This window comes from Microchirus variegatus (assembly GCF_963457635.1).
Source record: "Microchirus variegatus genome assembly, chromosome: 2".
Lineage (NCBI taxonomy): Eukaryota > Metazoa > Chordata > Actinopteri > Pleuronectiformes > Soleidae > Microchirus > Microchirus variegatus.
Window position 1 is genome coordinate 6,935,694 of NC_139803.1, and position 144,179 is coordinate 7,079,872.

The window sequence follows — 144,179 nt, forward strand, 5'->3', positions numbered from 1 at the left end:
AAGGGTGAATTCCAATTCCTTGCTTAACCCTCAATCTTAAACCCTCAATCTCAAAAATGCTCTCCCTCTAGTGCAAGTGCTGTCCCGATTCTCAGAAAAATTAAGTTGAGGGCCAAGTTTAAGGGCTGCATCGCCCTCAATATTGAGATTTTCCAAGACCACCCTTAGGAGCACGGGCTACCCAGAATGCATTGCGTGTTTTCATATAACAAAGAAGTCGCCGAAAGCAGTGAAACGAGTACGCTACAAAGTATTTTCTTTGTTAATAGAGATATAAAAATTATTAAAACCATTGTATTATCTTAGTTTAGGCCCATATTATGGATTACTTTTTGTTACATACATTTTTATTTACGATTTTTTGTCAATAGCCGGCCGGTGCGGACAAGCGATCGTTTGCTATCGTTTACTTTTCAATAAGCCGTGGTGTGTGGTAACTGCCCGCTGAATATGTCCGTGGTTGTGGTATTTGTACGAGTATCATCTTATAACTAACTGACAACCTAATAACTTGACTGACAAACGGATCGTAATAAATAATCCTGACGTAAATGTGTTCTTCTTCTTCTTCTTTTTTGGAGTTGACAGACTGGACGCAGCTTTCGCGTTATTCTGCCCCCTACAGTTTGAAGACGTATCTGCATTTAAGGGACAAAATAACCTTCAAGCTCAACCCTTAAACCAAGTGTAAAGATAGGAAGTTCAAATCTCATATTGATGTTTTCTTAGTCCAACATTTAATGGAAACAGTCAAAGGCTGCAAGAAAACATGGTCAACTAAGCAAGTAGCTGAGCAGATAGCTCAGTCAATAAGTATGCTCCTGTGGAGTTGTGATGTCACAGGTTCAACTCCTACATAGAACAAAAGATTTCAAGTTCAACATCCAAAGACAATGTCAAAAAGAAAGTTGTGTATAGCTCATTGTTTTCCATCGACTTGTAGATCTAAACGCTTGGGTTCAATTCCTGAAAAGCTCATGGATGCTTAGAATATATTCATTCTTATTAACCAACTTAAAGACCAGACTGTGTATCAAATAGCTTCATTTATTTATTTATTTAACACCTAAGGAATACTCAGTTATGATGCCTTCAGAAAACATGACAAATATAAGTCAAATACTGACCAACCAAGGAAATCTTGCTTTACAGCTCAGCAAAAGTGGCTTATGTTGTAAGAAACAGACTCATATACTGAAGGTTTTAAGGTCAAACCCAACGCTGAAGTGAATTTCACCTTCGTCATTACTGTTTTAATTGCAAGATAGTTGTATTTATCTTAAAAATTAGACCCCTCCTAAAGCAGCATCGCACACATCGTTATCAACAGCAGCAGCAGCAGCAGCAGCAGCAGCAGAGTCTGGCCAAGAAGGAAGGGTATACAATATTTGTAAAGGTGATTATATGCCCGCCTCAGGAATCAAATAGGACACACGGAGATTTAAGCTCGAGAGGAATTTAATCTTCCAGAGAATGCTCTCAAACTATCGCTCAACTTGCTTTGGAGGTCAGATGAGCAGATAGAAGCTGTGAATTAAATTTCGGTGTAACTCATTTTTTCCAGGTAGGACAGCTGAATGTCATGTTGCTCAGAGCACTGTTTCCACTTCACTGCTGCAAAGCTTTCAGGAGGGAGGAAAAAAAACACTTTGCTGACAAAGCAGGTGAGACCCCCAACTATGAGTTTTCCATTATATTGAATACAATTTATATGCTTGCCAGACTTTCACAGTGTTTTTGTCAAAATCCTTTTTAATCCATGTCTTTCACACAGAGACACGTTTTAATATAATATTGTTTATCAAATGGAAAACTGCATCGGTTATGGATTTGAAAGGGCCACAGTGGTGAATTTAAGTGTTTATCCAGCTGTGTGATGAGAAACAACGTTTCCAAAATGTGCAATTTACTTTTGGTGAAATTCTGTTCACGATCAGAAATAACTGGGACGGACAGATCCAGTCTTAAAACGATCAATGTCACAATTTGTATTTATGCCTTATTATAAAGCTGAAACTAACAATTATTTTCATGATCTGTTGATTATTTTAATGATTTCTGTGTTATATGGAGCAAAGAAATAAACATTTAAGAAGCTAAAACCATCAGAAATCTTGTTTTAATCATGAAAAATGCCAAATGTTTTTGCTGCTTTACCAAAAAATGGGGCCAAAATCAGCATAATAAACTATGTCACTCTTATTTCTAAAGCATTCCCCACTGCTAAAACAGTGTGTGCCGGTGGAACACAAGCAGCACACTAACAGCGTGCAGTCATAACCCTCATATTATAGATGTTGTCCTTCGATTTTCACCTGAGGCCAACCAGGAAATAAAGAGATATTGATTTTATTGGTGCTTTTGTTGCAGGTGACACCTGTAAATGCCTGCATGCAAGACGTCGATTTGGTGCCAGCTTCAAAACAGGAGCTCTTATTGGTTTGCATCTCAACCAATTGCCACTTGGTTGCAAGCACATATGCCGCAAGACTTGGCATAGCCTCGTTTCTATCTCAGCATCTCTGCAAGAGGCTCTCCTCTCAAACATCAGCGATATCCACTCACCATGTGTCAGACGCTGTGCTCAATAATCCGTCTCTGAAGATGCGCGATGACAGCTTCTCCTGACTGCTCTGGACGACGTGAAGGAGTGAAGGAGGTGGAGAAGTGCCTGAAAACGAGGGCGAGGGAGAAAGATAACGTGAGACAACACAGATACAACGAGACAGAGGTTGTGTCCAAGTTCTTATTCCACTATTATTATTATAATTAAAACAATTGGGGAGATATTTATACTGTGGGTCTCTTTATTTGCTTATTTTAATCAGAAAAGGACCAGAAAATGTCCTGTAACTAAGTGCTTTTGCCCATTTTTCCCTGAATAAATGTCAATATCTGGCAGTTATTTATAGTTAACGATTAAAAAAAAACACTGTAGGTTTTGACATTTGAACAATATAACACATATTTTAAATAACATTTGTGCAACGTGCAACTTCTCAGCTTTCAGAAACAGTTGGAATTCTTCCGATTGCACAAACCGTGGCATAATCATGGTGATGCAAAGTCCACTTGCACAAACGTGTCGTCTGTGATACGCTCGGTGTTAAAGGTTTAAACTGAATACTGTAGGCTTTGCAGTAATTGTGGTGACATACAATATGACTTTAAATGACTTTCCAAGTCCTACATTAAAGCCTAACTGTAAGGAATGCTTTTAAAATTGTGCAAAATGTGCACACATTAAAGTCAAAGTGCCATTTTTCGGCAAAAGAATAAAACCTGAAACAATAGAGTGGCTTTTGTTGAGCACTCACAGCCACAAGGGGTAATTACTTCTGTCTGGGTTCAGAGACCGGGGAGTTTTTATGTACAGAAAACAAGGCTTATCAATTGTTTGACCTCCATTCCCACTCACAGAACTCACAGAACACAGACAAACACTGCAACATATATTTTTCATTAACTCTGGCTCCCTGAACCACAGGTGCAGTCGCTGTAACAAAGCCGCCGGAGAACCGCGTTAGATAATCAGGACTGTGACTGATCGCAGGAAACTCTGTTTACTGGCATTTGTTCACAAATATCTCCTCAAAAAATAGACACGCGATGCAGACGTCTTTCAAGAGAAGGTCAACAGCAAGTTCTTTCACAGACATTACGGATGATATACGCTGCACGATAACATTAAATGGGAATGAGGGATTATAAGGTAAAGAGGAAAAGGGAAACCACTAGGTGGAGCTAATGGGTAAAAGAAAAATGACGACTAAAATGCCTGAATTGTTGGTAAGAGGAAAACAAAGACCAAAGGAGAGGGCATCAGGAGAAAGATATATCAAAATAGAAGTATATTATTGAGTAAAGAAAAGTGTAAACAGTGTGCGGATGTGGAGCAGGGTCAGACCCATTTGTTCAGGGCCCACAGCAAGTGATGAAAGTCATTTCACGTTTACAGCCATGATGACATGTCCCCCCCCCCCCGCAATGTCCGCTGTCGTATCGATCAATATGTGTGAGGGTTACACCAGTGTGTGTGAGAATGTAAGCCATTTTTCAGTCTGCGTCCATCCTTGGAGATTTGTAATGTATGCAGTGAGCGGGTGTGCGACTCGAGTGTTTGCAGATCTTGTACAGAGGTTCTGACGAGCTTCACCGATCAATGGCTTCCCCCGAGCCGAGCAGAGAGCCAGGGCTCTGTGTGACACTTGACTCTGATTGCTGCGAGTGTTTAGCCAATGATTAAGACAATGCAGAGCTCGAGTTTATGAGCATTTTGTCAAGTCGGTATATGTTAGGGGGTTAGAAAATGAAAAAAAATCGATGTGGTCCACTTGTGACCAGTGTGTGTGTGTGTGTGTGCTGCTTTTTTCTTTCTAGGACGTGTGAATGCACTTGTCATGTTTTAGCAGCCTTCCGTGAGCAAGTCAAGGAGAAGGTCTTTCATATATCAGACGATCTGTCCTTCTATCTGGGGCAACGGGTGACATGTGCTGTCACTCTGCTCCACTACTGACACACCTCAAGAGAGGCTTCACACACACACACACACACACACACACAGAGACCTCAAGCATTCACTCTGCACGTGAAGTGACATTCACACATGAAGCAGGGAGACGCACTGACAGAGATACACGTTAGGACATCCTCACGCGCCGCCGCACACACACAAATACATGCATGTACAAACCACATGGGCCACAGGTGCTCGCATAGGACAGAATTAGAACAGTGTGAATGATATGACGATGGAAGGGTTCTTGACTGACAGGCTGCATTGCCAACAGCGGGCACCAGTCAAGGCGTTCTTGTAACTCAGAGGCAGTTTTATTTTCACTCCTGATCATATTCAGTTATGAAAGTGGAAAGAAAGAAAAACTTATGTGATACAAGTTTCTATCAATCCTGACATTTATGTCCCAGGATCATTGCACATTTTACTTTACTTAAAATATAACATAATACAATCCTGCAAGTGATTTATGCAGATGCATGCATCCGAGGAGGGGAAAAAAGGCCTAATACGCTCTGCTATAGGGTGAGCACTTCAGGTGAAAAGCAACAATCTGCATACACCTAACCTTTACAATGCACCAACTCCCTGGAGAAAGTGCAATAGCTAAATGGCTGATTACAGCCAAGTAAGTGTGAAATCACCCACAAATAAAAGCAGCCTGTGTCACCTTGACACACTCAACTCCTCACTCCTCCAATTATTATTATTTTGTTTCCGGGAATTAATTTAAAAACGCTCGGCCACTGAGCAGCGTCTTCTGTTTGCAGCAAAGTGATGAATTCATTCATTTTTACTTGATAACTTGACAGCGTACCAGCGGTTTATAGTTTGTGTGCTGAGGAGACTCTCTTCCAGGAAGGCTGACAAAACCCTGAGGGAGTGTGTGTGTGCGTGTGTGTGTGTGTTCACAATGATTCCACTTAGCCAGAGAGGTTTTAAAAGTGGACATAAATGCAGGAGGACTGTGGCATTACTGTTACATGTGCTGTGACGGGGGGTTATAGCCATGTATGGGTCCACTGCCAAAGAAAATACTGCAGTCCCAGAACCACTGAGCCCTAAAGCCTACACAGAACTGTGATCAGTTCCACTTCCACTCAGACGTATAGCTGATGGTTTAGACTGAACACAGTATACTCGCACGAATGAGTGATGGAGGAGTATGCGCAGGAATTAAGATACACAAAATGCAGCATATAGACAAATTATAGGAAGCATAGTCAATCCTTTGCTTCCATAGGGAGACAAAGTGGGTTTAAAAGGAGCAGCAGACTGAGGAAATATGTGTTTCTGTTATCTTGAAGTAGGCCATGTATACAGTGCTGCATTTGTCATAACTGACAGCTCTATAAATCATGGACGGGGGCAGCATCAATGCCCAATGGCGTTACTTTGCAGGTGGGTTGTCCCTCTGGATGCCAGTGCTCCAACCTTGGTGTTCTGCCCCCGTTTTGCCTTTTCCCTGTTTTTCCCCCTACTGGTCTGACTCAGTTTTTGTGCGCTTTCTCTTTTCTCTTCCTTCAAATCTTTCACTTTTGCAAAACTCCTGTCCCCTCATCCCTCCATCCTGTCCTTAAATTAATAAAGTCCTCTGATTAACCTCTTCAGGTCTTTCCCCCTCCCCACCACCCACGACAGTGGCACTGGTTTTATGATACTCAGCAAAAAGCTGTGTCAACAGCCAGTTAGTGCTCCGAGCACTGACCCACTTGAGTTCCCAGGTGTCTTGACCACCCTTGTTTGACTCTCTCTCACACACAAAAACACACACACACACACTCTTCATCCATCTATTCATGTCTTATCTAAATAAGAGTGATGGTGGTAGGGAGATAAAGGGACATATAACTTCCTGTTTAAAGGGTTTTTGACATTTCTGGTATTTCTATTATATATTTAATGCAAAGATCCTGGTTTGGGTCAAAATAAGAAACACTACCTGAGTTGTTATGCAGTGGTCATGGTCAAAAAAAAACAACACTACACACAACTTACTGTCATGTCTCTGGCATTTGGTAAAATAACAAAAGCTAGATGCCATTTCACAACAAATGTTGACTATGGGTTGTCAGACGTTGTCTGCACAAATTACCTATGGGATCCAGTTTTTTTTTATATCGGGAAAATAGTCCATTTATTTTAGTCTCCATACCAGCTCTTGTGGAAAATCTCTGGATTTACTGGAAAGCTTCACTGTGTTCACCAGCTTTGTGAGAGCTTTTCCACTGAGGAACTCCACAACAGCCCATGAACCTTTCCCACTAGACTGATGTCAGGGATGTTGGGATGTACAGTAGATGGCTAATTAAGCAGCTGCGAAACAATACACAAACATATTAACAATAACCTCTGTGTTTGCATGCATGTGTGTGTGTGTGTGTGTGTGTGTCGCCACTATTGATAATGTTACAAATTTCAATCTGATTCCACGGTCATACATCTGGGTGCGTTTGAGACCCGAGATAAGAAGGGATTTATGAAGGCAGCCCTCTGCCAAGTCAAGGTGAACACCAGAGATATGATGCTTCTCTGTGTGTGTGTGTGTGTGTGTGTGTGTGTGTGTGTGTGTGTGTGTGTGTGTGTGTGTGTGTGTGTGTGTGTGTGTGTGTGTGTGTGTGTGTGTGTGTGTGTGTGTGTGTGTGTGTGTGTGTGTGTGTGTGTGTGTGTGTGTGTGCGTGTGAGAATGAGCCAAAATATATCCTAAAATTTTACCACTGTGTGTAAAACACACACATCCATGCCAGAATATGAGTGCAACTTAGCGTTTCCCCTCCACCTTACAAAGGATTTAATACCTTATGGTGCCTAAAATCCATCCTTCAAATATCTTGGCATCATTTTATTCCTTCAATCATTTTTTTCCCCTCCTCTCTCTCACAAAGTTAATCCCTTTCATTGTTACAGCCTGAAACCCTTTTCCAACACGCATTTATTATCGGAGATTCTCTAATGACACACTGTATGTCATGCATCTCCTTCCATTTTTTACCCAATGTGCCGCTTAAGATAAATCTAATTATTTAATTCCGTCTCAGAACTACACAGACAGATAAGCCATGGTTTTTGCATAATTTCTATTTTCCCTGATCCTTATCCGTCATTTTTCCCCTGATATTTTATTCCTGCGATTAAAGCTATTGTGCAATCTCATGTTTGTACAGCAGGGGTCTCACTATACAGGCACCAGAACCTTAGTGTTTTTGCTCTATCATGTTCATTGGTCATATATTCTACGGATCCTTGTTCAGGGCGATGCCGACTATTATGATGGTACATTTCAAGTCACTCCGAGATACTTTTTGTTTTTGAGACTAAAGTCAGCTCACTGACAAAGTGCATCAGGACAAATGGATCATTTCCTGAATTTCAAAAATGTATGAAAATTATTCCTTAAGAGGTTTGCAAATATATTCATAGGATCCTTGTTCAGGGCGATGCCGACTATTAGGATGGTAAATTTCAAGTCATTCCGATACATTTTGTTTTTGAGACTAAAGTCAGCTCACTGTCAAAGTGCATCAGGGCAAATGGATCATTTCCCGAATTTTAAAAAAATCATTAAAATTATCCCTTAATGGTTTTAATCACATTTAGTTGTGCTGTAACTTTTTTTTCGATTCTACAGATTTAAGGCAGTGGATAATTACAATTTATGACAATAAGTACTTGATAGAGTGGGGATGAATCTCTGCGAGTTGAGCTGTCGTGGATGTTATTTGAGCATTTTTATCAACACCTAAGGAAACAGTAGTGTTCACTACAGAGAAATTGAATTTAGAAAAAATTGGGGCAGGTTTTAAAATGAAATATGTTTTTTTGCAGAATAGGGTTTATAGAGAGACATTCCTATACAGAGGAGCTACAGTAAGTCACCCACGTATTGAGCGTCTGTCTCACTCCTGCCACCACCTCCCATGACACATTCCTTACAGAGGAGAATTGGACGACATGTCGTGCATCAACTCTTTGCCCCCTCATATTGTGTTACGCTTCTTTACTGTCTGTCTCTTTATGGACCACTCTTTCAGGTCTTTTACACCCCCCCCCCCCCCCCTCCTCGTCTTCCTCTGTCACATAACTTTCCTCTTTCTTTTTGTCAACTTTCTCCACAGAAAGAATTCAGTTACCATCACAGGGGGCTGTCTCTTCAGAAAACTGGGACAGACGAGTTCTCTTTAGAGACTGTCGAACGTTGTTAAACGACTCATTCAATTTCACAGATTTTCACGTCGATGCTAAATGACCTATATATATATACAGTACCAGTCAAAAGTTTGCAGCTATAAGTTAAATTGTGCTAATAAAGCTGTTATTTATTATTGTACCTATGAAAACATGGGCATTAATCTTTATAACTTAGCTCAGTGATTTACTCATTGTCACATTTATGTCTTCCTGACACCAGAAGGATTTATGGACATGGAGAATGAACATTTAACTCCTGTTACTGGCTGCAAGGCCGCTAATCAACAGTTTTTGTGATCCTTTTCGCCCATAAGGTAGAGTGTATTATTATAGAATGGGTTTTTCTAACCCTGCCGTCCTGGAAAATACTCAAACCTCAGCTGAATCCAGTGACAAAGTGCCACTTTCATACATGGGCATAAGGTAAGAACATAGCCGCCGTGGGAACACGGTAGTAATTGGGATACTATCACACTCGCATACACACACATACACTGGGTTCCTTCACCGTGTTGGTCAACGCTTTCTGGGCTAAATGTGTAAAAAAGGCACCCCTGTGCATTCTTTATACTACTTATGTCCCATTGTGGTGACACTAATAGCTCCAGTTAATAATGTCCATGCTTTCAGTCCATGGTTACAGACTGCCTATTAGTACATAGTGTGTATTTCTCTGCCTCGACCTCCCTACCTTTATTGCCTTACTTTTCCATTCTCCATACACAACAGATTCTACAAGGAATATGATCTTTTAACTCGTCATTTATTTCATCAATATTGACATTACAACGGGATTCTTAATATCAAATATGGAGGACACACAGTATTACAGGGGACAGGGACAAAAACATCACGTTATAGTGCTCTGACACCGGCTACAGTGTCGAAAAAGGACCAGAATTTAGGTTTATTTGTTCGGATGCCTTAAAGGCTTTACATCATGTATATGCATCTCTTGCAAAGTCACCATCTTAGTATGCAATTGGTTTTCCCTCTCATGATTGTCTCATATCATTTGTGTGTTAATTAATGCAAATACTGTTGCTCGGACCCATGACACATATTAACCCAAAGTGATTCAACCAGGGGGGAAATAGACATCGCAATCATGTCATACTCGTTCTGGCAGGTGAGAGTCAACCCTTAAGGTTAATTTAATCTCATCACGTGACCTTTAAATAGGCTATCACTACTCCCACTGAGCCCGGCGCTGCTCTCCGCTCCACACAGGGCCAAACTTTTTCCTGAAATGATATCATTGTGGGTGATTAAGCAGAAAATTCACTCTTTTTTTCCTTTGCAAACTCAGACCTGAGGGAATATTTCAAAATGTTCAATTTGTCTCAACATGTCTACGCTGCAGCTCAGCAAGGAAATACTTGTCCGACCACTATTTCAGTTTGAACCAAAGGGGGCGTACACCATCTTCATCCATTTAACTCGTCCTCCTCACTGCTGCTGTCCTCTTTTTTAGAAAGGTACAGAATTTACAAACCTCCCTTTGTGTTGTATACCGACTGCCTTTGTAGCCCAACATCTATATACGATGTGTTTTTGTGGGCTGGGGGGGGAGACAATATTTCAGTGTTTCTCTCTGCTTCCCGGGAGAGGTCAGTGAGTTTTGATTAAATTGGCACACAGGCTTTGCCCGAGTTTTGTTTGCCATCATGTTGACAAAAGGAAAGGCAGTGAAAACAGTGACGGCAAACTGGGAAGCTGAGTATAGATTATTATTAGCAGGTAAACACAGTGACACAATTATGAGCAAGCAAAATAAAAGACTCTTCTCTGCCATCGTCATCTCTCTCACACACACACACGTCCTCTTTTATCTGCCTCTCCAGATCTCACTCACTGTGCCTCTATTCAGTTAGATATTGTTTGAAAGATCACGTTCCCTCGCATGAGAGTGCTATGTAATTAACCTATGAGATTCTAGCTGTTGCAACGTGCCTCTTGCCTGACTCAATGACCTCCTCTGGTGGATTATTAGTGCCATCTACTGGCCAAGCACGGACTTGATCATATACTGTGAGAGGAAAGATGCTCCTGAGGTGAGGAGAAAAAATCTAATGTGAATTATGAACAAAATCAAGTGTAAAAACTGTATTCATTTAAAAAAAAATTGTGTGTAAGGCTGCAAAAAACAAGTTTCAATATATTATTATTTAAATAACATCATGTAAATTACTGCCAGCAAAAGAACATCTCAAAAAAATACATTAATTAGGCACCATACAGGATCCACAATAGTGCTCTGTTCCTATATGACCACTGTCTATAATTCAACAGCACATACAACTGTGGTTATTGGGTGAAAAATTATTAAATATAGACAATAAGACTATAGTGACATCGATCGTCAACTATTTTGATAAGCGATGAGTCCGTTTTAGAGGGTTATTTTAACAATTAATACAAGCTTTCTGATTGTTCAGCTTCTTAAATGTGAATATTTTCTGGTTTCTTTTCTCCATTTGACAAAAAAAAAAAAAATCTAAAACTGAAAAGACATTCTATGGACAAAAGAATACTTGATTAATGGAGAAATTAATCGACAGATTACTCGATTCTAAAAAATAGTCGTTAGTTGCAGCTCTACTATACCAGAATGCAACAAGAATCCTCAGTCGCAACGTGCAGCTCTGTGAAATCTGATTTTCTATAGTTATAAGCCATCATTCCCCACACGCCCCATGAATACAAGCAGTTGCTCAGCTTGCATTTCCATTAAATACAAATACTCACATCCGTCTTAAGCTTCTTTTATCCTAAGGTAACAACTTTCAGTTCAACAATCATTTCCTTTTGTAAAGGTTGGTGTATCCGTCTTTCAAACAGGTGTATTAGTATCAATTCCTCGCTAATTATGTGTATAGATGGCGCTTACTAAGGCTAATTATACACCGAAGCCATACTGACGGGGATTTATCTCGAAAAGCGTGATGTAAAAACTCCATAATTATAGATAATGTGAGTTTAATTAGGTGCTTGTTAATGAACAGACTTTAAATGAGATGTTGCTCGGATGAGAACAGAAGCTGCAGACGGGACAGAGACAGTGAGTGAACTGACTCCTTCATATATTGTCTAATATAACTAATATAGGACATAAACGGGGGGGTCATCTCATCTGTGTTGTTCACTCATCAACACAACCTCACAACATATAAACGAGTCATTTATTCAGCAGGTGCTGTATCTGGTGTTCATCACATTCAGCACCTGGTGTACGCTTCATGCAGAGCAGAATGTATTGTTCTAATTTTCCCTCCTGCATATGAATCCTAAATATAATAATGTGTCAGACAATATGCAGCTGTCTTCAGGCTGAAACCTAAGAGGGTTTTATGATAGTTTTTTTTTGTTCAGTTTAAAAATGAGAAGAACTGGAATCAAACTCTTTCACCTGTGCTTTAAAAGCATCTACCTCTTTCTCTTCTGCCCACCAGCGAGGATGAATAAGATAGGAAGGAGATATATTTCATACAGTGATGTTTTTTAGCCCTTTTAAATGAATTTAAATCCCTGCAATACCTTACATTTTTTTTACTATGATTCTCCTATTATTCTCTCATTAAAGCTCAGGGATGTGATTTAGCCTTTAATGTAAAAACTCTACTTCTCTCACTCCAAACATCTACTTTTACTTGCTCTTATATCACTTCACTTGTATGTTAAAAGGCCGAAGTACACGTAAATACAGTTATTTATTTCACAGTGAGAAATCCTCGGGGATAACACTGCATCGTGTCTTTCATTTGATGCTATAGAGGTTGATAAACCTTAAGATTCCAGTCACAGCAGTCACTCTGCGCTTGTGTCTCCTCTCCAGTGCTCTCAGGTCTGCTGTTGACTTGTGCTGCAGGCTCATGTGGGGATTCACAAGGACATGAATTGACATTTGTGTGTATAAATGCTTGGCCTAAATGTTGTTTTGTTCCCTTTAGACTCGCACAGAGTGAGACAGGGACATGTGACTGAGACCTCAGTCCATCCACTGACGCCCTTTAAAAGCCCTCCAGTGGTAGACACTGAAATGCTTTTAGAAGAGAACACTTTGTTCAGACTTGGGTGCCCCCTGCCTGCTGCCACCTGCATTGCACAGTTAATTCCCATGCCCTCCAGCATGTTTTTTCCTTATTTTGCTCAGACAGGCTAAACACCCATTCTCAAAGCTCTGTAAGTATGTTTACAAATCAGCAGAACCAAGTGGGCGTGACTCCACCTCTAGCGCGTTATTAAGATCCGTGGTGCACTTCCATCTCCATCCATCAGCAGTCCACAGACCCTTCCTCTCATAAATGTTCCTTTTACCTGAGCTGCAGATGATAATTAAATGAAGGGCTAATGAAAGAAGGGAGAAATACTGCTGCAATGGCTCTTTGTATGTTTAGTCTGTGGCTTTTTACTCGACATCTCACAAGGACCTTTAAATCATCAGATGCAGGAGGGAGAATCGGGGAAGAAGTGGAATGTATTTCAGGTCACAAGCAAGTGGTGCATTGCTGCAACTGGTATCTGAGGGAAGGAGGAGAGGGGAGGGGAGGGGAGCTTTTGCAGCAAACTGTTGCTAGGAAACACTTGTGGCATCTCCTCTCCTCCAACTCTTTGAAAATGCCAGCGTGAGCCGACAGAGATGCTGGAGAGGAAAAAAAATCATCCCATCATCCTCTCAGGAGTTGGACGCAGGGGAGAAAGTGTTTAAGCTTCTCTTAGGTAATTTGTCCTGTAATATCTTTTTTTCCTGCCTTACGTTTCTTTCTCTCACTCATTCAGTCACTGTAAAATTATAAGATTTTCAGTAATCTCTGCAGCACAGAACACAAGTAAACTGTGAAATCCAAATGTTTAATTTGCACACCTGCTCATACTGCTTCAAACTTGTGTTTTACAGCTACTTTGCAAGTACACAACTTGTACTACGTTAACAGGAGACTACACAGACTATAACCCACAAGCTCTGGAAGAGATTTGGCTTTCATCATACGCTCAAAATAAATAGCATGCCATTACACTCACAGTATCTTGTTTTCATTCTCCCACAGGGAGAGTATAAGGACTTCATATCAGCGATTCCCTTTCATCGCCTCGCGTGAAGCCTTAAGCCTAATTGTTTAAATGCATCACGTGCAGAATAACGACGTCTTCCACCCCTGTTTTCTTTCCTTTGGTAGCATTAGAGCTATAAAAAGTGTGAGGTCACACAACACTATAAGGAGACGTGATACAGAAGTCCTACTATGCCTGCTGATTGCACTGAACACACTAATGGGATTATATGCTGGAGTATAATTAAAGTTCTGGTGTTTGCTGCTGCACAGTTGGTGCACCCTCAGGGCGGAATTGTCAACACTTTTTGAACAATTCATGCTCCCTGGATGATTCAGATGGATGATTCTTTTTCAATATTGTACCAAGAGCCTCACAAGCCTCTGTGCATACTCAGCCTAAAAATATAAACATCATTTCAAGGCTTCCTGGGAACTTAAAGTACGTTAAGAACAAATGATTAACATGCAATATTGAGTAGAGGTGATGCATATGCTCAAATAACGAAAATCACAATATTTAAATGTGCATCAGTGTCGTTGGTCAGTGATGACTCACGGCAGACGGAACAACAACAACAGGTGTTTTTTTTCTCTGAGGAAAATGACTCGGTCTGGGAAAAATTGAGTATAGCAACAAAAAGTCAGTGAGTCACTCTATTGCACCAACTAAATGGGTGTGTTTTCTAAAAGCCAATATCAATATTGACAGAGGGGGAAATGTCCTGAGACGTCAGCCTACTACAGCAGCGGCTCGTTTTTGCTGCTTTACAATCACAATTGCAATCATATCATGAGACTAATTTAATTGGTGGCGGTATCAATCAATCTCCTATTCTTAATGCACAGACTTTCAGAGAGTTCTGACCTGGTCTTTAGAACAGTGTTTCCCAAACCCTGGTCCTCAGGGCACACTGCCCTGCATGTTTTAGATGTTGTCCTGCTCCAACACATAAAACGCCTATTATGACGACAATCAACATTGATTACCATCAACTGTGTGACTCCTAAACTACATCATTAGCGTAAGACACACAGAGACACAAGCTGACATACAGTATAACGCACATAAAAGTATAATTATTGTCTCGCACGACTCTAATCCAACGAAGTGTGGTGTCCCTGAGTAAATGGACGCCATATGCCAGCTGCTTGTTCACCGTCTGTCTCAGAAAAACGAAGAAAAGTGTGGCCAGAAATAACACCATAGATACCAACCAGGCAAACTCCCACAATACATAAACACCTTCACAACAAAAACACTTGGCACCGCCTTATCACAGTTGGACCAGATAACATGGACACAAACTTAGTGAGGAGAAGACTTAAAGGGGAAAAATTACCTCCCATAACTGAGGGAAAATTGCTTCGCCATGCTCCCCGAATGTCATTAAGTCCCCTATAGTGATAACCTGCTTCTTTCACTCACTGGGAACCACAGTGTGATCTTGTGCCAAGACATGACTGAAGTATTCTGTGTCTCTGAGGTTAATAAAGATTAAAAACTCCTGTGTCAAACTGCAACTCACGATGAAAAACTGAACCCTGAATCTTCTCTAATCAAAACCTCTATTTACTTCTGGTAGTTATGACGAGGTGTGATGATTAACTAAATTTAAAAAAATTAGATTGGTAATCTGAGTGCATGCGGTCACAGCATCTCTGTAACTGATGATGTTCAGCTTCATCATTTTAAGTAATAATTAGTGTCAAGGTGTGGTGATCTCTTCAAAATCATAACTTGCCGAGTTATTTCATAACACATTTCACTGAAATGCTGCAAGATCGTATTTATTATATATTATAAAACGGTATTCATTTCACATCACATCCTGGTTCACCTCTTTTTTCTGTCAAAAAAATAAATCAAAGCTTTGCCGGATCGTCAATCAAGCAAGCAAGTAAAGATAATTGGCAAAACCCAAACTCAGCTATCAGTGCTCCACACACAAGCAGTCCAAAGAGAAGCATGACAGAATATCTGAGCCAAGAAACACACATACAAGAAGTCATTCATCCAAACAACAAACAATGGACATGAATAAACTCTGATGCCACTTTGCATGTATTACACTTATTGTTGTATATCCATTATCTGTCAGATCGACAGTTGCACAAATATCTGACGGAAAGAGGAACGGGGAGGAAATTTCAAAGCAATGACAACAACGCCAACATCAAGGAGGAGAGTAAAATCACATGGAAAAGGTCAGCAAGGACAGGAAGTGAGACGGGGACCAAGAAATGACAGAATCAGCTGCACCCTGAATAAGAGGCCTTTGCCAAACGATGAGGACGGTAACCTGAAGTGCTGTACTGCCAACACGTGGCAGTGTTGTATGCCAGATACACATAGAAATACACATGCATTATCATGCTGACTCCTTCTTTAAAAGGCTGTATCAGTTTCCCTCACACTACTGCTATAAAATGTTATATTTGACCTTTAGAATGCAGCTCCTGCAAATGTGCATTTCAATGAGGAAATGAATACATTTTTGAAGTATAATAATACGACTTGTTTACCTTTCACTGAAGCTGGAGCCTGGACTGGTCCTCTATGTGCTGGGCTGTGGGGGCTTTCAACTCCAAACAGGTGTTTTTCCTCCTGATGTGATTGTTTGTCACATGTGCTTGGTTTCACAGTTCATCAGAGTTGATAAAGAAGCATTACTTCTTCATTCCACAATAGTCCTCCTTCAAAAGGTTGCAGATGATGAGTGAAGATACCAAGCAGTGGTTTGCTCAGACAGGAAACAGGAAGTGAAAGAAACAGAGGCAAAAAAAAAAAAACTCTTCCTTTAAAAAACCTTCCCACAAACAAATCCAGGTGGACTAAACCATCAGTGGGTGAAGCTGTTTTACCTGTGTGCACAACATTCAACTCATTACATGTGTATAGTAGTGTTGGCTTTTTTTTTTATAAAAGATTAACAGGACTGTATGGTGTGTGTGATATTTACTAGTTGTTGAAAATGTTTATTTATTATATTTATTTTACATAGATAAATAAAAGGTCACACAGTGACCCCTCTGCTTTTCACACAATGGTACATTCAGAAAGTGCATGATAGACCTTAGTCCACTGCAAACTATTGTGTTGTATTGTAGAGCATTTATTTTGTTCATATTCATAGATCTACTGTAAATACATGCAAATATATTAGAGTTTATGTTGGCAACGTTTAGTAATAATAGAGTTATTTAAAGAATAACTTTAGAGTGGCTCTGTAAGAATGTTCTTCTGTCATTCCTTAGAGCATTCTTAACATCTGTAAACAATAATATTATTATTATAATATATCATTTAGTGGAAAGTTTAACCTTTATCCAAACAGTGATAATTGCTCCAACAGAGAACAACAAAGACATGGCTTTATTTGTACTTTTACCTCTGAAAGTTAATTCCTGTAATCTGTCAAAGGGAAATGGTAGATTGTGATGGTGCAGATGAAAGAAAGGAGTGACTTAGAAGGATTAAGTCAAGGTGTTTGAGGAGAGAGCGAGAAGCTGAGACTCCACTGAACTCCTGGTTGCCTCTGACACCAGGACCCAGCTGCACACGAAACCCCATCAACGCTGTTTATGAGTAATGACCCCCACTAAGAACAAAGCAATCCATCACCATTTGTGTCCAAAGAGCTCACCACAGACATGCCTGTGTGATGCATAGTACACTTTTTGTGTGTCCACGTAATATTCGTGCCTGGGTGTATAATCTGAGAGGAATTTTTGAGCTGATAAGGCAGCGCAGTGACGGAGTAAACATCATTAGTCCTGACTCTGCGTCTCTCCCTCCTAATTGAACTCTATTATCAGAAGAACACATGTGCCGTCAGCTGCTTTCATCTCCCGGTGAAGCACAGACATGATTAGACATCACAGAGACGTATTACCTCACCGTGATACCCACGTTAATGCCGGGACACTGATCATTAGGAGCTTACGGCTTTTAATGGTGCTGTTGTGCTCGGTGTAGACCAGCCTACTTTTGGGTTGTTTGTGTCTAAGTTGGGAGATGATTGTGTTTGTCTGCAGAAAGGTGAAGAACTTTCTCATTCAGCATCTTCAATCTACGGCCTACACAGGCAGAACTAACCTTTTTTTTTGTTGTTGTTTGTGTCTAATCCAGTGTCATCAACATCTGTCCACCTTGGGTTATCTGGCATCACCTCACACCTGGAGCTGCAAAATGGCACAGGTGATGGCACAGACCGGTCACATTTCATATGACATCTCCCTCTGACTCTCATGTGTGCTTAACCATGGTGTTTTTGTTGTTTTTGAGGGTACAAATTGTGCTTGTCACCGCTCACACTGTTTCAACTACATAGACTTTGCACTTTTATTTCATATTTGAATGGTCCAATAAATAGTTTCTGCTCTTACTGTGAATGAAATGGAGTCTCCAGGCCACATGGGAACATCTTCTACAGTAGAACATCTGTAGGTACTGGGGAAAGTGCCACATATACAGCATCAGTGTAATGAGCCCAACTCTCCACAAGATGGAGCCATTTCGCAACAAACAGGGTCATTCGTCTTAATCCCTACAGTCTGCAAACATGAGACATGCAATACATAGAAGTTTTAAGTCTCATAAGTCATTTTTAAAGTTACTTATATAATAATTACATATATGGATCAATACAACTTGTGATATTAACATAAACCACTGTCAAACAGACAATATCCACAACATTCAAATAACAAAAAAAAAATGACAATAAAAAAAGGGTAATGTTCAAAAATAATTGAATACAAATTATTGTGTATGCATGTATGCATTTAAAGATATTGTTCCAGTGTCCAGTGTAGTTATAACACATTTTTTTTTAAATTTAAGGAAAAACAAGTGGTAAAGTGATAGTATTATGTGTAATCTGCACTGATTCACACTTTATAACAGAGTCGTAATCTCGAAACACAACAGAAAATCACATAATCTAATGCGTAAAACCACGTTAAAACCACAGGCGAAGATGCGTAAAATGTCTCCAAAGCTGCGTCTGCGTGTGTTTGCTTCATTCAAAAACAAACGGGAAATGAAAAAGTGCATCCACACAGTGATACAGCTTTAAGTGATCAGATGATCGTGCAGCCCGTGGTTCGCTGTGACGCTGCAGGGGCAGGTCCACGGAGCATAATGGTCGTCCCAGTCTGCTCTGCTGTAATGGGAGTGGGCGAGCTGGGATAGGCTGGGAGTGTGGTCGGTGTGGAGCCGTCAGCGGGACGGGACAAGGCTCAGGCACAGGAGAAGAAGAAGAAGAAGAAACAGAGAAGCTAAAGAGCGAGTGCTGTGAACTCCTGGCCTCCTGGTTCATGCTGGGCTGGAGAGAAAAAAAAAGCATTTGTTGCATTCAAGGGTTTGGAATCTGAGCGGCGCGGATGATCCAAAGAAGCGCAGCCGAGGAAACTTTCTCAGCCGGGGATTTGAGGTTTGATCGCTCCTGAAAAAAAAACAAGAAGAAAGAAGAAGAAGGGGGAAAAAAAAAACCCACCGGGAAATCAAGTTTTCTCTCTTTGAAACCGCGGGGACCTGAAGGAGAGGACGTCATGCCACGGCGCACAGTGCTAGAAGTAACAGTGCAGGATGTCCAGAAGAGAAGGACTCCCAACAAACACTATGTAAGACTCATTCTTTTACTTTTATTTTCTGTTTTGATTTGATTTGATTCCTGAACTGAGGAGCAGACCGAGGCTGATTCTGCAGCTCTTCTTCTTCTTTTCTCCTGTGGTGAAGTTAAAAACAAAGAGAGGATCAAATTACAAGCCAGGGAAAATGTACAGAGATACTTTCACAACATAGGATTTTCTTTTTTTCTTCTTCTTTTTGTTTTAAACATGTCTTGTTAAGGTTCTAAGTCATATTAGAGGAACTGATGTTAAAGTGGGTGAAGGTTGACTTCACTATTTCTTTATTTATAAGAACCTCAAAACAACATTTGCTTTACAAAGTATCGTAGATTTAACCTCTTTAATAACTCAATAACTGCTTTTGTTACCATTAAAGAGTAACTTGAGTGACTCACATACATATTCACAGTTTAATAAGCTTTGTTTTTAAAGCCACCACAGACTATAGTCCACCATAATCCCCACTGAGGTCTCTTCATATGTGTTTCCCTCCTCACAGACAAACCCAGGTCTAGTCCACAAACCATAATCCTCAAGAGTTAAAATTGCAGCATCCCCAGCCGGCTTTGTCATGCCTCAGACTTTCCAATTAAAAACAAACAAAAGCCAAAAAACGTGCAGACACTGATAAGTAGGAAGTCCTGAGGAGTTCTTAAGGTCACTGCAGGTAAAACAAGGCAATGTTTGTACAAGAGGAGGGAGGGGGGAAAAGAAAGGGGGGCCCTAAATGGAACCATATGTCACGATAGCATTTGTACTTTTATGACCTCACATTTGCCGTACAGTCACAAATAGCAGGATCTCTGCCAGTGTATTGGAGCTTATATTGTACCACTATAGTCCAAACGCCAGAGCAGGAGGAGAAGAAGCTGGTAGACAAGAGGAATGTGTGTGTGTGTGTGTGTGTGTGTGTGTGTGGTCATTTTTCCCTCATTCAGCACTCATCTCCCACTGGTACTGCAGAGCCCGAGAGTGGGAGACAAGAATGCTAAAAAGCCAAAAGACTTTTTTTTTTTCCTCTTATGTCTCTGCAGTTCATAGTTAAACAATGGAGCTTTCATCATTCTTGTCTGAAACTGAGGGAGTGGGTGAGAGGGTTTGGGGGGGATGTACGTACATGTCCTCTGGGTTAATTTGTCTCTAAAAGTACACACACACACTCTGACACACACACACACACACCCACAGTTAGATTAAAGTAACACCTATGACATCATGCAAGCGAGAGAGGGGCCAATCGCGGCGCTGCCAAGTCGTCAGCAGGTGTTTCGTGTTGGTTCTGTGTATCACAGTGCGTGTCTGGGTTTGTGCCAGCGTTATATGCATCCTATGGTTTGGTTTGTATCCATGAGATATGAGGAGGAAGTGTTGCTGGACCGGACGTCCTCCCCTAAACACTGCTGTGAGTGTTATTGGTCAAGGACACAGAGTTCTCGGGGTCCTGCGTCCTCTCCATCTGTCCCTTTGGTCTCTGTTGCATGTCGTTATGTGGGTGAAAAGTCTCTGCACACAGAGTACAGCTTCAATAAATAGTAGTTGGCTGCACACAATCCTGACAATAACCCTTTCTTTTGCACACATACTATGAATTTAAGTTTACATAGATTCGCTGTTGACTCTATGCATCACTCAAAGTTGCTCTATCCATCAGCTGCATCTGACTTTTGTGCTGTGAAAAAGAGAAAGAGAGAGGGAGAAAGAGCAAGGCCAGAGAGAGAGAGAGAGAGAGAAGCTCTGGGAGTGGAGCCAGCGGCGTTCAGTCAGACAAAGCGAAACCACCCAGGAGTTTCCAGTCACCTCACTGCTTTTCCTCTCTTGTTCTTCTTTAAAAAAGGGGGGAAAAAAGAACAGTGCCTGTTGCCCGTCAGACTGCAGTGATTCAGTTTGGTGCATTGGGTTAAAAGCTTTGTCACGTTTCAGTGTTGTTGACTTAAAGTTTGGCGGCATTTCAAGAAGATCATTATCTCCATGTACAGTAATTATCACTGTGTTTTAATAGTGGAAGGTCACATTACACTTTGGATTCCTCCGTCGCTGCAGTTTTAAAACAAAGCAGCGTTGTCAATGCCACCACATCATATCCATATAGGATAAAGGACTTCCTCCTCTGCAGGAAGTGATGCAAGAGGGGGACCGGAAGGGAAGTAACATGCATGACAGTGTGCGACAGTCATGCTGTTTCCTTTTTTCCTCATGATGTCCTCAGGACGAGTCACATCACTGACCGAATTACTGGCATCATGAGTCAGGAGTGTTTCCCTCAGGGGAGGAAATGGGAGGGGGTTTGAATAATCAAGTTAGTTAACAGTAAATGTGATGACATGTTAATTCTAATGATCAATTTCTCTGCTTTTCTAGGTTTACATCATCAAAGTGTCCTGGAGCGATGGCAGCACGGAGATCATTTACAGACGCTACAGCAAGTTCTTTGACCTCCAGGTAACTCCAGCCCCCTTTTACACCTATGATCCCAGCTCGGCACGGCACGGTTTAGGTTATATGAAACTGCTGCGACACATAAACGAGTGACTAGTGACTTGTAAAGCAGTTGTTTTCAGTGTAACTGAATCATTAGAATGAGTTAATTTGCTCAGTACTTCTTCCACGACATGATTCCATCGCTAAATACACCAGACCCCTGTATTAAATATTGAGATTTTAGACAGTAGTTGTTGGAGATTAACCCACGTTTTTTAGGATTCTTAAGACTTTTTAACTGATCTACAGATCCTTGTGCCAGACGTCTCTTCTGTGTGACGTCACGCATAGTATCGCCTCAGCTCGCCTGAAACATGCCATAAGTGTGACCCTGCATGTGTCGTATGGAAAAACATGTTTGTGCAGAATCTGATGGGTTATAACTCTTCCATCAGCCATTTCCAGGGACTCTCCACACACACTATGCCCCCATATGACACTGGTAATTACCCTGTGTGCGAGAGGAGTCGGAAAAATGTCCTGATGCAGTGAGCGGAAGACAGTGATGAATGCGACGACCGCACTGATGACCGCAGAAATGTCTGAATCATTCCTTAAACGTCATGCTGCCTGGTGTCTGTTGCACAACCAGGGAATCTCATTAGTATCTTATGGTTTCCCCTTCCTTATTCCAGAGGTAATGGATCGGCGGCCTTTTGCCGAGAGAGCACAGACTCCAGGAAACACAGAAAGTCAATGTGAGGCAAAGCATGCTGTCAATGTAATGGGATTAAATGGCTTTTAATTGATTAGCATGCTCCACGAGTGAGCAATGAAATACAGAGAATTATAACGGTCCGCTGAGGTTTTCTGAGCCTGCAAACATTATGTTAAACGGAAGAATGCAAACTATTCCATTACTAATTTCATTATACGAGGGTAAGGGTTGCCCATAGCCCTGCTCATATCACATAACTGTGTTTTTAATTGCATCACTCTTTTGTTTTAGATGGATTTAAAGCTATGAACGGCGATAGCAGTAGCATAATCAAAGGAAGATAGAGTTAGGGCTGTTTTTTTCCGCTCTGCACAAAACACATTTTCTTAGTTATGATGGCATCTATGGGCACAAATAATGAACAATAAAAACAACAAATAAAGATGGTCATTTAAAAGCCAAAATATGAGATGTTGTTTTGGAGATTTTGTGGATTAATTAACTGTCGTCCAGGAGCACTTAAAGAGTCTGGAGTTGGTTGAACATCAGCCAGTTTGTTCTGTTGCTTTATTCAATTATATACTGTATTTTTAATGCTGTGCGTGATTAAATGACCGGAGGATATTATGAGACTTTTAAATATCTTCTTTCAGAGCATTTTGGCTTCCGAAGAAATCATTGCATCATAACCAATGCCTCTAAATGGTGTCTTCATCAATTCCTACGCTCAAAACCGCCACTAATCATCACTGAGAAGTGACAAATATAGCATTAGTTCGGCGTTACTGAGTCAGACGAGCATGCAATGCTCTGCAGTACATGAGATATTTTCAGTTGGGAGATTCCCAGCAGGTGTTAAAATCGCAGCGCGCTCTCAGCTGCTTCCTGCTGCGTTGACAGCCTGTGGGTGAGCCCGCGGCACTGGAGGAAATATCGATCCCACGGGCGAAAGAAATGGAGATTTCTCCTAATATTCTGCAGTTAACAGCGCTGGGTTATTTTAGAAAGTGATGTCATATAAAAGGAGACGTGAGCTCACAAAAGTACTGCTTTCAAGATTAGTTGGTTCCTTGTGGGCCGACACTAATCATCATGCGATAGTGACGTCATACCGAGTTATTAGCACTTTCTTCATGAATAGGCAACAGTTTTAAAAGGTGTAAAAATGTATTATACTTTAACAGTGTTTGGACGTTAGTAAGCCTGAGAGCCAGACAGGAAGTGTTACTCACCACATCCTGTCAGCACAGCTGGCCCATGCAGCTGATGCCGTAGTTCATCCAGTCAGCAAGTCAGGGTTTTTAATGTGATCACTGACCACAGGTTGTTTATTCACTCAGAACTGCACAGAAGTTGTAGTTAAATACTGAATAACAGTTCTTACTCACCTGGTAAAGATTCTGTTTCCCAGGTGAACATATTTACTGCTTAATAAAGGTAAATAAGAAATGGTGCATAACGTAAGCTAAAGTAAAGTAGTCTCTGATTACTCACGTCTCACATGTAGGACGGCATACTCTTCATTAGGTGCCAGACGTTCGTGTCACCCTGAGATATTTTCTGCTGCTTTTCACCTATTTTGTGTACCTGTGTCCTCCTCAGTAATTACACGCAGAAGACGGTTCTTTAAGCTGTTAAATACGGGCGTAACTGAGCTGAGCAAATCGGCTTTTTTAACAGAAAACCTGAGGTTTAACAGAGTGTTTCACTGCGGTCATTTGTGCACAGAAATAGACTGAGCTGATGCTTCAGAAAGATGGAAAGTGCAGAGGGTTTTGTTTTTTTTTGCCATCGGTTCATCCTTGCACATTTGTGATTTTATTTCCATGTCACTCAGAACAGTTTCCAGACTGCACACGTGTTACATCATTACATTAACGTCACATAATTTCCATCAGTAGTTATAAGAGAACGGTGACAATATTTTGTTGTGTGCGATGCTTGTCAATACCACTTTTTGTGCTGATATCACAAACTCAAGTATCTACTGATACCGATATCAGTCCGATTTATGAACATATAAAGCTGTTAACAACACATCTATACCGAGGCAGCTCAGTGTAAAGTAGAGTTTACTTACCAGATGTATAGTGTTTGTTTCTCAGTCCTGCTCCTCCTGCGTGTTTTAGATGTTTTTTCCCTCTGCTCCAAACACACCTGATTCAAGTAAATGGCTCATTACCAGGCTTTGACAGAGCTTGTTGATGAGCTGACGAGTGTGTTGGAGTCAGGGAAACATCTAAAACATGCAGTGTCCCGAGGACCAGGACTGAGAAACCCTGAATGGTCCTGTAACTCAGCTTAAAATGCATTTATCCAAATGATAAAGTATGATTTTCACTTGTTTTTTTTTAATGGAATCTATTACTTGGAGGTTTTAGAGAAGATCATTTGTGATTTTTGACCTTTCTGGAGCTAGAAAGAGAACGGCTTTGCAGGGATTTACTAAAAGTTAAGACCAAAGAGAGTTTCTGACCATTAAAAGTGTCAATTTGCATCACTATACTTTAAAATAAGCACATTCTTGATCATCTACACCTGCAAAATACTCATGAAAATCTCAAAAATATTTTTAGTCTTTGGCAAAATTGGTGTTAACCCCGGGCATATGATGACGATTTCTGATGAAATGCCGGGGTTTTTTAACAGCATGATTCACTACAAAGTGTTAAAATGACCTCATGCATGACACTGAGTAAAATAATCTACTGACATCTACGACAGCAAAGAGTGCAGTCATTGTTCTCCATGCGTCCATTCAACGACACGCTGCTTCTTCTCAGAACGTCTTCATTAGGCTATTTTGAAGGCATGTGATGTGGTTAGAGCGGATATGGACTCGACAAATGATCGCCCCCTCGGAAGATTACATTAGTCTCTGTCGCGGCAGGAATTGTTATATTCACTCACAGTGTTTTTACAGTCGCATGGTCATATTAACCCCCGACACTGGCTCTGTTTCAAATATGGCCAATTAATTGCTGGATAATTACTGTTTCAAAGACGCTTTTAATTCATTTTAGAGTCATTTTCACAATATTTACTTGGCATTTCCTGGAAGAATTGAGATCTTCTTGGTACAGTACTAAAGAATAACATCAGCATCTTGTGTCCACACAAGAATATACTATATATTGTATTTATACTGTATATGAAATCCACATGTTGGCCTTAAAATGTGGCACTTTCCTGTGTTCCGCCTTGGCCCGATGTCGTCCTGCCTGAAGGGCATGAATATTTGATGCTGGGTGTGTGTGTGTGTGAGTGAGTGTGTGTGTGTGACGTAACTAATATGTGGAGGAGACTCGCTTTACTTTACTCTGTGCAGATGCCTTTTCTCTTGCTGGAGTGTCTCTGATTACAGAGCAGATATGATCCGGACACGGTGCAGAGCAGACACAGAGACTGGGTGTGTCCGCACTCGCAAGTCAGACACATGAGAACAATTACAGTGTGTGGGGTACTCACACACACACAAACACACATGTTATTGTCATTATTGTCACGTTTTACACAAAATAAAATATGTAAACACATCATTTATCAGTCAAAATGGGTCAAAGGTCACAAATGCTTCAACTTACAGTACACAAAAAAACTGTCCACCTCTGGTTTGTCGTCTTATTTAAGTCAAACATCTATATTCATCTCTTTCTTTTTGCTTTTCATACTTGATGAAAACTCCAAAGTCCCTCTGACCTCCTGTAGAGGTTTGGAAAGCTCATTACAGGAGGTTCAGCTTTTAATAACCAGTCCTAATCTGCCATGTATTAAAATGAGGAGCATGTTCTAGATAGAATCAAGAGAAGAAAAAACTGCAGAAAACTAAAGCCAGCAGGGACCTGTAGACATCCAGTGATGTGCAAAACATCTGTCCTCTTTTATGCTTGAACATACATTTTCTGGCTGGTGTTACCTCATCCGTACGTCTGCAACCGTTCAGCGCCTGTCAATCATTTCACACTGTGGATATTACGCCAATCTGGCAGTTTGCGTGGCTGTAATATTTCACCCTCACTTTTAAATCGGTGTTAAATGTCACTTAGACTTTGGTGAAGCAGCGGCATTTTTGAAAGGCTTAATGTTTCACATAATGAAGGATAACAAGTTTCTCGCCATCGGTCAAAGGTCAGATATTTCTAATAGTGGAGGCAATGAATCCTCCTTTGTTTTAAGTTATATAGAAAGCTACTTTGTTTTCACCCTTGGATGCTTTGGTGTGCCACAGTCTTGTCAGATAAAAATCATATTATCCCGGGTTAACGTTGAACAGAACCAGCTGAAATTGTAATAATGTCATTATGTCCTCGCCCCTGTCTGAGTTCACATGTCGAGGCTCTAACCACATCCACAGGATCGTCTTCATCTCCTGTGGGCTCACAGTGGAGAATATAATATAATATAATCCAGCCACTGATTGCTCGTGTTATAAATCACAACCATTGTCTTGTGTGAAAAAGTTCGCAGACCCATTGTTGAATGGTGAGCAATTTCCAAGCAGACAAGAATGTGTCTGGAGGTTTTATGTTTTATGGAAAGCCAAAGAATAACACATCAGTAACTGAATGTCTTGTTTTGCAGAGTGAATTGATGGCATTTAACTGCTCAACCAATAATAATTACCAGAGAAAAAGGACTTTAAAATCTATAAAAACTTATGATTAAATTAATTTGGCTCAACAGCTTTCATAAATCTGTCTGTGCAGAGAAAAACACAGATTTACAGAAACACACTCATTTAAAGTAATGGATTCTGTTCACTGAGGTAATTCGTTTTATTCCTAACCCTAAATCTTTTGAATGGAGGTGAGTAGATGTCAGAGAGTGCATTAGAAAAAAACAGAGAGAGGGTGCACTTGGTCAGTACGGCCAGGTGTGGGGTTTTTATTGGCTTCAGCTGCACAGAGAATGGAAGAAACACACGTTTGTGCAGCGTTCACAATAGACTTAATGCATTCTCTGGCCCCATACGCTGCCCTTAACCATCACAACTCATCTAAATCCAATTGTAACCCTAACCCGAGCCCTAAAACCAGGCAAAATGTCCTCACTTTCCCAAAATATCCTCAATCTATATGGTTTGTATGTCGCATTGGTCTTTTATGCACAGAGAGAAGTGGACGCAGGAGATGCAGGACGACCTCTAGGTCAGTGTGAAATAAGAAGAAAGACAAGTATTTAAGATTTAAGAAGAACGAAAATGACAATTAAGAAGAAATCCAAAGGAGCCACTCACGACTCTCTGACCTCTTAAAATAAAATGACAAAGATATTCCACTATGTCAGTGCAGTGCTGCCTTTAGCCCTTAGCTACAGCAGCACATGAAGCAGAGAGAGAGGGAAAAACCATACCATCTGCTCAGTGCATTCCTAATCATTGGCAGGCCTCTCCGTTATTGGCCAAATTCCTCGCAGTAACTGCTGATTTGTACAAATGTGAACCCCGTCCTCTCTCTCTCTCTCTCTCTCTCTCTCTATCCGGCTGCAGCTATACCCCGTTGTGCGTTAATATGTGTACGTGTGAGTGTAAATACTTGTGTTATGTGCTAATAAGTTTGCTCCTTTTTATTGTGTGATTACAGATGGAATTGCTGGATAAATTCCCAGTGGAGGGAGGCCAGAAAGACCCAAAGCGCAGGATCATTCCTTTCCTTCCAGGTAATTGGTTGTTTAATGCACATCCGTGCATGTGTGTGTGTGATAATTATAACTATAAGTTAAATCAAGCAAAAAGGATAAAAATGCAGAGAATGTGCTGCTTTCTCTCGTCAGAATCAATGCACTTTGGGTTTTTCACTGCACTGCTGTGTGTTTCTCTCTCCATGAGAAACATTCGCAGGCATGCGGACAACAGTGACTCACTGATCGACTGCAAATGAACCGAAAAATAAAAAAACGTTTTTCTGGGGGTTTACACAGTGCACGCAGAGTATAACCAGCCACAGTTATCTGAAGCAACCACACAGTGAACGGTGCCCCCCCCCCCCCCTCCATCAGACATTTCCCATTTCTCTGTGGTGTTGGCTGATTCTCAGAGTATCTGTTTTGCTGTGTAAAGGTAACAAAACTTCGCTGTGCCGCTATCACCATGTGTGAAACCTGAATTATAGTTTGTTACTTTCCTTTGAATGTGCTCAGAAAATTTCGTTTTCTGCTGCTGTAAGTCATTTCTGTTTAAATGTTTGAAAGAACGACCACACCCATAACCCCCACTACCAAGGCTGGGTATGGGTGGGTGGGGAGGATAGTATTATTTTTGTGGCCATCCAGGTCTGGAACTCATTGAGAGAATACACACACACATGCACACACACTTTGTTGAACCCTGACTTGCAGGCAGATTAAGAGGGAAGAAAACTAGAAAAATACTTCTTATCTACTTTTACCTTCTAGTTAATATTTCCTCTACTTTTCACTTTCAGACCAGTGAATCCCTACGAAGCTGTTTGTATCCGTGGCAGGGTGTTGCTGGAAAAACATTATTTGTGCTAATACTTGGCTAGTCTTTAGAGTCATGTCATACAGTGCTCCTCTGAGTTGCGACTGGACGTTAACATTTTTCCCCCGATCTGCAGAAAACAGCCAAGAAAACAATTCACTTACAAGTCTGAGGCACGGAAGTGGTTTTCCCTCTTCTCTCTCCGTTTGATATATTATGTTTTTACTCTTTAGTTATCTTATCCACATCAGCAAAAGGAGTGTGGTATATATACTATACTGAGTTTCACCAGGTGTACGTATGACGAGGCGGGCGTGGTTGTCCAGTCAGCTGCTGTGTGAGGAAGTGCAGTGTTTTACATTTATTTGGTGGTGAGTGGTAGCGGTTGGCACTCTTGCCTTTGCAGCAAGAAGTCCCGGGGTTTGCGACCCCGTGTGGGTTCAGTCCAAAGACATGCACGTTTGGGGATTAGGTGAATTGGAAACCGTAGGCGTGAGAGTGAATTACCAATTATCTAAAGCTGAGGTTGTTACAGTTTTTTTCTCCTCTTCCTGAACTTGAATCCTTGAAGTCGACTGTGATTTAGTCATTTAGCTTCCCGCCCACTTTTCCCTCTTAATGATAGATCTACAGCTCAAACTTGTTTCTTGCTTGTGATGGATTTGCTCTGCCTGTCACTGTACAGATTCACTGTAAGAGGAGAATAATTCACAATCTGCTGTCAGTCCTTGGTAGAAAAACACAAAAATATTCATCCAAACATGAGCAATGACCTTGGTTTTTTTTTTTTTTTTTTTTTAATGCCTTATTCATATCACGTTCATCTTGTCTACAGGGGAAAGTAATCACTGCTCTTGTCTACTTGAATATGCTGCATATGGCGCGGCATTAGAGACCCGACTTTGGCAGCACCTCGTGAAGATGTGCGTGCCCTTTTGTCAGGAAACACACAACTTATTCTCCGAGTTTCTTTAACTTAGAAGTATCACACTTCAAGAGTATTCAAGAGTTTGAACATTGGCCATAAACATGATGATGCACTGTTTGAACGTTGAATGTTTCCTCCCTTAAAGTGCAGAAATATTCAAAACGTGTCCATAAAATGCCTTATTTTTACTTTTCTTTGTTCATTCATTCATTCATTCATTTATTTAATTCGTAAACCTACAAAAAACGGGTATTCTTTAATGGTTTAAGCTGCTCAAAATCACAAGTACAAGTGTGAAGAGTCCAGTGATGAAGGAGTGAGTGCTCAGAACACAGCGTGTGTCGTGAGTAAGGTGTGTGTAACACTGACGCTCTTTGTGTTTCCATCCCCATCTCACGACCTCTTCCAGGAAACCAAAGTTGTTTGATTCTCACAGTCACTGCTGGCTCAGGGAGATTTGTCATAAAGTCAACCCTGCTTCAGTCACGTCTCTTCTAAACAGCTCCCTCCTCCTCCTCCTCCTCCTCCTTCGTCCACACTCCCCAAACAAGCCCTCTTCATTGGCTGCACCCTACGAGTTGCCGTGCATACAGAGTGGGCAGTCATCTCTCCTGCCTGACCCCAGAGAGTTTTGGAAAACTGTCAAAAAAGCTTTTTCTGTTAGAGGAGTGATGACGGGGAGGAGAGGCCCGAAAAGAAACAGACACAGAGAGAAAGAGGGAGAAGGAAAAAGTACAGTATGTGTCTGGGGGGTTAACTTTCAAAACTGAAGTTTTCCAAAGCTGTCCACTCCAGACAGTGTCCTGCAAGCCTCTCTGCCAACATCAAACAAACTCCGAATGTCTTCTTTCATTCTTCAAGTAGCCAATATTCTCCCTCACAGTGAACTGTACAAGGCTCAGTGACAAAGACTCAGATGGCAGGGATTCATCATCTTAGATTTGTTAAAAAATCGAGATATCTGTTCCCCTTTTCAACCAGGACACAAAACCCCTGTAGTAGAGCAAACATCTGGCATCTGACCATAGTCGGAGGAAGGGATTAGCATTCCTTCCCAGGTCAGTGTTTATCAGCTTCAGCTCCGTTTAGCTGTGATAGAAACATGGGTGGACAGAAACAGAATGAACCAAGCCATGGGAAAGGAAGGGGAATAAAAGAAAGAAAAGAAAAGTTTTTAAAAAAAACAAACACTTATTCTTTTCTCCACTCGTGTCTGGACTCGCTGAGGACAGGAAAATGTTCTAGTGATATATATCAGCTTCTCAGGCCGTGACTTTAGTTGACAGTCGTCTCCAAACACAAGAGGAGGAGGATGTCAGCACTAAAGAGAGAGAGAGAAGTGGAACTATGATGGTTTGATAAGTTCCCCAAGGTAGTGTTTTTTTCGTTGTCTACATGAAAAGACAAAAAAATACAGTTTCACAACTTCCAAACGAGATGAAACTCCAAAAACACTTGTTTCTGTTGGGATATTGAACACATTAAACTAATCTCTATGTGTCTTCCACACACAGAATCTTTGTGGTTTAGTCTCTTGTGGGTTAATGAAGCAGAAAAGGCCATTTTTAGTAACAGAGGTGAGACGCCACAGCTGTAGGTGGTTTGACTATTCTCTACTCACATCCTGTAACCCATAAGGAAGCAGAAAAGGCCATTTTTAGTAACACGCTGTAGGTGAGACACTCACTTCTTCTGTGCCCACGTCCTGTGACATGCATTCATGTTCCAGCAGGTTTGCTTGAACTGAACAAACAGCGTCACCCCTCGATGTTGATGTTGGCGATACAGAAAAGAAAACACGTCCAGTTCTGATTTCAAGATCTTATTTCAACGTCAACGTCTTCCTGCTCGGTTTAAAGTGCATGTTGGCATTAGCGATGTCTCTGCGAATGTTTAAGAGGAGTTTGAAAATAGATGCTGGCTCCGAAGAGTGTGTTATAAGAGGCTATATTTGCAGCCGTTTCTTGTTATTGTTATGGCGAAAAACTCAGCCTCGTCTGTGACTGTGGGCATTTGTGCCGGAGATAAGAAGAAGGGGAAGTAGCATTTAAGCTGTCTTGCAGTTTGCTTCCCCCCCAAAAAAAATCATTTATTCATGACTTGGAAAGGCCAGGCTATTCACCTAGCTCTTTACCCACCTCATTGTGCTGTCAGTGTTATTGATGATGCCAGTCTGTGTGCGTATGCATGCTAATTTTTTTGTGAACCACATTTTCTCAAAGCCGGTGTCCTTATTGATCTTCACTCGAACCATAACTTTGGAAAAGTTGAGCAAAGGGAAAGGGAAGCATTTTCTTTCGTTACGTCATGCTTTTATGTGCAGTATATGATGTTATTTATGAAGTGTGGTTATCAGAATATAATGTTGTACGGGCAGCAACCACTGATATACTCATTTATTATTTAGTTATAGCATCTTCTAAGTCTGTTTTTATACTCTCTTTTTTTAAGGGAAAATCCTGTTCAGGAGAAGCCACATCAGAGACGTCGCCATGAAACGACTAAGGCCCATCAACGAGTACTGCAGGGTGAGCGCGCCGACCAATAACATGTGACTTTAACTCATCTGCAGTCGCTGTTTTCTTTTTTTTTTTGAGCGTCCATGGAAACCACGCTGACCTCAGAAACAACAAATGGAAACCAAGGCGGAATGTGGAAAAAAACAAACTATAGTATTATATCAGCTTAGTCATGAGTAGGAAAAAGGGAAATAATCTATATTTATCTTCCGTGTGAGAAAATCACCTTCTTCCCACATTAAATTGTGAAATTCATCAGATATAATTTAAGCCACACTCTACTCTTAAGGAGATTTTTTATCCGATGCCATATATTGAGAGTGATTTCATTGCCCTTGTCTTCTAAACTGACACCGTGTGATGTGTGCACGCGTTTTATGAAACTCCCAAGAGCAAAGCTTTAGTGGCAGCAGACGTCCTGCTGAGGCGTCCTGATCGCTCCCCAGGTGATCTGTCTCTGGCCTTCGCTCCATACGGAGGCAAAGTGAAGGATAATTCCTCAGTAGGGGATATCACAAGTGTATAAGATGATAAATGTGACATTGGAAGTGCTTAGTATTCCATAATAACACCGTACTTTGCATGTTTATAGTGACAGAATGTGCTGAGTTTGCTCTTTCTATCCATTTTTCTTTAACCATTGTGTTATACAGTTTAATCACTTGGCTCTAAGAAAAGGGGGGAAAACTATAACAACTATACCAGCGAACTGTGATCATAAAACTGGCTTAGTTATAGTCCTCTCCCGTTTGATAGAAACGTAACCATAGCGACAGAAATAAACAAGTGTTATTCAGCTCCGCGACAGCGAGGCAAATATTGTGTTGCCCTTGAAATCAAGTTGAAAACATTCCTTTCAGAGTTGTTTATCTGGGCATCTGTTGTCGGTCAAACATTTTACAAAAGTAGGAGTCGCACGATGTTGCCGTGAAAACACTGAGAATAATGAGCTGATGTTAAATATCTGGTGTTGTGGTGAGAAAGAGCTTCCCCCCCTCATTGCTGAGCTTGCTCCAGTCAGCACATCCACAGCCCATAAGCTATGTTTTTTACTCAATATTGAAAGCTCACCTTATAGGGCCCCTAAACTGGAATCCACCCCTGCTCCTTTCCTTGTTTTTCTCCTCCTCGCGGGATGTTTTTACAAGTTAGTTCCAACTCCATACACACACACACACACACACCTTGTATATATGTTTTTATCTCTTTTAAGAGCCTCATGAAACCGCCATTTACTCTACACTCATTATTTCCAGAATAAAGGAATTTTATTTTACAAGGCCTCAGGGTAAAGGAGGAAAGCTTTTATGTATGATGATTCACTTTGGGGACTAAAATAAAAAATGTACAGCTGGTGTAGGCAACATCTTGGCAAAGGACTTTGGGGGGAAAGGACAGAGCAAAGTGTTTAGTCCATGTCTTTAGGCGCGTTTGTCTCACACGTCAAAAGTGTCTATCACAGATTATTGGTCTTAAGAAAGCATCAAACAGTGGATAACTGGGGTATTACAGTGTTTGCAGAAGCAAAGCCTGAAGTTAAAATACATGAATTGCATTTTTTACCCGCCCCCTCTGCACGCGGCCAGATTGACGAGATGCGAGTTCATGTTTTTATTTGGAAAGAGCCGAGTCAGCCTTTCTGCTTGTGCCGTCGTATGCTGAGGTTTTAACCTGAATCAGGGAAATTCCCTGGTTTTTTGTGAAGTCTTGTTTTCATTCAACTCGAGCAAACAATTGGATGAAAAGAAGACGGATACAGAGAGAGAGAAAAAAATAAAGAGTTCGCTGCTGAGCTACGATGAGGAATACCATACCACCGCATAAAAAGAAAATAAGTTGGGCAAAAGGTCAAAATATCCTCACAAATAGAGGCTTGTTTGTTTCTTTTTGGACCTAACAAAGCTATAAATACAAGTGCACACGCACACTCACAATTACCCTAATGCTGCCTGCTGTAAAGAACACCCATAAAGTCCATTTGCTGTAATGTACCCTGAGCCTCCCTCTCACTGTCTGTCTCCTCCCTGGGGAGAATTGTAATGAGCGGTCGGGCCTCAGGCTGACACGAGCAGAGGAGATAAATCCCAGGAGTGTGCAGCCATGTCTCTGACCTCAGGACCAGCCCATGACTGGACAATATCGCCTCATATCGGCCACTTCTGCTCCTGCGGCTCAGTGTAATGTATGAAGCCGCTGTAGCTCCACAAATCAAAATATGTCTGCGTTCACGTGAAAAACTGTTGCCGTGACGAGGCAAAACGTGGCACAAGGACACCTTGGTGGAGTCTCTTGGCTCTGGTTTGCACATCCATCACTCTTGATTCCGTATGAGCACGTGTCAAACAGTGCAAAAAAAGAGAGACTTTGCTCCCTCAAAGGACACAACTGAAACACTTAGGGGTATTAAAATCAGAGGTAGAGTTCCAGCCGCTGGGAGCTTGATGTGATGGATCGCGTTGAGCTCTGCCTGCCAGCCAACGGACGGGAGGATGGAGTGAGAAAGATCCTCAGCAAAAAGAGTCATTGGCAGCGTTTATTCTGTCTTCTGGATCAGGCTGATTATCTGAGTAAAGAGCTGCCCTTTAGAAGTTTGTTTGAAGGAGAATGAAAGACAGATGAGGAGAGGCAGAGAGAACACAGGACAGCTGAGGAGAAGATGGAACGTGTTTGTCTTTCATCTCCAGCTCTGTTGTCAGGGCTCATCTCACTTTTCACGACTTGATCTTCCACAGAAAGGCGAGATAAAGGAAGAAGGTATAGTTCAACGAAACCCTAACTAAGAACATTAAATATGAGAGACGACGCTGAATTATCCTGCTGAAGCCTCTGCCCAGCGCTGCACAATCATCGAAAATTTGATTTTGTAATAATCTTTTTAATCTTCATATGGAATCGAGAGAGAGAGATGTTGACCTGAAAGTACAAGGGCATCATACTTTTAACATTATTACAGCTTTTGCATTCAAAAAACAACAAAAACCTGCATGGCATATTAAAAAACCGAGGGAATTCAATTTCCGTTTTCCTTTTTATAAAATACATACATGAATCAATTGTGATTTAACTCTAGGGCTGCAGCTTTAAGACTAATTAATCAACTACTACAGTATTAGTCAACTATTTTGATAATCGATGAATCGGTTTGAAGCTTTTTTGATTGTTACAGCTTCTTAAATGTAAATATTTTCTGGTTTCTTTGCTCCAAATAAGAAAGAAATCATTAAAAACGAAGTCATTTTGATTTGATTCAAACAATGATCGTCATTTTTTAAAGCTTTAGCATTAGTTCAGCTTCTTAATAGTGAACCCTTCCTGGTTTCTTTGTTCCTCTATATGACGGTAAACTGAATTTTCTGCATTTTTTTGCATCTGCACTTGTACTTTGTCTACACTGGAATAATTCATGCCAGCACTGGTAAGAAGTCTGTAAATTGCCTGTAAATACTTTGTACAGCAATTACTTGCTTGGTGACTTCATGGAGTCTAGACAGACAATGAACACCATATTTAACCCCTGGTTGACTTCTATATACTGAATTGTGTCCGTTTCTTTCTCCAGGCCCTCATTCAACTCCCAGTCTACATCTCCCAGTGTGAGGAGGTCAGAGTTTTCTTCGAGACCAGACCTGAGGATCTCAATCCACCCAAGGAGTAAGTGATCTTGCCCTTAATGAACCATCGTTACACCCTCTAATGGGCCTGGTTTTATGCATTTGCATTACATTCCTGTTAGATCTTTCAAGCTTATGAAAAGCTTTAATGGGTCATTTTTCTTTTAAAATGCTGAGTTTGCATCTGGGCACAAGTTCAGCCTTAAGGCTCAGGCCAGTGTTGTTTAGAACCACTGTGTTGCCTCTTGTAAACATCAGTCGACACATCAGCGTCATAACCAGTGCTGACAGTTACTCTGTGGACAATAATAAGGTGTTTTTTAAGGTTTTCCAGCACCTTTAGTGCAGGGAAGGTCACGCACATGTGTGTGTGTGGTTGGTTTCAGACAGACCATAACACAGCTCTCCCCCCTTTTTTGTTTTCCATCAATGTTTTTTTTACACCAACAGCTGTCAGCTGAGACATTATGGTCACTTTTTAACCGGTCTGTCATCACATACTCATGTGAGACATTAGTCTGAAGGAAAGAGAGTTGCTAAGTCTTGTTATATTTGCCCAGAGTGTGAGAAAGAAAAAAAAAGAGTGGGATTTACAATATCACAATATCACTTTGTCCTAATCCTTTACTTACAGATGATAGTTGCACACATTTACTTAACTTTAATATCCTCTTTTACAGCAGAAAAAGCATGTTTTTTCTATTTTTTATGTCGTTTTTGAGGTCACGGAGACATTTTCACAACGACCATCGTACGAAGCGTAACAGAAGGAAGCACCAAGGACGTCGCTCAAAAATGCCACCGTCGCTGCATATTTTACTTCACTGCCTCCTAAACTCAGTCAGCACAACGGGCGACAAATTGACGACGCAAATCACGGGTGCAGATGCATGGATCGTAGTCGGAGTGGATAAAAACCTGTCTTTATGCATTGTTTAAGGAAATGTAATCATGTTTTGTTTACTTCATATTTAAATCAGCCAAGTAGTGAAGAGTTCTTGCTCAATGACATTTTTACTGAGCTCCTTTAGCTGTGGAGTCTTTGCGTACGAGTCTGGATACGACAGCAGTTTGCCTTTACTGTCAGTTGTGAACGGATTAAATGTCACTTTGACATCTGCTGTGTGTCGCAGTCCTGCGACGATGACCGAATTAGTCACTGACGTTATTACATCACGTAAACCAGACTGAGAACCAGAACTATTGTCAAGTATTGCGTCATAAAATCATTAGAAAGGAAAGGCTCTGTACTTTCTCATCATTTTGTGTTATATAACAGCGCGAGGCAAAAATTCTCAAGGACAAACTTAGTATGCACAGTCCAGTGACATTCATATTTTTAAAAAATGTCAACTTTTTGGCTCTCTGGTGGCCGCGTGCCAGTTGTATGATAATCAGACGTGGACGGATCTCTGAAGTGGTAATTATCTAAGAGTAAAATGGGGCCAGAAATATGTCCAAGAGAATAGAAGGTCTGTCAGTGGAACGGTGTTCTCGACAGCTCTGCCTCTCTGTCCTTCAATTCTCACTTTCAATTACAATGGGCTTTATTGGCACGGGAGTCAAACGTTTACACTGCCAAAGCAAGAGTGAAAGTAAAGCAGGATGGTGTAGGAGCAAAAAATGAGGAGTCGATTAATCTCTCGATTATTTTATCGATTAAACGATTGGTCAATAAAATGTCAGAAAATGTTATAAAAAACGTTTGGCAAACCTCAGTTTTGAATGATTTCTTTGTTATGTTGAGCAAAGAAAAAAGAAAATATGCACATTTAAGAAGCTAAAACAATCAGAAAGCTTCTATACACAGTGTATCTACAGAGGACAATACAATAATGTGTCAGACTAAAAATGCTGCTGTTTTAAACAGGAAATGTAAATAAAAAGGACAGATACAGATATGACCGTGTAGACATATTGTGCAGGCTATAAAATGTGCATATAAAATAAAATGCTATTGCATGATGTAGAATTTCCTGAGTAGCCTTGTGCAGATCTTCTCTCCATCCTCTAAGAGGTTACCAAGGGCACATACTGTACCTCCTTAGTCTTCATACAGGCACAAGAAAGAGAGAGTGGGGGAGCATTTACTGGAGACAGATGGACATTGGAAAGACCTTGGTTCATCTTTATTAAAATTGGATTACTGCTCTCTGCGAGTGCAGCCCTGTTGTTTGGCTGACTGACAACAGTGTGCAGACACAGCAGCAGCAGACACCGCTGTGTGCAGGCAAGATTTATAGACGCGGGTCCATAAATCTACTGAGAAGGACGTCTTAAGGCTTCCTCCTTAAAAGAAAAACTAAAGTGCAAAAGTTAAAGGAGAGGAAATTTTAGCTGTAAAGAGGAAGCGGAGGGGAAGTGGGAAAGTAGAGAATAAAAGGAAGAGATGATTGTTTCTCATTTGTAAATCATGTTCCCAAAACGTACATATTGGTCTTGTATCACAGTCCTCAGAGATGTAGTAAGTTAATGGATTTGTGTGTGTGTGTGTGTGGGGGGGGGGGGTGATTTACTGTGACCTGAGCCTCTGCAATTAACAGTTCCTCCAGCTGAACAATGCTTTATGTGGCGGCTGAGAGCCTCGGTGTTAATGCAGGGGGAAAATAAGCGAGAAGGCGCTGCCAAGGAAACGATCGGGAGAGAGCGAGAGAAGACGGAGGAGTGACTTTAAGTTGACGTGGAAGATGAAAAACACTACGATACAGGCCTTTATAGATATTACAGCAAGGAGACACCACGCCTTTTCAGGGAGTCTAGACATCGGACTAATGCCTGAAGCAGACACAGCAGATGCTCTATAAATAATAATATAATCAAACTGAACGATAAAGGGGAATTTTGTTGTTATTTCTGTCCTCAGCTTTGTAAATTGTGCTTATATCCTGGTCGTAATGTGTTGATTTCCTCTCGTTACCAGGGAGCCCATGGGAAAGAAGAAATCAGGTAAGATGACGGCTTTGTTTGTGTGTTTTAAATCAAAATGGCGTTTGTAATCGTGTAAAAAAAAAAAAAAAAAAAAGTGCAGATCCTGTACTTATTCTTCATTATGAATGCAAATCCAAAATAGTGTAGTACAACATTATCTCCATCTAGTGGTCACTGAGTATTAAAAAGAAGATTATTTCACTTCTTCTGCCTGTGCCATTTTTTCATCCTCTTAACTCTCCTCATATTTTATTTATTTTTTAAATTGCATCCATGTCATTTTTTTCAGTTCTCTTCTCCATTCATTTTCCTTTCCATCAGGCTTTGTGGAGCGAGCGACCACTTTCCTTAAGCGAGGTAGTAAACATATACTGTCATGGTTGGTCGGGCTGTGTGTGTGACCCCCCCCCCTCCCTCTCCGTCCCTGGCCTGGGCAGGTGGGATGATGTGGCTCTGTGTTCATGGCTTGTTGGGGCTTGCATTGGTTCTATAAAAGGAGTGATACAGTAATAGAAGTGAGGCTCATTCTTTTTGGGTTGTGTTGGTGGACAACGGCAGGACTTTGACTTGTGCATATGTAGTTTTACTGATTTGTTTGCATGTTTTAGCATCATGCAAAATCAGGGAGAGGGAAGTTTTATATTACAGAACAGAGTGTTTAATGAATGGACTGATTATTAAACTTAAACTGCAGCTGCTCACTGAGGAGTGTTGGCGCTTTAGGGCTGGACAGAATTAGAATAAACCACATTTGTGCTTTTTCATATTTTTTTTTACACCCCTTTAAGATTGTCAGACACCCCGAAAAAGCTTATTTTCTCATGGAAAAGTACATTTCTGGTTGTATTGTGAGCCCTTGTGTGAAAACCTGGCTTGGTGCTAACATTGGTGTTGGGTCTCACTGCTGCTGGTCTGTGTCTGTGTGGATCTTCTCAGCCATTTTGATGATTAAACTTCCTATTATTCACTTCTATTCTATAAAATATCCTCAGTTCTCCTGTCACCGTTTCCCTCTCACACCATCATCTCCCAAATCACAATAACCTCCTCTTGCTTCATGTCCTGGAAAATCTCCATATTGTAGATAAGCCTCCTGCACTAAACTTTTGACCTTTGAATTACAAACTCAGTGATAAATGACACTAAAAAAAAAGTGAGGAGAGGCTTCTTTACATGATTGAGATCGAATCTGTCGTTTTGACTCAGACATTAACGGGAAGAATAACCAGCTAAATAAGTCCGTGCCGACTTTGTTGTGCCCTGACAGGAGATTCCACGTCAGTCGACGCTCTCCTTCTCGACCAGTACGTGGCAGTAACCGACTACGAGAAGCAGGAGAGCTCTGAAATCAGCCTGCACGTGGGTCAAGTGGTGGAGGTCATCGAGAAAAACGAGTCTGGTAAGTTCTATTTGCTCAGGATTGGATTGAACTCAGAAACTATGCCGGGAATATACAAATCTACTTATACATGTAATATTTTGCTGCGTCTACTTTCAAGGCTGGTGGTTCGTGAGCTCAGACGACGCCCAAGGCTGGGTTCCTGCCACCTGCCTGGAGGCACAGGATGACCCTGACGACTTTAGCCTTCCAGGGGAAGAAGGTACATGAATAATTAAGCTTTTTCCTCCAGGTGCAAACTCCAAATCTGTTGTATTTCTGCTTTAACTGCTAATAGATTCATGGAAATATGTCATTTGAAAATCGCTGTGGCATACACTCAGTCCACTTTTGTGAGACGGTCTCTCATCAGACATTCACTGACACCGTCACATCATCATCATCATCATCAGGATGACCGTATAGTACTATATATGTAATGTTCCTATTTTGCCCTGCTCACCGCGCTGGGATCAGTGCCGCGGAGATTCTGGTCACTGCCGAGGCACGTGGGTCGCCGCAGAACTTTAGGGGATCTGTTCAGCACAGGCTTTGGGCAAGGTGGAGCGCACGCCTTTCTTTCTTTTTCCCCCCTATTCTAAATGTGTGTGTGTGTGTGTGTGTGTGTGCATGCTCAATGTGTTTGCTGCATGCGATATCCAAGCATGCATTTAAACCCTTGCATGGTTGCACAGGTTGTTTTCTTGTGTCTTTGTCTGTAAAAATGTCAATTAACCAACATTTTTAAACACTTGCTAGATCAACAGAGTAGTTCTACCCTCTGTAGTATGTAATAATAGCAGGAATTAACTCATTTTTAGTACACGTTTGTCCTATTTGTGCTTCATCTTCTCACTCCACAAGATGCAGCTCAAGCCTCTAAGCCTCATTTATTCAGTTGACCAAAGTCAAGCCACTGTAGCAACAAAAGAATGAAAAAAGGGGAGAGGGTTGTGTTGGACAGGCATTTGTATGTGTGAGCCTGTATTCTGTATATTAATACTCAAAACAGACAAGATCTTATGTTTTTTCCTTTCTTTCTTGACTCTAGAAGAGAAGTATTCAGTGATTTATCCGTACGGGGCCAGGGACGAGGATGAGATCGACCTGGAGAAAGGAATGATCGTTGAGGTGATTCAGAAGAATCTGGAGGGATGGTGGAAGATCAGGTAATTTAGCCGGCAACCACGTGGCAAAGGTTTCCCTTTTCAAGGTGTTGGGGACGTATATAAAAAGTTAATTTGGTCTTTCAGGTACCAGGGCCGTGAGGGCTGGGCCCCGGCCTCCTACCTGAAGAAAGCGGACATCCAGAGCCAGAAGCAGTCAGCGGGAGCTGCTGCTTTCGCCAGCGCCAACGACCTCGACGGGTTCTCCAAACAGAACCAGCAAAACAACGCGGCGAAAGAGAACCGAGACAACAGCCAGAAAGAAAACAGGCTCTCGCTTTTCTCAGAAAACAACAAAAGCAGTGAGTTCTATTCCAACGCAGGGTTACTGCTCGTGATTCTGAAGCAATGTCTTACCGAGTTGATATTTATTATTTGTCCTTTGCCTCCACAGAAATAGGATCAAGACACAGACCTCCACCACGTAGAGATCTAACTATTGTAAGATTTGACACCACACAGATTCTCTTTTATAAGACTCCAAACATTCAGTTTTCATCAGATTAACCACTACATTTCTCCCTCTCTCTTGCGTTGCACAGCCACGTGGTGCAAACCTACCCAAGCCACCCGTTCCCCCTCTGGTTGAGGAAGAGTTCTACACCATAGCTGATTTCCAGACAACCATACCTGATGGCATTAGCTTCCAGGCTGGAGTTAAAGTCGAGGTGGGTCAGACACCTTTAAACCCATATGAATTGAATTTATAAATATTTAAGTACAGTGAGTTGACATCACTCTCCTATTTTTTTTAACCCACCAGGTAATTGATAAGAATTCAAGTGGGTGGTGGTACATCCAGATAGATGACAAAGAGGGCTGGGCCCCGGCCACCTTCATTGACAAGTACAAGAAGACCAGCAATGCCCTGAGACCTAATTTCCTCGCCCCTCTGCCCAATGAGATGGAGAAGCTGAGACTGGAAGACGGTGGTTTTCCGAGTGGTTCGGGCACAGATGACAACTGGTCCAAGCCTTTACCGGATGAGCCAACCGCAGCTGCCGAGTCCCGGCCTAAGCTGAGAGACTGGAAAACCAGTGCCAACAAGGGAGGCGCCGCCTTCTCCGGGCCTTTGCCTCCAGCCCCAGCTGCCCCTCCTGCTGAGGAGAAACCAGCTCTGCCACCGCGAAGAGAGTCCATCAATAAGAGCTTTGAATTGGAGGTAGCAGAAAAACCAAGATCCGATCTTTCCAAACCTTTGCCTCCCAAACCCCCGGCTCCTGGGGTCATCATACCTGGGGTCATCACACCCAAGCCACCACCCTTCAAACCAGAGAAAGCACCCGAGACGAAGAAAGAAGACAAGAACAAACCTCTTCACCTTCGCAATGAGATGGGCCTCGAATGTGGTCACAAGATCTCTGCCAAAGAGGTGAAGAAGTTTAATTTGAAACCTGTGCCTAAACAGCCGCCGAAACCTAAACCAGAAACACAAGAGGAGAAACCAGAGGCACCCGGTCCTTCAGTGTTCATGAAGCCCAAGCCAGTGCTCCGGCCCAAACCTGTCCCCGCTGCCAAGCCAGATCCACCGGCAGAGAACAAACTAGACATCACCAACCTGAGAAGCAAACTGAGGCCGTCGAAGCCTGCAGACGCGTCAGTGGAGGTCAATCATCAGAACGGCACCTCGGCAGCAGTTAACAGCGCCCACCCCAGTTCACCCACGACCTCTCCCCCCACCCATATCCCGACTCTCAACAATACTAAATACTCTGATGAGCCGAAACTACCCTCAAAACATGTCAATGGTCATAACCAGGATTGCTCCCCACCCCCAGGAAAACCAGCAGTTCCTCCCCATAAGGAAGCCCCTCAGAGACCTCCCGCCATGGCTCCAAGAAGACCCCCTCCTCCAAAGAAGACCGACCCATCCAGTCCACCCGATCTCAAACTTCCATCTGCTCCAAAGGTAAACCAGGAAATGCCCAAAGGGCCGCCGCCGCAGCAGCTCAGCAGACCCCCTCCCCCCAAACCCAAAGGGTTCGTCCAAGCGCCGGCAGAATCCAAGGTCAACAAAGTCCCCATTCCCCCCAAGCCCCAAATGAAGAGCGAGAAGCCGAGCCCACCCAAGGACAAGCTCCCGCCTTTACTCAGGGAGCCCGGTAAGGACGAGCTGTATTTAGCCGTGGCGGACTTTGACGGGGACGAACAGACGTCCTGCTTCAGAGTGGGTACGGTGTTCGAGGTGCTGGAGAAAAACAGCAACGGCTGGTGGTTCTGTAAGAATGTAGGAGAAGACGTGGAGGGCTGGATCCCCTCCAACTACCTGAGCAAGAAACCCTAATGTCCAACCATCGCCGTATGAATAATAATAAGGATTTAGACGAACAAATTATCACTACTTTGTAGCTCATAGGCGTTTTTTCGTTTTGTTTTTTTATTTATAGGTACCTTTTTTTAAATTGTTATGTTTGTTTTTTATAAGGATGTTGAACCAGCAATAACACATGCTCTTATGGGAGCTTGTGATGTTTACTTTATGTTTTTATAAGCGTTACGTGAGATATTATCTGCTTTTTATTGCCGTGTGTTTGTTGTGGCCTGTGCCATTACAACGGCGAGGTGGATTAATTCATGTGTCTGCAAGTACAAGTACGTGTCCATGCCTTGTGTGATTATGGTGCCTCTATATTATTATGCCAAGTGCTTCAGTGCTTTAGAAACTGTATGCAACTGTAGACATCGTCTCGGAAAACAATCTAAAATTCTACATCACAGTAGAGATGCTTGAATCCTGCAAGTTTTGATGCTGCAGTAAACAAAAAAAACAAGCATCTTAAAGACCGCACACACACTTTCCAGGGGAAATTCAGTGGCTTCAAGTGCTAAAAGAGACGTAAAAACAGTAAATGCCAAGTAGAAATTGCTGTTTGTTGTAATAGAAAAACATGCAAATGTAATGCTTTTCTTTGAATTGAATTTAGGGTTTGCACACGCGTCAGGAAGAGAGCAAATTGCATTCAATTTCATTGTAGTATTACTCTTTTTTTTTTTCCTCTTCATACTCGTATTGACAAAATATAACACAATGTGAGGACGAGGCTAAAACAACAACACAGAGAAGGTGTAAGAAAGCTTTGTCAAAGGTATTTTAACATGAACAAAAACATTAGTTAAGTGTGTCTTTCTGTAGCAGGAGATGGGTGGAATCCACAGTAAATTTGTGCAATGATATACAGTATTTTAAATGTACAGTCTGGACATTTTTGGTGCTCGGGTAACAGCAAAGGATGACCATTGTATAAAAATGTTTTACATGAATGCTTGACTGGTCTCAAGCATGGTCAAAAGTTATTTTTATTGTACAGTAATAAGAACGATTATCTCTCTTTTTCTTCGATCCATCTGTTCGTGTCTTTAACTCTGTACTGGGGTTTTTTGGGGGGGAGAAAGAGCCGAAAAGGGAATTAATTAATTATACTAAAAAGGTAAAAAAAAGGCTAAATTGGATGGTAATGTTGGGACAAATTCAGACAAGGCTTCAAGCTTTAACTATCGTGTTCTGCTTCTAGTTGCTTTAATGGCCAAACACCACCTCCCATTCTTATTTCATACAGACATTTGTTGCCAGAAGAAGTTTGAATATACCTAAAACTGTAAAGAGAAAGGTACAGTACAGCACAGAGTCGATGGCGTCATTATTGTAATCTTATTTTACTTCTTTCCTGTGTTATGTATTTTCATTACAGTGAGTCCTCTTTTTTTCCTCAAGTCAATAAAGTCTCAAGATTTTTCAGTTCAACCGTCGCCGTGTGTCTGAATTAACTGCTCTTTAGTGTCGGTGCACACCAGACAAATCCAGATTAAGGCAACGAAAACATGCACAAGTTATTTTTAAATTGCTTTACAGACGCTTCACGGCGGCAAAAACAAGTTGTTGTTGTTTTTGACCGACACTGCGAACAATGAAGAAAGAAAACCACGAGTCACCTTTAAAATAGATCAGATAAAAATACACAATGTTTTTGTGAACGTATGATTTAGCCTCATTTTGACCATTTTCCTCTTACTGATCTTTTTATTTCATTATGTTGACTGACATAAACTGCCACAGGTGTTCAAAAACCCCCCACCACAGTCCAAATTCATTAGAAACATCTGCATTTATTTAGTTATTTACAACAGAGCGGTTCCTTCTGGTACAGTTTCATTCACACTCACAATCCCTCCATCACAAACAAGATTCTCTAAACTGAGGCAGAGAGGAAGACCTTTAGAGACATGAAACAAAACTTTAAATACTTGTGAGAGAGCGACGTGTACCTGATGCTGACCTGACTGCGTGTTTATCTGCAGGTCAAACTGCTAAAACAAAAGCTTCCTCTCAGTAAGGCAACGATCTCTAAGTCGCAAACTTAAGGTTTGAGCTGACGAGACAACGAGACGACATCTTACAGCAGACAAACAGAAATCAATGTAAAGAGAGAGAAAATACAAGTTATTAACAATAACAATAATAAAGTATTGTTATTTAAACGTATTTAAATCAAACGTTGTCTCCTTCCAAAAGCTGATTTTTGGTTTAAATGTTTTATCTCATTTCCCATCTCTCAGTGCAAAGAAGGCATAAAAACACAACATAAAAATAAAAACTAAAATTAGCAAAAACATACACGGAATATTGCACTTTGGTTAGCAATTTTAAAAAAAAACAAAAAAAAAACATAATACCTTTTTCTTTCTTTTTAATGTTTAGAATGAAATCCCCTGTAAGAACGTCCCATCATATACTTTGGCTTTGTCAGTTCCCGTCCAGTGTAACTGATTTTACAGTAAGAAAACATAACATAATTAGTCCTTTTCCTTTCTTTGTAAAAACGTTATTGCTAAATAATCATTTAAAAACTCAAATATAAATGTAGAAAACCTTTGAAAATACAGCCTCACCCCCCTAAATAATTTAAACACGATTGCAAATAATGAGAGAATCCTTCATACCGTGAGTGTTTGTTAAAAGAAGAGGAACAAAAAACATTTATATTAACTTTTACAGTGATAAATTTGGATAAGATTTCTTCTCTTTTTCTTATCAGTAAAAATAAATACTTTGGCAGCTATAAAACATGCATCTGCTTTGGGACACGCAGGTAAAAAAAGCTTAGAAAGGAAAATGGGGACGTGGGTGTGTGTGTGTGAGTCAGTGATTCTTATATTCAGGTGTAGTTTTGGTCACATTAGCACTAATAATCTGGGATAAATAAAAAGTGCTTTAGTATAAACATACCTTATTTGTGTAAAAAAATTAATTCCCTGTACCAAATTACAAAAAAACTACAGGTATTATCCAACAAAATTAGATTTACTCATAATAATTAGGCCTTAGTTTGGTATACTCACTAAAGTTGTTCTTTTTTGTATGGAATCAGATTTTATTGAGTTAATCACCTTAAATGGAGGGATTAGGAGTAGTCTGAGGGATTAGGTGATGGGGAAATGGATCACAGTAGCTGCTTTTATGTGGTAGAAGAGTCTTGGAAAGGCACAAACTTTGAGAGTTTATGTGGAGAGCTGGGATTTGGACAATCGGAGATTTCACTGATCCTGAAGAAAGCCTCCTGCTCCTTTTTCTTCTGGTTTAGTTCTGTTTCGAGAGCCTGAGGAGGGTGAAACCCGAAAATGATCTCGTGTTTTTACAGTCTTTATTTTATTTAATTGTATTATTTAATTTGGATTTTAGGAATTGTTTATTTAAATACACGTACCTTCTTTCTTGGTTTCAGCTGTTCCCGCCACTCCTTCATCACCTGGGTGTGTTGCTCGTCCAGATGTTTGAGCCTCTGCGTCTCATTCTCAACCAACAGGTGACATTTTTCATTCTGGAGAACCAAAAAAACAAAGACAAGAAGATCAGAAACAAGACTAAGGATGACCACCAGTGACAGCGACGTGTGACAGGTGTTTCACCTGTAGCTGCTGCAGCTCTCGGATGTTGCTTTCACACTGACCGACCATCTCCCTCATCTGGCTCTCGTGTTTCTGCTGCTGATGCAGCCGCTCCGATTTTTGTCGCTTCTCCTCCTGCTGAGAAAACTGGAGAAACAGAGGAGGGTGAGTCACTGTAAAGTGACTGAGTAATGCATGCTGCAGACGCACGGATGGAGATAAAGTTCTTCTCTCACCTGTTTGATCTTCTCTCGATCCTCCGAGGCGCTGCCCATGGAGTTGATGCGCAGGCTCTTCTTGAACATGGCCATGCGGGTTTTGGCTTCACCTCGCTGGATCTTAGGCAGCCGGTGCTTTTCCAGCTGCTGCCGACCTTTTAAAATTTCAATCATCCTCTGATTGTAGCACTGCATGTGCTCTTGCTCCTAACATTGACAAAGGGAAATAAGATTTACATGAAACAAGAACATATACAAATGTAATACCAGTAGAATAATAGAAAAGAGAGGTGCAATCCACCGGTTTACCTTCTCGTGTTTCTTAAGAAGCTGGTGCCTCTGAAGGAAATAGCGATCTTTTAGCTGCTGCTTCAGTAACTGGTGTCTTTCATAGAGGCATTTCTCCTCCATGTCCCATATTGTTGCTTCGCGCTCTTATCAAAGTTATCAGAACACAAACTGTCAGTACTGCACAAGTGTGACATCTGCTGACAACAGAGATAACAACAGTGTGTGTGTGTGTGTGTGTGTTTTTTTGTACCTCTTATTAGGTTTTGCTTCTTGTTGAGGCACTCCCTCTCCATCTCTGCAATCTCCCTCTTGTTGTTGGTGATGATCTTCATCAGCGTGGAGTCCAGGACGTGCTTCTGCTTTGCCAAGAACGTCTGCTCCTGAAAACACATGAACGGAGGAAAGAGTGGATGAGAGAAGCGAGAGAGAGAGAGAGCAGAAATACGATGATGTTGAGGAAAACTCAGCGAGTCCTTACGTCTTTTATCTTTATTTCCTGGAAGGAATTCATCCTCTGTTTCAGCGTGTCTTTACGCTGATTCCTCGGCAGCTTGTTCACAGACTGTTTCACCTGAAGAAGGCACAGTCGGTTATATTCAGTTAATATTTTCTGTTAAATCCACATCAAACTGTTTGGAGGGGCCAAAGTACCTCCTTTTTCTTGTTTTTCATCTGCTCCTGAAACTTGTACAGGTCTCGGTCCTGCTCCGCTCTGATGCGTCTGGATTCGTGTCTGAGTTTATCGCTGTGGTCGATCTCCATCTTCTCAATGGCCTGCTTCTGATGCTTCTCCAGGTTCTCCATCTCTATGTCATAGTGCTTCTTCTTGGCCTGGAATACACCAATAGAAAACACTCAACAACTCCAATAACAGAGAGTTGAAGCATTAAAAATTGGGCTTTTGTGTGTCCTCACATTCATGTCCTGGTCAAAACGTTTCTGCATTTGTTCCTTCTGTGTTTCCAGTTTGGTGTTCAGCACAGCCTGAGCACGGTGCTCTTCCTTCTGCAGCAGACGAAGTTCCCGCAGCTCCTGACGTCTAAAAACAAACAAAAACACATTCTAAAATATATGCATATGCAAATAATGAAATGCATAGAGAGAAAACTGTCCGCCACAACAAACCAATACAAGGTGCAATGGCATATTCCAAACACTAGATGGCAGTAGCAGCATTGCAGGAACTCAAAAGTACATTGTGTTAATCATAACTAAACAAAACTCATCTAAAAGCAAATGTCATATTTATTTTAAGTGCTTTTTACTCTTAAATCCTTTGGGATTATATTGTAAAAATAAATAAATAATTATAATCCAAGTCCAAAAACAGCAGTGAGCAACACAGAACAGGCCACTTATCACTGTGAGATAAGTCAGAGCTAAGGAATGAACAGGGGCCCCAAGATCATGGCCCCCATTTACAGAAAATGGAAAACAGATTATTTTACAGGAATCAGGTAGAACAGGTGGAAACAGAGACTTTGTTTATCTCGATGAGGGACACATAACTGTGGTGGAGTGGTGTGTGTGTGTGTTTGCTTGTACGCAGACGTCGGCATACCTCAGGAATCTCATTTCCTCGTCTTTCTTGTGATCGTCTCCGATGATCTTCGAGGTGGTCACGCTCACCTCCACGCCGTCGATAACAAACTTCCTGGTTCGCCTCAAAGTTTTACTCGAAAAGTCCTGAGACAGAGAAAAAGAAATGTATTTGACAATTAACTCAGAACCTCTGCGGGGTAATAATATCTTAAGTATCTTAGAGATGATGTCAGGTCACAACAAACATAAACAAACAACAACTTCAAGTAGTACAAGTTCTTGATCCATGATGTGATTTGTTTTATTTGGATTAAAGACAGGAAACTCTGTGCCGGAGTGTTGACAAAGGGATTAATAATCTTGTCAATCAGGTTCCACTGTAACAGGTACTGACATCATCTATTATGTGTCACTGCATGGGGGAGGGAGGGGCCATGCAGGAATTCTCTGTCGAACGACATCTGAAAAGTATGACAAACACTCACCAAAATATTGAGATTAAAACAAACTAAAGTATTTTTTTTAAAGGAATGGGCCAACAAATAAAGAAGTACAAAGTCCACTTCATACAGGAGAGGATGCAGCACAGGGCAACCATAAAGGGACGTCACTTCCTGGTTTATAAATAGTTTATATAAAAGGAGAGAGCAGGAGCTCAGGCAGGGACACACACACGCACACACACATCTCGATTGTGTGAACTCGACTGTCCACTCTCAGAGTCTGAGAGTCGCCACATGGTGCCACTACAGCTGAGCAAACAGTCTCCATGAGAGAGTTTGAGAGTCTGAGGCTACGACTGACAGCTACAGGATTACAGGAAGTCTTTGACCTGTTCTTATTCTCCGATTCCCCTTTTTTACTTAACGGACACATTTAAACAAAAGCAATAATCGGCTGCTCTGTTGTTGTCGGAGACGTTTTATTCACCTGCTCTGGTGCACATACCACAACTCCACTCACAGTCAATAGGAGCTACTTCAATCATGGTCAGTCCATAAGCATCCAGAAGAAACTGGGCGACAATGAGCTGCATAGAAACGTCCACTGCCCAGTGATGAATAATGAACTGTGTCCTCACAAAGGCCACTGTTTGTGCCGTTGAATGGAAAAATGTTGCATATTTTGGTTGTGAGTGATAAAGTGGTGTCTCTTTACTCTCCCATCTACTTTCCAACTTCCTTTCTGCAACATAACTGTAAGGCTTGAACACGTTTTATTGTTAGGTTTAATTAAATTATTGTATAGTGTAAAAAAAGGACCGTTTTAATAAGTTGTATACGTCACATGTATATATTCCATTTTTACCAATCAATATGTGTTATCAAAGACAGGCCATCCTCTGTTTCACACCCACGTCTCAAACCACAACACAATGCGGATTCAGTTCCTCTGTGGGTGATAAGAAATGGTTTTTCCAAGGAGGGGTTTTCCTGCTGAAGCAAAGGAGCTGCTGTCTGTACCTCTGTTACTGTGTTTTTTAATGTAACAACAGAATCCATTTAAACCTTATTTGTATGAAGTGCTTCTTGTTCACTCACCCTGGATATGGAGATGCTCTCATTCCCCATGCTGCCTGCGTTCGAGAACCTTTTGTTGATGATCCCTCCGTTGATGTACGGCGAGACGGACTCGCCATTCCCTCCCATCGACGTCCGCTCTGGCGTGTCCGTGGTGAAGCTGCCGTTGGGCCTGCTACGGGACCTGTTGGCTAGCACGGGAGCGGTGGAGCGCGTGGGAGACGACACAGGTGTGACTGCTGCGGGGCTCGGACTTGGCATCGGTGAGTCTCCGTTCGATAAAACATCGTAATCCTGCTCTGGCAAGAGGAACTTTTCCGATTTCTCTGGGTTTGTCGAGGCCATGAAGATGTTGACATCAGATAACCCTGAATGGGAGAGAGACGGTGGCTGCTCCGTCTCTGGTGTCTCCACGGCAACCTTAAAAAGTTTGTTTTGCGTTATTATTTGGATAGAAGACAGACGTTTTCTCCCTTAGGTGAGAAATGAGGGGGAAAATTGCAGTAAATGTTGTATATTTAAAAAAACTAAGGAATTTCAAAGTATACAATCATCATTATAGTGAAACAATGAAATTCTAATAAAGCTCGACTATGCCACAAACATGAAACATCAGCACACCTTCTCCTCTGACATGGGGCTGCTTTTCCCATCCTCAATGCCAGAGTCTGTGCTCGACGTTTTGGTCGAGACCTCGCTCTCGGATTTCTCCGACTCGAGCAGGAGGACTTCTTCGTCCTTTGGAGGAAGATTGAGCCGCGGCATAGGAACGGGGATCATGGCAGCACCAGCCGGCCGCTCCTCTGTTGGCGTGTCAGGCTCGGATTCCTTCCTGGGTATAGGTAATTGTGAGGTGGGGCTTGGGGGGTCCAGAGACCCTTCCATACTGGTCTGACTGGTCTGGCATGGCTCTTTGCCTGGAGACTAAAGAGAAAATAAAGGAAGTGTGTGAGAGGAGAGGTGCATACACTTTGGATGTTTGGATGTGGTTTTTCCTCCCAAAATGTTAATGTTTTCAACCTTTGGTTTTAGCCCTGATGCTAATGGAGGTCCTTTGATCCGCCCACCGCTGTGTGAAGTGACCTTAAGCTTGCCTTTGGAGGAATGTGGACATTCTTGCTTTATACTCCTGCACTGTTACAGTACTTATCATCGTGGCTCCGATAGAGCTATCTAATAAGCACATCATCAATCATGCTTGGCCTTGACCCTTTTTCTTAACCAAAATACCTCTCTGTCATTCACTAAGTAAGACTTAAGACGTTTTTAATGGCACCCCAAATGAAATGCATCAGCCATCATTGGCCTAGAATTACAGTACTGTGCAAAACACCATTAGATTTGTTGTTTTAGCAATGCCATAATGACCACATAGTGTAATTACTCCATATTTGAACACATAAAGAGGATTATGAGAAAGTGAAAACATATTTTTCAGGGGAAAAACAGAGTTTCAACAGGTTAACATGTCGAGTATTCAGTGTGACCCTGTCTTTCTTAAAACTAGGGTGGAACCCTAAGTAATATTGTTCATAATACCTCAGTTTCTGTCCTGATCTTAATCAAATATTAGTAAAAAGACATCACAAATTCACAGAAAAGTGACCAGTTGCATCATTTTAAGTTAAATTGCAGTTGGTCCAGGTTGTGTGTGTTTGTATTTTATCATTAAAAAGGCACAATCGAGGATGAGGATGGTATTTTCAGGTCCACAGCCGCTCCATATACAGGTAAACAATACCATCTGGCATTTTTATGGATATAGCCGTAGCCTCTCTATTGCCTTGGCAGACATTGTTGTCTTGCTCTGTATGATCTACAGGAAGAGATAAAGTGTTGGGTAACAGCTTGGCTGGCGTTCAGGGCCATGGCGTAACCTTATGTGTCAAAATGTGGCAGTTAAGCACCTGGGGAAAAAAAGCAGTTAGACCTTCTGAACTGTGATATTTTCATTTCAACATAAGCTTTAATATGTTCCTATAACTTAAAGAATTAAAATCCCAGTGACAACCAGCTTCCTAGAAATAGTGCGTCTCAGATCATCCATACTTAAGGGACACTGGTGGAAAAGGGAAACCATCTGTTTTCATTTAAGGCTCAGAGTATAGCTTCAGAACAATGTGTAACCTTAAATAATTTATTCCATTAAGGGGGGGGGGGGGGTGTGATGTCAGGGTTTCTGCACTTATATTTAACCAAGTGTGGGTGTGGGTGAATGTCAGTGTTTTCCGGGTTTCTGTTTTCCTTTGTTTGTGTTGAGAGCTGGTTTTCTTTTATGCCATGTTCACTTTCTTATTGTATGCCCTTGAGGATTTATGAATGGCTTCTGCCAATAATAGACCTTTTACTGAGGGGAAAAACCAAAACGCGCTTTAAAAAGCAAGAGGTTTAAATGTGGGAGAAATGGAGGAATGTGTGTCTGTGTGCATGTGTAGGTACGTGCATGTTTCGTGATTATGTACATGAGCTGAAATATTTTCAGTCTGCAGAACAACATGCCTGAGGAAATCAGGGCTGTACCATCGCTGTTATTAAATCTCTCTTGAAAACCAACTTTTTAAGGGTAGCTTTAACAGAGTATTTTAACTTTTCTTGTTGTTGCTGTGCTTTTATTTTATTTTGTTGCTTGCTGAACCACTTTTCTGAGGTCCTATAAAATTAAAACGTATTATTACGAGCTGCAACTTAATTATATTGTCTGGTGACATTGACTTGAAAAGACGACTTTCTTATTTAACTGCATCTTCATCCGTTTCTGCTGTGGACCACACATTGAGACAAGGCGACGTCAGAAAACGGCACTTCTTCGCAAATATGAACGTACAGGTTAAGGCCTTCAGACGTTCCAGAAAAGCAGCTGGACATGGTCCAGTTGCTCCTTCAGGAAACAAACAATGAGGAGGAGAAAATGAAGGGACAGAAAATAAGACATAGGTTCAGTACCACAGTGAGCTCCATGGCGTCGTCCTCCTCTCCTTCCTCTCTATTGTCCTCGATTTCCTCCATGACCTCAGCCTTGGCCTCGGCCACCAGCTCCCGCAAAGGACGGTTGGACGTCACCGATCTCACAAATGGATGCTGTGTGACACAAGAGAGGCAAATATTGGCCCTTTTAATAGACAGTCAGACTTCATATTTTGCTTTGTTTGCTTTGACAGTTTTACATCTCATGAATAACACAAGCCTGTGATTACAAGATCAAAATCTGTATTCGTGTGAAGCCACGCTAAATCAAATCAAGCAAAATGAGGAAAACAACATAAAAATGAAAACACAGGAGGAGGAAAAGCTGCAAGAGACTTTCACTGCAGGGAGGAAACCACCTGACCACCATTCCTGAACGGCCACAACAATAGCAGCAGTTCTCCGATATAAACTTTCCTCATTAATGATGCATTAACAAAGCGGAATCTAGCATTCGTGCGTGCGCCCTTAAAATAGAAAGATCTATGAGGTCAAAAGAGGAAAATATGCGTTAGAGTGCAAACAAGACAATATGAAAAATAAAACGCTAAATTAAAAGTTAAGTGCAGCCCGGGATATAAAAGTCTCATCTATTATTCAGATGCTTTGCACTCCTTAATTGGAACAGCTGACAAAAGGGAAAAGGTTGTGTGTGTGTGTGTGCGCCATGTCCTTTAGGACTGCATTAGTCTCCAGGTTTTCCCTTCTCCAGTGACAAACAACAGTCAGTTAATGTCTAACACAGGCACTTATAGCATTTCTTTCACCACAGTGGAAATTAGTATTCATGTAACTATACACATAGGGAATATGTATTTTAAATGAAAATAAAGCTATGTCTGACAGGGTTTTAGCATAAGCTAATTAAGCGTTGCTGTGCAAAAACAGGACAGGAATTTAATGAACACAAGCTCAGCAGCTGGTATGAAGGGCAAGAACACTGGTCGATTCAAGACGTGCTTTGCATTCAGCTGAAATGATTCAGACGCCAACCAGAGACACACTTCCTGACAGCATGCCAACAAGAGATCTGAAGTCAGATTATCATCGTCGCTGTCACCGCACAAACCTGTTGTAGCTCAGACGGACACGAGGAAACGTCGCGATACGTCAAGATAAGCATCTCGTGAAACGCTCAAATAAAAATACTTGAATTTCTGAGACTTGGAAGAGGGTGTGACAGCAAAGCGTGTGGTGCATGAAGGTGAGGAGTAAAAGTAAATGAATAACCCACTTCCTGTGTGGGGACCATCTTCTCCTCCATTATCTCAAAGAGGTCAATGCTTTACACGGATTTTCTTGGGCTTCAATGAATCCTCAAGTCAAGAGAAAGCTATTTTCAGTCATAAATTAAATGGAAAATGAATGTCTTAAAACCCCTAAAAACCTACAGTGTTTCTTATTTTTACAACTGTTATGGTTTTACTTTGCCTGTTTTTAACTCCTTTTAATTGTCATTGTAGCACTTTTAGGTTTTCTTTTAAATATATTGTTATTACTATTATTATGTCTTATCAACTAAATTAAAATATATTATTCATCTGGTCTATGAAAACTCAAGGAAAACAACTAATTGAATCAATTAATCTCTTCTTGTATGACTTCACAGAGCAACACAAGTCCTACAGGAGTAATTTTAACTTCATACAGTTGTAACAAGTGAATTCAGACCTCCCAAACATCCTTGAGTTAAAATCAAGGGGAGGAAAGAACTCGAAGTCTCCTCTTGTGTTATTCATTCAGAGCAGAGAATTCTGCTTTTTTTTGTTGGGGGATGGGTGTGAAAAGTTCTACAAATGTGAACAATATGATATATCAAAAGCAGAGGATGCATGAGAAACTATCTGCAGTACATTATTATCGTTCTGTTACTCCAACATCTGATAACCTTCAGTAAATGTCAATCATTCTAAGCAGAAGTTAATGCTATAATTGCGCAGCTATCTACACTGAATGCTATCTGACAGCCGCTCGCAGCATCCGGCATGATAAGCATCTAAAAACTTCCAGCACGCCACCAAAAAGTGGACCGCGCCTGTCCTCCCTCCCTCCCCAAAAAACTCCACCCCAGTGGAGAGCGCATGCAGGATCCCCAGAGGGCCCAAGATTTTCATCGCTTGCTCCCCTCCATTTGGCTCGTGGCCGTTGAGCTTGTGGCAAATCTTTGGCGTTGGATTGGCTGAGAGTGGGAATGTACATAGCTGGCATTCCCTCAGCTGTGGGATACAGACAGGAAACCGTGGCTCTGAATTTTAATAACCACTGCTTGCATACTTTAATCCACACCCTTCTTTCTTTTTTTTCCCCTCACTCCTCTCACTCCAGATTTTTGGATTTCAAGAAAGTGTTGTCAGTGCTCATTCGGTGTTTTTGATTCACAGTGAGAACCGTCTTCCGTCTCTCCTTACGCATACGCACAGAAATATGTGAGGTACCCTTTACGATCACTCTTTTTAGCTTTAACTTTCTTGAATATAAATATTTTACACCATCCTCCTCCTCAATTTCTTGCCCCCTTTATATCTTCCTTTCCTCAGAGCCAGTGCCCTCCTGGGTGCACCGCTCACTTCCCTGGCATAGATCACTCCGTTCAGCTCTTAAAATAGCAGATTAAATGGGGCTCCATATATGTGTGTCCACGCAAGATAAGGACAAAGCGAGGACAATGTTCCGTCATATATCAAAAGTGCAGCATTGTGTAAAAAAAAAAGAACCTCTCCAGGTTATAATTGCACGCTGCGTCAGGGCCTTACCTCCATGAGTTGTGCTGCAGTCGGCCGAGTCTCTGGGTTCTTATCCAAGGATCTCTTCAGGAAATCTTTAAACTCCTGCGACCTGAAGTCACACCGAAGAAACCAAAGAATTAAATCTAAATCAAAAACAAAAGTGAGGGAAAACGAGGCGAGGGTGGGAAGGAATGAAGGGATGGTTACGACAAAAACAAAACACTTCCAGAGATACGTGACGTAAACAGCAGCTCCTCGCAGCAGCGATGACTCAGCTCCCAAGTCTCTTTAAACACATGACAAGTTCACTTCTGCAGTGAGATATTTGCAGCTGTGAAACTTGTGAAATGGATATGGAAACATTATGGTTTATACTGTGTTTTATTCAGGGGGCAAAAATAGACCAAGATTAAAAGGACATTGAACATGCAATCCCAATCCCAGAGGAGATGACATTTCCGTGCACCCTCACCATTTGTACGGCTGCTCCAGAGAGGGAGGCTCCGACTTGGCGATCTTCAGCAGCACCCTCATGGGGTTGAGCTCGTGGTGCGGGGGCTCGATCTGGGCGAGCTCGATCAGCGTGATTCCCAGAGACCAGATATCGGCCTTGTAGTCATACGGAGCGTCCTTCATGGTCTCGCACATCACCACCTCTGGGGCCATCCTGAGAAAGAGGCAAGGTTATATTAGCACAACCTAGTTTTGGCTTTTGCTTTCTTTTCCAAGTTAAAACATAAAGAAATCATTCTAAAATCCATCAAAACCATACAATAAAGAAACGTCTAAAAGCAGCAGACTTCATGCTTTTTCATGATTTACTATTTCATGCCGTTATTTTGCGAGTGTCAACATGAAGCACACTTCTCCAGTCAGCACGTGTTTGCAGACGATTTGTAAAGTGGCCCCCTCTCATAACTCTAATCTGAACTTTTGGATTCAGAGCAAAGGAACTCATGTTTGCTCTTTGTTGTTTCTTGTTGACACTGCTTATCGTGCATTCAAGGGAAAGGTGTATACACACACACACACACACACGGCATATTACGTATGTTTTCTACAATATTCTTTCCACGTCTGCTCAGTGTTGTGCAAGAGAAAGGCATGGTTATGTTTTCCTTGAGATGGGATGGTATGCCTGCTCTGGTCAATGGTTTACAGACTGTGACTATATTCACATAGGATATGGAACAAGGTTCATTGTGGTGTCTTGGAGTTAAAGTTTTTGTTCATAATATTGTGCTAATACCCACTCATTTCTCATATGAGTATGTTCGATATGGCTCTATTTAGAGGTTTTTCTGGTCCTTACTTACCAGTATGGCGTTCCAATGAAAGAGTCTCTCCTCTGTAGAGTTTTGGTGTTTTTTGCAGACACGCCAAAATCAGCTGCAAGAGTAAAGTAAAGCAAAGCAAAGACGATGTGAGAGACACGTTCCAAGAAAGATCCTTCAGAGTAGAAACAACATGTAGCTGGTAAAGCCTTTGTGAAATTGTGACTGGCAGAGAGAGACCGCAAATCCCTGACACGAACGTCAGATTACAGGTATGTTTTCACTTTGGCTTGATCGTGTCTTTTTCCTCTGTAAGTAAGAATATTACAAGTGCTATGCCCAGTGCTTGGCAGAGGCCCGAGGATTTTTACTCTCAAGCCAGCAAGGCTGCTGTGGTTTTGCATGCTACAAATCACATACCCTCGACTTCCCAACATCAAACATATCATTTTTTCTGCTGCAGTTTTTTACGTCGTAAACGGACAAAAATACAGCAGCGCATATCCTCAACACGTTAGCAAAATCAGGAAGAGAATCTGCACACTCCTTCCTCAACCTCTGCTTCTAAAATATGCTGCATCACTGGGTTTAACCTACATCAAGTTCCCTGGTATCATCAATCATTGAGGGTGCGTTTCTCAACAAGCATTACTGATGATTAAATGGAAATATTTTGACACGAGTACACGCCTAAACACATCAACGTAATGCACAACCAGGAACTGAAACAAGGTGCTTTTTTCTCATCATTACAATGAAAACAAGCAGCGTATTAGATTATTGTAAACCGATCATGATTAAACTTCACATCTTGTTGTCTAGAAACACATTCAGTAATTCTAAAACATACTGTACCTGAGGATCAACAGTCGCTCAAAGTGTTTTATAAACATGAGTCAAATAGGTTTACAACAGGCTGTGCTGCACGAGAACATTATGTTCATTGCCATCACCCTATGAGTGAAATCAAGCCTTTTAAATGCTCCCTGGTTTGAATTAACACGCAGTTAGATAAGTGTGGGGACTGTAAATGAGTCAGTGTCATGATTAAATGAGTTTAAAGGAGGCAACTCCCAGTGATTATGTCGAGCTGCAGCGTCTCGGGGAAGAATGTGTAGCAATGGGGAAAAGGACTGGAACAGGAAGCACGGGTAAGGCTGTACTGTAGCTAATGATAATTCACCATTATTTTTCTTCATTAATTCATCATTTATTTATATGAAAAGTAAAAAGAAAAATGTCCACAAACCAAAAACTCACTGAATTTACAGTCATATGAGGGAAAAGAGACAAGAAAGGAAAGAAAACAGATTAAATACTTGACATATATTCATTTATTAGTTGATTACTAATTGTTCAATTGTCTGGCAAATGATAACTTTAGGGGGAAAAAGAGAGATTGTAATAAAACCATACACCAAATATCATAAACTATGCTAAAGACCCACTTATTTTTGTTGTTTCTTTTCTGTGTGAGGACCTAAATGTCACTTAATGCCATAAGTGACAGCATTTTGCTTTTTCTGGAGAGCTGCAGAGCTTTAAACTCAACACAAACTAAACATGAGGACGGACTCACAACCTCGGGCAATGTGAAGAATGTGGAGAACCTCTTCAAAAATAGTCAGTCAATGGAAATATGCTTAACTTCCTCAGAATCCAGTTTTCCCACACACTGCTTACAGCACCATGGGAGGGGCTTAGTGCGCATGTGTGTGTGTGTGTGAAGAAACAACAGACTAGGTCAAGAGATAACCTGCAATTTGCTGACAGACTGTGGGTTTTTATATGTGAACTTGTTCCACTTTCATCATTTTAAGCAGTAAAAGCAGTATTTCCCAGTGAATTATGGGATGTAAGGTCAAGACGACAAATAACACCAGGTCCTGTAAGTACGGTCTGCATGCAACCCAGAGGTTTATTATAGTGTTTATAATTATTTCTGGTAATGTTACAATGAGAGTATTATAAATGGATGTTATGGCACAATCACAAAAACATGAGTTTAACTTTCACTCAGGTATTAAATATAAATAAATCCAAGTCCTCACCAAGTTTGATGTCCCCATCCAGCATGAGAAGGATGTTACCGGCCTTCAGGTCCCTGTGGATGATCTTAATGCTGTGGAGGTAGATCAGCGCTTCCAACATCTGCCTGCAAACCACCTTAATCTGAGGCTCGGTCAGCCCGCGGTCCAACTCTGATCAGGACAGCGAGAGAGAGCAGAGAAAGGAGACAAGTCAAGACAGTGTGTGAACTCAATATAAGGAAATAAAAACAGTAAACCTGACATGATACAATTAGATCTCTCTGTGATACTGTTGCTGGGCAAATAATCCCAGATCAGAGAGGGTTTTCCACAAAGACCCCGAGCTAGTCCGGCCCTGCAGACTATAATTTCTACGTGTTGTCTGTGTTTGGTTAGCTGCAGAGGAGACGCAGACAGTTATGAGGATGTGGATTACCTACTGAAAACAGACCGGGGGGATTTCCCACACAGGAGGACGCGATCTGCTCTCTCAAGCTTTCGAGGCCAAGGCCTGGTGAAGCGTTAGAGCTTATACCATTACTGTGAGAAACACCGTCTCCATTTCGCCTACAGATTACAGGACACTTGTAGTATATTGCTTTCACTTTGCCTCAAGGTCACCGCTAAAGGTGCTGAACTTGACTCTCCAATGAGGTCAAAGAAAGACAGATGGAAAGAACGGGGATGAGGCACCTACCGAGCATTGTGGCATCCACGGCACCTCCAGGGCAGAACTCGATCATAATCTGGGAAACAAGTGAGAGGAAAGACGGGGGTGAATTTCAACTCGACAAGGTTCAAGATTCTTTATTGTCATTTCCACACTTTAACACTGAAAAGAAGAGGGACAGAATAACAATAGAATACTAAATTAGGATAGTAATTTTGTATTTTTGACAGAAAAACACAAGTTACCAATAAACTATGAGGCTTTGATGATTGAAAATGTGGCAATATAACAAGTTAATTAATAACACACACACACACGGGTTCCATTAGCATCACAAATGATCACTTTGCATTCTGTCAACAGCTAAAGGAAGAGTGTCATATTTTCTTTCTTCTTCTTGTTTTTGGGAAAGTTCAACCTCTGGGGGCCGAGTACCAGGGATGAGAGGAATTGTTTAATGAGGACATTTATTTTAAATATAAGAAGTACTGAGATAAAAGTGAGATAAAAGTACTGTAGAAAACCACAGTATTAGCAAAATGAATATGAAAGACACAGTCACTTAATGCACATGACTGTAAAGAGAGAAAAACCATTATCTTCCACAGCTGCTTGTTGATGTTATTAAGAATACATCTAAATGTTTTTACAGCTTCCACAGATAAACGTCTATACCAAACTCTTGGTTTACAATCAAGCTGTATACACACCTCTCCTGTCAAAATATTTAATTCCAGATTAGCAGTGAAGGGGCAAACACCGACCACACACTCGTTCCCTACATGGCGTCATGTTGGTGAACAAGATCTTCCAATAATCACATCCTCTGCCATAAAACATGCTTCATTTCTATTGATCTACAGTTCTACATTCCTTTCGTGTGACCTAATTTTTTATACATATAACAACACCACAGTCATAGGACTCATCCAGGTAGGGTGTGGAGTTTCACTCCAATCAAAGCCATAGGGAGAAGTTTCAAGTAGAAAAAGGCTGCACATGCACAAGGCACGGGAATTACTGCGAGAAACTCTGCATACCTCTGCGCACACGTAGTCACATGGAGGTGCACCCGCACACACACACACACACACACACACTGTCATAAACAGAAAATGATGAGTGTCAGTGTTGGCATGCAGCTCCACGTGAAACAATGTTCTTTTGTGGAGTGACAAAAGAAACATGATGTGTTTTGTTACACGTTATCAAAAGTGTTTCAGTTTGTCATTGTGCATTTGGAATTTTAGGTTTCGTCTATAATGTTAATTTGCTTTCCGTGGCCAACAAAAGGGAGGGTACAGCGTCGAGGTCATTTAAAGAGCACATCGTCTACCTAGTATGTATTTTGGTAAGGCTGAAACAATTACTCGATTAATCAGTGCCTCGAGTGTTTTGAAGGGATTAAAGCAAGTTTTCAGATTTTTCAGCTTCTTAAATTTGAATATTTTCTGTGTTTTTTTGCTCCATATAACAAAGAAATCAGTGAAGCTGCGTCATTTCTGGTTTTTGGACAAGACCTCATCCTTTCCTGATCGACGATTAATCGAGAAAATAACCGCCATTTTAATCCATTATGAAAATAATCATTAGTTACAGCCCTATATTTTGGTCATAATAAAGGGAAGGGTTGCAATTTTTTTCGTTATGGACATCAGATCTTTTCAAAAAGGTTTTTTTAAGCATCAGATGTTGAAATATAAATTGTTTATATAAATTATCCATCTCCACTAATTAAATACTGTAACTTCAAAGGCTTGTCAACAAAGAGACCGTGCGAAACCTAGAACACAACACTACAAACAAACTAACACAACAAGAACATCTTAGAACAAACCACATCCTGATTCCTGGAACAATTAAAGCACATGCCAACCTCATTTCTAAAAGGCTTCATCTATACATTTAAGCTGCGGGGCAAATGTTTTTACTTTTAGTCAGTGTTTCATTCTGTTCTCCTCCTCCTGCGTGGAAGAATTCAAGGTGACATGTTGTACTGGCTGTGGAAAAATGTGCCTCGACTGGTCAGGCCGGTTGCATAGCATACCCACAATGGGCTGAACATATATGCAAGCACAAGATTTTATTTTTTTTATACACGTGACGCACACAGTCTTTTCGTTTCAGATTTTACTCTCAAGGTCATCTGATTTTAGAGAACTGCTACCAAATATATCTAATTTCCCACCTCTTTATTTCCTTATGAAACAAGCTGGATCAACTTAGACACAGTATTAAAAAAAAAAAACTTTCACTGACACTACACTTTCACAATGATGTAAGGTCGTTTTGTCAGAGGTCTAAATGTAATATATTTGAAAAAGGCCGTTCCCCAAACTGCTATTAATCCTGAAATAAGAAAGAAACCACGAGCACGCTGCTCTCTGGCATTTCATGAACATGACTAAAGCGTCACTGTATGCAAATAGTGATACTATATATAACAAAGTCTATTGTACTTGTGTCTCTCTGTGTTTAGAAAACACTGACCAGCGTTAATTTATAGCAACAGTCCAGTCCAGAGTCATGTCTCTCTTCAAAAGTGTCAAAATAAAAGCTCTTGAGATTCTCCATGAGATCACTTTGATGGGTTAAAGCCAAAACACAAGATTTACGTCTAAAAGGTGTTCATATATTTTAAATTTGAGCCTTAAACCTAAGACAAGGTTTGTACAACTGAATTCAGTGGACTAAATGTACATTTAACTATAACAAAACTACAGCAATTGCACTTTGTAGTAGCAAATCCGCAGATTAATAAATCAACGAGCTGCACCATCAACAATTTTCATGGTAACCACTTTCTACGAAAGACATCGCTCACAGGGAAAACTGCTGAGGGCTGACGTGATATCATGTTCACCTCGATAAAAGTCGCCGTGGCAGCATTACATCAAAACCTCGGCCAAAGTAAAACTCTCTGCATGAATGGATACGACCAGAGCAATAATGTACTGTCCTTCATTCCTCTCAGTGTGCTGATGTCAGCAATGCCATCTCATGATAAAGGCTCTCTTTTTTCTTCTCACACTGCACTGTACTGCAGGCCAGGGCTGACTCACTCCCTCACTCGCTCGCTCGCCTCAAGACCAGATTGTTTCTGAGAAGGAACAAACAGCCCTTCACTTTCTGTCTCTCTCTTTCTTCCTCTATCGCCTTCTCGCTCGGTAGAAAGCAGAAGGGGTGGGTCGGCAGTGGAATGCGTCGCCTATAGTCCACCCCAACCAGAGGTTATTGAAGCCTGACGGTTTAAACAGTTTTTTATTTAAAACTGTGACACAAACACACTGTTGCTTGTCCACTCTGACATCACGACACAAAAATGTCCGACTGTTGCCCCTTATGTCCATTTTGGCTCTACGCCCGAGTGTCTGAACACAGTGAAAATAAGACTGTACAGTGAAACAAACTGACTAACGGTCACAAAGAGTCCAGCGTTGACTGATGGCGAACGTTCACCTTCCACGCTCAGGAATTCCAGCTATGGCCCAACACTACCATTAACAGCTCTGTGGCTGTGACACAGCTGTGTGCGTGTGTGTGTTTCCACTGTAGTTCTTAAGTTTGAGGTGTATTTGTGTTTTTTAATAATAATAAGCCATTTATGGTTTGTATTTATCCCTGCAACACTATTTACATTCAACAGTTTGTACTGGCAGAGGCCTGACATCTAAACACCACTGGCAGGGGAGTGTAACTATCCTTAATCTCAACACTGTCTTGTAATTCTTCACATAATAAAAGGTTGTAACCTCAGGATGAGGTCACTATTATTTGTCTTGGCCAAAGCAGACGAGAGATTACAAGAGGGAGTTGAAAAGTTTGACCCAGATCTACATTTTTGCAGCACCACCGGGGGGCAAGGATTGGATTATCTCTGCTGTATTATGTCACTGCTGGGGTTCTTCTTTCCGCAGTTCATGCAATCTGCTTTTATTTTCTTATCTTTATTAGTCAATAGTTGGGGGGAAATAGTGTATATAGTGTAGATCAGTGTTTCCCAACTCTGGTCCTCTGGGACACACCTGATTCAGATGAACAACTCGTTATCAGGCTTCTGCAGAGCTTGATGATGAGCTGTTCTGACTCAGGTGTGTCCCTGAGGACCAGGGTTGGGAAACACTGCTGTAGATTTTAGAAGGTTAAGCGGTTTTCTTTTAGCACTTCCCTGCTGACGGATGAAATTGGCATGCTGTGCATCTGTTTGGAAATACTGCAAAGATAACTTTGTGTTCTGGCACAAAACTGAAACACAGTGAAAGCAATCTCTCTCTCGTGAGGAAAGAACAGATACCACTTGGTGCACAATGCAGCATTCGATAACTACAAAATATAAAGTTACTTACCCACAGCTTGTTGTCATGGTAAAATGCATCGAGCAGTTTCACAATGTAGCGATGGTCACATTTGGCCAGGATGTCAATCTCCACGATGTAGTCCTCCAACTCTTCTTCGCTCTTTGTCTCAATCACTTTGGCTGCAGCCAGAGCTTCCGTCTCCTTGTTCCTGGCCTGATAAGAAGTACAAAAAAAGTATGAAACAATAAATTCAGCATGCATGAGTCATGACAGGAGAGCATTTTTTTTTTTTAAATCATTTATTAGTAGGCTGTGGCTGTGTGTGATATAAATAAGGGACAAAAGGTATCACAAATATCACAAATCGCTCTGCTAAGACGTCTCCAATCTCAACTTTAAATTTAAATTTAGAGACAAGACGGTAAAGAAAGTTCCACATCCTCATTGCACAACTAGGGAAATGGACTGACCATAAAACCTCAAACCAAGACACACACATAGATGCCGGAATCCTTGAGATTTGTCATAAAAAAAGGGAAGTAAACGCACACGAGGAGGTTTGTTTGTTGCCTTTCTTGGAATGCATCAAAACACCCATGACTCAGGAGGCCCAGGCAAGGTGTCACATACGTTATGTTCATTCTCGTGTTCAGAGACGTGTTGTGGGTAAACGCACAAACCATGGTGTGCCTGCAGTCAGAACGACAGGTTTAGATAGACTTTAGATAGACTCAACAAAAATATGTATACAAGGTTCATTTTTTAAGCAACATAACTGTTGATTAAAGAAAAAATAAGAGATGCAGGGTTTAATAATCTACATCTCAGTGCGAGATGACCTATGACCTGCAGACTAAACAGCCTGTTGGGGTCTGATGCCTCTGTGCTTCGCAGGGGCTGTGGGAAAACATCTGAACAAACAGGACGGGCTCACAGCAGCAGCTCACACTCTCTCTAACTCATCTCAGTAACGCCATAGCCATGTGTGTGTGTGAGTCCGAGTTTAGTGTTTGTCAAACAGAGCCCCAGCAGAAGCCAAACTGCCCACAGTGGAGTAACCCGCAGTGTGAGTCAACAGGACGTCGTCGTCTCCTACTGCCATCATCGGCCCATCAGTCAGCCGGGTTAACAAGCCTCGACAGTAAACACGGAGACAGCAGACACTTTCACTTCTCTGCTAACCTCTCGCCTCCATGCTACTCACTCCCATCCTGCACCGACGGAGCAACTGGTGTCTGATTTCTACTATACTGTACATGTATTTGTATCTGCATATGCATTTATGGACCATTTATTCAATTTAATTTGCCTATAAACTCTATTATAAAGTGGTTCGTAGTTTAAATATGTCAAAAAGCAGCTTCCTGACATCCCCCAACACACACACACACCTTTACATCTCAGTGGGAACCGGGCTAAGGAATGTGCTTGTGGCCTTCAGATGGTTAGAGGAGTGGACATAGTGGGCCGACGGAGCCTTTTTGCATTGTCCACAGGAATGTACTACATCAGTGAAGTATAGTGTGTGTATATATTATAACATGTATACACTGCACATTTAGGAAATAACAGTTTTGAATGTGTTGCCGTAATATGAGAGACACGCAAGCTAGTGACAGCAGGAAGTGGCATCATCCGATCCCTCTTGATGTTTTTTTAACCTGCACAAGCTTAAAGAGATTGTTCAGGTGCATGGAAATGTGATGAGGAAAAAAACAGAATGTATGTCTGCTTAAGTGTAAGATTTGCCACTTAAATTTATCTTTTTCAACTGGAAACTGATGTTTATAAACCCTTGAGTCACATTAGCCCTCCCTGGTCCTCAAGGAACACTGCCCTGTATGTTCCATACAGTGCTCCAACACAGCTGATTCAGATGAACGGCTCATTATCAGGCTTCTGCAGAGCTCGATGACCATTTGAATCATCTGTGTTGGAACAGGGCAACATCTAAAACATGCAGGGCAGTGTTCCCCGAGGACCAGGGTTGGGAATCACTGGTTTGTACATTATTGGTACTGTAGAGACGACAACTTCATCTCCTGATGTACCCGAGTGTCAGTTTCTGCACAAAGCCCTGAAGCAACACTGGATACGCAAAGAATCAAACAACTAAAATAAAGATAACCACTATTTTATGATGTACAATTAAATGTTCTCACACCTAAACATGATCATGATAAACAACAAATCAGGGGGTGTTTGTAAAACAATAAGATGATATAAATACAGCATTTTCGGCCGTACTACACAACTTATAGTTGAGTTACGGTGTAAATGACACACATGTTGTTAGCAGCTGGCCACCCGGGCTGCCAGCTGCTAACAACATGTTTACACGGACCCATGTTTACATGGAAATCCAAATGACAAGAAAACAAAAGATGCCAGATGTCGGAATTCTACAGAAAACACTGTAAATCAACACATAATGTCAGTATACATACAACCACAGGATAGAGGGGGGAAACAACTACAGTTAACTACATACTGCTGCGGCTGCAGCTATCGAAAAGATGGGGGAAAAACAACACTGCACCGTTTCAAACCCACCGACTCTTCACTCTCCTCCAACAGTCTTTGGCTTTGTTTGGGTTCTGGTTTCCATGGAGAGCAAAAAAGGATGTGGTTCTGCTCTGTTTTGCACCTCTTGCATTTCACCAACAAACCCTGTCCTAAGGGGTTTCTTGGCTTTCATTTAGGTTAAGTGTGACACGATTGCTTCACAGCCAAGACTCTAAGGTTAAAACAAAAACTGCAGAAAAGGATGTGCATCTCAAACCTGACCAAATTACGTGACAACAGTGGATTATGTTGCCTTGCACTTCCTGCCTTTAATCCTGTTTCTCTTCTCAAACGTGGAGTCTAAATGTCTTTCGTCACCTGCCTGCACATCTTCTCCTGCCCTCCTGTCATGTCATGTGTACTAATCAATCCGTCTGACAGTAAAAGCACACCGGCTGCTCTTCAACAAAAGATGTAGAAAAAGGGAAAGCCTCGACAAAACACAGTGCAAACACACGACGCCATGTACTCCTACACTGAGTAAACACACACCTGAAAGAGCTGGTGTGGGAGTATCACAGTTAATAATCAGAAACACGCTGTCCTTTCAAAATGAATCAGCCCTCAATAAAAAATACTGTGGCTTTCTGCAACTATGTTTACTAAAGTATTAATGATTACCATGAGTGTAAGGGATTCAAGACATATTTTGGATGATAATACAGTAAGTTTTAACCTAAATACTACCTATAACATATAAAATATTATATCTTATTGCTCAATTACGGCATTAATGCACCATGATGACCACATGTAACCGATACCATGAAAAGGACTTTCCCTCAGGTGCTTCATCACCAAGTTGAATGACCATCGCACGCATTCTCAGCCTACGCATGGTGTTATGGTTTCTACAGACACACACATCTGCCCTTGGGGGGAGTGTGTGTGTGTGTGTGTAACTTGGATCTTTGCCCCCTCATAAACCTGTAAAGCCACAGCCCCTACACCTTAACAGCAGCAGCAGCAGCAAATAAAAGCTCTCCTCTGGCAGCAAACGCCTATGGAAGATGATGATCTCTTCTTCATTCGAGCAAAGTGCACAAACAAAACCACTGATGATGTGTTGTTGACAGCAAAAGAATGGACAATGTTACATTTAATATTAATAAAACTAAAACATTTGATTAACAAAAGTTAATAATTAAATTACTGCAGCAACTGTAATATGGAGATTACGCAACTGTGGATGACATGGCCTTTAAATTTTCAATGATGATGAACACCGTGGACTTACAGGGATACACCCAATCAAAGCAATAAAAAATAAATCCTTTATGATGGATTATCTCATGGCAAGAGTGTGACGAGTACCCACTCCAATGCCGAGTGAACACCTGCTAAAAACGCCGTCAGCAGCCCAGCTAGGATTCCATAAATGAGCCAAGACCAAGATACCAACTTTATGACCATCGTGTCAATAAAAAGCTATGATTAGATTTGTAGTTTATGCAAAAAAATACCTATCAAGTCAAGTCATGACATGATTATAACTCCTATTCTTTAAAAAAAGACACACTGAGAAAGCAGGATGTGAAAGTTTTGATCAGCACAGTGAAACCTTGAGGTAAATACATGTCACCAAAACAAAACAAAGCAGGTCACTGAGGCAGGAAATGGCACAAAGAGCTTTGTAGGAACAGTTAACACTCGCCTGCACTTTATGCAGGGCCTTCTATTTATTATTTTGCTCAAGACAAATGAGACACAGTTCCTGAATGCAGATTATTTCCGATGGATGGAGTTGCTTTAATGTAACAGGTAAAAGAAAGTCCATAAACTGTGAAATTCCAAAGTCCTATCAACAATATCGCCACAAGGGAGAGGCGACGGAACTCCTGGCACACTGAGGCCACGCCCACCCTGTGGGCGCTCTTATCAGGTCACCCTACATCCAGCTGCCCTTTAAGATAAGACCCAGAGCTCCCCACATGATGACGCTGTCACTAAAACCCCCTAACACACGTCATCGTCCACACCAAACTTGAGGCTTCCCATCACAAAAGAGGATGTTGCAACCCCCTTTTCCCCCCTTTTTTTACTTATGACACCCACTTTTTTCGCATAAGCCCTTTACTTGTTGCACCATCTGTCAACTTTATTTCTATTTTGTGCCGTAAACCAATAAAGATCTCCAACAACATCTGGGCTATTAAAAAATCCCATTATTTGAACCGTATGTGCGTGCATCTTCAAAAAAAAAAAAAAAAAGGCAAATAAAATACTGGCGAGACTGCAATCTGTTGGGTTTTTATCTGTATTCACTTAGTAACTAATTCCTCTTTTCATGTGAAATTGTATTTGAAACACGCATTTCCTCTGCCATCGAAGTTTACAGAGTCTTTAACATTACAGACCCGGCAGATAAGACACACACTGTGGTTGTCATCTCACAAATGGGAATTGGACAAAGCGTAGTAACCCTGCAGCAGCCTGCACGTGTCTATGGAAACATTTCACCACCAGCAGCAGCAGCAGCAGCAGGGCAATGTGCTCAGCAGGCATGTGGCTCATTAATTAGTGACAGCAACCATACAACTTCTGTCTCATGCTTCACTTGAAGCCATGCGTGCACTTTCACATACTCGACACAAAACCACCGTCCTGACACACTGGATAGACGAGAAGTGAGGTGAGGCGTGTCTGTCACCACTGCGAGACTCATTCAGAGGAAGAGTGTTGGCACATGAGTTGGGGTGAACTTTAATTGACGATATTCTACGTGCAAGCTTTTGCAAAATGCATCAGAATCAAACGTGACAAATGTGGTTCAATCGAGCCTATAGCACATGAATAAAACACCAATTTAACCATCCAAGTACTACTATATTGTGGGAGAATAACTCCAGCAAGCTCTAGTAAAGTTGAAATATTTGCACATCTTATTACGTCAAAAAAACTACAGACAATTCAGGGATAAAATGATTGTTGTGTAGTTTCTGTCTCATGTGTTGCTCACCATTACACTTGACTTGTCACAGCACTGTAACTTGACGACGCAGAAAACACGAGATGTAAACAACAGCTCGTTTGTGTGCACACGCTTTTAACTCTGCAGCCACATTTGCAACTTAATACACTGCATTCATTTTCATAATCTGTCATAAGAGTAAGCTTTTAAATGACAATCAGGCATTAGAAGTAGAATATTTAAACTATGAAGCAATTTGTGCTTAATTAAATGTCATATATTTCTTCTCAAAACTGGAAAACATGAACTTTCCATTGAGTAGACCAGCAGTTCTTAACCTTTTTTGCATTTGACCCTAATAAATAAATATAAAATCACTGTGACATACAGGAGTTAAACCAAAAAGCAGTTACACCTACAAGATACGACCAAGAGAATGGAGATCTTTCTTCCAAAGTGTTCCTGCGATATAAACACACAGTAAACAATTCGTTTTGCCCTTAGCACTCTCCTTACGCAACAGAGTCGGTGCTCATGCTCTCAGTGGTGGCATTAACCTTTAGAGGGAGGGTGAATGTGACACACACACACTCATTCCGTACCTTCAACTAACAACTGCACGATTAAGGACGAGACTGTGCAGATGTTTGGGGAGACAACCGGTACAGCTCTTCTTCTGATCCCTGTCACACATACAACACTATTACTAAGTCGCTGTGGCCCTTGGAGCCTGCACCAGCAGCTGATTCCATGCACAATTCACCACTCGAGGGCCTATCCTGCATCCCTCCCACAGACGAAATGATCAGTCTGAGGCTTTGCTTTGAGAGGACATTGCTCCCATGATGCAGTGCAGTCCCACAATTTCCTCCCTTGGCCATCATCATCATCATCATCATCATCATCATCTCTGCACCCACTCTGCCTCCCTGCCCCGCCGTCTAACAGCTGCAGGTGCTCACTTAAAAAGGGAAAGGAAACGGAAGCCAAAGCGTCGACTTTTGTGTCGGAGAAGAGTGAAACTAAGTGGGAGGGGGGGGGGGGACACGTGACTTATGAGAATGCTTGTGCAATGTTTAATTTGCAGCGACATAAAATGCAAGGATTTTAACTCGTTTTCTAAATGAGTTAAAAACTGCAGGGGAAAAGCAAAAACAAATGCCCAAACAAGGTGGAGTCCTCTCTCGAATGAAGACTGCATTTTCTGTTCAATGCAAACCTCCAAGCTAAAAGCATCACTTCTTCCACTAAGGCTCCCCTCCCCACCTCACCCCGACATGTCAAAGACCTGCACTGTGCTCCGCTGGGCAGCGCAGAGACACAGAGAGCTTGTGCCACGCTTTACAGGAGGGAACTGACCAACGAGCATGACCACATTAAATAACACTTCTGAGCCAAATGTGCCGCTGCTGCTGCTGCTGAAGTTTTGCGACGAGGGAATGGACCATTGAATAATGAAGTGTGCTTTCACTGTCCCCGTGCGTGGCTGCCTTGATTCACAGAGTGAAGACGAGGATGGAGGAGGAGGAGGAGGGAGGGTGTGAGACGTGGTCAGCCAAGATGTTGTTCCCCCAACACCTCGACTGCAGATGTTAGGTAAAGTTCATTAGAGAAGCAAGGCAGTATTTTTACATGCACTCCAGCAACACAATCTTTATGTAAAATGTTTAAAGCAGGTCTCAAACTTGCGGCTCGTGGTCCATGTGTGACCCATCCTGTTTCTTTAGGAGCCATGTTGTTCCACATCAAAACAAACACTTTTATTTTGAAATCTATGTGAAATACTATCACTAATATTGTTATTATTGCAAAAAAAGTTTGACTTTTCACTTGACTAGCCCCTATATGACCATATGACCAGACAATATGCTCATTTGAGTAAGAGATGCCTGGACAGGGAATAAAATCTGCATAAGAAAATAAGAAAATTAACATAAGAAGTGACTATTGATTTAAAACAGCTCATAGTGACTGCACTACCTGAGTTTATGATGTCAGGAGACATAGTTGAGATATTAGTCATATTTGTCGTCAATGCTCAGAGAGCGACAGGAAGTCGTTCACACCCTTAGTATTTAGTAAATAAAACATGTCAGAATAAACAAGAGAATCCATAAATGGACCTTTAATGGATGTCATGTTAAAAAGTTCCTCTTTGAGAAACACATATTAGACACAAATTCTTTGTAAACAACGCCTTTAAATGGGAAGATCATATGAGTCAAAGCACAGGTTTATTATCGCTCACCTTGTAGACTTTCCCGAAGGCGCCGTCGCCCAGTTCTCCGATGATCTCCCATATGTCGTTGGGGTTGACGTCCCGACGGACGTGCTCGTACTGCTTCACTTTCTTCTTGATCTCGAGTGTGGGCAGACGGAGGATTTTGCTGAACCTGGCGAGTGCCATTATTCGCAATGCAACAACATTCAACTTAAAAATAATAATTAAAAAAAATATTAATAAAAATATGTATATATAACACAGAGAAACCTCGTGTATCCGAGCAAAAACGATATAAAAAAAATGAAAAATAAAACTCTGTATTAGCGAAGTGGAATAATTCACACTAAAAACGAAACTTCTTCTTCTTCTTGTTATTATTCGTCTCCTTCCATTTCACTCCGCCATGAGTGAGTGAATGAGTGTTACATTAAAACATGTCCCATTCAGTGCTAATGAACGCTGAGTGTCCACCTGCCGCCGCCAGCCTGTTCTCCCCGGCTCTCTCTGCTGCTGCTCTCTGGACAACTTGTTGCTTTCAAAGCGCTCGAACAAGCCCCACCTTGTTGCTCGACAGCCTCCACGTCCGCCTCCTCCTCCTCCCCACTTCCGTCACGGAAATGTAGTTTTTCTCTCTCCGAAAGAACAAATCGACGTCATCCCCTCAAACCCTCCGTCTCTGATGAGGTGTATTCATGGTTGTGAATAGAGCCCCTCCCCCTCCGCCTTATTCTCAGCATTACGGTAAATGCGGAAGAAACGGCGTATTTACTTCCCATTTTCAAAATAAAAGTATTAAAACCAGTTTAGATTTATTTATTTATGTATTTATGCATTTATTTATTTATATGTCAGATCCTCCATAGTTTAATGCGATAAAAATAAAATAAAATAATAATAAAAAAACATCAAAGTATCTCTACTCCACCAGAGTGGAGAAATTCCAAAATAAAAGTCCCATATTCATGAGATTGCATATATGACCATATATGAAATCCTGTAGAAAAAAACATTTTCAATAATTCCTGGCTATGGATAGTATGTATGTACTCTACACATCTAGAACTACGCACACACTAAATATGGAACATTTTAACAGTACCAATATGTATATACAATAAATTCCATATGTGGGCCTCCAAATGACATATTTGACTATTTTTGAGCTACTGTAAAATATTTTGGTCAATAATTCCTGGCTATGGATGGCATATCTCACTTCTACGCATTTTATTTGAAATCTAGGTTAGAATTACAGCTTTCCGTTCTTGATACCTATATTTTGAAGTTATTCAGACCGGAAGTAAATACGCTGTTTCCACACGCGCCGTTTCTCGGCATTTACCATAATGCTGAGAATACTTGTGCACTCGAAAATGAAGTGCGGCTGAATTATGGGCTGAAACATGTGCCACCAGAAAGTGAATTTGAATCATTTTATATTTTAATTTTAATTGCTAAACTTGAATAATTCCATTAAAAAACAATCTGATTAATTTATATTTGAATTTGAATTGCTAAACTTGAATAATTCCATTAAAAAAAACTGAATTTTAGTCACATAATTTGAATTTGTATTGTTTAATTTGAGTTATTGCATTGAAAAACGGGTAGTTCAAGGAGGAAGGAAGAACAATCGAGCGCAGATACAGGATCTGCCGGCTTGGCGTTGATAACAGCTTCCACAAACGGCTTCATAACCACCGACTGGAGCTCTATCCTACTGGTAAGTTTCACTTCACGCGAGTTTGTTTACTTGACTGGGTTTGTTTAGGGGCTACTGGTTAGCAGATGAGAGGCTGATAAACTCAGATCTATCCGGCTGCTTCAGCTAAGGTAACGTAAATGTAGGCTAACGTTAACTTAGCAATGAGAGATAAGATGAGAGTTTGTCAGCCTCTCACCTGCTAACCGGTAGCACATAAACAAACGCTTTTGAGCCCCCAAGTATTCTTTTTTTTAAATTACGTTTTTATTTCCTTCCTCTACATGTAATATCACGATTGTCCACCAGAGGGCAGTTTCAACAGTTGAGCAGCCATGAATGATGTAATATCACGTTTGTCCACCGGAGGGCAGTTTAGATAAATCCATTTGGAATCTTCCACTTCTTGTTTGCCATTCAGAGACAGCAGGAGCAGGAGGAGACACCCGGGAGGAGGACGAGGAGCAGCGGGTACAAACATGTGGTAACTGCTGCTTAAAAATGATCCACACATTTCTTAGATGTTCTGTTGACGCTCTGTTTACAACTGTTGTTAACATCCGACCTGAGTGATCTGATCACAGGTGTTCACATGACACCTGCTGCTAATGCTAATGCTAATGTGACGTCACTGCTCCACAGTAAACAAACACCTTTCATTTAATTTGTCTTCACATACCAATGATGTTGTTTTCTGTTAGAGAAAGACAACAAATCCAGAAAATGTTCATCAATGTTTCTCAAATCTGGTATCGATGATTATCAAATTCTCAAATTATTTATTTGTTATAAGGAACAAAGAAAGCAGAACATGTTCAACGTGTACTAAAACAAAGCAATTAAAGAAACAACAACAATTCCATCGATTATTAAAGTATTTGACAAGTAATTTAGTAATGGTTTAATAATGCAGTAATCATTGCATCCCTACTTGTTTTTTAAATATATATATATATTTATTTATTTATTTTTAAATAATCACCATGATACGATTTATCACGACATTTAAAAAATCATATATTGCGTTATACTGACAGCACGAGTGAAAGTGAGCACTTGGCACCATCTAGTGGACTGAAATATTAATTTATTTTGTGATTTTTTTTTAATGCCAAACCACAAAAACGTTCAGTTAAAAAAAAATATACGCTATAAAAATGAATACTTGGTGTCTCAAAAGCGATATAATATTGCCACACAAACGTTTATATTTCACTGTATTTGTTTTTCCCACTAATAATCCACTCAAACAACGCCAAATCCTGTGTGCAACCATAGCAACCACAACAACATTAGCTGTACGTAAAGTTGTTCAGTAAAGTAGGATTCACCTGTGATTTCATCACCTCAGACGGACGTTAACAGCACTTGTCAACAGAGCCTCTGTTTAATGTGTCTGCATTGATTTCCATTGTTAACATGTGACTTTAGTGAAAACCACATTCACCTGTTTGCTTCTTTTTCAGGCTGAAGCCAGTCCAAGTCAACTGCAGCTGTTTGGAGCTCTTCAGTGTTGGGATGTTCACACAGGAACTTGATCAACACTATTATTTGTCCTAAATGAGAGTTGATCAAGTTTCTGTGTGAACATCCCAACACTGAAGAGCTCCAAACAGCTGCAGTTGACTTGGACTGGCTTCAGCCTGAAAAAGAAGCAAACAGGTGAATGTGGTTTTCACTAAAGTCACGTGAACAATGGAAAAATTATGTGCACACATTAATCACACAGAAGTCTAATTAATGTGCGGATCATTTTTAAGCAGCAGTTACTGGACACCCCAGTAACTGTCTGGTGGACTTTCCAGGGAGTGAACCCCTGTCATTTTTAAATGTTTTTTTTTTATGGGGGAAAATGTGTGAAATAAAATGTCATAACCCCCTCCTCTCATGTCTGTGGGGGGCCGGGTGGGCAGCCCAGCCCCGATATCCTACTACCACACCACCACCAGTGAGTAATCTCTTGGGACCGTGAGGGGAAATTGAACCAGCCACCACCTGACTGGTACAACCTTACGGTTGTGAACGAAACCACTACGCCACATATCCCTGAGATATTTAGGAGCTCTTGGTGCTTTACAGTGTTCACTTTGGATGTGGAACCTTAACTGTTGGACTATAAGGGAGTTGAACCCAGATCCTCAGGATCTGGATGACTGTTCCTTAACCAGTTGAGCTAACTCCACACTCTTACTATAATTTTTCAAACTCCTATTTACTCTTTTTTATTGAATATTGTATTCAAAAATCAGTCCACGCAAGATTCAAACCCTTGCCCACAAGCACCTCATGAACTTGAGTCATTCTCTTAGTCCCATGAGCTATTTGTCCTTGAGTGCTTTTACCCAACATTTGGGAGCCTTTCAATAATAGAACCCATGACTGCAACGTATTGAACGACTTAATAAAGTCCATCCGGCACATGCAGCCAAACAGTAGGTAATAATATAAACGCATTATTTAGTGTAATGGTGTACACACTTTTCTTTGGAGCAGGAGACACTGGTTCGAGTCCCACTTGGAACAACCTCTTATGCACTGGGAATCGAACTTGCCACCCTGTGGACTCAACGACCTTATTCTTGGCCGTGAACACATCCACCACTCCACAAATTTCTGAGAGATTTCCTTTGAGTCTTCATTTTGGACGTTGCACTTTAAAAATGTTTTGTTCTTTAGAAGACTCGGACCTACAACCTCAGAACTTGACAGCAGCGTTCCTATCAAGTGAGCGATTTGCTCACACAGTTCTTTAGGGTTTCTTTGCGCTTTTCTGTTTTTATTGACTCTTGAACCAAAAAAACCACAGTGGTATTTGAACTCATAACCCCAGATATGTAAGGCTTGTTCTTACAGGATGAGCCATTCTTGCCACATTGGTGAGTGGTATGTCCTTTGTAAAATAGATATTACATTTGCTCAACAGTTGAAACTGCCCTCCTGTGGACAAACATGATATTACATTTGCTCAACGGTTGAAACTGCCCTCCCGTGGACAAACGTGATATTACATTTTCGGAAGATTTAATTCATGGCTGCTCAACTGTTGAAACTGCCCTCCGGTGGACAAACATGATATTACATTTATAACGTAAAGAAATTTTGGACCACAATTATCTTCTTTTTTTTTTTACATTTGACAGTATTTTGACATTTTTATTGAATAGTTTTTTTTGTAGACAAAAAAGAACCCTGTAGAACCCTGTCTTGATGTTTCTTACTTCTGCTTTTTGTCCGAATATAACAAATGTAATATCACGTTTGTCCACCGGAGGGCAGTTTCACCAGTTAACAACAGCCGTGAATCAAATCTTCCTCTGCTCAGCTGTTAAACTGCCCTCCGGTGGACAAACGTGAAATTACATTTGCTCAACTGTTGAAACTGCCCTCTGGTGGACAATCGTGATATTACATTTGCTCACCTGTTGAAACTGCCCTTCAGTGGACAAACATTCATAACGTAAAGTGATTTTGGTTGACAATTTCATTTTTTTTTTACATTTTTGACATTGTTTTGTAGAAATTGAGTTGTCCAAATTGAAAATATAGCCGACCACTTTGTATTTTCCATACATCGACACATGTCGGTACTTTCATGGCATAAATGTGATCGCATGTTCAATCTAAATCCCTACAGTTTAATCACTGAAACTAAAGCAAAGATGGTAAAAGTCAGTGCAAGTCCACACAAGCCCACAGAGGTTTCTACTGGGATTCCATCTCAGTAATGACTTGTTGCACTTTTATGTGTATATGTGTTTGTTTGTATGTGTATTTCAGGAAATAAGTCATGTGTAAATGTCAAAGAAAGAATGACAAAAGCCATTTTTGATTGACTTTATGACATGAAATCTCTTTAATGATTCCACACTGTATCACCTGCATGTTAATGCTCAAGTGCAGCACAGTCAAAGCTGGTGAACGCCAACTCCTACGCAGAAAAAAGAGCAAAGGTAACACATTGTGATTAAATAATTCCACATTTGTTGTCCTATATATTATTGTACAGAAAGCAGCTAAATTCCACATCCTCCTATAGATTGAAACAGCAGGTTAAAATAAAATAAACCTCAGCAGAAAATCTACAGGCAATAACTGGCCTTAATTAGATCCCTGCTGAAGCTTTTTCTTTTTTGTAATTACTGCGGTGAAAATTAACTAACATTTAAACTCTCTCTGCTGAGATGTCTTGGCATACTGTGAACATTTTATTATCTGCCTCATAAACCCGCTGTAATCCTGTGAAATGACTCACAGAGTGACCCGTTAAATTGTGTTTTTCTTTGTGTTTTAAGAGTTTGTCGACACTGACGCAGCTGCAGGTTCATTTATGGGGGACTAACCATTGGATAATGCGTATATTTTTTGGATGTATCTATATCTGATTGTGTTGTTTATCGTCATTCAGACACTCGTCTTACCCCGTGGCATTTCTCCGACATGAAGACGAAGAGCTGCCTCAGAGTGGATCCGAGCCTCCACACGTCCCTGGTGTAGGCGCAGCGTCGCTGTCGCAGGCCTTCCACCAGCGAGATGTAGGTCCTTATTTTGTACATCACACAGCCGTTCTGACAGGAGAGTAGCAATTAGTGTGTGTGTGATTTAAAGAAGCTGAGGTTCCACCAAATACCTCCAAAGTTAGACTGGAGGGTGTTCGAGTCAAGTCTAACAACAACTGAGTGCACAGGTTAGAAAACACACTCTCTTATCTTATCTCAACCGTCAATAACACAAACATAGTCATTATAGAGACATAAAATAATACTCACATGGACATCAACGTAAAGATGTGGCATGTGTGCCATGCAGGAACTCTGAATCAAGACAACATGAATTGTAATATTGGACAAAACAACAACAATGGAGAAATTGAATTCAACCAAAAGACTTTACAAAACAAACTTCCGCCTCAAACAAATCTCCACTCACAGTCTGAGGGTTCCACTTCAGATGTGCGGCCCACAGCGTGGACTCCCGTGCCATGTTCAGCACCTTGGTGTAGCACGTCGGTGGGATGAAAGGGTAACCGAGCACCAGAGGCAGCAGAGATGCGACGAGCAACACGTGGTTAAAGTTCGCCATGCTCTAACTCAATAACAATGCTCCGTCTCTCTCAGGCAACAACTGCAGCGAGGGGGACGGAGCTTCCTTTTGTTTGTTTGTGTCGCCAATACGGCCACGTATGCATGAGGATCAATTTTAACACACCCCTCTGTTTACTGCAAAACAATTATGTTTTTAGAGAAGAATGACTGCTGTGGTGCTGCGTCTCTAAAAATAGGCAAAATTGTTCTAAAGAGACTTTAAGATTTTACCTTAAAAAGATGCATTGTTTCAGAAATTCAATATGTCATAATTATATCAGTGCATTATTGGACTGATGCAGTATTCGCATATATACATTGAATTAATGTGGGGCTAGTTTATATTTCTACTGCTGTGTGAATTTCTCCTGAACTTCAATGAAATTATCATCTTCATACATTTTTTTTTGCAATTTTAATCCATCCCTGTGTTGTATTTTACTGTTTTATTTGCATCTTTTGTTTTATGTCAAGGTTAAAACAAGGTTTTTATATATATATACACAATATTAATCTGTGATGATGTATATGCTGATTATAGTTCATATTATCAGTCTGAATATGCTATATAACTAAAATTGAAAGTAAAAGCCCTTACTCAATGCACTAAACCTTTGGAATTAAATGCATAATGTCTTGTGTATTAATTTATATATTTATTTGTAGCTCGTAAAAAAAAAAAATGAAGAGACTATAGATAAACCGCCTTGTCAATATAAATATATGACATTAATACGTCATATAGGGATACAATGTTTTTGAACCTGAACAACTCTCAGCCAATAATATGAACATTTTAAACTTTAAACTGATAATAAAAGTTGGATTTACTGTAAATGACACTGATGTGGTGAGTGATGTAACCACCTCTTTCCACTAGATGGCGGTAATTCCACTCTTTCATTTCCTCCAAAACCTGCAGTAATGATCCCTACCTCATGTCACAATCTAAAGCCATATGCAGGCCAAAACTACAACATACCATATCTCACCCTCCATGATGAAGTCCCTTTACTTCTCTGTCTCTGTCCAGGATTGACGTCATCTAGATGAGCAACACACTTCCTAATGCTGCCAAAAAGTTCCTTCGGGGGCTGTGCTGCTGCTTTTGAGTGATGCTGGTTACATCAGAGATGGATGGAGGTGCGTGTGCTCCCTCCTCCTCCTCCTCCTCCTGTATGAAGACGGATGACCCACACTCAGTGTGTCCTGGCATGATGGAGAGCCACGTAGAGGAAGAAAATGTGCGCCGTGCATCATAAGCATTTCGCTGCTCCCCAAAGTAGCCACCACTTCACCGTTCTCTCCTCTTGACCTTGGCCTGTTGAATTAACATGGGACACACAGGTGACCTGTGCCGTCTCTGTGATGGATGGAGTCATTTTACTGTGACTAACGTCAAGGAATTCAATCCAAAAGGCAGCAGCTACTGCAGTAAGTTCAGGTTAATCACTCTCGTATAATTACTATTTGATCACTTTACATTCGACTTTTACATTCAGGTTAAAGACTCTCTGCCGCTCCTCCCTCTGCTTCTATATTTACACACTGTGGACAGCTTCTTTCCGCAGGGCTTCATCTCTTCTTCACCACTCCAACTGTAGAGACGCAGGACACCCTGCTCACTCCACAGCCCCCGAATCAGGTCATGATCATCTCTTTCTTCTTTTTTTTCTTTGCTTCTGCTGACTGTCTTTTCGTTGCTCGCTCAGCTTCAGTCTCAGTTGCTCTGCTTTAACAGACTCTTCCATCTCTCTCTTGCCTCCGGGCCTGGGCGACACCTCGTTGACCTCCTGTCAAACAGCGTCCTCCCTCCTCCTCCTCTGCTCCCCTGCTGTGAGCCTTCAACGCGATCCGCCGATCCTTGCTGTGTGCAGCTTTGTTTACAGACCGTTGCTCGCTGCTCGGACTAAAGATCACAAGGTGTCACTTTGAGCACAGTAATGGTCTCAGCTCAGAGCTCAGTCAATGTGAATCTAAGTGGAAGTGAAAAGATTGTGTTCTACTCGTCACTGCTTGTACTTTTTTTTTGCATCTTTTTGTACATTAAATCAGTCAGAATATTACATGAGGAGATGAAGGTAAGAAGAACCAGAAACCCCTGCATCATCATCACTACTTCAGTGCAACTCTGAAGGCTATTGTCAAAACCCAATATCACCTCAGGGGGGCGCTGTGCTACAGCTCACAGTGACCCCCTGACTCTGATGTGGCAACAGGGAAAGCACACGCAGTATATTAGTGCCAATCAATCAATTAAACTTGATTTATAGAGCACTTTTCACTTAGATAATAAAAATGTGCTATGAAATTTCTTCACGTAAAGACACAAAGATAACAAAAAGGATATATCAAATGCAAACACATTGATAATAAAATATTTTCTTTATTATAAGGCCAGTTACCTTATAATAAGGAAAATATTTTATTATCACTTTTTGACTATTAACTGACTTTAACGGAGTTGTTAAGTTGTGTTTATCATATTTAAATGTGATATTTGAAGGTGTGATGCATGAGGGTGAAGCCTCACGCTGATCCTCCCCATCATGGAACGTGCCTCTCTCTCCTCAGACGCACGGCTGATGCCAGGAGGCGATGATCAGAGCCCTCTGTTTCCTCCCTCCAACCCATCATCACCACCATCACCACTCTTCTCTGTCTTCTCATCCTCCAGGAACAACTACCGTCTCCTTCAATAATTTTATCGACGCAGCGCGAGAAGTCACGTCCCGCTGCGTGGTCCCCATTTTTTTTTTGTTGTTGGTGTCCCGGGTTGCGTCGCGGTCCGGACGCCGGACAAAGTGATGCTGTGAGGTGCACTGTTGCTCCACACACGTCCGCAGCAGCAGCAGCAGCACCAGCAGCAGAACACGGCGCAGGAAATGCACCCATGCTCCTCAACTCAGCGGCTGTGTCCAGAGGTAAGGACCCATGATGATGATGATGATGATGATGCAGAGGGTACTTTCTATTCAGGGCATGTTTCTATACCCATTTTGATCAGATAAAGGTCTCTGCCTGCGGGCACAGTGTTCTCTGCGGACAGCTCAGCAATGCAGCTTCCCACACTGTTCAGAAAATGAGCATTTTTACAATTATGTCATTCATTCTAAGAGGAAGAATTCGATGTTATAGGGTCGATATGCATGATGTGAAGTTTGTCTCTTTAGCCCACAGTGATTCTCCTGACTTTCTGGGATAGATAAGGACAGTATATTCCATTGAATAACTTGAATAAACTTATTTGTGATGCCTCATCTCTTGCAGTCACCCCCCCCCCCCTCCCTCTCTCCCTCCTTCCCCATTCTTCTTGTTTATGTCCACTATTGTGGAATAACTCATGTAATCTCACATAGTGTGGGTATATCCTGAAGGATTGCAGCGCACAATTCCAGCAAACTGTAAATCAAACACCTCCAATCTTGAGCTCATAATGGAAAAAGCAGATCATGCCATTGATCACACAAACACACACACACAAACTGGTTTCCATGACTTCAGAGGACTTGTCATATCATGGAGACTTACTCCAACCTAATCCTAACCAATCCTAACTAATTCACATTATGGGGACTTGATTTTTGTCATCCATAATGTGAGGTCCCCACAACATAAGGAACACCAGTCTCACACACACAGTTTGTATAGCTATCCTTTTAAGGACTCTGCACCGAATTCAATTCATTCCGACAGCCTAAACACAGCTTTATCATAACCACAAGCAGTTAATACTTAACCCTAAACTTAACCAGGTCCTGGTGTGGTCTGCATGAGGACACACACACACACACACACACACACACACACACACACACACACACACAGTAGATAAGGTGCTCCTGTAGGATCCAGCTCTCTGATTAAAGCACAAGGATTCAATAATTGATAGGAGACAGAGGAAGGGAAGAAGGAAGCCAGCGAATTATGTAAAAGTAGCCGAGAAAGTCATTTTCTCCTCTGTTCTCTGGTCAGGTCGATCTTAAAATAAACGTTGCTGCTACTCACAGCTAAACCATCTGGACAAAAACCCATGTTGATGTGTTGGTACTTTTTTCTTTTTTCCCCTCCTCTCCTCTTTGTTCTCTCCTTCCCTCCCTGTGCACCGTTGTCCTGCCTCCACCTACAGGTTAGACTCTCAGTCAACAGAGGGCCACAGCCACAAGCACATCAAGCATCCTCCTGGCTGGGAAGAAGAGGCGTCTGTCTCCCTGTGTTCATCTAAAGACAGACGGAGCTGAGTGGTCCAGTGTGTGTGTGTGTGTGAGGGACAAGCGGTGGGTGACCAGGCTATGAGTGCATCTCCGAGGGACAGTCATTCAATGCTGAGTTGAGCAAAGTGAGCAGAACAGGAGACAGTGTAAGAGGAGCAGCCATGGGGCTTGGACAATCCAGCAAGGCTCCGGTCTCTGATGACACGGATGGTGAGCGCTATAACATCTACTATAACTCTAAAATTAAGAATGTTTTTTTTCTTTTTCTATGTCTATTTCTGTGACTCAGATAAACTCAGAAGGACACAGGTTGAGTGCATTGCTTTAATCCCTGGGTGTCCACCCTTTCTTTTGCTCATTAATCAACGTCATGCGTCAACCTATTCTTATTAGCTGGAAAGATTAAGTGCACTTACAGTAAATGGTTGCGATGCTGATTTGGTGCCACTAGTTTTCCTCAGAGACGCAGGATAGGAAGTCGTGCCACTGCACACTCGTGGAATTCTCCTGAACACGTCGTCTATAAAAGACGTTGGCGTTCAACTCTTCAAATTTATGATTATTGAAAATGTGTAAATATTGCCAAGATATTACTGTGAGTGACTGATTTGCATCGTGGTCAACTTCTTTATGTTATTTCACTGGCACAGGGTCTCTGTTTGAATTAATTCCCCCCCGCATTTCTTTGTGAGCGGAGCTGATAGTACAATCTGACTATTGATCTGAGTCAGTCTGTGAAATTAATTCCACTCCGGCTGTGCCACCAAGGACTTAAAATAAGTCAGTGTTACATGAGTCAGTAATTTAGTCAGAAGAGGCTTTCCTCGTTTCATTTTTCTGTGTATGTGGGAGCAGAAGAAGCTTCTCTTTCTTCCCTAACACTGGACATGTAATAAAATATGTTTTTCTAGGCAACCACTTTGAAAGAGAAAGTGGTTAGTCATGGTTAACCTTCAAGCTTAGTCATCGTGTCACTCAAAGCAGGAGCTTCTGTGAGCTCTGAGTTAAAGGAACAGTGTGGACAATTTCAATCCAAAGGGACGTGGAGACTCTTAAAAATATATAAATAAACCAGGCACACTGGAAAAAAAGCACAATTCCCTTGGTGATGAATGCGACGTCAGAGAGTAACCAAATGGGTGTTCCTTGACTTTGTTGTTATTGTTTGACATTGTAACATGACAATTATTTTCCCTCAGTCACTTATGTGCACTCACAGGATACCTGGGAGGGAGGGGTTAGGACTTAGAGACAAAAGAAAACACTGAAATGATCGATTGCTGCTCTTAAAAAAAACAAGAAATGGACGTGAGAATAATTATTATTTGTTATTTATTCACTGGATTTGTTGACACTGTTGCATCCATTGTTAATGATGCTGCCGTGCTGAGAATCTCAATATTTAATCTCATGATTGTATGATACATCATGCCGTTGAGTGGCAATAAACATGCAAATTGTGCATGTTTCCGTTGTATATGTCAGGAACGTCAAAGGGTCGCTGCAAGGTTACACTGGCCACAAATATGGGACTCAACAACAACAACAACAACAATAATAAATTGTTCGATTAAAAGGTAACGTAACGGTGACATTTAAGGACAAACTTAAAGATGTAACTGAAGCAGCCAACAAATTCTGGAAGGACATTTTCTCATTGAAGTTTCTTCATTTCCAAAATGTTATTTCTGGCAGCTCTGAATCAGACGTGACATGTTGATCCCTTATGTGCCGCGTAACTGGGAGACAATGGACAGCCCCCAAACCAACACCCACCCACCCACCCACTAATTGGAGATCATAGTTTATTCACATTGCAGTGACACACACGTGTCCCCGTGGGTTATGTTGCAGTTGTCAGAGCAACAGAGCGAGCGCTGGTGTTCCCACAATGATGGGTTCCTGCTTTTAAGTGATTTACAGGCTTTTGTGTTGAGAGGAGAGAAGACTGTGCGTACGTCATCATTTTATGATCTTGATAAATACTGGCTATTGGCTAATGATAATACTTGTTTTTATCCCATGAAATCCCATTAAAATGACAGTTTGAGTTCCTTTCGTATAGCCAAACACTGCGAGTGTCAGGTTTCTACATTAATATGATTACAAACACACTTTATTTCAACTCAACCTACACTACTGCTTTGATTTCTCACCAGAAATAATAATAAATGAATAATCCACTGCTGAAACAAGCCCCCAAATACACATTTTAGATGCAGTCTTCTAAAAAAAAAAAAGTAATAAAGTGCCCTACATAGACAGTATATATGTGGCCTGATTTAGACGATCTCCAGCAGGGACTGGTGGTCGACTTATGCCTCAAGCTTTTTTTTAAAAAAAAGACTCATCTCTGGTGTTCTATCATTTTTAAAAGGTCAGCTGCAGGTTGCCATCCTAACGTCAAAGTATAAGTTGTGTCGTGTGGGTCTGCGTCGAGTTAAATTTGCATTCTTGAAGAGGTAAAAATAGAAAGTTGTTGCGCAGTGTAAGGAGAAAAAGAGGCATTTTCAAATTAAATAAACAGTTTTAGACTTATACTACACAGAATTATATCAATCAAACTTAAATTGACCAGCTGATTGAGTCTGTTAAGTGAGATGATTTTCTCCGTTAGTGTAAGCCATAGAAATCCTGTCGACGTGTCAATTCCACTCATGCAGAACTCCATCATTACACGCTCGGTTACTGGCGTGTCCATCATTTTACGCGGGACATTAAACTGTTTCTTAATTCTGTTGATAAAAATATATCTTTCCTTTGCGACTCTTGTGTCTATCCCTCTTCATCCCTGTTGATTTTTCTCCCTCTCCCTCTCTCTGTCTCTGTCTCTGTCTCATCATCCACGACCACAGCTGTGTCTCACCAAAAACCCATCAGGGCTAAATCTTCAAGTGGCCGAGCAAGAAAATGACCGTGTTTATCTCAAGTGTGTCTCCAAGTGTTTGTCACATGAGTGTGTATTACCTGCTATCAAAGCATACTGTGTAAACACTCCAGTACAGATAGTGTGAGAGGAGGAAGTGCACAGTGATACGTGACTAACGGAGCATAACATTAGCTGTCACATCCAATAGATCTGGGGACTGCAGGTGGAGCATATGTGTGTGTGTGTGTGTGTGTGTGTGTGTGTGTGTGTGTGTGTGTGTGTGTGTGTGTGTGTGTGTGTGTGTGTGTGTGTGTGTGTGTGTGTGTGTGTGTGAGAGAGAGAGAGGTAGGTTATGCTTTAAGTCAGCATTACGTACATTATGAGTTTCAGAAACACCAAATGCTGTATGGGGTCAGAGAGTGGGGGCACCAGCTGTTCCATCCTGGTTGTCATGGCAGCAAGAAACAAACATCTCCATCCACCGTCATTTAGTGATAAATGTTGCTGATAGATGGAGGCGAAGGGGGTTCTCTATGTGTGTGTGTGTGTTTTATACAACATTCAAAACGTGGTGGAGTATACCAAGCTAAAAATATGCCTTTTGTTCAGGGTGGAAAGGAAAGAAAAACACGCAGCACTCGTGAAAATATGCCTTTGTGCTGAGGCGTACTTCACTTTCTCTGGTTTCTAAAGTCAGTGATCTGTGGTTGCCCCGGGAGACCTCAATCTGCTTCAGCTCGACTGTCACATTGTTGAGAAGGGCTCAAGGCAAACCTACTCACAGTGGACTTACTGTACTTATACTCATGTCTATTCAGTGTCTTCAATACGATGCGGTTATCTACAAAAGGATGGGAAATCATAAACTTTTTGAATGTTTAGTCTTACAAGAAAGTATTTGTATTGTCTAAACAGTGATGATAAATAATCCTTATCCCCTTTAATAATATTATTCTCCTTTCCACAGTTAATTTTGACCACTTCCAGATCTTGAGGGCAATCGGAAAAGGAAGTTTCGGAAAGGTAAATCCATGTTTGCTATTCATAAATAAACATTATTTACAATTGTTATAAAGTTTTGGTGTGTTTAAGATTCATAGATAGAATAACTTTACCAGTTGCATTTATTTTAACATACGATACGTAATAATATGCCTTGCACATGCACCATCTCGCTGTACTTTAATCGTTATACGATATAATCACACACTCGACGAAAGCCTTTAGCTTTAATTTGCTCGACGCCAACCACAGCAGCTTTGCGGGAAAACAAACGGGAGGTGATAAAAGTCATGCTTCCTGTCACTCTTAAGCTACCCAGTGATTCACATCAGCCATTGCAGTACGTGTACGCACATATAACCCACACACACACACTTGCATCACACAAAGTGCTGTGCAGCACCCAGATAAGCAGTCTAATCACAGTAGATGGCAAGCTGCTCAATGGGAGGAGGAGTGATGTGATCAGGGTTTGGCTGATTAACCGTGCCAGCTGCTCCACAGATCACTCTCTTAGATAGCAGCGATCGTGTGGCTTATTGACGCTTGTATAGCACAACTGCAATGAATGTGGGGTGTATTACAGTACACTGCTGCATATTGGAAATACAGAATTGGGGGGGGGGGGGTGTAATCATGCACAGTCAGATGTAGACACACAGTGACAGCCGACCCAGACTTTCACCTGCTTTTATATTTTGCATTCTGCTGCATCATATCAGCCATGCTATTTATTTCCCACTCATGTGCTACAACTGTCTGCCATGGTAGCTTCTTCTAATTAACGCTAAAATGATCTCGAGAAAAACATGCTGGTGTGAAAAGTTGAACGTCCATGGAGAGGATTAAATATGTGATCCCGCAGATTAAAGGTTCCCTTCCAGCAAAGCTTTGGACAAACATTGATAAATAATGAAAAATCTCATTTTGAAATGAAGAGTAATTCACCCTTATGTCCACTTGTGTCAGGTCTGCATCGTGCAGAAGAAAGACACCAAGACGATGTACGCCATGAAGTACATGAACAAGCTGAAGTGCGTGGAGAGGAACGAAGTGAGGAACGTCCTCAAAGAGATGCAGATCATGCAGAACCTCGAGCATCCGTTTCTGGTCAACTTCTGGTAAGCGATCACACACACACACAGTGAGAGAGATGCATGCAGGTCTTGATTTGAGCCAGTCCTGACCAACTAAAGAGCACTCACAAGTCTCTGTTCACATCATCTCACCCTTGCGAAGTTGCTAAAAGCAAAACGTAGTTTGCTCACTGATCCAAGCTCAACACTTTACGGACACACGGTGCTCTCGACTCTTGGCAGCTTCACATTTTGTCTCGAAACATTTCAGGGGTTGGACGAAGAAGTCTATATTCCCATCGTCACTGTCCGAGCTGAGAGCTGATTCATCGTAATTTAAAAAGCCTCATCAACCACACGTTTTAGATGCCTGATAAGTATTATCTTGCTTGTTAATTTTTCCAAGTGAAAGGCGTCATTAATTTGTAATAAGAAATCCCACCATGTAGCATTTCTGAGAGGGATAATCCCTTGTTTTTTATGCGAGGAAGTTGGTGATGCACAGGCACATTCGTGGCATACCATATATGGTCTCTCCTCATCATCTTTCCCTTTCTTTCAATACAAATTCTCCATATTTCTGAAAGCATTGCAAGCAACAAAAAAGGTAGAGAAATGTGTGCCCGTGGTGGGAATGAATGAAAAGAGGCAGAGAACTCGATGGAGTGCAGCATACGGACTCAACAGACACACAAAAATGCCAGTATTGCATGCTGTGTTGGACAGAAAAAGGTTGGAAGTTAATGCGTTTGGCAGCATAAACCCTCCTGATTGGGGTGATTTCCTCTGGAGATGTGCTTCAGTCAGCGTGGTTCCCACTCTCTCGCTCTCCATCTCTTGCTGTGTTGAGCTGGCATAAGTTATGATTGTCCCGAGGAAAGCAGTCAAGGTCAGAGACAGGGAGAGGTTTTTCCTGCAGTCTTGAGCTGTGGCCACATGCAGGAAAATTCATCTCCTCCCTTCTCGTCCGTACTATACCAATAAGTGATTCTCTTTCTCTTGACTTGGTCGACTGCTGGCTCCAAGTGTGCGATACGGCCACTTTATTGATGTGCCAACACTGGTCGGTGCAGCCCAATGTGCCTGCACTGCACAAAGTCCCACTGTGTAAGGAGAGCCGCCGTTCGCTCCGAGGATCACAGATCCTGTCAGAGACAGAGCGGACGGGGAGACTGAAAGCTGAATAAAGCAACATTTGATGCAGTCGTGCTGTTTGATTCTGTTGATGAAGGAGTTTCATCAGAGAACTTTTCAAAACTAACCACGAGTGTGCAATGTCTTCTCTGTGAGGTACACAGGACATGTATACGTTTATATTATATTGTATTACTCTTATCCTTTTAACTTAAGCACATGATGAAATAAACGTTCATTGCGGTGCAATCTGATGACACCATCTACATGTAGATTGACTGTAAGGCTGGATTTCACTCTGCAGTCGTGTTCGCCACCGGGGATGAAATCTCCTGAGAGAAAGAAGGCTTTTTTGATTTATGGCACAAAGGAAGCACCGCTCTCCCACTATGCAATCGAAAAATAGAAAGAAGACACGGCTTTTGTTTTGTACCATAGTAGCAGGAACTTTGGAATATCCTACTCGGATAAAAAACAACTGCCCCAAGCACCAAAGAAGCCCCAAAGAAGGCAAAACCCAAGTACCACATGGATATATATTCACTTAATGGAGAGAGTGAGAGCTTCAGGCTGTGAGAGTTTTCAAAAAAAACAACATTATTTTTCCACAGAGGTTACATCACCACAGATCACTTTGAGTTCTTTCACAGGCTTAATGTCAACTGTCAACCTGTGACGTTTCCTACAGGACGTCGAGCCTCTCACTGCAGCTATTTGAACGATGCATGATGTAACTTTTGTATAAAAAGAAAGAAAAAGAGATGTTTTTAACTGTCAAAAGAAAACAGATGAAGTGCATTAACAAAAGGTTGGGAGGTAAAAGCTTTGCCTGAAGGAAACACTCTTCCCTGAGTTATTTTATCATTTTTGGTAATGTAGTAGACTCATTCATGTGCAATGTTTGTCAGACAATGACGATTTGAGGAAGGCAATGTTCTGTTCTCCTCGCTTTAATGTCTTTAACTTACACCAGGAATGTAGTATCATTACAGGCTGCTGCGGTAAAACTGCATTTTGAATTTGTGTAAAGAGCCATGTGTGCAAAATGTAGGTAAGCAAGAATATATACGGATTGTACATCATTTTAAAACCCTAAAAGAATATCAGGTCTGCAAAGGAAAAAGACTAGGCTAATTTTTGCGTCTGTTTGTTTGTGTTTGTGCGTCCATGCCGTGCGTGAAAAATAAGACTGAGCTGTCAGTCATGTGGAGGTGTTTGGCAAAGAGGTGGCAGGAGGTCAGAGGGCTGCTGGCATCAAACCAGCGTGTCACTGTCACCGAGCTGTTGGCTCTGGCTCTCTTCAGATGATGTGTGTGTGTGTGTGTTGGTGTTCTAATCAAGAGCTAAACAGCTAATCTTGATTAGCCATTTAATTACGGAGATGCATTCACAGTAGATTGATGTCGAGGTATACATTTAGGGACATTGCCAATATTGCGATGACTTTTATGACATTTAATAATGTCATACATGTTTGTTTCAGCTCTTATCGTAATGAAAAAGAAGAATGAGATTTATTTTTTGGCTCCATATTATAGGTCATAATCTGCTTAATCTGCCTCTCGGAAAAATTCATCTTTTGTAAATTGAAAAATACAGCAGCTTATTTATTTTGGTGGCTTCATGTAGTGTGTGTGTGTGTTTGTTACCGTCTATTTTGAAAGGACACCCTGCCATTAACCCTCTGAGCCCCAGAGGTTTCCGGAGACCTGCATTACTGAATCAGCCTGAGGTGACTCTGCCTCTAAAAGCTCCATGCAGGATGCTCTCCCATCAGACTGACTGCCTGAAGGCCACAAAGAGGTCATATTGTAATGCATGTGTGTGTGTGTGTGTCGGAGCAGAGACAGGCATCAAAAAGAAAAAAAAACAAACAACAAAATGTGTGTGAGGGAGAGATTGGAGTGGGACAGAAAAAAAGAAAAGCAAGCTGAAGAGAACACAGGCTTATATTATATACTAATGTTATGTCTGCACCACTTCAGCTAAATATCTGTCATATTTTGGCTAAAATCTGGTTTTGAACTCTTAATTAACACATGGTGCGACTATACTAAAGTGCGATGCCGCTATTTTTCCACATCTGACTTTCTTTTAAAGTCATTACGTGTTCTGTTTTGCAGCAGAAAACTATAAATGCCAAAAGGTTTCACCTTCCGTATGAAACGGGGCTCCATTAAATGACATAAGTCACACACACGGTCATTATTTAAAATAATAAATTGGGTAACTTTTGTGACCCGGGGCCTATTCGTGATGAAAAGTGAATTAATGAGCCGCCATTTCTAATTCATTTTGACAGCAGTAGCAGGAGGCCAGAGGAGACTTTATTCATATTCAAGTACAATGTCAGAGAAAGAGAGAGAGCGTGAGAGCGTGTGAGAGAAGTCTATTTTTTATTGTCATGGAACAATTTACACTCCAGGTAGTGTGGCGTTATGAATGGCATCGCATAAAATAAAAGAAAGCAGTAGTTACAGGTTGGTCAGTCCTAGAGAGTGATATGCAGGTTTTGACATAGTGTTTTTCTTTTAATGGTGCATTTAAGCAGATAATTAAGTACAGGAAGTGCTTGGTACGCACATCTATAGTATGTAGTTGTTGAGGTTGTGTGTTTACAGAATTAAAATAAGGGACACATGGTCTACGATACCAATAATATCACGATACAGCGATTCTGCAAGACGATCGTGTAGCGATACATGACGATATCCGTCTGTGAAAAGTGAAAAGTGCAGGATTTCTCTATTTATTCACTACACAGAGAACAAAGTGCATAAAGTCTATATATTGAACGTGGATGGAGCATCTCTAAACTTAGCTTTCTCCACCATTATCCCCCGTCAATCATTTGAGCAGCGCCACCACGAGGAGACATGAAGTATAGCAACGCCCGGAGAGTGAAACCGCCAGGGACTGTTTACTTTAGAGTGCCTTCATTTATTAATTAAAGTATTGATATTTGCCCCGGCGTATCGATTATCATATTCCACAGAGAAGGACGACGATATATCACCAAATCAATATTATTTGAAACATGTCTGTTTGTAGGCTTGCACTTAAGACTCATAAAAGGTTCCTGTGGCTGTATAATCTCAAGAAAAAAAGCCTTCTGGGCGACGGTGTATGCACAGCATGTCTGGTGGACACTGGCTGTACAGTAATTAGATTGTACTGCGTGTGTACAACGAGGCTGTCAACACTGTTTATGGCAGCTTTGTCTGTGACCGACCATGTGAGAGATTGCAGCGAGGCAGTCGGTCTTGTTTGCTTTCCAAGACGCTTTTTCCAACAAGCGCCCTCCATCCCTCCAAATCAATGACGGGGCGAAGCACTTTGGGGTGTTTTAACCTTGGCTTGCTGAAACAAATAGTTATGGGGCAGAAAACACACTGGAGGAGCGGCATCCAAGCATGAAAGCGGGGGTTATCTGCTCAATAAAAGTGGTTTCAGAAAAATCCCTCACTGTTATGATACGACGTATTACTTTTCTATCAACGAATATGCTAATTTCCAGTTGCTAAAAGGCTGTAATGACATTTTCTTTTTTTATATAACGAGTAATGGGGTTGGTTTTTCAATTTGGGAAATGATAACATTTGGAATGGCCTGAAGCAATTGTGCATCAAAGAGGACAGTAATGATATATTAGCAAATGGAACACAGGGTAGTAATCAACATATTTAACAGAGAGAGACACACAAGATTAAGTTTAGGTTTGTCTCAATCAAGTACATTTGGCCCCAGTCTTTAATGTGCGTCTTTGAGAATCCATATTGGATTTTGTTTTGTTTTACTTTAGTACAGGATTTCTGATAACGGCGCATTCAGTTGAATAAAACAAATACAATGACACAACTTTAACAATATATGATATTTTACTTCAATAACGTGTTATTGAATGCATTTTATAGCCTAGCAAACAAAAGCAGCTGCCTATTGTAAAGAAGACAATGTTTCTGTGCCAAGAAAAAGAAAATCAAGTATGATTTTGTTTGTGACGGCATAGCTTTAGATTCTTTACCATCTTTAACTGTTTGAGGCGTTTACACAAATGCTACAAATACACTGTCGTGGACTGACGTACAGCGAAAGAGTGAGACTCAGAAAGAGAGCGGGGACAGATAGAGAATGAGGACCTGAGACACTTAATCAAAAGATGAATAGACTTGGAGTGAAATGGATTCTGTCCAGCAAACACAGACACAGTGCTCTATAGGTCATGAATATTTTACACTTTTTGTAATCTTGGATTACCAATAATCAGTTTCCTGTGTTGGCTTGAAAATAACAACAGAAATCCTGTATCAAAGTTGTTAATGTGAATAGTTTGATCGTCACTGTACCAGACACACACACACACACACACACACACACTGATCCACTCTGTCGCTTCAGCTTTCACGCACTTACATCTAATGGCAGCAGCAGCAGCAGCTGGAACTTTGATATATTTTCAGATTCAATTCTCTATAGACTCTCCGTGGAAGTGCACTAATCTCAGTAATAGGGTGACTCCTTATTCATGAGGCTTATGGGAGCGTCTTTTGCATAAAAAATGCTCGAGTTGATTTATCATACACTATACGTAAAAACAATAAAAAAAGTTATAGGATTCTCCTACATTTTTACTTAAATGTGGGTTTTTTTTGTCAAACATGGAGGTGGAGTTTGACAGTGATGAGCGAGTGTGTTCTTTGTGACATTTGCATCATGTGCACCTTCACGACAGGTATCACACTGATAGTCTTTCCACGCTCAGAAGAGGCAATCACAAGTTAAGTGGTCTCAGCATTATCTGAGCCTGCCTGAGCAGACAGGTTGGAGCCAGCTTAATCAATCCCTGTCCATCCGTCCAGTCCAGTGCAGAAAAAGCACCAAGAAGAGAACCCCAAGGAAAGGAGTTTCACCAACGTGTTTGTATTGATTTTAGAGCCAAGATTAATACCTTTAGACATACTTAAAAACCCACTGTTGATGATAGCACCTCTCGCTTAAAGTCAGGGATATACTTTATATGCTCGGTAGGTGCTGGGTGTCCTCGACGTTTATGGGAGATCTGAAGGTGCAAAAGTAGGATGTTGTGTTTCAGAGCCAGGAAATCTTGTTTTTTTTTTTTAAATCGGATGTTTGCATAAATAAGCCTCTTGTGAGAGAGAAACTAATTAGTTAATCGTTTTGTGTGTGTGAGTCTCATGGTGGTGGTTGCTCAGCATGTAAAGGCAATGATGATTTGTGCAACTGCTTCTTAATTGGTGGAACGTTGAGCTGCATGCTGATATATACTTGCTTTCCATGTCAGATTGATGAATAGATGACCACAGCGGAACATTCCACTCACACCAATACTGATACACACATCTATAGCATGTGCTAGTTCAACGAATGTCAACAGTCCGATAGAAAAACTAACAGAAGCAGAGCAATTTCAGCAGACGATACGAAGATTTCCAATTTTTAATTGAGCTATTATTTCTATTATACCACAAAGGAAGTGATGTGATATACACATGTTCAGTGTCCAAATATATTGTGTGCATCGCCTCAACTCCCTATCATGTCCCCCCCTGTCCAGGTATTCCTTCCAGGATGAGGAGGACATGTTTATGGTGGTGGATTTACTCCTGGGCGGAGACCTGCGCTACCACCTGCAGCAGAATGTCCACTTCTCAGAGAGCACCGTCAAACTCTACATCTGTGAACTGGCGTTGGCTCTCGGTTACCTCCGCTCCAAGCGCATCATACACAGGTGATTTTTACCTCTTTCTATTCAACAGTAGACACTGCACTTCACTGCAGTCTTCACCTTTAAGCACCAAGTAGTTCTTCTTTCCCTCGGCTGCCGCCACCGCTGTGCAGGAATTCCAAGGTGCCTCGACATGAAGGTCACACCTGACAGAACCGTTTACCCTGAGCCGCAGACGCTGGTCATCACCAAGTGCACCAATTCAGTCCGGTCTAATTTGTTAAATGCAGGTTAAGTGCTTTTTAGGCAGAAAATCATCTTCGGCTATTGCAGACTCACGCACTTTTAAAGCCAACAAAGACATGGCTGCAGCCCAGTGTTATTACTTCAAGTCGAGTGGCTCCAGAGAGAGCTTACATATCCACGATACAGACACTGCCAGTTACAAAACACACAGAGTGAAAGGGAAGTTGTCCTGAACTCATAATCTACTTAATGAATCCAGGCGCAATGCAGGGGAAACTAAACTAGAGCAGAACTCTCTCATAGTAAATATTATACTTCTGCTTTTATAACTATTTTTTAGAGGAAACACATTACGTATTCAAAGGGATTTAAAATCTGAGTTGAGATTGTCATGGCTTCTTAAATAATGGATTTATTAATATCAGGTGATAAAAAAAACTAGGCCTCGCACATCCCCATTGTGAAGCCAGAAGTCAATGAATGAAAGAAGATTCTGTATAAGTATGTATTGTATCCTCCAAAAGAACAAAATTGAATTGAATAATAGAATATTAAATATGATTTAAAACTAACTTACCAGTAAATTATACCATTTAGTTTAAATTAAACCACTCGCTCTCGTCTTTGATCTCCATGGGAAAGAAAGGGAATAAGTAGGATATATTATTCATTTTTGCTCATTCACTCTGTTCGTAGAGTTCTATTTCAGTGCTGCTGAGGACAGATTTGGCCCTTGACGTGCACGTGCATTTGTTTGGACGGAATAAAAAAAACCTTTTCAATCTGAATTCATTAGCTTCAAATAGGAAGAGGAGTTGAACGTAACAAAGAGCTCATCTCTATGGAAATTCAAGTCCTAAGTTCCTCCCTCAGATGTGAACTTTGATGGTGTGAGTTAAGGCACGCAAAGAACCTCAGTGTGTGTGAACGTGTGTGTAAGCTATTCTACTGCATATATATATATATATATGCTTTGTGATGATGAAGATCTCCTTTGAAAGAGAGACCAAAGAGAAATATTGGTACAAGATATGATAGGTGATATAATAATGGAAATTATTGCATATAAGCTTTAATTTTTGAGCCAAGTGTTTTTGTTTTTGGTGGATGTTGATGTAAAAGACGGTATCATCAGCATATGGTATGATTTCCAGGGGTTCACCGTACAACAACAGCAGCGCTAGAACAACAGATTTCTTTCGTATAATTGCTAATTATTTTCAATGACGAACATTTTTACCTTATCCTGCTCTATGGCAAATATTATGAGCAATCACGAGGGACAACAGCCCATCATGGAAAATAAAAGAGAGAAGGAAGGCAACATCATCATGGGATAAACACGAGCCTCTGAGCATCAAGAATGATGCAAGATGAAGTTAATTTAATTTTTCCTCCGTGTGATTAATTGGGAGTGGATTTTGCATGAAAAACATATTGTGTCTAATTGTCATAAGTGGGTTAATTGGGAGAGGATGGGGACATGGATGTGGTGATTCAGATTTATTACACATGTTATATCATGTTAATTTACTATCTACACCTGAAGGTGGGTCTAAGAAAGAAAATGATAGATAATGATCATTCTCATTGGTGGGTGTCATGTGTCAGGGGTTTGCTCGTCAGTGTTTTTAACCCTCAACTCTCTGAGGGGTTAGAATTACTAACAACAGAACGAATGTCAATTAGATGACATCTTCAGAGACTTGATGAGTCACTCCAAACAAGTGGAAACAGAAAATAGCAATGATGTGGCAGGGAAAGACACGTGTGTGTGTGTGTGAGTGTGTCAGGGGTTGCAGTATAGTTGCAGAGGTTTTGCATTACTGGTCAAAGCCTCACTGACATCAGCACCACTGAATCCTCAGGTGCATTTTGAGTGCCTCCTGGAATCCGTGTAATGGAAAGACTTAGATATTGTTATCCAGCGCTCTAAACAAGTCAATAATGCCTCTGCGGTTCATGTACGCACTACAGTATATTGTAATGCCCATTTGAGTGGTTAAGGAATTCATTATTTGGCTTGGATCAAAGTGGTGGACAGTGGTGGCCTTAAATTCAAAATGGCTGACTTCCTGTTGAGTTGAGGTCATGGTCTCAATGGACTTTAATGTTCGTCTTGGGCGGTGACATGTATCCACCAAGTTTTGTGAAATTTGATGCAACTTGTCCTTCCGGGTTTTACCTTTAGGGGCGCTACGGAGCCATTTTGCACCACAGTTATAATTTGTGTGCCAATTTTTGTCCATTTTCACTAATGTTTTGTTAGTTTACAAACATTGAGAAAATAATAATTCCAGGATTTTCTGATTTCCTCCAGCACCTGCATCTGTATTTGGTAGATAGAAGTCCATACTCTGTAACTGTGACACATTTTTTAATCGTCTTCATCCATATTGAAATACAGATGAACACTTTGTCTTGGTTCTTTTGGACTCCACCGTCGTCTGTTTATTCAGATTTCTTATGTATATTCATATGAGCTACAACAATGGGAGCCAGCTGTTGTCGAGGCGAGAGCCTATTTCAGCCAAGAAGGATTCTCATTTGCATGCTCTGATTTTCTTTCCCATCTCTTCTCATCTGCCTCTTTCCCCTCAGCTTTCACTCAGTATCATCATCCTCCTCTCCCTCCTGTGATATTCTATCTACCTACTGGACTTTTATCCCCCCACCCACCACCCTCCATTCCTCAGTCTTTCTTCAAGAGAGCAACAGAAGACATACTTCTATGTACTTCAAATAATCTATCTGCTCCTTCATCCCTTTCTTCTAGAGGCTTCTCGCCAAAAGGGAATATGGTGTTCATTAACCTATCTGGTTAATTGAAGGTGAAAGAACAGTCTTCTCATAGCTGAACACCCTAAAATGAATAGATAATCCAGAGCGCTGCATATTGCATGTAGGCAGACGAAGTCATTACTCTCTATCTCTCTATCGGCATCTCAAAAAAGGAGGGTGACGGATTCTTCAAGTCTTCAAGTGCAGTATTCGTTATTCATGGAGTGTGTGAATGTTTTATTTTCCAGTAGAAGAAGAAAAAAGGAAGAGCCATGAGGGGGCGTAGGGTAGGGAGGGAGAAATGAACCGCTCATTTTTCATAAATGCAGATTAAGGTGCCAGCTGGTGCCAGCTCCCTTCACTTTTTGCACATTTTCGACCATGAAACGGCAAAGTGAGCATCCTCGGTAATGGTATGCGCTCTGAACTCTGGAGAATGTTTACCACTAAGTCTCTGCTCCACTAAGATCACTAATTCACTGCTTGCGTAACTAAATCATAGGCGATAGCAAGAGACGGGTTTTGAGCAGCGTAGGAAACACTAAAGGAAGAGATAAAAGCAGAGATAGAGAGTTTAGGAGCCAGACGTGGAAGAGGTTGAGTGAACCGGCATTTTCTAATGCTTCTGATGCGTGGAATTCTTAGTGCCGACTGGCTGCTTCGCCCTCCAGACGGTGTCACCCAATCACATTCAATCAGTGAATAAGGAACGAACATCCCAACACGGAAACTCTTGCACATGTGTATCTACGCACTGCATTGTGTGTTTTTAGAGCTTTTTCCATGCTCCTTTGTGACATAAGGGGAGGCCCAGGTCTCCTACAGCGCTCTGGTTTAATGCTGGAGTGAGAGAGGAAGGTGATTAAACTGCCGGCAATCTATACCAATTTCAGCCCAGCACTTACATATCTTTAAATTAAATTTCAAATGGGGAAAACACAATTATGAGAATAATCCACACAGAAAGCAGAAAAACAACCTCACCACTAATCCAGAATATGCACAGCAGAGAATCAAGATTACAGAATAGATCTCAAACTAAGAGATGGTCAAGAACATTATTACATTGCATTATTCTATCATTTTTAAAGTTCTTAACGGGGGGGGAGTTAAATGTGATTAATATCCTAGCACTGTCAGTTATCTTTTTGTTTATCAGCATGTTTTCACGAGCTCTTTGTCTGATCTGTGAGTGTGTGTGTGTGAGACCATTTCTCAGGTGTGTTCGCCTGCTCCAGTGTCACCACAGTATCATATGAGCAGGTACGGGGCTCAGTTACCCCTCTGCCTCTGATGGAAGGCTGTAATGAGGCCATTAGATCCTGCTAATAGCTTGTAGGGTCAGTCATCCGAGAGAAAAGCTGAGGGGGATCAACTTGCACCGAGTTCTCCTGGCCTTTTAATCCCTGTCCTCAATCAGGAAAAGCCCCCCTACATTTTTACAACTCTTCTTCTTGTGCGATCACACATCCTCTTCCCCTTGTTTTTTGGCTTTATTTTCTCAACTTCTTGTCCTCAATCACTCTCTCATAAGTCTTTATTCCCATAACTCTTTATCTCGCAGTAAATTCAAAACCCTGTTCACTTCTATTCCCTCAGTCTGTCTTTAAAACTCTTTAGATTTTCACCCTCTTCACCTATAATCCACTTTAGAAAACCCTCCATGCCGCTCAGGCTCTCCCCATATTCTTTACCTTTTTTTGCAAGTCATTCATACACGTGGCAAAGAGCACTTCTACACATTTACTGACTTTTTTGGTGTCTTTTTTGAGTGGTGTATTTCATACTGAAGGCCTTTTTGTTGTGTCATCTCCACTGATAGAGGACGAGCAGTGCCGTCTTCACACAACCTTTTTAATTTTCAGCTCGATGAGCCGATGCGTGCCAGTTGCACTGTGGATTTGGCAAGGCAATGTTTTCCTCTTCCTCTCACTATGATGATGATGCACTCACCATAATGACGAAGTTCAATTTATAAATTCTTTGTTTTATTTTAGTCCTGCATTATATGATTAATGATTGAGTTAAAATCTACATTTTACATTTTTCAACTAGTTTTGGCCATACTCTAAAATGTTAATTGCAGTTATGGGTATTTTAGAAAACAGCGAGACAACAACCATGCATAAAGCAGTCTCTCTCAAATGTCCACGGTCAGAAGAACGGCTATGAATCATAATCACCACCTCCTAATCAGGCCCTGCTGCTTTGGGTTTATCTCGTCAGCCAGTTGTTTTGGATTCTTTCTTGTCCTGTTGCTTCCACAATGGCAACATGGCCTTTAAAAAAAGACGCTTCCTTGTTTATGGAGCAGCCACACACACACACACACACACACAGCCCTGCTCTCTCTTCCTTAGCGTCAGCCTTTGAGGCAAATGTCAGCTAATTAAGCTTTACATGTTCGACCTTTCTCACCCCCCCACCTGAGCCCGTGCCACTTGATCTGCCACAGCATCCGAGAGCTGAGCTCCGTGCTACAGGTCGTCGTCGTCGCCCCAAGTGTGTGTGACACACACACACACACACACACATTATGCACAAAAACACAGGTGGCCTTTGATGAGCTAAAAACTCTTGAGTTTTTGCCAGTGTTTTTACTGCAGATTTCACCTGTTGCCGCAACTCTCCGTCCCCTGAAATTCACAAACTCAAAGTTGCGACGCCTTCATCACCACCATCGCCTGCTAACGCACAGATACACTCCCTCCCGGTGAAATGTCTCCCCGTCAGCAGGCACAAACGGGAACATTTGAGCGGGGCGCTGAATATTGAATATCATCTCTCTCCTCCAGTTCAGCTTCACTAAAGCTGCGGGGGATTCGTCGTGGAGACGAGAACAGAGAGGAGCCGGGAACGCTCTGTACCCGACACCGTTTCAGTCTGCAGACACTCAAGACATAAATAAAATAAATATCTAAAGACTTTTTTATATCTTAGAAGAGGCGAGCGCTTGTCAAAGTCATGGTCTAAGTGGCACAGACTAAAGAAAGAGCAGTGTCAAGGGCAGTTAAAGATCAGATGAAGATAAGAGTGTTTTTTTTTTTAATTAAACTAAATGTGAAAGATTTCGCTGTTTGTCACAACTGGGCTTTTATTTAGTACGGGTACAGAATATGTGTTGATTATTGCAGGAAGAAAAGGATGAATTGGAGTCGTTTAAAAGACTCCAGAATGAAGTGAATTCAATACATTTCTATTAATATATTAAAGTTTGTCCATCCATAGTGGTTAAAATGGTTGGAAGACCAGATCCAATACATGATTTAGTTAAAATAAATATATCATCTCCCAACACATTGATTGTTTTTTGATTTATCTGCCATCAAAAAAAGGTTTTCTCACTACATGCACTATTAACGACAAGAAATAGTATTTATCAATAGCTAAAACCAAGAGAAAAAGGTGTACAAAACTTCATTTATACTAAACAAAGGAAACTCTTTTCTCTCTTTTTCCAAAACTGCTCAGACAAACAGAAAAAAAACAGAAGTAGAAGCAGTGGGAAGAAACTGCTTCCACCTGTCGCCCGTCTCAGGTTTCTCTGCTGCTCCCACAGTTTCACCTGCTGTCCCTCTCCTCCCTCTCTAATGAATTAGATACCTGTTTGTTTTTTATCACACCTGGTATTCACCGACCGCCTCAACGTAATCCCATTTTAACTTTAAATGTCAAGTCTTATTAGTCGAGTTTATTTCTGTCTTTCAGTGAAGTGAAAAGCTTCCTATAATGACCGTGAGCTGCCTGCTTTCGACACTTTCTGGGAGATTCTACAAAGAACTGTGCAAAGTAACTTCCCTGGTATTAAGATTAGAGGAAAGTTTTGAGACACAACGTGTGATATCAGTGACATTTGAGCAACTTCCTGCACTTAAATAATAATGAAGCATGTTGTTAGCGTCTCAGCGAAGCAGCCTCTGCTAAACTAAAAACGTGCCATCTCCCAAACTTTAATTGGATTGTGCATTCACAGCAAATGACCACGTTATTTTACACCCACACACACACACACACACACGCAGCACCTTTTATTAAAAAATCTTAGAACTACACTTAGCAACAGCTGCAGTTTCTGTGCAAATCGATTCCTTTTCAGCTCCAACTCAAGAGTAATTAAATGATTCTAATTCAGATAAAGACAGCTGATTGACAAATTACACCGAGACACAGCCAAATATAATATTCCTATCGATCGCTGGCTTTTCCCACAGATGTGCTGTTGTCGGTTTCTAATGACTTTCAGGTCTTTGTTGCCTGATTGATAGTTCACAGCATAACTCTTAAACCTGCTGAGCCTCACTCTGGCATTTCAAGATGCTGACTCTTAATTCAGCCAGGGCTGATTCTCCTGGGAGGTTAGATCTGCTCACCACACACTGTACAGTAGAGTGGATGGAAGAATATGGAATTAGACTTGTGTCAATATTTCCAAACAACACTTTTTAAGCAAATATCTAAGACTAAGAAATGACATGAACTAATCCCAATGTTCTGTTTGTGTTTTCCCTCACAGGGACATCAAACCTGACAACATACTACTGGATGAGCATGGTAAGACCTTCCTGTTTTTGTCACAGTGCTCCAACTCTAACACTGATGGAGTGAATGTTTTAGCAGAAAATGGAATGAGTTCTGCTCTCCCCTCTCGATGCTGCCTTTATCCCAAAAAAAATAAATAATAATAATAATAATAGTGAGATGAAAAAAGCAGATTCAGAGGATGCGTTCATGGGCACGTATACTCTCCAACTTTGTGGCAACACCCTGTCGATCCAATCTAAATGTGAGCATAACATTTAATGTGTATTTACAGGCCATAACAATAGAATCTCACTTAATAGCTGATAAAAAAAATGACATGTGATATAGGTTTTTCCACACAGTGCAATTACTACAATTGGTGTTGCCTAAAAAAACGCTGCAACATGCATTATATTGCATCTTTCTGGGAAAAAAGGGTTTTGTGAAACCAGGCTTTTATTTTTGCAACAAACACAAAAACAGCCTGACAAAATAAATACTGCAGCTATATTTTAGTATCAAGCAACTGGAAGGTCACAGAGGTCACCTGCAAACAGGCTCCTCTACTGTAACAATAGCATATGTCAACTGCACTGATGTCCACTCATGTGTGTCGGGTTTCTTTTCATACGTTTTAATCTAAATGGGAACATTGTGTTATGTGAGAAAACCTGACACTAGCTATTAAGACCAGGTAAACCTCTGAGAAGTATTCAAACTGAGTTCTTTTAGCATCCATTGGAACTGAAAGTATATTTTGATATACAGTTTAAAGTACAGCCTCTAAGACCAGTGGTGTCTATTGTACATTTGACCAAATACTGTGCACACGAAGAAGAAATAAAATGCCTTCCACAAAAGTCCTGAGATTTCAGAGAACACCATGCAGCTGGGATATGTGGGATAGCTCACTCTGCTGTCACTGCAGACACGACATTTCTGGAAGGAAGGAAAGGAAGAATAATCATGTAGATGAAGAGTGCTAAAGAGGAAAGGATAAACAGAGGAGAGTGACAGCTCAGTCTGATTTCCACAGGACATTTCCTCTCTCTCTGCATGTGTGCAAACATCCTTTTAAAACCCCCCGTCTTTGCTCCTCACTTATTCTCTACGCCCCACACCTTATCGACTGAAGTCTTAAACAACAAGAGGTATGAGAGCGGCCTCTTTACTTCTGCTCACTACTTCAATTTTGCAACCTGAAATTGCCCCGCGTTCCTCAGGGGAGGCTGTTTTCATATGGAGAAAAACAATTTGCCCATGCAAGTACGATGTACCCCTGGAGTACTGAGGAATGCTCCAGGAGGGGCCAGTGTTTAGCTTTTCCTTAAATGATGCGACCTGCAAACCACAGTTTTTCCAGTTTAAAAAAAAAAAAACATGATAATGACAAAAGGCTCTTAGACTGACTCGTGCATACTTTTATACATAACTATGTACAATATGTGTGTTTTCTTACTGTCTGGGCAGTTACGGACGATATTCATTCATGCAAACAATCACTGCGGCAAAAACTCCCCTGTACTCTGTCTTCCCCTCTCACTCAGTTTGACACACACACATCTACACACACACACCTCATTAGTGTGTGTTCAGTGTGCATGGCAGAGATTCTGGGCTATCTTGCAGCACGGTGAGACGCAGGTCAATGGTTTGACTTTGGGAAAAAAAAGCCACTGCATTTGCTGCTTCAATAAAATATACCTTTACTAAATCCTCAGTTCATGGGCAAATGAATGATTTAGTCATTCATTTAATCGCCGCAGAGTTAAGAGCCGTATATGGATGAATACATAAAGATAAACATGATTATCTTTGCAACAAGCCTCAAAATGTCGGTCTGGACTTTTTGTTTTTTTGTTATTTGTTATAATTGTTATTGACAGTTTACAATGTTAACATACTATATTAACAATTTAAAATGAAGAAAAACATTGTAGTTGTACACAAACTCAATGTCCAAAACGCCAACTCTCTCCTCTCTGGTGACAAAGACTGATTTGCCGGCTTCCTGCAACAGCACGAGTGAAATTACTTTAATAAAACACACATTGGCTTTGACGTGCAACTTCTCAGCTTTCAGAAACTGCTGGAATAACACAAACCGTCAAGTAATTGCAGAATTGCAAACGTGTCGTCTGCGATACACTCGATATTAAAGGGTTAAAACCAGGAGAAGTCATCACAGAAACCTTATCGCGATACGATGATATCGATAAATGAAAGACAATATCTACCCTTTTTTGAGTTAATGCTGACTGAACACAAACTGTCGACCGTCTCTTCTCCAGGCCACGTCCACTTCACCGACTTCAACATCGCAGCCATCGTCAAAGACGACCTCAAAGCCACGTCCATCGCCGGAACCAAACCATACATGGGTGAGAAATGACAACCATGTTTGATAAAATGCTTGACGAGGATGATAAAAGTACACATTTGCAGGTGCATGCAACACATGGGCACTTATATTATGTGTTGCTACTAAGCTCATGTCCTACATTTTAGTCTCTTTATTCTGTGTAAAATTTAGCAAAGTATGCTTCACATATTAAATATGCAGCAGTCTCTAGAGTTTAAAGCGTGTTTATATTTTGATGCACGAGTCTAAGACCTACTTCTTTATTTTAGCACAGATGCACTTGTGTCCTCCCTGTGACTCTTGCAGCGTAGTAATCAGATTGATGTGGTTTCTGCTCAGATCAGACAGCAGCTAATGTTATTCCAGGGTGCTCTGAATGGCAAGGCGACATGTTTTTATGAGTGTGTGTGTGTGGATGTGTGTGCTCAAAATAGACGTGCGTTTATGTGTTTATGCGTCTGTGTGTGATCCTCACATCCGTGATGAAGACTGATCTTGCCAACCCTGTGTCGAGTCGAGGCTAATTCATAGCTACTCTGGGGGCACAAAAGCGTCGTCTTTCTCTCTCTGCGGGGTTATAAACTGCTCTTTATCCTCCGCCGACAAGAAGGCAGAGCAAACCTGCCACGGGAAGACGTCGGTTGGTTTTTTTCCTGGATGAGGGATGGAAATTCATTTTATCCATTTGGAACCAAATTATAGCTGAGCAGCCATTTCTCAAGAATAGATTATTCTCTTCCAGCAGGGAAAGCGTTTGGATAAATATTTTGATAGCTGAAGCTCCCAGAAAAGCTCTTAAATCATTGGTTTATTAAATAGATTTTGCAGTGCTACACAAGAACATCGCATTCATAAAGGAAACTAAGCAGATACCATACGTCTATATTAATTGTGACTTATTTTACCGGAATTATGAGACGTTGGTGAAATAAGAAATTGAGAAACAAAGCCAAAGTTGCACCAAATTTCACGAAACTTGGTAGAAACATGACACAGACCAAGACGAGGAAAAAAGTCCATTAGGACCATGGCCTCAACTCAACAGGAAGTCGGCCATTTTAAATTCGGTGTCCATCCATCTTGGCGATTTGCACATTTCGTAAACATAACAAAAATCTGTACTAGACGCATCAACGATGAGAGAGAACCAGGTCAACTTTGTAAAAAGGAGCTGTAGAATTTAAAAAAGTGATGAATTTGATAAGAAATTTAAGAGTGGGTGAGACAAGAGAGTAGAGCGTGTGGGGAGAGGAGAGAATCCCTGTGCACTGACGAGGGTAATTCATTAAAGCTTCAACAGCAAAAAAGGAAGGTTTTTAAAATAAATCACTCTCCAGCGCCAAACATTCTGTACGCTTCCTCTGCAACAGAGGATCTGCATCTGAATAGAGCCACTATATGGCTCATTAGAGCCGTGTCTGGAATTATAAATACGATATGACACGATGATGAAGGTAGTTAAACCATGTATGAAATGAGCTTTAGGCAAAATGAAGTGTTCTCCGTCTTAAAAACAACAATACGAGAGCAAAATACACTGAGATTTCTCCCGTCGTCATCCCACGTGCATCATTTTAATGTTGTTTTTATTCTCTCCGTCAGCGCCTGAGCTTTTCCAGACCTTCGAAGGCTCCCACCCCGGCTACTCCTTCTCTGTCGACTGGTGGTCACTGGGCATCACGGCCTACGAGCTACTGCGAGGACAGGTAATTTCAGCTCACCTGGAAAGCCTCCGTCAGTATAGAAGAGCAGGTTATACACAGCAATAAGACCTCGACCACCATGGAACCACAGGAAGGTGAAGCTGAAATTTAATTTTACATTTAACGCTGACCTTACTGGCAAAGGTGTTTAGATGTTTAGTCACGGTGTGAGGGCGAATCGCTGCCGCTGCTGCTGCTGCAGGACGAGGACGTCGAGTTATTTCGAGAGCCGTATAATTGGATTTGATTGTTTCAAATATTATTTATTAGATTCTGTGCAGGTCCCATCTGGGAGGGGTGGGTGTTAAATTTGGATGTCGTGGAAATAAACGCAGGATATTACAGTATGCCTTCGCCGGGTCTCTTTAATTTATCAGGCTGGGCCTTTGGACCTGAGTTGGCAGACGTAGCTGGTTGTGGACTTGTGGAGAGTGCAGCAGCAGACTTTGCTCTCATGTTTCAGGACGATGATGATGACGATGACACAAACTACAGTGACCTCTGTCTACACGGACAAGGACGCACACGGCACCTGAAACTGATCTGAAATCACTTCCTGTCGCACTCCAGCACTAACCTCTCTCTTACCCTGCAGCGTTGAACTGTGTGACAGTTATTTTATTTCATCACATCTTAATTATCGTCTCAGAAATTCTCTGCACTCAAAGCAACGCCCCAAAGTTGCCTCATCTCATCTCATCCGTCCGCCTGATTTTCAAGTGCTCTCCAACCTTCACTTCAAATTCAAGAGAGAGTTGCGATGCAGACTTTTAAGAGCCAGAAATTACTCGGAGTGAAATGGGGCTAAAGTTGTTCAGGATGTCACTCAAACTTCTTTTGAACATGTGTTTTTTTTTCCCCACAAGCTTCTCTTGAATCCACGGCCCCAGACTCAAATTCACTGCACCACACTCGATTTCTCCTATAGCCAGAATACAGAATGTTCATTTTGTCTTCCAAAGCTCTGACTGTTTAGCATAAATCACTCTTTGGGCGTTAGGAACTGACCTTAGCTGTTGGAAAACGAGATTCAGCTCACTGTTTTACATCTTTTTACTGGATCTTATGTCTGTCTTAAGCGTCAACCAGTTCTCACTTGGTTTATATTTCAATATCATAAAGAGTCCGACTGGCCATCAATAAATACACGTTTACCAGCCCATTCAGTCTTTTTCTGTAAACCTGGGCTGGATTTATTTTCCCAGTCTAATCCTGCTTTCAAACCAACCTCTCTCACTTGCACATGCTTTCCTACTGAGGCTGATTTGCTGAATATTTTCAATGGATCCTTCTTCAGGGCGATGCCGACTATTATGATGGTACATTTCAAGTCATCCCGAGATACTTTTTGTTTTTCGAGAAAAAAAGTCAGCTCACTGTCAAAGTGCATCAGGGCAACTGGATCATTTCCTGAATTTCAAACATTCATTAAAATTATTCCTCAACAGATTTGCATTTTTTTAGTTAGGCCTCAGTAGGATCTCAGATATTCAGGATCTCTTCAGCAAAACTCCAAGTCTCTTTATCTTCATCTCTCATCCTCCTTCTCCCCTCTTTGTTTTTTTACAAAATAGAAGAAACTTCTCAAAACACAGCAGCGAGATCACACAAACATACTCTCCACGATAACAATGCTTTCATACGTGAGCTATTTTTCACCGTATGCAACATCTAACACCAAAAGAAGACATCACCGTTAACTGACACCTCGTACACTATGTGTGGCCTTTACGGGGGAACAGCTGCAGAATTGGAATAGTAATTGCCCGTGTGGATCTAAAAGAGACTGTAATAGAAAGTGAGAAATGGCAGGGGTTGTGTACAGCTCCTGTTTTCATTCATACGTCATGTTTCCCCTTAGTTTGAATCAGCTGGCAATGCAGGAATAACAATAAGAGCGTTCGACCCAAAACAGATTATATGTGTGCATTATACTCCTCAATAAACTGGAGGTAAAGGGCACAGGAAACAACAATTGACTTCAGTATCAACGTGAACAGAAAGTGCATAAGCATTTACAGTGTGTTTAGAACCGTGTCTGTTATTGTCTTTATCCTCTGTTGTTTGTCCATAAGTGTGTGTGTGTGTGAGGGGGGACGTGACGACTATGAGGGAATAAGGGAGAAGCAACAGAGAGTAGAGAGCGAGGTTCCAGCTGAGAAACAAACTTGACGACACACACTTTATCAAAGACACTCCTCCAGGCAGTGCTCGAGGACAACAACGGCAAAGCTGTCTTTAACACGCTGTGTCTTCTCCCCCTGCAGAGACCATATGTGATGAGATCCAGCACACCAGCTAATGAGATCCTCCAGACCTTCCATAAGGTCCATCCAAGCTACCCAGCAGGCTGGTCTTTAGAAATGAAGTCTCTGCTCCGAAAGGTAAATCAGTAGAATGTGGAATATGAAACTGGAGCTGAGGTCCCAGTCTAATGTTTTTGATAGACAGCCTCTTATTTTGCATGTGTTTACCGTTTCCCTCTCGTGTTTTCTTGTAAAGTCTTAATTTCCCGTGGGAAAACAATTATCAAGAACTGACACCAACAGTATTTGGATAAAAAAAAAATAGCACTAATCTTTAGAATCTTAATTAGGCATCAGTTTTATTGTCATTTGTTGTTATAGTGTAGCTCAAACAGGACACAGTAGAAACTATGCTCTTGCCGAATAGGAGAATAAACGCAAGAGTCCCTCTGTCCTTAATCCTCCCACCATAAACATAATAGATGAGAAATTATGTAAAAAATAAGGCCATTCTATAGCTCAGTAGTTCAGTGGTTGAATATTCTTGAAAAGGCTGCCAGGTTTTATGAAAAGCCTGCAGAGATCCACCAGCACACCACGCTAATGAGATCCTCCAGATCCAGTAGCCTGGTCTTCAGAAATGAAAGTCTCGGTCTGATCGGGGGTTCATCAAAGCAGAGATGACCCTCTGAAGATGGCTGGAGAGCACTTTGACTAAACTATCTTTGTGTTTCCTAAGCAACAGGAAGAATGAAGCTTCTGAAAATCAGGAAAGTTTTTGAAAAGTTCTGCAGGTCCAGACACTTTCAAGCTCTGTAGGGACTTAATTGCTTCTTTGACCCTCGCTGCTATAGGGAGCACCTAGATCATGAGGATAGGATGAGACGGTCCAGGGAATTGGGCTCTGGTCAATTATGAGGGGAAGATCTCAGCAGTGTAAAGTGTGGAATAATAATCTAGAAAAATATGACTTGGGTCAAAGCTCCAGAGGGACATTATTCTGGGAATAAGCTTTGAGCCTGCAATGCCTCATCTGCAGAAGCTGGCTCCAAACTTTGCCAGAGGATAACGAATCATATGAACAACTGAATCTATTAATTGTATTTGGAATATTGGGCATTTTAAAAATGACGACAGAACTGTCACTTCAGAGTGTTCTTCGAGCGTATCCTCGTGCTAATATTTGTCGTTAATCTGAAGTAGACGTCAATTTGAGAAGTGACAAAAAACCATTGGATTTAAATTTGGGTAATAATTGCGATGGTGTTTTTGCAGAGGGAGAAAATCAATGTCAACGGAGACAGGAGAGGACGGAAATTACTATGCTGTGGTAATAGCCAGCGACGGTGTTATGTAACAGTCTGTTATCCAAGAGGATCATATCTATTCTTGAGTTTCATGTGTGAAAAAGAATGAAAATAGATTACTAGACGGAAACATGGACCCTCCATGGATCTGTCAATAATCAAGCTTTCAAAAACAGGGATTTAGTTTGGTGAAGTATGGTTTTGACAAACACAGGATCCACATCCACTCACATCATGCATTAACAAGAGTTTTACATTCCCCTATTCTCAAATCTCAACCCAGTGAGTTCATCGTTAGCAGAAAACAATTAAACACGAGCAAATAAACTCTCACTGTTGCTCTGGAGTTTTTGTTTTTGGCAGCGATCCACTGCAGTCAAACTGTTGCATTGCTTCGTGCTCAGACTCTCGCATCTCATTGAAATGCTGCTCGTGTGTGTGTGTGTGAGATGAAAAGAAAGTGAGAATGGATGAGTGTTTCATGTCCAGTGTAATAGTCGTTCATCCTTCACACTTCATAACCTGCTCCTCATCATTTGCTTCATGCATCTCATTTTCTGTTTCCCTCTGTCTCTTTTTCACTGAAACTCTGTCTCTAACTCTCTTTTTTTAAATCCTGACCTCTTTGTCTCCTTGCAGTTGCTCTGCATCGACGTCCAGAAGCGCATCTCCTGTCTCGCCGAGCTCCAGGATTTGGACTACATGTCGGACGTCAACTGGGATGCTGTGCTCAGCAAACAGCTTCCCCCGGGCTTTATTCCTAATGTGAGTGAAAAGTAGAATGTGTTAAGAAACACAAAAAAATCCTGGATGCTTTAAAACCAAACTTTATAAGCATGATTTAGCTCTTTTAAAGAGAAGAATTTCAGAATAAAACACCAGTGATTTTCCCAAGGGCACTTACTTGTGAAAGGAAGAAGGCGTCTCGAGCTGTAGACATTGCCCCCTACTGGGCTGAGCGAGGTTTCCCACTGATTTTGCACATTACCTGGACAAAATGGACAGATAAGACACAATGACTGATACAGACAAAGACAGAGAGGACGTTGTGTTTGCAGGTGATCATTATACAACCAGCTGGAGGTAAACAGTTCCTCGCTTGCAATAACATCACCAGACTCTCTTTGCTTCTCAGCTGCTCACTTTCGCTGTCAAACTACTGCCTCTTTTAAGAATAAAATAAAAAATGTCATTCGACGACTGCAATAGATCACCGTCTCTGCGATTACAGCCGACTCAGGTTCCATAAATGTCACTGTGTTGTGGCAAGAGTTAAACAAATCCAGAGTAAAGTAATGACTGCTGCAATTGAATTCACGTGATTTAATCTAAATCCAGGGAAAAGTCTGTGGAGCAGCAGGTAATCCCAGGAGGCAGAGGAGAAGCACCGAGGATCGATGGAGTGTCTCTTTCATTACATGCTCCTCATGTCTTTAGTTTGTTTGTTTTTTTTTACACACAAACTTGACTTAACGTTAAAACGCAAAAAGTGAACTGATTTTTATTGCTGCCCTTTTCTTTTTTAACAGTGGCCTGTATGTGTCTTTGTGTCTCTACAGAAGCGAAGACTAAACTGTGACCCTACGTTCGAGCTGGAGGAAATGATTCTGGAGTCCAAACCGCTTCACAAGAAGAAGAAAAGACTCGCTCGGAAGACCAAGGACCAGGGATCTGATGGCTCTCCACAAGTAAGAGACGTTACGCTGAGTAATTACGCAAAAATATCTGTTAAAAGACTAGACGCTGAGATTGGAAGTTACAGCAGATGACGTCATCAAAATGAAACTGAAATAGTTATAATCTGTGGTGTTTTGGCAGCGTTTTTGTCCAATATTAATACACTTGATGCAGAAGTGTTGCGTAATCTCGATTATCATTCACAGCAGCACGGATTACGTTTTCGACATTTCACCCATTGTTTTCTGTGTGTAAAAAACGTCCTTGTGTTTCTCCCCTCTCTGTGCTCATTATTATTCATGAAAGGAGGCGAAACAATGATTTCATTTGACCCACTTACAGGTGTTAACTGGCTCCTTGGTTTTTTTTTTTTTTTGGTTTTTTTTAAACTGCGTCTGGAGTGCTATTAAGAACATCAAGGACATGTTTTAGAGCTGCGTCCTCCCTCACCTTTACCAGGAATAGAGAAATGTGTCTGTGTGCAATCTCTCTGCTGTTTTTAACATTTTTTTTTACATCATCTTTCAGTGCAAGCACATAAATAAAGCTGTTGTCCTCAGGGCGTTTGCACAAAAAAGAGAGAGGGGGAGCACTTAAAGGCTCATTTGCTCATTCGGTCAAGTGAGACGTGCGCGTAGCAGAGTGTGTTCACGCAGCTCCACGACGAACCACAGTGACTTTATTATTTAGCTCTGTACTGCAGTGGTTCTGAGCTCATTACTGTTTTTATTTCAAGGTTAAAAAAGGAGCGCACAGGTATCTTCAGCCAAAATGGGGATGAGCTTTGAGAAAACTTTAATCCTTTTAAGAAACTAGACAATTTATGTTTGTATTCTTATTATATTCTGTCATATGTGGCTAAGTTACAGCTGTGTATTATTCATTATTTCACTATTTGCTGCTCTTCCTTCAACACTCCTCACTTTTAAGATAAGATAAACTTTATTTATCCCAAAAAAGGGGAAATTCGGTAGCACTTTAGATTAGGTAACACAAATTCACCATTAACTAGGTTCTTACTAACATATATAAGTAGCATACTAGTCCTTTATTAGTAATCATATTAACACTTTATTCTACATAACCTTATTCTACCTCTATTACGACATGAATTAAGATTTGTCCTATATAAGGTGTTAATATGTGCTTAAAGGTGCATTATGTAATAAATCTAAATCAACTGGCCATAAAATCCTCCTAATATGTCACAGAGACTCAGGAATAATGTTCATATAACAAACTGAACTCACCAACAACAACACTACAGCCAAAATATTTACATTCAAAAAAATATTTTGCAGACTGCAAATCATGTTTATGTTTTGAAATCATGTTTTTGCATGTGGCGCCACCTACCGCCGTCTACCAATCATTGCAGTCAGTAGAGTCTCAGCTGCTGAGCAACCACGAGTTGCCAGTTATGTCAGAAAACGAAACCTAAAAGACCTCGGTATTTTGAATTTGAATGTAGTAACCGTTTTTGGCCACATTCTTACATATGGCGCCTTTAATATTTGCTATTAAAGGGCTCGTATGCTACATATATCCATGTTAGTTAGCACCTAGTTAATGGTGAATATATAATGTTCCCCAAGTGTTACCAAAAAGAGTCAAGACAGACGTGTGCAGACAGCAAACTTACACATTAACACAAAAACAAGCAAGAGATTAAGGAAAGGTAAAATTTTACAGTGAAATATGAATAGAAATATTGCAAGTTGCAGGTAATTGTGTAAATAAATATTATGTTTACAGGCTCAGGAAGAATATAAATACTTAGGACTATAAAATACATATAAGAAATGTTAGTATAGTTGAGTTGATGATTCAGTTTTGCTGTTTAACAATAGTATTTCTGTCTTTTTGATATATTTTTCATATGTACATGAGATCATAGACAGGTTCACTATCCGCACACACTCACTTTCTTCTTGTCATGACAGAAACTGTAGTGACAAAGCTTTAAACTAGTGTCAGCTTTGTTTATCCGCACCAATGTATTTACAGCAAAAAGAAAAATCGATCCATCAGTTAAACTGCTGTGCGTTCCAGGCGTCTGTCCAACTTACAATCTTTGGCATTTTCCAAAAATCAGAGAGATTTGGTGAACGAACACTTTTACTGCTTCCAAACTGATCATGATTTTTTTTACACATACTGAATCCTCACATGCAAACAGACAGTATGAAGTAAGTGAGTTTACTCCACGCACATTAGAGACACTCACTCGTGGGACGACTCATAGCAGCGTCTAGACTCCAGAGCACATGCTCTGCCAACTCTATAAGAAACCAGAGCTGGGCCAAAGTACCACTATATTATAAAAGCAGACAACTGCTCGTGGAGATCCTTCTATGTGTGTTGTAATATATCAGTGATTTCTCACTGTGCAGCCAGATGCCGTTCGTCATCCGTTGTAGAACCATGTAGACACAGAGAAAGTCTCCTATTTATGAAAAGAAGATAGAAGGATGGGAAAACGTTTTTTTATACTAATGGAAACAGGCCAGGAAACACCATATGGCCAGATTTCTTCATTAAATCAAATGGTTTCGTTCTGTCATAACGTTTTCGGCATCTTTGCGCACCAGAGATGGAAAAATGGAATATAATAATTACTGAGGAAAATCATTCTTAGTGCACTGCTCTTATATATAAACATTGAGATAAGTCTGAAACTGTTTTAATGACTCGTCAAACTCTGTGCTTTGGTGTTCAACTGTCTTCTTTTCAAACCTGCTCATCATGTTCCGTTCTGTAATTATGCTTTGTCCAATTCTGGCATTCAGTGTCTTTAAATCTTCTTTTAAAAATAACTTCTATTTTGAAGGATTTTCCTATTGGACAACAGTGATTATATTCATCGAATGCTCTCCCTAAAAACAGGCTGATAACTCAGATGTTAACTGTAAAAAGTTTCCTCAAAGTGTTTTGAGTTTAACGTTAATCTATTATTCATTTGAGGTCGTCATATTTCCGTCTGTGAGGGCGTTCATTTTGCCGTCCGCAAATAATATGAGTCTGTGTTGGTGCAATGCTTTAAATGCACGTATCCACTTACAGAGGACCTGTGGGAGCACTTGTGAGACAGTGATGAAGACGGGGAGTTTGTAAGGGAAAGGAAAGAGAGACATTTCTGAAGCTCAGCAGATCAATAGTGGATGAAGAAAGCTATCCTCGTCAGGCTGCTACGTAATCCCTTTTGCATAATTCCTCATCTTCCTCAGCTCTTTTGTCCTCAGACTTCCCCTCTTGCTCTCTTCTCGCCACTCCTTTATCTCCTCTACCTCTGCCTCTGCCTCCCTGTCCCTGCTACATTGATATAACGTAGCGTGGATTTAGCTCAAATTGAATCACTGCTAATATACAGCAGATAATTGGACTCGTGCTGGGAGAACAAAATAAATTGGCCTGGCTCCTACAACACACACACACACTCATTTTTCATCAGAGATGTCACTCATGTTAATTATGTGCCGCAAATATGAAATGCACAGGAAATAGAAAAAGGTTGTTGTGGTAATGTTTACCAGCGTGCATCCATAACAATGACAGCACAGAGACTGCAGGAAATATTATATACATATAAAATAATTCCTCATTTCTTGTGCAAGTAAATGCAAGAAAAAGTCGTATTCTATGTGTCCTCATTGCCTTGTGAAGGTCAATTAAGGGATTCTTTAAATTATTAGGGCTAATTATTTGAATTATTACAGATTATTGAACGTCACAGCAGATTAACGAACAAACTAAGCCACGTAAGCATGTCGAGAAGCATTCTTGATGGTGCGTTTGTCTCCTCAAATGGAAAGTTTAATCTTGCAGTTGTTGGTGCAATTAGCTTCTGAACTGTGTTTTAAAAATCCATCCAATAAAGAGACAGAGTAGAGACGTGTTATTGTTGTCTCAGCAAGGACAAGGACACGGACAGATGACTCTTTTGACATTGTGCGTGAACATCGAGCTTCTGTCGCCACTCAGTGTATCTGTCAAAGTCGATCCATCTCTGCACTCCTGAAGGGAAAGAAGACGAGGACTTTCTCCACCTTGCTATGATCGAGACAAAAATATCATCCGACAAGAGTTAATCCCATGCGTTATGTCCTTTTTTCCCCCCCATAAAAAAACTTCCCCCAATGAACTCTAGACAAGTTTTTATTTACGACTTAATTCATAATTGATTTGGCACGACTGAACGACTTGCAGCGCGTCTGCAGCGAGGTAATGGCCAAAGCAAAATCATGACAGGTTTACAAAAGACCTCATTTACACTGATACCAGATGGTCAGAAGAGGAATTTTAGGGCGATGTGCACACAGCACAAATGGGGAAATATGACGATAAATGACTGCATTTAAGGTTAATCCAGTCGTCCGTCCCTGCTGCTGTTTTTTTGGGAATAACCTGATATCCTTACATTAGAGCCAGCACACAAAATAACACTGGCACCCATCCAGCCTGATAGAGCGGCTGATAAAGTTTGCACCGTCACTCACTACAAATACCTTTGAGCATAAATTAAACTAATTAATCAGAGAGAGAGCTTTCTACACTTGTTCTTCCATCCTTGGTACAAAAAAAAAAAACCTGGCCTGTTACCAATCACTGTGCAAATTCAAAGAGAGAGAGAGAGAGAGAGCTCACATTGGCTGATCTAAGCAGCTGCATGTACAGCATACAGAGAACTGTAACCCCAAATCAACCAGCAACACTGTACCGTTCCACCAATCCTGCAGACTGCACCTTAAAGGGGTTAATATTGCAGTACATGTAGATTATAGATGATCACACAGGCCAGTGTTATAATAATGATGTATATTCATCATCTCTCTCCTCACCATCTCCTTGAGAATAAAGCACCAGTCTCCTTTTTCTTGGCACTTGAGTAGTGTGAGGACAGCGTGGCATGACAAATCATTATTCTCACACGACTAAGTACGAGGTGCAGGTGGAGACACAAGAGTCCTCTAGTGTGTTAAGTTAAGAGTCAGAATCTTATACTATGACATGATCGAGGATGTAAGGATTGTGAGGCCATCACTTACTGCAAAACTACTGCTATAAAATTGTATAAAAAGCGGAATTAATTGTGATTAGGATATGCAGCTGTGCATTACAGTAATGAAAATGAAAGGTCCTGACGTTGTTGTTGTTGTTGTTGACTTGCTAACAGTTCCTGTAATTATGTCTCCTGCAGAATAACCAGTTGCAGCAGCGATTGGACAACGTCCAAAGAGACTTTATCATCTTCAACAGGGAAAAGTAAGAAGCCTTCCACTACTGTACAGAACCTGCCATAATATTAGATATTATAATATATATATCATCATATATTATAATATCATATTATTATGTATATTCTACATTCTCTACAACAAATACAATGCTTCATCTATAAAGACATGGAAGTAAAATCACCAAAACCTCTGTAAAATCAAATGTTTGACCCAAGTGAAGGACGACTCACGGGGGAAAGAAATCAAATTTCAATGTCAAAACACAGGTTTAAAGGACAAAAAGCATTAAAAAGTGAAGAAATACAAAATAAACTGCACTAGACTGATGCCAAAAACTCACCTCAAAGACCCAGAAATCCAGACATCCAGGAGCAAATGGAGTTACTGATACAACACAGGTGAATTCAATCAACACAGCAGGAAGTTAAGAAAGACAGAAACAAGACACACGCGTGGCTACAAAATAAAACAGGAAGTTAATCCACAAAACAGGGAGAAAACAGTTCTTCAAAGTCAAAGTTCAGGGTTCAGATTAATATGAAATGTCTGGAGCTTTATTTGCTTCTATGATTATGTTTTAAAGGTTGAGATTGTAACCCCTCGTATATAAGTCTACGAAAACTGGATTATTCTTAATCATAAAGTGATAATAAATACACTTCAACTCCATGTGTGTGAACAGGTCAAAGCAAACAGTGGTGGACTCGGAGACTTCTGAGCTCTCCACGAGCGAGAAGAACAAGGCGATAGAAGACGGACAGAATAACAACGTGAAGCCGGCGACCTACGTATCAGGATAGGTGTCATGGTCTGAGAGCCTTTAACACCTTTTACCTTTATCTTCTTATCACTTGCACCTGCCCACAGCTTGTAGATCAGCACTCCTCCACACACACAGACACTGATTCTTCTATCAGCACAGGCACTCAGCAGGGATCTCCTGTATCTGTATACAACAAAATAAAGAGAAAAAAAAAACAAATGCAGCATCGCTGCTCGCGCCCATAAAGCAAAACACATTAAAAAAAAAAAAGGAGCTCCAGAACTGCAGGAGTGAAATTGACTCCTGGAGCAGCAGCAGCAGCCATGCCAGAGACGACGGAGTCCTTTTTTCTGCTTTCCTGTCACCGAGAGGAATGACTCTTAAATCACTCTCAAATGCTCTGAGGTCTGCTCGACCTCTCAGCGTGAACCACGCGAAAAGGTCGTCCACATAAAATCTGACGTGGACTTCTGACTGACGCCGGAATCTGGAAACCTGGAAGGACACTTTAGATTTTTAAGGTGTTTTCTGGTGAATTTCAAGGATTTAAAAAAATCGTGGTTTTCTTTACGCTTCAACCAACGGCATGGCACAAAGATGAAAAACACACCACTCACCCTTCTATAATAGGTGTTAATAAGAGCTAAACTGTAAGCTTGAGCATGAACGGCCTCGCTTTTATCACATGGTTGTATCGGTCATTATCGCTTTAGCTCACAAAAGACCGGTGGGACTGCAACTTCTGGTGCATCATACCAGCGGCATAAGCTGCACAAAACAGGCAAACAAAAAAACACACACACCCAGCTGTAAGCTGTAAGTTTTCACTTCAATAATGCTTTAGATTACCAGTGAGCCAATGCAAATGTAGCATTATAATGTGAATGCTTCAAGGTCAATTCACGCCCTTGGACGTGACATCCTCCAGGTGTGGCTGAGGGGGAAAAAAAACGCTTTTGCCAAAACTGGGTCTAAAACCTCGGCTCAGTCTGCTTCTGACCAACTGGATGTTTGAAATAAAAGCGGAGGAATAGAAAAAGGGTTGTTAAACGACAGATGTTTTATTTATTGTGTGTGTGTGTGCGTTCTGCTGTTGCTTTTGCACACGCTTCCTCATGAACTGTAGCATCAACGCACAGAGAGACAAAGAAAAAACAAATGCTGTGAAAAAGAGAAAGCTGTACTTAGTTTTATAGATGAGAATTAAACCGAGATAGTCACTGTCTGCATTGAAAGTTTATTTTTCTTTGCTTTTTTGGGTCAAATATATGATATTATATTGTAAATGCGTCACCAGTTTAAGTCTTTATTCTGTGCTCGAAGGAAACACTTAAGGCAATAGCAACCCCTCATACTTTAAGGTCTTCTTCTGTAGCCGACACGACACGTTAAAGAGAAGCCACACCTGCCTTATCCTGTAAATACGGCACACAGCTTTTCATTTGATGTGCAAGTAAAAATGTGATTTCTACTAATGCCTCTCCGTTCTATTGACCTGAATCCTTATCTGTCATCCTTTCATCAAAACTGTTGGCACTTTGATATTTGAAGTCGGTACTTTTATGTTGTTGTTGTTATTATTATTGTTGTTGGTGGTGATGGTTTTTCCTGTATAAACTGTAAGATTATAGTGGGCTCTTTTACAGAAGGATTAACCCAGATTATCCTGATTTGTTTCTATCATAAAATGGTTATAGTGTGGTAGATTTGACTCCTCCAAAACATTAACATATAATTATTGACACAGTATTTGACCCAAATTACAAACACATCTGAAAAAGTAGTGCATTCAAACTTTAGAATTTCATCCTTATTAAGGTTTTGTTGTCCTTCAGTTGTCACTGTGTGTTTCTGTTGTGTTTCAAACTTATTAAGGTGTGCCTTAAAATATTGACTTTCATTTTCTGAACCAAACTGACTGTGTTGTACTTTATTTCACCTTCATCTTTATGGATTATATACAGAAATGAACGCTGTTAATCAGGTAAATTTAAAGGGATGAGATGGTGCTCAAAGTTTCTTCCTTTACTCTGTCCTAACTACAACACTGCCCCCCAGTGTTGGCTGAAGGGAAGTACAGTTTGTAACCGAGAGAAAGGTTGGTTAAGATTAACAAGCACTGAGTAACTCGAGCAAAAAGAACAACCGTGATGTTTTAAGAAGCAGAAACAAAAACTGTGGTAGTCACAGATTAAGTGCACATGAATTGCAATATTTCTCTCTCTCACACACACACACACGCACACACACATCCAGGTTAGAGAATTCTGTCTGCTGCATTTGCAAGGTCATGGAGGAGGAGGCACAGTCCCTCCTCTCCATCGTGGGCCGCGCTGAGGCAGCACTTTTTCCAGCATTAATGGCTGCTGAGAGGGAAGGGAAGGTGGGGGGGGATTAAAGCATCCAGCACCACATAAATGTTAGTGTTATCTCACTGATGGACACATAATAACACACACAAGTAATTCTACTTTTTAAAAAGGTACAAACCGAACCACGAGAACACTTCTTATGCTGTAAATTAACAGACATCAGTCTGTCATTAATATCATGTCTGCTTCTCGACGTGGTTGCTGTGATGTCATAAAGACATTAATTCACGGTTAAATGGTGCACATGGGAACATAATAGTACCAGTTTTACACACATTTCTGCAAATAAAGACACAAAAATTCAATGCCTCGCTTAAATTTAGTGTGGTTAACTTCTATTTTATGGTGCATAGTCTTACGTTTTGTTGTGAAGTTTAATAATATTATAAAATAAAAAGACCAGACTGAGGTCAGTCTCAGTTGCAATTCATGTTTATTCTGGGAACAAAATCATACCTTCCACAACACACCTTAATCTGACCTGCCATCTCCCGGTTTGACACAACAGTTAAAAAAAAACAAAAAAAAGAACATAAAAACAATAATAAAAGGTTGTCAAACAAACATAAATACAACAATCCATCACACGGCCCTGCCTCGGTCAACTGCCAAATAAAAGTGTCATCTCTTTCCTTTTCCTCCACAGTGAGACAGATGACACTAAATATATCGGCTCAAACCTTAATTTGCTGCACTGTAATCCTCTGCCTCTGTGCCAGGAAACAGCAGAGATGGAAAGAAGAAGAAGAAGAGCGATGTAACCCCCTGATATTATCAGATCCAGCATGTTTTTACGTCATATTCAGGCTGATATTGAATATTAGTCAGGTATCAGAGGGGATTTGCTCGAATGACAAGGAAAAAGATGGTCTTTCTCTTGTTCTTTAAACAACATAAAGGCCAGTTTGTCAGGTATAAAAACGTTAAAGACAGAGTTGAGGTGCTGTTATGTGAAAGCAGGTTTTTTTTTAAATTTTAAACGTGTTTGACTGCATCTGGAGTTGCTTTTTTGTTCTCCCTGTTCAGGTTTTTATCTTTTATTCCCTCTGTTGCGTATAATGACGTCAGGGTGACAGAAGCAGGCAATAAGCGAGATGCAAATGTAAGAGGAGGGATTTCTTAGTTAGTTTTCTCAGTTGTTTTTGACATCGCAAAATAATCATTTCTTGAGCAGATTTTCTTCTTTTTTTAACATCAATAATTACATAAAAAGGAGACTCAGAGGGAGGCTCAAAAAGGATCATGGATCACGTCACCCGAGTTAATGTGGCCCATGCAGCTCCATGTCCCACCGCGCTCCTGCTCTAAGATATTTAAAAAAATAATAAAAATAAAAGATAAAAACACCTTCTTTTTTTTTTACTTGGTCCAGTAACTCACTGAAACAACATCATTCACAAAGCTACAGTACATCACATCAAAGTGTATATACAACGCCACCTAGAGCTAATCAATGGTACTGCGTGATCATGTGGGGAGGGCTCGAGAGTTTTTGCTGACTATGGATAAAGCAAAGGTGTGTGTGTGTGTGTGTGGGGGGGGGGGGGGTGACACTAAAAAGCCAAAGAGGATGAAAGAAGCGTCGCATCAATCCGAGAAAAAGTGGTATCCATTTTCCTACGAGGAAACAACGTGTTACGATGTTTCGATTCACCAAAGCACAAGACTTTTACGTCTTTTCTGTACGTGTAATCTGCTGTGGATTATGTGTTTTGTGTGTGTGCTTTGGTGGTAACTTCAATCCTTAAAGTAGCAAATCCACTTTAAAGATCCCCCCCAGGAAAAGGGATACTGTTCTCTTCTGAGCAAGGTAGCGTTGCGGCAGGTAAGGCATGAGGATTCAGTGTTTTGCTCTTTTAACATTTAACTAATCATGGTCCTCTGCATCTCCTCCTCCCTCTCTCCTTCCCTCCCTCCCTTACTCCCTCCCTCCTGCACTCTTGCTGCTGCCGTTTTCTGGAATGCGTCCCCCTCCTCTTTCCTCCTGCAGTTTAACTCAGGGATGTGATGTTGGAACGACCACCGGGGGGCACTACAATACGCCGGCCTGCAGGCCTGATGGGGATGTCGTCTGGGGCGGGCGGACCTGCGGGGAAACAGAAAATGTGACAGTGACTGATGGATCATCAAATCAGGGACACTGGCGTAAAATTAGACCTTTTTAAAAGTGTGTAAACTCAAGTTTTACTTGACTATTAAGGTTGTGTCTTTAAACTGAGACTTCCTGTGATATAGGAGCGCTTGTTTTTCAGACTTACTCCACAGAGAACGAGATTTATGCCGTCAGAGCAAATGAAACTGGGACGCATTATTAGTTTCCAGACACTAGAGGTTTTCCAACACATATTAGTAGTATTATTAAGTCTGATATGTGGTGCATATATATCTATATATATAGTTGAAAAGTCAAAGTAATAAGAATGTCAGCGACAGAGCGTCCAGTGATCAATCAGCGAGAGTATAAACGGAGAGCAGAGTGATGTCAGACGATGATACTCATTCATCTGAGTCCTTCACATCTCCTTTTCCAGAGAAGTAAATCAACTCTGCAGGGGGTTAGTCTGTAAAATACACTAAAATAGACATAGAGACTGAGTCATTCTGAGACAGAACACACACATAGAGTAAACTCAGAGTCAAAAGTGTTCATTCTTCTCAGTAGAGGTCACAAAACCCTTTCACTTTTCCTTCAAAATGACTTTTTTTTTAAAGCCATTAAAAGTAGTTTTGTGTTTCACGGTGGATTCCAGCTGCAGCCTCTCCAGGTTAAACAAGGTGACTCCCACACACTGATGTTTTCGCTGACACATGGACACGTTTAGTCCGTCAGTGAAAGGACAGAAGGACCCGGGCGGAATAGCAACGGTTGCTGTGTTTGATTATAGGAACTGTGGAAACACTGACGGCGTCGTCTGGTTTTCGGTGAGAGTGCCGTGTGTACGAAAGCCTGACAACAACAATTCCTCACATTTGTTTTCTAAATCACACTCTGACTTTAAATATGGACAAAACTCACTCACACACTCACTCACAGCAGAACAGAACAGATGTTGAATGAGAACACGTCGTGTTGTGTTGTTTCCTCTCATGTTAGATCTGCAGTCTGTGCTTAAATACTTGGACGGAAATCTTGCATATTGTACATTTTAGGCCTTAAGCCAACACTCATATCCTGTGGGGAAGGGAGTTCATTTCTTAACCATGAACTCTGTGAATAAGGCTATAGTTACAGGTCTTAACGCCTGGAAAAGTATTTTATTTATGATACTGATAGAAAAAATATAATAAAACTGGACAAACGTGTCCTCTAATTCATGTAGGAGTTAAGAATAATAGTATAATTTTAATACAGAAACACTAACGTGTGTCGAGAGAATATGTAAAATCATAGATGAAAGTATTGTTTGCATGGTTTTAATCTGCTGTATGTTTAGTTCATTCTTTCAAACAGAAAGAACACAAAGAAGCTGACGCAGCCAAGTGACAGAAAACTGACAAATCCTCGTGTAAACACAGACCTGCGCTGAAGCCAAATGCATACCATACTGTTCATATCATCAGACTGGAGAGAGAGATAATGAGAGATTATTAAGTTTCTTTATGGCACTGGTTCTAAAAGTAGTTAACAGGCCTCACAAGAGGAGGATTGGATTTATGCAGGAGGGAAAAATAGAGATTGATTACTTCCCTTTGTCATTGTTGCCTGAGATATATGTAGATATATGTAGATACATAGAAAAATAGTCAGAAATGTTGTGCAATTTTGAATTAATACTAGGTTAAATAAAGTGGGTCCTACAGGCTACAGGCCTGAGTCTCATGGCGTGTTTCCTCAGGCACGACTCACCTCGGCACGGCACGGCACAGGCCGAACAAAGCCGAACTGTAGATCAAGTTCAAAAGACTTAAAAATCCTAAAAAACATGGGTTAATCTTCAAAATGCATTAGGGAAATATCTTTAATCTCAATATTTAACACAGGAGTCTGATGTAGGAAGTACTGAACTAATATTTTGACATTTTAACTGATTCTAATGATTCATTTACACTGAAAACAACTCACGAGTCACTCATAAACCGTGCCGTGCCGAGGTGAGGCGACTCCAGCTGGGACCAAAGCTGGAAAAGGGGCTTCAGTCTCACCAAGGAGTGAAAGAATTACCATTCAGCAACAAGCTGAAATAACTACGTCGTTTGTACGTACAGGTGAAAAATGGCTGCAGCAACAATCACAAACTTAGACGAAGGACCAGACGACGATGAAGGTGTTGTATGAAAATAAAAAAGCTGGGCTCACCACATGCTTCACGGTTACCTGCTAGACTAAATCCAGACTGATGCAGGTTTCTGACGGGCTGTTTGGTCGGGGAGGTGCGCGCCGACGCGGAAGGCGTGCCGCCGCGCGACATGGAGTATTCGGAGACGGGGCCGTCGTACATCCCTCTGGGCACCGCCTTCAGGACGGCCAGCTGCACGACAACAAACACAAACCGGCGTCAGAGGAAAAGTAAAAGTGGGGGAAAAAAAGGATGAGTAAAAACAAAGAGACATTTTAGTCCACACCTGTTGTGTATTATACGGTTGTTTGTGTCTGAATGATAAACACATTATTTCTCCTGCTAAGAAGCAGATCCAGATTCACACACACAACAGCGTTTTTGTGTGCTTTAAAGCTCACTGAGAACAAGTCTGCGTCTGTGTGTCAGCGGTGAACCTCAGTGGAATCTTGGAAGCTCCTTTAAAAAGAGACATCTGTGAATGAAGAACTGCGACCAAGACAAACAGCTCCTCACTTTTCTGTGAGTGAGTAAATGGTCACATTGTCTACAGATTGTTTTTAATACAATAAAGTATTATTTTTGTGTGTGAGCAGATTCAGTTACATCACAGCGGTCCAACTCATCTCAGGCTTTTATTGTAATACAGAGTTATTTATTAGACCGACAATATATCATCCAGCTGACCTTTAACTTTGAATTCTTTCAGGTCTGTTCTTCACCATTCTCTTGTTTGTTTTTGAAAATACAATCTCTCTTTTTCTTTCTTTTGCCCCCAAGAGAGACATGAGATTGAAAACACTCTCTCAGTTCCTGAATATATGATTGGAACTTAAAGAAAACTGTGAAATGGACATTTTCAGAGTCTGTATCCATATTTTATGCAAAGATAAACTGGCTTTAATGTGGTATCCGTCTTAAAAGAAAGCGTTCAAAGTGTTTTAGCCAATGCACAATACTGTTTTTTACAAGAAACACCCCAATTTTTGCAGTTTTTATTGAAAGCAGATCGAGTCCAGTGATGATGACCTCACATGGCGCCAAGGGTAAATCAATTATTATTTAATATATCCTTATGATTCCTTTTTTCATATATTACACTGTGCAATTTAATATCAAGTTATAATGAAATATTTCTGTATGTTTTGTTGTATTAAATACCTTTATATTGTGAAATATTCTTTTTATCATTCTGCATCAAAACAAACACTTTTATTTTGAAATAATGTGTGTATTATTATTCTAAATACTTTATATTCAATGTCCTTTTCCTCACAAAGTTGGACTTTTTTCCTCCTACTGCCCAAACTACCCAGGCCATTTAAACAGTCATGTATATGGGATATCAATATGTATGTTTTAATTGTGTACAAATGCTTTAATATCAGACAGGAAAGTGGAAAAATGACTTTATAACAGTCATGTAGAGCTTCTTTTTTGGCACTGCAATAACAACAGCTTACTTTTAATACCATTGTGCGCTGAGGAATCCATTATCTCTCTATTTACCTGCTTCCTGGCTTTCACTCGCTTGTAGGCAAAGTCAGGGAAGGGAGAGCAGGGAATGAAGCGGCCCGCGCCTGAGGTGGCGTGCAGGTTCCCGTCCTCCAGAACAATCTTGCCCTGGCAGATCACCACCAGCGGGGCTCCGCGCAGCTCCATGCCCTCAAAGATGTTGTACTCGGCCACCTAAAGCACAAATATACACTTATTATACACCTATGAAAGTTTAATTTGTATACTGTACAGGGTTAGAAATGTCATTAAAAGTGAACTCACAATAAAGTTTTTCACATTGGCACAAATACTGCTGAAAATATGAGGACTAGACAACAAAAGGGAGTATATTTAAATGTTAAAAATGTAATTACAAGGGTCTGAAATAAAAGATGCATGTGTTTATGAACTTTGTAATGAATTAAGGGACAGAGACACCAGCAGGGGGAGCTATAGGAGGCATTTCTCCTCCCGCTATCTCACCATCAGTCAATCTTTTGCTCCAGTTCATCGTTCATCACTTTGTTTGTTAGTACAGTTGTTCTTTTTGGCACCTGCTGCAATTAAGCTGCTCTTTATTCCTTCACTTCTCACATTTCTTTTTCTCCCTCCTCTTGATTTATGTAATCAATTAAATTTTGTTCTTGCATCCTATTCCAGTTACGCCTCTGCCAACTGTTTCTTTCTCTTTTTTTCTCTGGACATGTTTGTGATCTGAGAGAGACATGGTCCCTTCCCCTCATTCCATTGTTGATTATTTCCTCTGCACACGGCCCCGTTCGTCCAAATTCAGGCCAGAACAGGACATAACTAAGACTGGGAGCGTGAGCCAAACATGATGTCATGAGTGCTGCCTGTTCTGCATGTGCATATAAGCACTTTTTTATTATTAGTATTATATTGACAAAGAAAAAGAAGTAGAGTAGATATACTGATAAAAAGCATGTTGTGTTTGGTAAACAGGGGCATGCTGCTCCTGTTTGGTCTTAAATCAAATCTGTCCATTTGGACGGATTTACTGGAGCTGGGCGTTTCCATGCCTCTGCTCTGCTCTTCTGTCAGCTTGTGTTATTTTATCTGGAAGTCGGAGCAGCATCATTATATAACAAACACAAAACCCACGGGTCCTCAGTGGATGTTTGGAGTCCAGTTCTCTCTCTCTCTCTTTCTCCACCTGGAGACAGAGTAATGTTCCTCCTCTGCTACCAAACAAACCAGCATTTGACTTTTAAGGAAATAGAATTAAAAAGTACAAGCTACACTTCATCATCATCACCAACACTATTATTCATTCTGTGAAATATGACTTGGGTCCGGCTTGTAAAACCTCAATTTCCTGTGGGCATGCTTCCTCTGCTGCTGAGTGGCCTGTTTGGGATCCTCTAATGTCCATTTAATGGTCCAAAATCTCATGACTCACATATGCCAGGTGCACACACACACACACACACACACACACACTGTGTGTTTTTGCAAGGCCCTTAGACCATAGATCATGAAATGGGATTGTTTTACTCTGAACACAACATGTTTTTGTCTGGATTAAGTTCATACATGTTTATTATAAGAAAGAAAGCAAAATATTAAGCTCCTTGAGCTTGTTTTTCTGTTCCATGGCGGTGCAGATTTTCATTATATTTTAACATTTTAATGTGTAACATATACGACACCAACCTTGGGAAAAGTAGCAGAGGAGGAAGGATAGAGTTTGTAAAAAGGGGGAAAAATGCAGCAGCTGTTTCTCATTACAGGTTACTTACATTTCCTCCAAATATTAACACAAGAAAATGAACTCATCGTCAATTTGTAGTTCACTTTTTGGACGAATCTCTGATTCAGATTGCATGTTAAGTGAGACGTTTCCCATGAATACAAATAAGCTGTTTTCCACTTATGAAGCGCCCTTAGCCAACAGCAGGCCGTGTGTACAGATGTTCCAAATTCTCAGCGGGGTTAGTGCAGGCATCTGAAATATTGGTATTCACTGTAAGCTTGTGCAATGAGGGACATTCTTTTAAAGCTAACATTTGGGATCATGTGAATATGAGACTCTGAGGGCTTTGTGGGAATTGTTTGCTGATTTTTTTGCATTAATCCATATTTTCTGTGAGGGTTTTGTGGGGATTTAGTGAAGCTCAACTTTACACAGTGATGAACTGTGAGCTCTTTGGAAGCTGCTTAAAAATAATGCTCTCTCTCTCTCCCAGGCTTTGTCTCTTTCCATTGAGAGACGCAGTTGTATCCCATATAATAAGTCTTTTTTAATAGCATTTAGCAGGATCAATAAAATCCTAACAGTACTTATGGTAAAAAAAAAAGCATCTGACCAAGTTAAGACTGACGTGAGGTGAAAGAAGAATGTGATGAGAGCTGGATTTGACTGAAATAAATCCTCAATACAAACTGTAAACTTCACTGTACCGAGTTGTGAGTCTTGGCCGTGATGGTGCGGATGGAGTCCGTGTCCCAGATGACCAGGTCCGCGTCGGAGCCGACGGCGATCCGGCCCTTTCGTGGGTACAGGTTCAGGATCTTGGCCGCGTTAGTGCTGGTCACGGCCACGAACATGTTCTCGTCCATCTTACCGGAAGTCTGCGTGGGGAAAAACAGGGACGAGTAAGTCATTTGTAAAAAAATAAAATATCTATATGGACATATTCCAGTGTTCTAATGGTTTATTGTGTTTGCTAATGGCGTTAGAAAGCTATTGGATGATTAGAAAACCCTTGAAAACCCTTGTGCAAAAAAAACAGTTTTGTTGGTATTATTTCAATGTCTTGACTATATTTTCTATTCATTTTGCAACTCTTGTGATGAATAAAAGTGTGACTTTTAATGGAAAACACCACAAAAATTGTGACGTTTATCATTTTTGGGGCACAGCGTCATTTCCCTTTTCAGCCAAGAGTGAAGTGAGAGGGATTTAACTTTCAAAAAGGACATTTTTACAGGCAGCACATCTGTCTTTTAACAGCACACTTATGCCGTGATAACTATAGAGAAAGAAGGAAAGTGAGCGAGCTGTACCCGAGGGTCAAGGTGAGGCCAGATTACAAGTGAAATGATAAAGTAAAGCAAAGAAGAGGCAGCGACAAGCAGTGAATTAAAGCTGGGAAGAACAAGAGTGTCATTATTTTTAGAGAGGTGGATTTCACTGAGTGGCTACAGATGACAATCGATGTCGTTCTTTGGGGAAATAGTACGGTGGAGAGGACGTGAAAGATAAAAATAAAAACCTTAAGAGAATGAAGTCATCCTGTGAATCTTTTATTGTCTCCGTCTTCTAACAAAAACCTTGCAGAGAAGGAAAAGAAAACAAAAACCACTCCTCACCACAGCTTTATCCCAGATGAGAGCCATCCTCTCCTCCACTCCGTTCACACCCTCGGGAATCTGAGTGAAGTCGTCCTTGCCGATGGCTTTCTGCGCCACGCTGAACGTACAGTGAGCGCTGCCGGTCACGCTCAAGTCTCCACTGGTAAAAAAGATAAAGGAATATTCATTTATAGAAGAAGTAAAAATGGGCTCATTTACTCGAGCAGGAGCACAAAGGCTGGAAGTAATTGACATAGTTTTGTTATTCCGGCACAAAGTGTTACTAACGTTTCCTGTTTTTAATTAGTCTCAGGTTCTTTTGTGAGCTCACGTCGTCTCCTTCCTCGATCAGGTGCTTATTTCTGACATTTTCCCACGTCTTGAGGAATATTTTTAGTAGGTGCAAACTAAATGTTTACACCATTAATCCATTACCGCAATCAGTGTTTTCTGGCACTTGGAAGAAGAATTTGTTCTCAATGTTTTGCCAGGTAAAATAAAGGTTAAATAAAGGCGAATTAAAGCAAGTACCTTGACAGCAGTGTGTTCAGATAGTCTGGAGTGGTGGGATCAGGGCTGAGAGGAGGCGATGTTACAAAAGAGGCTGCCTTGGCCCAGTTCTTGCTCCAGTAATGTGTCCCATCCGTCCCCAGGCTGGCTGTGATTGGCTCCCCAAACACAACATTTCCTGGAAGTCATGGCAAAAATCTGTTTATGTCGGTATCGAATGTAAAAGTGAATCAAATTGATTTATTTCAAACCGGCGAGGCCAGCCCTTAAGCACTGCTTAACTTGTCAGCGGTATAATCTAAGTCTAAAGCTTTGGTAATTCATGTGTGAGTGTTTGCAGGTGAGGGACCGCGTCTAATCTCTGCAAAAGCCAAACCCTTGGCAAATGTGCAAATTTCATTTTGGCTAAATTACAGCCGAGGATGTTGCTTCCTTTCACAATGGAGCAGCGATTGAGTGTCTGCTCCTGTATATCCTTTTTCTTTCACGGTGTAAAAACACCTGGAGGTGGCCTCATAAAGGTCAACAGCTCCTCACATTAAAGCATTTATGTGGACTATTTCCTCAAATCCTCTTCTTCAGAGCCTTGGATCACCTCTTGTTCTTTTTCTTTTTTACGATGAGGAATGGTCTGTGTGTGACAGCGGAACCACAGAAATAACTGGCAAAGATGAACATTCCACTGGTGAATGAAGATATTTTTTTCCACCCCAATATCTCAAGAACAGTTAAAAAACTGTCTGTACCACAGCAGAGACATCTCAGATAGAGAAAAGGAGGTTGAATAAGAAAAAAATCAGATCTTAGGCAGATTTTTTGGGGCTGGTTTTCTAAATAAAATAAGACAGAAAGTATGCTGCGGTCACTGCATTCAACGACTAAATACTGTAAACAATATAATCGAATGGAATAAACATCAGGTTTTGACATGGTTTAGTCAGTAAAGTGTGAGTTTACCTTTCTTGCGAGCCTGTGAGATAATGTCTGCCGCGCTCTTGCTCATGACTCGGGTCACATACAGAGGACAGTTGGTTTGGCTGGCGATGGTGATGGCACGGAACACGGCCTCTGCCTCCAGCTATGAAACAGACACAGAGCATTGTGGCCCGACTTGAGAAACGTCTTTCCCATTAGTAATTTTTGACTCAAATAAAACATCTTCTTTAACCGCAGCACAGAAGTATTTTTCTCCTGCAGCCATGTCATTTGAGTATTTCATTTATAACCTGAACGCTAGGGTTGTAATTTGAACATGACGAACTGGTGAGGTTTGGGGTTTTTATTTAGTCGCAGAGAACACACAAGTGAAGAGTTGTTACCAGAAACCACTTAAAGTGATTTTTCAATATTTTATGAACACAGAGACATGATTTGAACTACACTCCGGGTTTCTGCTAAAACAATGACCTGCACATTCTCCTGTAATCACATAACTGCAAAAATATGGAGCTTTAATATGTTTGCCCATGTTTTTATCATTTATAAATGTGGACTATTGGCACATGCATTAAATGCATTGTCTAAACTCTTAATAATTGCTGGTCAGTCGTCAGTTTTTTGTCCTCGTCTTGTTGCATTAAGCAAATTAGTCCACACGTCAGTTTATCTCTGCTGTATTCTACATGTGTTCGCACATCAGACACTGATAAAAGCACTAATGCTTGGCCTTTTACTCAATTGGTTTTATGTTTCCAAAGCGTTTGATTCTTAAGACTCCACTTCACTGCGTGACACTGTGATACAGGCAGAGGGACACTCTGCTTTCACTCTGAGTGGAAAATCTCAGTCTAGCCCAGAGGCGGACAAGCTGCTGACTCGTGAGCATGGCTTTCATTTTGCCTTTTTTTTTGTTGTTTCGCTGCAACAGTTGTTGACAATTTGCACCTCTTTACGCTTGTGAAAAAGATGTAAGCAGATTTAAACATTAAACGGAAGAACACGAGGAAACCAAAGGCATTGAAAGACTTCAAAACACTTCTCCGAGTCTTTAAAGTGTCTCTGAATGTGTGTGTCGTACCTCCTCTGGCCTGCTGAGCACGTGTCCCTCTGGTCCAGTGATGCCCATCTGCAGCATGCGGGCCTGCTCCTGTTCAACAAACACCAAAACATCTGGATGTTAGCGGCTCAATATTTGTGTTTGTGTGACCGTGGGAATCCACACCGTGCAGAGAGGCTTTGTCTGACATCAGGAGTCAGCAAACCTGAATGACCTTAGGGTCACCGAGCTCCTAGTTTGGCCAGTAGGGGGCCGGTCACGTCAAAAAAAACTATTCATATGATGCTTAATAATTAAATCATCAAAGACTGTTGTTCAGACAGGCGTTTAGTTAGGTGTAGGTTTTAAATAAAACTTATTACAGATGATTAATTGTCTGCTAGTTTGCTTTGTTAGCAAGATTCAAGGAAAACACCCAGGAAATGTGATAAATTCTTCTTAAATTAAAGACAAAAATATAAATGGGATGCCAGAATTTTGTATTTATGCAAATTGAAGACAGACTTTTCTTTGTCAGACTTAAAAGAAAATATAGATTCAGGCACTTTTAGACAATGTTTTTCATAGGAAAGAATAGAATATTTAACAAAATATTGTGTAACCCTGGTTCATTTATACTAAAAAGTGCTGTTAAACACAACAGACGTCAGATATAACAGACATAACCTCTACAGAGATCATCAACACTTAAATTAGAACATATTTTACATGTGAGTCAGCATTTACCCTTGGCACAAGTGGATATTTGCCTTTCAGGACAAAGTAATCAGGTCACTGTGCTGACAGCGCTCTTTATTTTAATGATATCTCTGTGTATTTTCCCTATAACTCAACGTCTCAACGTGTCCTTTCCATTACACACAGGTCTAAACAAGGCGACTCTGTCTCTCTCTGGAGCCGTGAAGCCAAGTCAGGTCATTACATAATCAGAGGGCTTTACTTTACTGTAGATACTTTTTTTTTTATTTTATTTTAAAACTGATGGAAATCAGACTTCAGAGCTGGATGAAGAGCAGGGATTTAGCCAGGAATCAGATCCAACACACACACACACACACACAGAGACATGTGACACAACCCAGACATGGTCTGAAGCTCTGACTAATACCAACCTCTCTAAATCCACCAACTATTATGGTTTGTTCACTTTCGTTTGTCCACAGCGTGACACGGCCTTGTATAAACTGCACACCCACACATTACTGTCTTGGTTCTGTGTTTAGTCTGAAGGGTAAAGAGTGAGATGCTGCGATAAGACGCAGGTTAACTTGGGTGAACTCCAAGGAAATAAATCACATGAAAGAACAGAACAATGAGGACAAGGAGACAAAGAGGATGTAGGAAAAGAACCCTCGTTTACCTCAGCAATGATCTCGCCATTTTCAGCATGGACCTGAGCGATGCCTCCTCTCTCTGCCAAGAAGGTGAAGACCTCGTAGATCTGCAGGAGGAGAAGGAGGAGTGAGTTGTGTTTACACAAGTATACGACAGCCCTTTTTTTTCCTGGGCCAAATTGAAGCCACAATTTAAAAGAGACCAACATTTAACGTGATCTCCGCGCAACCACGACGCTCTGCAATTATTCCGTGTGGTCTCAGAAATGGTTAAACTTGTGTGGGATGAGCTGCAAGTTGTCGTCGTTGCTGTCGTTGTTGTTGCCCTTTACTGCTGTGCACAGCAGAATGACATCAGTTTTATTTCATTTAATTTTTGCCTTTATAAGATCATCTGACCATAGTTCCAGGGTCCTGGCCTCACAGCGTCTGGACTAACGGTTAGTGCATAATATAACATAAACGTGCAGAGTTACAGTATGAGCTCACACCACACATTACCGGCTGTAAGTTATAAAATTACAAGGTATTTAAATGCTTAATGAAGATAAACGGTCAGCTGCAACTATAGTTAACAAACACATGTGGAATAGCTTCTCATTCTGAGAATTAGCACGGATTTAATGCGTTTTCACAGTGTGCACAAGTGTTTAAACAGACACCAACACTTGTATTGTTGTATTTGTTGCCATGTTTACATGCTTTATGACCATATTTTCCTTTTTTAACACTAACATTTACATATACATGCACTGTTTTACAAAAAAAATATTTTTCATTGTCACAGTTTGTCATTTTTAAATGAAAATGAAAGCAAATCTGAGCAAAAGTGAAAACATTTAAATATAAATTGCCTTTCTTCCCACATCTGGAGTCTAATAACATAATATAAAATGAGTGTGTGTATATATCGTGTATGTAAGTGTTTTTACCTCACTGTTGGTCATCTGATAGTAGTCCTTGTAAGCCATGTAGACCTGGAACGAGTTCACACCTGTAAAATAAAAAGACAACACAATAAATAAAAGGAAAGAGAACATAAAACTACAAAGCCAACTGGCTGATTTCCCATGATTTTATTAAAGCTATACTGTATATCATCTTTCACCTTTCTCCTTGATGAGACACTCCAGCTCCTGCTGAACGCTGTCACTCCAGTGGGTGATGTCCACGTGCAGCGAGTAGTCGCAGCAGGCCTTCTCGTCGGCCCACTGCCTCCACTGGTCGTACGCCTCCAGCAGACTGTTACCGGGGTCTGGGATCACATGGTCCACTGGAAGGTGTGGATGGTGGAGGAATGAGGAGGATGAGGAGGGGAGAAGGAAAAATACAAGATGAAGAGGTGACAGAAGGTTATGTACTCCCCCCTCCACTATTGTTAATGTTGCATAATCAGCTGTCAGTCTGGATTCTTAGTGTTCAGACGACGGGGACCAACCGTGTCAATGTCAATTTAGATTTTGGACATCTTTGTCTGGCTGTCCCAGAACAATCTGGGGTCTCTTCAATTCTTCAATTCATAATTTCTCTGGTTTTTCTGCATGAATACATCCTTTACACTCACTGGAGTCTATCAACATTATATATAGAGTAACATTAAGGTATAATCTCACTCAGATTAGCATTCTTAGCTCCACACAAATACATTTTTATACATTTGCGAGTGCAGTTTAGAATAAATAATAGACGATGATCCATTATTTATACACAAAATACAAAGTAAACCGTCTTCATGCATCACAGTAATCACAAATTATGCACCGTCTTACTCAGCTACAATGAAGTAAATCCTCGTGCCACATCACCTGCCTGCCTTCTTTATCTCATTAAAGAAGAACCAATCTGCTTATGTTAATGGGATAGAGCTGGACACGACAGTCACAAAACAACAAATAATATTGTTGTTGTTCACCACAGCAACTTTGTGCACTTTTGTGTTCACCGTCTCACACACATCGTAGTGTGTTAGTGGAGACAGAGCTGATACTAATGAGACGCTGGTATCTAGCAGCTGTGACAGTGTTTGGTCTCTGAACTTCAGTGAACACACACAAACTCATACTGTATGCAGACAAGCATGAAGACACACACTGGTGCTCTATTTCTATGGGATTAGTGTTACACACTACACACACACACCCCTTTCCCCCAGTGGCATCCCACTAACACTGACTCCATTGTGTGGTGCTCTTTTGGGAGGTTTGCCAAAAATGAGACTTTGGGGTCTCTCTACCCTCCCTCTTTTCAGCTTTGGTCTCGGCCTGAAAGGAATCCTCCGCCTGTAGAACTCACCGACCATCGTCGTTCCCCCAGCGAGCGCAGCCTTGGATCCCTGAGCAAAGTCGTCCACGGTCGTGGTTCCACGGTAAGGCATCTGGAAGTGGGTGTGGATGTCGATGCCGCCCGGGATCACCATCTTCCCCTGGGCCTCGATGATCTTCACGCCGCCTGGCACGATCAGGTTGTCTCCGATCTGCCTGTCGGGGGGGTTACACAATGTTTACAAGGCAGAAAGTGCTGATTTTTAGGTGCAAAAACAGTTGAACCCGAAACAAAGTCGGCCAAGCTCGACGCGACACATTGTCACCATGTCAACACATCAACATTTTCAGCCCCACTCTGTTGTTCAGACTTTATAGAGGAAGACAAGCCAGACAGAGCGGGGTGTTTATTATGCAACACCAGGCTTTTAGTGGGTGCCTTTTCCCTGAGCTGCCAGACTCAGAGAGAGACTTAGAGGGGGAACAAAGGGTTTATAATTGGGAGAGGAAGGACAGAGGGTGAGGGTGAGGACAGACGGGAGAGAGGAACTCACGCATTTTACCTCAGCCTGCTGCAAAGTGAAGCTGCTAAATAGAGTTCATTTGGTCCATTTGACAACTCCAACTGAGCCTCATCATATTTTTCTTACTTGAGGATGTGACAATGCAATGCAGATTGTGATAATTATCATTATATAGTAGGATGATGTATATAAATGTAATGAAATGTACACTCTTCCTGATTTGTCCATTTGGGCCGCTGTGGAAACATCGGCCCAAGATGGCGGCCTCCGTAATGCAAGGCCCCTGCCTAAGATACCGGTCTATGCAAAAGGCTTATTCTAAGGCTAGACAAAAAAACAACATACAATTTCTATTTTAAAACGATTATACATTAATACAAACAGATGCCAAAGAACTTCTTAAATTTGAAACATTTTGGACCTTTAAAACATGAATCTACTTCAATATATACACGTTTCCTTGTCTTAATAGATTTTAATCTTGTAGATGTCCTAAATCTCCAAAAGAGCTATTGAAGTCAACGCAGAATCCATTTTTACGTAAAAATAAGCATTATATTTCTCCTGCAGTCTCATTAGAACGAAATGGCTGTTGGATAAGACAGGAAATGAAGGGTAATGACGTTGAGTTGAGGATTGAATGCACGTGGGAAATAGATAAGAGAGCAGAACAGAAACGAGGACAGTGGAGCACTTACTTAATGAGGCCATCCTCCATGTAGATGTCGGCGTGAAACGATTGGTCATCGTTCACGATCCTCCCGCCTTTGATCAGAAGCCGATCGCTCTGCAGAGAGAAAATGAGAGAGATGTTAGAATAATAATAATAATAATTCAATCAAAGTCTCTTCCTCCTCTGAGGCAATAAATAGTATTGTATTCATTCATTCATGGCTGGGAAGAAAGAGGCCATTCTTGTCTGAGTAAACACATCCTTCTCAGTTTAGCTCTGACTGTGGATTTTTCTTTACATTTTGTTGAATGAGTTGATCAAATACTACACAGAGCATTGTTCCAGAATAAAAATAACACAGAAGGTTATCGGTTTAACAATGTCCTGCAGCTTCTTCAGCATACTGTACAGTCACAGACTTAAATACTGCATGTACCAATGAAAAATCTAATAAAACTGACATGTTTTACTAAGTCAGGCTGTTTTTATAATTATCATGATCGCTCATAATAGATGTCTTGCGTCAAGGCTTCAAACATGTGACTGGTCTCTCTGTCGCTTGTCTGTCTGTGGTGTGTGCGCCAAATAAATTCAGATTTTAAAAAAACTAATAGTGCACAAAGGGAAGCTTGTAATAATGATTACTGCTGCCTTCAAGCTTGCAAAAACATTTTCATGGCAAAATAAATCGCTAAAAGGATAATGTGGGCGTGCTCGTCTGATGTTTGTATCTCCAATCACAAGAAAGGAGATTGCATTAGCATTTCTTTGCGTTAAAACGACACAGGAGAAGATAATGAATCCAGATTTTGTCATGCCACATTTTTTGTTGAACCACTCAAGCTGTGGATTCCAGTTTCCACAATACAATCCATTCATAGTTTAGATCAGAAACATGTGCTAATACGGTATTGAGGGACATTTTTTAATCTCCCAAACCAATGAATGTAATACACACACACACACACTTACATACTTTTATACTTTCAAAATTGAATTTGAAACCACTAAAGTATACACAGTCATGTCTGAGGAAGGCCCTTCATGTGGCGTGATCGGGGCGTTGCTATGACGCCACAGTCAGATATTGAATCCACTGCTGCTGCTGCACCGTGGACGAGCTCTAGCAGCCTGTTGTCATGGCGATGGGTTGGCTGCAAGGGGAAAGAGGGGAGGGGAAACTGGGCGTAGGATTTTTTGACTTATTGAATGGTGTGTGGTGAGTGCACAACTGGCTGCATGGCTGAAGATTATGACATTATATGACCTTATATGATACTGGGCTGACTTTATTTGAGGGTTTGAGCTCGGTTTAACTGTTATTTGTGACACTATACTCGTATATTATATATTATTATATGTATGATTATGTTCCTGCAGATTTACAGAGCAGCCATTAAAACCCTGACAGACGTCTGAATACGACACCACTGACACCTTCGTGACATATGAATGAATGCTGACCTCGCCCCACAATGCTTCCCTGTGAGTTAATTTACTGTGATCTTCATGTATGTGTTAATCAAATGTTATTCATTCTCACAGCAGGTTACTTTAGGAGCTCCCTGAGAGAGTTCAGTCTTTAAAACTACAATATTGTGCCATTTTAAGACCCTTTTTTATATAATCATATCATTTATACACGCAATTCATGCGCTGATTATTCAATTTGTCCGTAAAACATCACATGTGTTTGTGGTGACATCATAAAAAGCATCAAATAATACATATATCATGTGATTAATCCATTAAATGATTGTCAATCTTTTACGACAGCTCAAAAAAGCCTGCTACAAAACAAAAATAGCTCCTATAAAGGTCAAGTGAATCATCATCTATGCCTCGGAGAATATAATTTCTTTATATTACGTTGTCCGTCGAACATGGATCACCTTCACTTTTTGGGAAACGGTCAGAACTCGTGCTATAAAAGAACAGACTTCTCTGTTCTCCCATTACCACATGTGTGAAATGATTTACACGTCTGGCTGTGGACCCACGATTTCATCAGTGCAATGAATCGCAGCCACTCCTTCATCCATCAGGAGAAGAGAAAAAAAAAAGCCTTACAAAGTGTGTGTCTGTATCTGCTGAGCTCATAAACACACATGTGTGTTTCTCTTCTTCTGTGTGTTGGTGATGGAGCAGTGTGAAGCCAGCATCTTCCAGCATGGAGAGACCACACCCTTAAACAACACATTACACCACAGTCATCAGAGCCTGGAGATCATTCTGCAGAGCGACACTTGCCCTGAAACTGTCGCTCCGGCTTCGACGGCTCATTCCAAAACAGAGCAAAGTCTCAGCTGCTCTGACTTCGTGAGAACACTGTGTGTGTGTGTGTGTGTGTCTCAAATCTGGAATCATGTGGATTTTGATTAGATTAGAGCAGAGTTGCACTGATTAAATGACAATGAGTCAATTTGTCAACGTCAATAAACGTGAGAATAAATAGTTACTGCAACTAAAAATTTATTTTTCTTACTGATATCACTGCTGTTTTTGGACTGACTGTGAATTTGTCAGTCCAAAAACATGTAGATTTGGCGATTAGGTAAATTATACACTCTTAATTGTTGTTTGTCTCCCTGTGATGGACTGGTTGACCTCTCCAGGGTGTGACCCTGCCTTTATAGACGCTGAGATCTGCACCAGCGACCCTCATGTGGAGAATAGAGCGATAGAAGATAGATAGAACGACACAAACTGACAGATTAAGCGCAAGCTCAAGCTTTCAGTCTGGATAAAAGCTGCGATTATGCGATCTATGAACGTCTCAAATGATCAAACTCAACAGAGCAGCAGCAGCACAGCCTCAGAGACTGCCCAAACTCAAACTTGCATCTGATTTACGATACTGCAGCCACTGAAAGCCGTGCCAACATGGCTGCCTTACAGAAGAAGTCCTCCAGCAGTCTCTCTCTCTCTCTGTTTCTCTCTCTCTGGCCTATAACAACATGTGAGACCACAAATATTTTGACAGTCAATCGCTTCCCAAACCCCAAACAACTGCCAGTGAACAACACGATGAACTTACTGTCACTTAAACAACCGCGTACGATGAAAAGTAGATTAAACGCGGACGTCTTAAATCATAGTAGAATAGCAGTAATGATTATATATGTGGTATTTGAGTTTGGCAGATAAAAAAGCACACTTCATATATCTTAATATAAGACAATAGAGTATTGTTTGCAGACGGACACATGGGTCATTTAACGTTAAATTCAAATGATATATGAAACACAGTAAAGTGACAGCTCGCTGTTTCTCCAGCGTAGCCACAGTTATGTCGTTATTCTGATATTTAAACTTCCTTCAGTAAGAAAACATTTATAAAATGACATTTTTCATAAAGTTAAAAGTATGTTTTTTAAAGTGGATTCGCCGTGTGCTATTATGTGGTTATGGGAATAAGCCGCTTTAATGAGACAGCACATATGCACATATTGAACAGACACAGTCATCATAACAGTGTTGGAATTTATCTTTTCTTTTTCTGCTGCTCTGGCTCTCGCTCGCGACGATTTAACGGCCACAACTGATTCAAGATGGTACGACGGAAATCACACGATCTAGTGCAACTCAATCAAAAAATACACATCCTGAGTTATTGAGCAGCTACTACAGAGTCATTTCTTTTTGATTTGAACGTTTACAACAACAACAACAAAAAAAAAAACAGTGGTGACGTTGATGCTGATTTGCTCTGATGTTCAGAGGTCACTGACCGCGTCACGTCGATGTTAAACCAGTTCTCCGCAGTAATTGATAATGATGGATTGTGAAGGAGCAGCCGCACAGCGAATGGCAGAAAAAAAAGAGTTTATCCATTGTGGATTCAAGTATTTCATGCATTTGTATCCACTCAGAAAACACTTTCTTCCACTGGTCCATAGATGTTATAAAATCCAGAGGTACAACAACGTATTATCTTCATAATCTGAAGTTAATAGCTGAATAGAGCAAGTGCTATTTCTGCTTTCCACTCTTTTGTTTAGTGTTTCTAAACGAATACACAAAGCCCAGGATGTCCTCAAACACTCTGAATAACCTCAAAGATCAGACGTCTGCACAATAAAAGTGATCTTTCAAGACAGATTCAATAAAGACAGCGAGGCCTTTCATTTAATCTGAAGCCTGAATCCTATCTTCTAATCTAAAACTGTGCGACTGTGACCGACTCACATTTTCAGAGCTGAGTAAACAGCAGAGGATTTAGTGTGTTTTCTCTCTACCGTATAAGTCACCGAGTGCAGGATTTCTTTCTGCTGCCAGAGAGTCAACAAATCAGGGCCGCTGCAGGAGGAGGATTATCAAACCTGTTGTCATGCAAACACAACTCAACGAAACCCATTCCAATACGCTGAAATCATGACAAAATGTACACGAGCGTCTGTCTCTAATCTAAACAGATCGTATGAAACTATGAGAAGGAGGTGGGAGCCGTCAACGCTGCTGCTGCTGCTGCTCTGATGCCTTCAAGGTTAAGTCACTGGGAAAAAAAGTAAAAATAAAACATGGAGCAGCTTATCTTTATCTGTGAGATGAGATCTCTGGAGAGTTTTTTTGGGGGGGGGAAATATACGACGTGTTTTATTCTTGACAAAACAAAGCACTTCACACTGTACAGGAAACTGTCAACTTTGTGCTACACAGAGCCAGCAGCGATCAAAAATAGATGACAGGATGTTGTGTTTGTACGACGACGACCACGTCCACTGAAAACTGAAGGAAGAGGTGCTTAAAAAAATGCAGAATCCTCAGTGCTTCATTGTGGAGAACATGGCGCTACAGAACAGACCAAACATGTCTGACACGGTGATATTAAGAGGGAAAAACCTTCCATTAAGTGTGACACAGAGAGAGTATAGTGTGGGTGGAGAGAGAGAGAGAGAGCAGCAGGGAGGCAGCTCTGGAACAAGGAAGTCATCCTGAATGTTCACCGCTGCCTCTGCTTCAGCTCTGTTGCCTAGCGAGCAAAAAAATATTTACTCTTTACCCGAAAAAAAAAACAACTGCACACTTTTTTTGTGTGTGTTTCACATTCTGGAAAAGTGAAAACAATGAGACGTTATCGCTCTAAATTAATCGCAGAGGCTCGATCCAAAGCTCCAAAAAAATAAGGAGAAATCTATCTTTACTGGAATGTTGATCTTGTGATAGGCCCGCTGCAGTAAAGCAGTGTAACCATGTGTAACCATGGCGACGACAAAAAAAAAAAAAAAGCTGGATGTGATTGGGCCAGACAGCTTGAATTACACAGTCTTACTTCTCCACGGCATGACACAATCGTAACGTGTGTCAAATCACGACAAACCCGTGTTTTCCTGCCATCACGACTGTATACACACACACACACACAGCGGTTGCCATGGCGAGTCAACATCTGGGTGGCCGCTCGGGTTATTATGTTTGCACTAAAAAAGCCCACTTTGCTGCCTGGCTGTGGCTCAGAGTACGGGCGTGTGGTGGTGGTGGTGGTGGTGGTGGTGGTGCCACCGTCCGTCCACCCGTCAGTCTGCCCAGGCCCAGAGATGATTGTCACAGCTGGGGGAGATTAGCGATGACATGTGCCAGCCTGGAAGAACACTGAGGCTTCAGTGAGAGCATATGAGGCAAGGGAATAAGAAGAAGAAGAAGAGGAACCACACCTAGAAATGTGACGGAGCTGTTCTGGCTGAGACGGAAGGAAACAGCTGGAATAGAACGGACAAGCACAACTCTCTCTCTGGCCTTTGGACGTCTGTAAATAATAAATGTTTGCATATTGTTGTGTTTTAAAACTATAAGACACTATCTACAGATCCAGAGAGGCCTACTGCTTCATACTCAGGACAGAAATCAGTTTACCTTCCCTGGTGGCTGGTACAGGTACTACACACACGCCTTTACAACCTGGAAACCACATCCACCGGAAATTAAATCTTAATTTAGGGTCTTTCAATTTATTACACATTTAATTTAAGTACAAATATGTGAGTTATTTGTGTAATTGTTGGTTTTATGGATGTAATTTAACAACTGTGCTAATTCCGACACATGTGATGCTTTCTTATTTTATTTTCATTTAACCAGGCAAAAAAACTCTTTCTACTGATATGCTGATTCATGTACGTTGTCCTAAGTCAGATAATGAGATATTGAGATAATGAAAATGAATATTGACTAAAAAAATGCTCCCTACTATGAGGAATTGGAAAACTCTGGCCCACCTTATCATAGTGATAGTGAGATTAGGATTAGGAGGAGTAATGACATGAAAATAAATGCCTCATCATAACTATAGAGGATAAAGGATCTCTACAGGCTAAAGCTACACCCTACCATCAGTTGAGAGAAGGCAAAGACAAAGGCTGTGTCACCCACAGCTGCATGACCAACACACCCCTGACTGCAGCCTCCTGCAACTGCAACAATGAAGACTGGAAGGCAGTCATTTTGGATTTCCCCACACATACAGTGGGAGAGGTTTGTCTGCAGTTGTAAAGGCTGTGACACAAACCAACACACCATCATCTCCTCCACCCTTGACGCTCTGACAGAGGAGTCTGAGGAGTCGCCTCATCACAGGGGCCGGCTTATTCGAGCATCTCGTAGCAAATGGGCGTGTGTTTTCTCCCCCACCTCTCTGTCTCTTTCTTTCTTTCTTTCTTTTTTTCTATCCTCCCCACTATCATCATCATCATCATCATCATCACTCCCTCTGCACCAGCCTGCAACACCAGCACAGTCCCATGTCTGTGGTCTGCAGCTGACACATCCATCCTTTACATCTGAATAAATAAATAAATACATGAATGAATGAAGTCTGTGGTGGAAATAATGAGCAGATATTTCCACATGACTCATTTCTTTGTCATCTAATTAGCACAATAAGATTAATATAATGGCTCCACAGTATTATTAGGATGTCAGTGACACAATGTGCATTAAAAATAAGTAATAAGGCCCAGAATAATCTATTTTTAGAGAGAAAGGGTTGAGCTAAAATGGTTATAGTGTGATTTTTTTCTTTATTCTAATGGGAAATAGATTAACATATCAAACTGCAACAAAGGTCATTAAAAATGTGTAAATGATATACTAGCAGAGCATATTTAAGAATGATAAAGCAGCTTTAATAATGTGTGCATGACAGTGATTTTTAAGGGCGAGCCGGCGCGCGCTCACACGCATGGATCAGCGCAACAAAGAAAA

General features: G+C 41.0%; 5 protein-coding genes across 7 annotated transcripts in view; 2 read left to right on the top strand and 3 right to left on the bottom strand.

Annotated features, from left to right (window-relative positions):
* Nucleotides 1-19,060: 19,060 nt before the first annotated feature.
* sh3pxd2b (SH3 and PX domains 2B) lies at nt 19,061-45,183 on the top strand. The gene is made up of 13 exons (XM_083885826.1): nt 19,061-19,383; nt 21,751-21,831; nt 28,111-28,186; nt 32,347-32,423; nt 35,974-36,065; nt 38,946-38,971; nt 40,221-40,352; nt 40,453-40,554; nt 41,383-41,500; nt 41,585-41,799; nt 41,892-41,938; nt 42,040-42,165; nt 42,261-45,183. Exons 1-13 carry the CDS (start codon nt 19,312-19,314, stop codon nt 43,779-43,781), a joined length of 2,685 nt encoding a protein of 894 aa, XP_083741952.1. The 5' UTR covers nt 19,061-19,311; the 3' UTR covers nt 43,782-45,183.
* A 1,102-nt stretch (nt 45,184-46,285) lies between these two features.
* On the bottom strand, nt 46,286-72,796 carry stk10 (serine/threonine kinase 10; the record flags this gene model as incomplete). Its single annotated transcript, XM_083904015.1, has 20 exons — nt 46,286-47,091; nt 47,200-47,313; nt 47,402-47,527; nt 47,617-47,805; nt 47,908-48,032; nt 48,140-48,269; nt 48,368-48,460; nt 48,541-48,720; nt 48,805-48,928; nt 49,451-49,575; nt 50,973-51,371; nt 51,573-51,875; nt 53,895-54,029; nt 56,669-56,750; nt 57,114-57,308; nt 57,958-58,030; nt 59,967-60,116; nt 60,643-60,691; nt 64,962-65,126; nt 72,638-72,796. 20 exons carry the CDS (start codon nt 72,794-72,796, stop codon nt 46,951-46,953), a joined length of 3,057 nt encoding a protein of 1,018 aa, XP_083760141.1. The 3' UTR covers nt 46,286-46,950.
* Nucleotides 72,797-78,198: 5,402 nt separating this feature from the next.
* On the bottom strand, nt 78,199-79,394 carry cytl1 (cytokine like 1; the record flags this gene model as incomplete). The annotated part of the gene is made up of 4 exons (XM_083910471.1): nt 78,199-78,243; nt 78,734-78,880; nt 79,082-79,126; nt 79,242-79,394. The coding sequence occupies 4 exons, from the start codon at nt 79,392-79,394 to the stop codon at nt 78,199-78,201; spliced, it is 390 nt and encodes a 129-aa protein (XP_083766597.1).
* A 9,074-nt stretch (nt 79,395-88,468) lies between these two features.
* stk32a (serine/threonine kinase 32A) lies at nt 88,469-118,257 on the top strand (the record flags this gene model as incomplete). The annotated part of the gene is made up of 10 exons (XM_083910640.1): nt 88,469-88,602; nt 95,267-95,440; nt 102,918-102,955; nt 105,217-105,306; nt 106,890-106,993; nt 109,258-109,374; nt 111,183-111,308; nt 112,103-112,231; nt 117,418-117,482; nt 118,140-118,257. Exons 1-10 carry the CDS (start codon nt 88,484-88,486, stop codon nt 118,255-118,257), a joined length of 1,080 nt encoding a protein of 359 aa, XP_083766766.1. The 5' UTR covers nt 88,469-88,483.
* A 4,268-nt stretch (nt 118,258-122,525) lies between these two features.
* Nucleotides 122,526-144,179, bottom strand: part of dpysl3 (dihydropyrimidinase like 3) — a 22,071-nt gene continuing 417 nt past the window's right edge. The window contains exons 1-14 of one of the 3 annotated variants that reach the window (XM_083910158.1): nt 138,479-138,482; nt 137,005-137,093; nt 135,814-135,998; nt 134,630-134,794; nt 134,454-134,515; nt 133,548-133,628; nt 132,209-132,277; nt 131,149-131,269; nt 130,213-130,369; nt 129,700-129,841; nt 128,788-128,958; nt 126,379-126,558; nt 124,890-125,061; nt 122,526-122,678 (exon numbers count right to left, since the gene is read on the bottom strand). In XM_083910158.1, the coding sequence (XP_083766284.1) occupies nt 122,584-122,678; nt 124,890-125,061; nt 126,379-126,558; nt 128,788-128,958; nt 129,700-129,841; nt 130,213-130,369; nt 131,149-131,269; nt 132,209-132,277; nt 133,548-133,628; nt 134,454-134,515; nt 134,630-134,794; nt 135,814-135,998; nt 137,005-137,024 (1,620 nt within the window). In that variant the 5' untranslated portion in view covers nt 137,025-137,093; nt 138,479-138,482 and the 3' untranslated portion in view covers nt 122,526-122,583. Of the gene's footprint in view, nt 122,679-124,889; nt 125,062-126,378; nt 126,559-128,787; nt 128,959-129,699; nt 129,842-130,212; nt 130,370-131,148; nt 131,270-132,208; nt 132,278-133,547; nt 133,629-134,453; nt 134,516-134,629; nt 134,795-135,813; nt 135,999-137,004; nt 137,094-138,478; nt 138,483-144,179 lie in introns of those variants that run through there. The other 2 variants (XM_083910157.1, XM_083910156.1) reach the window with 2 other exon arrangements.

Excerpts from the sequence above, each read along its gene's own strand:
- sh3pxd2b (XM_083885826.1), top strand. The coding sequence starts at position 19,312 with ATGCCACGGCGCACAGTGCTAGAAGTAACAGTGCAGGATGTCCAGAAG. Across the intron at positions 21,832-28,110 it reads GCAAGTTCTTTGACCTCCAG|ATGGAATTGCTGGATAAATT; the intron begins GTAACTCCAGCC and ends GTGTGATTACAG. Across the intron at positions 38,972-40,220 it reads CATGGGAAAGAAGAAATCAG|GAGATTCCACGTCAGTCGAC; the intron begins GTAAGATGACGG and ends GTGCCCTGACAG.